Raw genomic sequence first — 144,179 nt, 5'->3', positions numbered from 1 at the left:
ATAGGAGCTAATGCAAGTTTGCCTGTAATATATGTAAAAAAGTATCATTTATCATGTTTTGATCATGTTATCCAGGTGGTAAAGGTTGTGTTTTAGGACATTTTGTTAGCACAGTTTATTCCTTTTTGAGATGTGACTGCTGCAGACGATTTTCATAAGCAAGATATTGGTTGAATTCAAATATACATTTAATTTGTAGTGTGACAACAGTGGGTCTTTTGTTTGCATGATAGCAAAAAGGAAGCTATAACTATCATCAAATGGGTTTTTCCTAACACACAGCATGTTGACCAAAACATATTGAATCGCTGTTTATCACCCACGAAGGAACAAGGAAACACGGACCTACTTCCTGTAGGACACATGCTAAAATCCCTCTTCTGAGGCTCGATATACTATGATTGTGTATGTTGTGTTTGATATTCTTGTTTGCCTTCACTAACTGGTGGGACTGATGCCACAGAGATTAGAACTGTGCAATAGATGCATCCTTTCTTAGTTTCCCCAGAATCCATCTTTCCCATCAAACATCCCTCCTATCACACTCTCTGGCTCTTTCTTTTTTTCTCCCCGCAGATGACCATCAGCTACTTTCAGTTTCCCTTTTCATTCACTGGTTGGGACCCACACTACTTTCCCTTAAGGTCAGTCTGACCCATGTTTGATGTGCAGATGAAGGACACTGATGCAGCATCCCACTAATACAGGGGAATGTGCCCTAACACCCCCCCCCGCACAGCAGCCTTACCAGATCCATGATTGCTGCCATTGAGAGGTGTATGCATGCTGCCACACATGAGTAACCTCCACACTGAGCAACTCACTATTCCTGTAATGCAGACTTTCCCTGGGTATATATATATATATATATATATATATATATATATATATATATATATATATATATACTGTTTATTGCAGTGACCCTAGGCTGCCTTTCTCCCCCCAGGATGAGCAATCCAATATAGGTCAATCAGTCCCATGCTGAACCTGCAGACCCTCTAGTGCATGAGCTTATAACTGAAGATGAGTCAACTGGGGCTCAGTCAGGGGTCTATGCCTCTGCATGACAGGACTACTCCATACTCTCTGGGTTTTGTTATAGAGTAAGGTCAAGGAAAGAAAATAAAAGGAGAGAGGAGTGTGCCATACAGGACACACTGCAGAGTAGAGATACAGGAATAGCATGTTATGAATAATGGATCTTCTTATAGTTGTACTACTGTGGTACTGACACAACTTTTGTATCTGATAAGGAAAACATCACCACATCTTGCTCATCTAGGACATAGTGTCCATCCCCAAGGTGGTACTCCTTCAACTCTAAGTTAAGGTGCAAAAAACAAAAAGTCCATTTGCTATCTGTGACCTAGTGCTCCTCCGGGAGAAAGACCCTTTTCTTCTTACTCTGTCCACTGATGTTTGTTTTTATGCCTGTACGGATTTTTCAAATAATTTTTCTAAAACCAATACTTTTGACCTCCTCTGTAAGTACTGATCCAGTCATCATATGAGGCTATCCACTGCAGGTGGTGAAATAATGTGAATATGAAAGCTCATGGTTGTAACTGTGGCACCATGCCCACTTTTAAATACATTTTTAATAGAAAAAGTATTTTAAGTTTCTGGTCTACCTAATAATCCCAAGTGAGCCCAGACATTACTCCTAACTAGATGATATATTATAACTTTTGCACTAAATTTATGCATTTAGCTGATGTGGCCGAGTTTTGTAAAAGCGGTTAATTTTCAAAAGGATGGTCTTTCAAGTCCAACAGTTAGGTCATTTGCTAGGGAGATAAAAAAGAAGAAGAAGAAAAATGGCAAGTAATGTGCAGTATTCTTTTTACACTAGTTGTAGATAAATATTATATGAAGTCAGCTGCATCAGTCACCTCACCAAAGTTGCATCATGAGGTCTTTCATGCAGAAATGAATTACTCCATATTGATGGACTAATGTGTTGACATTATTTCTGCATATGCTATGAAGATTAGTGAATAAAATAATAAATGCTACTATGTGCTTCATATGCAAGCAAAGAATGAGAAGTTGTGTTTTTGCTCTCCCATGCACCCAATTTTTACATTTTTTTAAACCTCTCTAATTAGACCCCAGACCAATGTGATTCTGTGCCACCCTAATTAGAAATGCAATAAAATAGGTACATTTTAGTATTGGTGTATGTCTAACCACAACCCCTGATGGTGATGGGATGCGGAAAACGTACACTGTGGTGACATGAGACCCTGCAACTACTGGGAAACACAGCTCAATGAGATGCACTGTTTGGTTAACTTACTCTTATTTCTTGGTGCAGAACTGTAGCTTGTATGTTCATTGGGCTCTTGGTCTTGCTAGCAAGCCAATAAAAGTCATATCTGAATCATTTGAAAACATGTAATTAAAATCTATTTCTGTCTTTGGCTTAGTTCCAGCATGAACAACATTTTTCACTGAGTTAGTAAGAAAGACAGTAGCACACCTCTTAAATGCCCTGGATTTTCAGAGACATCCCTGATTCAGCCCCAAAACCTAGCTCTGTCTTTCATAAAATGTATGATTAGTGCACAAAACAATGAGGGTTAGAGTCTTTGTATAACTCCAGACATCACAGATGCAGATTCCTTCCTCAGCAGTAACTGCAAAGGAATACAAATCATCTTAATTCTATTAACGTTCTAAGTGAATGTCAGTACCGGTTCTTAGTGAGGTTGTTTTACCAGATTTCAGCTAGGTTCCAGTCCTATAAGACACATACAAGTCATGTATTTTATTACTGCTGTTTATATATTTTATTATTGTATTTATCTGATAAGTGGGTGAGTGGTCTGAACTTAAGTACAACCTTTTCACTATTAGAATGGTAACAAGACAGCCTGAGATAGTTTTATACAAGTAAACCATTTTTCTTGAAGGAAACAGTTGCAGAAGAAGCAGAGGACAATGTGCTATTAGATATGGCAGAAGGAATTATCCTGGGAAAATCTGATGTGCTCAGCATTTCTAATGCATGCAGTGTAAGTTCTGCTGGTTTCTGCAACCAGAGATGGGATATCAGCTCTTATGATACAGCTATAAAACAGATAAGAACATGAGCTCTCTAATTAGACAGGATAAAAAATAGAAAAAAAAAGTGGATGAATTCCCTTGTACTACCCAGCTAGGTTTTGAAAATTTAGTTATAGGCAAGCCAAGTGGTTCAACTTACAGCATAGAGAGCCTTGCTATTGAAGGAACTTCTGCAACAGAATAAAGAAGAAAAGATGTTTTGTTTATTCTTATATGTGTCAATTACTGTGGATTACTGGCCTAGACAGGTTCTGCTGTTTAGTATATGACCTATAAACAGAAGTGACCTTTCTAGAATAATATATCATATAAGTGGATGCTGCAGGAATTCAATCTGGACTTATGCAGTGGTTTGTTACTTACTTTAGTAACACACACTATACTGCCAGAAACGAAGGAAGAAGGAGGAGAAATATAAAGCCTGGACCTATATGGATCTAGGAAATGTGGGACTGGCAGGATAAAGACTCAATTATAAGTTTTTTTGTTGTTCCTTCCCTTTCTAGAACAGTCATTTGAGTCCCAGTACAGTGAAACCTACTTGTAAAGTGCAAGGATTCTTTGGAAAACCTTCTTCTTGAATATGGCTTTCATCAAACAGCACTTTACTGACATTGCATATCTATAAGCCTTCAGGACTTGGAAGTGGAACTATGCAAATTCATGCTGCAGAACTTTAATTGGGATGAATAAGCATGGATTTCTTTGGGAATCAGGCTATGTGGATCCAAGTGATAAAGCCAGAACTGTGAAAAGGAGGAGGTTTATGCTGTGCCCAGTAGAACTGAACATGTGTACTGTAACACCTCCTAATTAAAGGATACTGCTGTCTCTGTAACTATAAATGTTACTGGTGTTGTGCCAGGCAAATCACCAAATACATGGTGAGGTTAATCACCATTCCACAAGGAGAACTTGAATAGATGAACAAGACAATGCCCACTACCACCACCCCCAGAATGTAATAGACGGAGTTTCCATACCATTCCATTTAGAAAATGCAAGAGTATGTCAAGACCTACCAGGCAACATTAAAGAAAAATAGGTTCTTTTGAGTATTTGTGTAAGTCTTAACCTAAATCCCGATGTTGTTATGCAGAAAACAAAATAAAATAAAAATACTGATATATTTATGAAGAAATCGGCCAGGTTATCCACAAAGCTATTACAAATGTCTTTCAGCTGGGGTACTGCAGGTATGGACCTCAGGAAGGACATTCTGAAAAAATATTGGCATTATTAGGAAGGCCAGACTTCCATGCTGTCTCACCCAACTCACTTAAAGCAGAATACCCACCCCTGTGAAGTGTTGCATGCACCACAAGGACACTACCATACAGCACTGACACCACATCACTCTTGATGCATACTAAACTATGGATTATTGTTGGGACCTTCTGTAATTGACTATGAGTGTACCATTTGCTGTATATGATGCAAAGCCAAACAGCACTGTGCTATTGTGACCTCAAAGACATAGGATGTATATGGCGGCCACTTCAAAACTGTATAGGAATACAGGAAGTTCGCACAAGCCCGCTCATACTGTTGGATATCAAGAAGGCATCTATCATTGCAGCCAGAGGAACTTTCTAATACACAGTCTAAAGGGTGCAGGTTTCACCATGGGTACTATGAATGCCAGTGAGGTGCATTGGAGTACAAAAACAGTGCAGAGAGTTTCAGATGACAGTAACAAAGATGTCTGTCCTTGCTTTCCTACCAGTCTTTTAAGCAATAGCAACATTGAACATACTGAAAGAGAACATGCCAGAAAGCTTTGACTACCTTGCTCAGTGGTTCAAGAATATCCATCCACAAATATTCTGCAAGACTAAAAGTAAAAACAAACTGTGGACACTGATGTTTTCTCCATTAATTTAATCCCTGCAGGACATTATATGAGAAGGCTTGCAGTCCATTAAAAACTCACTGGATGTTTGGCACCCTTACTCCAGTGTCCCATGAGCTGGAAAATGACCCACCTGGGAAAATGTCTCCATTTGATACAGCTTGACCAGGTCTGCATGGATATGTCAATGGGCAGGTATCCTATCTGGCTTAACCAAATCTACACAATGCAGGGTTAACGTTCCGTAGATGGCTGGCATAAAAATTATCCTGTCCAACAAATCATCTTATGATCTTGTTGATTTTCTGAGGGCTATTATTGATAAACTTTCCTTGTGAACACATGTATATGAATATGTTTAGCAGAGAATGGTTGTTTGATAAAACTAGCATTTGAGGGTATGGTCACTCAAGCAAGGCAGTACTCAGTGAACAGATTTGGCTGCAGCTTGATTTGAGTGGCTGTCCATCAAAAAAGTGGGATATCTTTTTGGGGGTATATTAATATACAGTAACAATTCAGCTGCTAAAGTAGCTGTAGTGTGGAAGCAATGTACTGCAGTATGGTTTCCCTTTACTGATGTTGGACATTAAAGTACTGACTTTATGCTAACTAGGCGTACCTGCGACCATTATACAGGTATGTTTTATGGGGATATCTGTGTCATTGAGATATGTTATTTTATAATATCAGTTCCATGCATGAGTGGCCTGACACATTGAAGCAGTAGCCATGTGCTTTCCCCATTAAACATTACACCCCAAATTGTCAAACACTAATCTGTTGGCCATAAATGACTGACAACAATAGCCTTTGAAATACCACAGATTAGAAGACTATGACAATATTTTCACTGGGGAGTGAGCCCTGCCTCTGACATGCACTTGCAGAGTCTTCACCCCTGCTCATTTACTTATATATGCTAACTCCTAGGGTCATACAGCTCTGGGGAAAAGAGAACCACCTTAAAAGTGTGAACACATGACAGGCAGTCACTGCACTGTCTGCCTAAGGGTCAGAGCAGCAAACAGTTACAGTGAAATATAATACTTTAGTATCGGGATCGAGGATTTGACTACTGAATAAACAAACATTGACACCTGCCATTTTCCTTTACTTGCAATGCAGCCTATAGAATGTCATGTGACAGGCTGTTACTAGTAATTCAGTGGCATGGTTAAAGCCAACATTTTATATCACATTTCACTGGACTCACTGGCTCTTGAGTGAGCAGAGTATTTTTCGCTACCAAGTCTTCCATATGGTCTTAACGTTTATGGCCCCATGGGGTTCAACTGGCTGGGAGGTTCCTTCTTTGTGGCACTGCAGCACAACTGTCACAAAAAAAAACCTTATATCTTTCTTATTTTAAAAATTCAGGTAGGCTGTATGCAGTTTATCCTGCTTCCAGGTATAGAATAAATTAAATAATAAAATGCCTGGCAGTTAGCACAGAAGACTGAAGTAAAGAGCTGCTTCCTGTAGTCCATGGTACAGCGTTTCATTTCTTCTACCTCGATTTGCCTTCTCTGTACTCTGAGCAAGTCATTTCACCAGACACTGCTCCCATGTCTTCCCTGCAAAGGGACTTCTGTCAAATGGGCTTATCTTGTAAATGTATAAGATAAATAAAATATATACCAGTGGAGTCAATATATTCATATTTTATCACACAAGAGTTTCTTATTAAAGCATTCTTGAAGGAACTACAGTACTACTCCTTAAATGATTATCAAATTACTCTTTAAGTGGTAAAAACAATTATTTTCCTTTATTTGATATTCCCATGATGGCTGCTACTGAGACACCAGGGATTTTTTAACTATTTATTAAAAGTTTTAGTATTTGTTTCTGAAGCCTGTGATCACTTTTTCCTGATTTTTTGGGAGGTTAGCATAATGGTTAAGGTTTTTACCTTATAGACATAAGGTGCAAGGTTTGATTCACACATGGGGTAATAGGCTAGGCTTAAAATGGACCACAAGGGCAGTTAGCCTAGTACTAACCCATGAACCATGCTGTATTTGGTATATTATCCTTGGTTATACTCTTAATATGTAAAATGTTAATCAAATATTTGCAGTAATGTCCCCAAAACACTTTCATAAAAATGTGAAAATAAACATTTGGTCATTCCATGATTGAAGTGATCCTGTGATCGTTTTCTATTATGATAACCTAAACCTGAGTAAAAAAGTAATCATGTGTTCTTATCATAGGTTCATAGGTTCATAGGTTGGTACTAGGCTATCAGCCCTAGGGCCTATACAAGCCTAGCCATAACAATTCCCTGGCTATTTCTTCCCACACTATTTACTTCCCTGGACCCCTGTCTAGCAGGGAGACTGATGTGATCCCCGGGATGAATTTCCTTTCTCCCATCCAATCATCAAGGTTCCTTTTGACGAGGGCCAAAGAGGCACTCTGCTTGACATGTATGGGTAATCTATTTCAGAGTCTGGGGAGTCTCTGGGTCAGGAACCTATCCCTCCAGAATGTTTTGTTTATTGTGATGACAAGGTTTAGATCCTTGGAGCATGTGGCTCTGAGGGATTGGGATTTCTTTACGTGTAGCATGTCCAACAGCTCTGGGTTTGACATGGCCTTGTATGTTAAGCAGAGATCACCTCTGAGTACACGATATGTGACAGAGTATAGCTGGAGTTTTTTAAGGCGGTCAGCATAGGGCATCTGCTTTAGGCCTGTGATTCTTTTAGTGAGGTATTTCTGTGGCCTTTCCAGTTGTTGAAGATGTCTTGAGAGGTACATACCAAACGGGGCATTGTATTCTATAATGGGTCTAATGAGGGATGAGTACAGTGGGACAATGACCTCCTTTTTTCTGGATGAAAAGCCCTTAGTGATGAGGTGTGCCACATAGAAGGATTTCCTGACTGTCGTGGCGATGTGGTTATCGAAGGTGAGACCACTGTCCACCTGTGTCCCTAAGTCTCTTATGAAACTTTCGGAGTTTAGTGTACTGCCACCTATATGGTAATTCATGGATACATGTTTTTTCCCAAAGGGGATAACTATACATTTCTTGGCATTGAGCTTGAGCCCATGGCTCTGGCACCAAGCATCTGTTTCTGTAAGGCCCTTTTGTAGAGTATCCACATCATTTGGGGATTCAATAATGGCTCCCAGTTTGCAGTCATCTGCAAACTTTGTTATTCAGAGTCCCTTAGTGTTTGCCTGTACTTCAGAGAAGTAGATGCCAAACAAGAGCAGTCCCAGGACTGAACCCTGAGGTACTCCACTTGTCACTTCTCTGGAGCTGGATTTGGAGTCAGCTACTAGTGTGGGTTCTATCAGTAAGCCAGTTAGCAACCCATTGGGTGACGTAGGGATTAATGCCCAGCTTAGTAAGTTTATCTATGATTCCAGAGTGGGGGATGGTGTCAAAGGCCTTGGCAAGGTCTAGATAGGCCGTGTGGACCACCTTACCCTTGTGCATGGCTCTGGAGACTGATTCGAAGAAGTCAATCAAGTTCATGAGACAAGATCGGCCCTTCACAAACCCAAACTGGGTGGGGTCCAGTGTCCAGTGTTCTCATTTTTCTCTTGTTTCAGAACTACACATTTCACTTTAATATGAGATAACGAGACCAGTAAAGCTACCCCACTGTCTTTTACTTTTAACTCACTGTTTATTCTTTTCTCTTATCTCTTTATAGCAGACTTTATTGGCTTGATGTTATAAAGGAATGCCAGAGTTTCCATTTACAAAATACCATAATATATCACTCATGCTGGTGAATACAGATGGAGTCTAAGCAACATATTACCTTGCTCAGAGTTTCATAATTTCCAAAATAAATTCTACAACTGTTTGACGTATTCAAGTATTTGTCTTTGTGACAACCTCAGCTTTAGTAATGGTTAACTGCAAGTCAGCAAGATATAATAATTATAGGATCAGTGCACCCCAGCAGATAACACAGATCTAACTAACATTATACATACATTATAATGAATTAATGTGGTTTTAGCTGACTGTGTACAGTGGTAACAGTAACACATCATGGTTGCTGAAAGTTCTGCAGCAAAGGATGAAACCCTGTTTCAGATGGAATGCTTGCTGTTGTGGATAATATGTCCCCTAAAGACTTCATGTGGTTCCACAGAAACAGCCTGACTGCTTTTTTTCTGCGTTCTTAAAAAACATTTGTCGGTAATTTTTATTTTATTGATTGTTAGCAATGTAAAGCAAGTATATTTATTGTTACAGATGTTTGAGGTCACATTTCTGACCCTGGGGATGTCTTACATTGGCCATTTCTGAGACATAATATGTTTAGTCCATTTATACTAATAGAATAAGAAGTATTATTTATTATTAGTTAATGCATTTAAAATTGCTAAATAGTGGTCTGATGTTAATCCTTTTTAAATACTTCACCTTTATTGATCTTCTAAGAAAAAATGGATATTCAAACATCACCTTAAGTAAGTCCAGAAATAACTATATAAAGTTAAATTTAAGCAATGACATTGACACATATAGAGTCACTACGGCCTTAATATTTTAACTTGAACATTCTGCGGCAGGGATAGCAGCCAGTGTTGTAAACATTGGCTCTAGATGATTGCCACTGTTGAAGTGATACCCTGACCCCATGTGCAAAATGTGAAATATTGGTTTTGTATAGATAGGATTATAAAACAAATAATCATGAATGCATGGTGGTGTCATACCTTGTGTTTCTTCATGTTGCACACCTTGTATAATGCATGCTTACCAATCTCTTTCCCCTTGGAAATGGAAATTATTATAAAACCATTCATCAGCACTCCTCATTCCAGTTAAGACTGGATTCCAGCACTTGCATGAGCTGAACACATTCCTCTTATAATCAACACCTTATCTTAGCAGCGATTATCCTTCATTGTTTTTAACGTCAAATTCCCCACTTCCACATTGCCAGTCCCAGTAAATATATATATTGTTCTAGCAAAATCTGGTTATTTTCTTTATATTATAATGGTCATAGTAACTCCTGTATAATCACCTTTTATTTATTTATTTACTGATAATTGTTTACTGGTTAGTGCACCGATCAAAACTGAGCAATTTCAGACTCAGCCCACTTGGAAACATTATTAATAATGAGGCAATGAGATGTCTACTAGTAAATCCATCCCACTGAATTATAGTTTTAACATACCGTTTATTTTTCTCTTATCTCCTTCTAGCATAGTTTAATAGCTTGCTATTATAAAAGAATGCCAGAGTTTCTGTTTACAAAGCATCTGTTCACTATATTTTTCCTTCCCCTTCCCTCTTCTTAAAATTCTTAGCTCTCGTAGAAGATGTCTTCTTTCCAAATCCACTCAAGTTTAATCCCCCAGAAAGAAAACTCAAAAGGGGAAAAGGATTTTTAACTTCAAAATAATACTGTTATCCCAATGTATCCAAGTACCCTGAAACAATATGAATACATATTCTTGATTTTTAACATTACATAGTGTGCTTCCTTTTAGGCTTTCTATATACCCTTCCCATCAATCCTGTGTATGAACATTAGCCCTGAGACAAATAAATGTTGATCTCTCCATTCAGTTTTCCTCCATTGCTCCCACAACATGTATTCAAGACACGCAGTACAATACCACTAAACAGCAATAGCCTTTATTCTAAAACTATGAACCTCAAACATTCTCATTTGTTGATAATGCATCCTTGAATCACATTCCAGCCAGGGAGATATCACCACATCAAACCACTTACTCACACATCCCTATCTGAGATAAGTAAAGTGATGCCATCTTTCCCCCTCTACACTATGGATTCCAGCGCCAGCCTCTCTTATGTTCCTGCTCCCTTTCAACAAATCTGCCAAGTCTACCCAGCAAGACATACAATAACAACAGGAGGCACAGTAAGTATTTACAGTACTGATTTCAAACTCAATGCCTTTCTGAAAGGCTAATTACATCAAAACACATAAACTTAATATCACACAGTCTTCTACTGTTTTTGTAGAAGTAAAAAGCAAAAAAGGTATGGTTGACCTCTGATTAAATAAGAGTTCAAATGTCATCCAGAGTAAAAAAAAAAGCACTGTTAAAAAATTGAAAATACTGTGGATACCACCTCAAGATAGGCATGCCATCTACCTTACAAACAAGTGCATGAACAACCACGAAAAAGTGACAGTGAATATCAATTCCAAGGAGCTTAATAAGTTTAATGATCCTTTTCAGTCATTGGTCACAAGGGGTTTATGTTTAGTGGGTGATTGGGGATTGTTAGGGTTAGGGACTGAGAGGGGAATGCCATGGTTAGGGAATGAGTGGGAGTATTAGTGTCAGAGTTAGGCTCTGATAAGGCTATGTAGTTCACTAGGGCTGGGTGTTGGAAGGGCTAGAAAATAAAGTTGGATCAGGCTAGTGAGAGTTAAAGCACTTGCCATTTAGGGCAAGTCACAGCAAGTAAGTGTGTCACAAGCAGCTAGGACATGAGCACTTGTAGTAGACTGACAAGTAAATGTTATATTGCGGCAGGCTGATTTCCTTGTGAAACAGAGTGGCAGTAGTCTCTTGGTTACTGGAGAAAGTATTGTTACTGTATTCAAACGTCCGAAATGTATGAGATAAACATAATGCATGTGTCTGTTAGAAATGACTGACTTTGTTGTCTTGTTTTTTATCCTAACTCTGTAGGTCTGTTCCACATTGTGATTACAGGTCTCAACTACCACTGAAGGTCTGAATCACATCGTGATTATAGGTCTTAACTGTCCCCTTTTCTCAGAATATCCCTGAAATTTCTTCATATTTTTGCACTGTTCCTTCTAACTTTTTAATTTTCTGCTGAATATTGAGGATTACAGTCAGTCAATAATGCCAAACATTCAAGTTTTATCTTATTGTTCAGAAATGTTTGTTAGTACAAAACCTGCTACTTTATTAACTTTTTAAGATAATTAGAGTAAGATTTAAAAATTATCCTTGATTTGTGCCCCCCTAACATTATTTTTTGGTTTTGTCCAGAATTATTGAGCAAAGAAGTCAAAAATATAGCTGTGATTCATACTTTACAGCAGCCACTATTTATTTTTTAACTGTGGTGGTGGTGCTGTGGTTGCATTGTCGCCTCACAGTAAAACGTTGTCTTGTTCGATTCTCAGCTAGAGCGTCTTCTGTGTGGCGACATGCGTGAATGGGCGTACCTTCGTTGAAGGTTGTGTGTCAGGGCCGGCAACTCATCAAGTAAAAATCTACTGCCAATCATTAGCGGACCGGATGGAGTTCTGCTGTGGCGACCCCTAACTGGGAAAAGCCAAAAGACGACACAGCAGCAGCTTGATTTTTTTTTATCATAATCAGATGTCTGCAGTGTATACGGTCAACAAAGGGAATGAATATAACTGCTGGGTATTTGTAGGGGAAGAGTCATCTGTTGATAAAGGTAACTGTCACATTTGTTTTGTTTTGTTACTTTAAACTTCATTAATCTGGCTCTGCAGGACTAATGTGCATTTGTGTAAAGTGAGCTGGGAATACCTCACTGTGGCTATTTTTTCATCACAGGCAAACAAGGTCTACAAAGTCAATAAAATAAGAGTAACTGATCACTGTAGAAGCTATCTGTGGAAAATGTGAATTAAACACACTGATATTTGATCACTGTTAGACAGTCACTGAACTGAAGTGAAAGAAACATTATCAGACAATATATTGTATTTTCTGCATTTTCTGCAGTTGGTGCTGAACAACCATTGCTACAAAATATGTCTGTATGTATGGGGGGAAGGGGTTGCATTGCATTTAAAAGTAACAAACTGGCCATAATTTCTTTCACTTTCCATTATAGTCAGACATATCAGCATTGTATACAATGTGTCTATCTTAGGGTGAGCTGAGCAGGTTGTGTGAAAGCAACTGAACACTGACACAGTGGTGCATTGAGTAGCATTGCCATCTCAAAGGGCTTTGGTCTCCAAGTTCCTGGCCTGGTTTTGTATGGGTTATTTTCCTCAAACGCATCAAAGATAAGCCATTGTTGAACTGGCATTCTTCCAAAATTTCACTGTAGGTAAGAATGCAGTGTGTGTGTGTGTGTGTGTGTGTGTGTGTGTGTGTGTGTGTGTGTGTGTGTGTGTGTGTGTGTGTGTGAGAGAGAGAGACTTTTTTGTTGGGGGGGCAGGTTAGAGAGATAAGCAGTGTTCCTAGATATAATTTAAGCACTCTTACATGCATTTCTTTGTTCAGTTCTTTGGGAACTTCTGTTTCATCATCTTTGAAAATTATGACTTTTGGACACAGTTTATTTCCTCCTTTAAAGAAGAAAAAGTGAGAGAATTTATTTTTTAGTCATGAACTTTATTAAAGCCATCACTGGATCAATAGGTTGGACAAATAAAAGCCTTAAAATGCACTGCAGGGCATCCAGGACATCATGAATTTTGGGGTCCTAGTAGACCTCAGTGTCCTAGTAGCCCTCAGACTGCAATTTTAACTAGACAAGTTACTCTACAATTAGTACAGCACATATTTACCTAGTTAGCGTGCATTAAAAGGGTGCAGAAAAATCATAGAGTAAGACAAAATGTGAGCACACAAAAGAAGAGAATCATGTGGTATTCCCAAATATGACTTGCATGTTCTTGGAAGCATTTTATTTTATTATTTATCTTTGCTAACTGGGATAGGGCAGTGATCAACACTGACTAATTATTTTATTTGAAACTACTGTTTTTGTCAGCTTTCAGCATTACACCTTGGACACAATTTATTTATTCCTTTAAAGAAAAAGGTTAGCAAATTTCTTTCTTTCTTAAGCTATGATTTGTTTTCAAGCCATTAGTGGGTCAAAAATTTAGAAAAAAGCACTAAAATGTATCTAAAAGAAACTAGAACACCACGGTGTAACTGTATTAGTATGACAGACTGGGAAGATAAGTGAGATGGCAATATGGTTTGTTGGGAAGATAAGTGAACTGGGAAGCCATAAAGGTTCGTGGAAGTATGGGAAATCAGAATATCATACACTTTTTTCTTCCTTAACCTGCAACCATCTCAGCCACTGTTGAAGTGATGTTACATGCAAACCATGCTGCTTAAGTGTAACACCTTGGTCAATGTTCAGCTATGGTGGGGCTAACACTAATGGACAATTTCTTAAATTCTTTAGACCATTTGATATATTCACGACCATCAACTTGGCCACCATGTATCGTTGACCTCTGACACATGCTCCTATCTGTGGAAGGTTGTCATCAACACCCCACTCACAAAATCAGTATCCCCACATCATGGAGATTCTTATGGGCCAGTCTTTTCCCTTGGTCTTCTGTATAAAGACATAGGGAGACTAGTTTCACAGCAACTGAAATGCCATTCCAATAACTAAGGATTCTTAAGTAGGAAGCAATATGGCTTCACTAAGGACAAAAGTACTGCCATTTAATTCACTATTAACAGATATAGGCAAATGGATGCAAGCAGACTGATTAGGGTGATAGTTGATGCTCTCAGAAATACCCTTGATACACTCTTGTATACAAAGATTTTTGAGGAGCTTGTCATGCATTGTTTGATTAATACCTGCTGAAAAGTAATTACCAGATGGTAGGAATTGTATAGTAGTAATAGATTAATCTCAGTTGCATTGCTTTTTCATACATTCTGGAGTCTATTAAGGATCAGTCTTTGGACCCATGTTATTTGCAGTGTTTGCTGATGCTTAACTTTTTATATTTCTACTATAAATGCTTTGTTTAATGTAGATAACATGTTATCGGGGTACCCTAATTACCCCCTTTCCCTAATTTGAAGAATACTCTTTGAAGATTTGGAACCTGAACAACTGATTTAGTTTAACTGGACATGAGGGTGAGTTTCAGAAAAAGAAAAAAAAATGCTCCATGTTGTGTTGTACATACAAGTGATTAGCCGTGGTCTCATCTATCTGGGCAATCACCACATCAACTGGTGACATAAATGAAAATGCAAGAGACATCAAGGACAGCCCAACACTGATTACACTAACTGTTTTATATGCAAAACCATCAATCAGCCACCAACAATCAGCACTTGTTACTATGAAGCATGAACTGTACTAAACAAAAAGGCTGGATCCACTCTTGGTGAGGATATTTTTATTTCTTTGTTGAAATATTCATTGCTAGTCACTGCAACTAACATGCAGTAGCTCCAAAAATGATAGAAGAGAAACTACAGGTTCATGAGCAGTTCCCCAAGAAGATTCATCACTTTTTGATTCTGGGGAAAAAACAGAATGGCTTCCCATCATGTTCATAACTGTATCACTTATAACCACCATGATTTTTAAGTTTTTTACTAGGTCACTGCACCTCAGTATCTGGAATACTAACATGGAAGACACACCTGGTTCTGTACACAAGCAATAATAATGAGCGTGTTTGATCTGTGATCAGCTGTAAATGTCTACAACAAACCAATGTGTTTTAATCCATCCATCCATAACTCCCTTTTTCCTATTTTTTCACATGGGGTTGAAGTGTCATATCAACAGTTACCATCATCTAATGCCAATGCTCACACCTCTGGTTGGGTAGCCCTGCTGCAGTTGTTCTTCTGTACCACACACATTTTCACACACTCACATCTATGGCCAGTTCTAAGTGTTCAGTCCCCATACTGCATGTCTTTGGAATGTGGGATGAAACTGCAGCACCCAAAGAAAACCCATGCAAACATAGCATGGAGACGTAAACTTTGCACAGAAGGTACCCCAGCCAAGAATCACACTGAAAAAACTCTTCCTGTAAGGCAGCAGTGCTACCCTCTGTGCCATCCATACGTGCTATAACACATGATGTGTTTTAATGTTAATGTACCGTATGTGCTATAACACGTGATGTGTTTTAATATTGATGTACCATATGTGTTATAACATGTGATGTACCATACGTGTTATAACACGTGATGTGTTTTAATGTTGATGTACCATATATGCTATATAATGTTGATATATAATGCCTTGCACTTTGCTTTCTGTGAGTGGAAATTAAACCATGCCAGCACAGAAGCACGGTGAAACAGTAAAAGAGTCTGTTACTTGTTCCTTGCGTGTTTACTATTTTTTGTTTGTGTCCATAACTGGAAAGGACATTACAGTGCTGACTAATGCAGGATATAAAAGAAGAGAGAGCCCGAATAACTTCTAAAACAAGACAACCCAAAGTAGCAACACAATGCAAGTAATTGGAGACAGCAGACATGACATGAAACTGATGTCTTCAACTGAAAATTGCAGCATCTATGTTGAGAGACTGGAGCAATACATTTGTATAAATGATATTCGTAATAATAAACATTTCATTGTGCTTTTTAGTGCTGTTGTGGGAGCAGAAACACATTTTTTTGAATTGTTTGACTATGCCAGACTGGCTTGCTAATAAGGAGTTGGATGAGTTAGTGAGAATGATGCGGAACCTTTTGACTCTAAAACCGTAGTTAATTTCAGGTTCCAAAAGTGGTGTCAAAATGAGGGAGAGACTATTACAGCTAATGTGGCAGAAATTTAAGACATCACAGCATTCTTGGTTTGGTAATGGCTTAAATGATGTCTTGTGCAATAATATGGTGTGCCAAATTTTACAAGAATGAATTCAAAACAGTCTGTTAACTGAGGCACATTTACTATTTAAATGGACACTGGAGATTTCATTTCCAGTGGAAACTATGACTAGAGACACACTGGAATTACAATTCAAAGTAGAATTTGGTAAGAAGACCAAAAGTAACAGAAATAAAAAGTGCAAATCAAAAGCCATGTCACCATTGTGGGTACATGTCCCATCTTCTTCCTCTGCAAATTGAAAGGAGTAGAGCACAGACTGTATCATAAAGTAGATCATATTCAGAGAGTTTGATGCAGTAGTAAAACAAATGAAAAAGTATGTCCCAGAGAAAATAGAAACGTGCATAATGGTATAGACGTTTCTGGTAAACACAAGTGAAATTGTATTGCACAGGCTAAAGTTATTTAGCATAACTGGGACAGACAGCCAAGCGATTTGGCTCATGTCAAAAACAAACAGCCATGTAGTCAAAATGGAGTTGGACACAGGGGCATTTGTTTCAATAATGTCTCAAAATTACTATAAAACATTTCTCATTAAAAATAAGTTGAATCCCCTTCTCAAGACATATACTGGTATAGAAGTTACTGCTCTTGTACTGTCTGTAACAATAATAATAATGGCCAAGGGAAGTATTATACTTGTACATTATACAAAATGGTGGTGCACCCTAAGGGGAGTGTTAGATTTGTACATTACACAAAATGGCAATGTACCCTAAGGGAAGTGTTAGACTTGTACATTATACAAAATGGTGGTGCACCTAGAAAGTGTTAGATTTGTACATTACACAAAATGGCAATGCACCCTAAGGGAAGTGTTAGACTTGTACATTATACAAAATGGTAGTGCACCCTAAGGGAAGTGTTAGATTTGTACATTATACAAAATGGTGGTGCACCCTAAGAGAAGTGTTAGACTTGTACATTATACAAAATGACGGGGCACCCTAAGGGGAGTGTTAAACTTGTACATTATACAAAATGGTGCAGCCTAAGAGAAGTGTTAGACTTGTACATTATACAAAATGGTAGTGCACCCTAAGGGAAGTGTTAGATTTGTACATTACACAAAATGGTGGTGCACCCTAATAGAAGTGTTAGACTTGTACATTTTACAAAATTATGGTGCATCCTAAGAGAAGAGTTAGACTTGTACATTATACAAAATGTCGGGGCACCCTAAGGGAAATATTAGATTTGTACATATACAAAATGGTGATGTGCCTGTATTATACTTGTTTAAAATAGATAAAGACCCTCCTGGCATGTCCTTCTGAATTGCAGACTACTGAGGAAAACTGCAATTAATAATAAAAAGTGCTACTCCTGTATTTAAAAGTGGAACTATTACTCTGTAACACACTATGGGTTAAACATATCTGCATTGTTTTTCAAGGCATGTTCAATACCTCATGCTATCAATTCACTAATTATTAGGGAGGTGAGACAGATAGAAGCAGCTAGAATATGTTTAAGTGCTGATGGGAGTCCCTGGTTGATGCTATTTGTCCATGTAATAAATAAAAGAGGAAAGGTCAGAGGGTGTAGTGACATTAATGTCATATTTAACCCTCAAGCAACCCAAGTTTCAACAGTATCCTTTACCATCATCTATATGAACTTCTACAACCTGATAGACAGTGGAAGTGGACATTCTTTCTGTGTGGCTGTAAGGTTGATCCGTGTTGCAGTCCTAATGCAGTAAAATCCATATCTTCTGGTAAAAATGGGCTGTGATACTTCCGCATATGCTATTGGAGCAGTGATGTTACATGTGATGAAACATGTCAGCAAGAGGCCTAAAGTGTTTGTGTCATGTTTCTTATCTGCAGCTGAGAATGTTTATGCCCAATTTGTTACAGAGGAATTGAGTTTTGTGTTGGATGTTAAGTGATAATTTATGCATGTTACAGACCAACAGCCATTTACCTCCTTTGTAGTACAAAAAAGAGATTTCCTGCCACAGCAGATGCCCAAATGCAATGATGGCATTCTTTTTGAATAGACACTAGTGCAAAACTGAGTATATGAAAAGAGACATCATAGAGCTCTCAGACTATGTGTCTCAGGCTGGTATGAGCCTAGCAGGTTATACCTCATATCATGCTTTTCGGCCCCAAAACTTGGACCGAACCATAAAAGGAGGAGGAGCATCCATATTCATCAAAGATACCCACACCTCCAGGTTAGTGGCGTTGCACGAGGCATCGGAGACCATCCATGTGCAACTAACAGTGGGCAAAACTGCCTTTCAGTTTGTAGCATGTTACAGACCACACTCTCAAAATCAGGAATCCCACTCGGCTTTCCTGAGATTACTGGAGAATATGAAGATCTCTCCAAACACCATTATATTGGGTGACTTCAACTACCCAAACATAGACTGGGAGTACTACTCAAGCTCCAACACCCTAGCCCAAAGGTTCCTAGAATTTATAAACTCAAATGCTATGGAACAACTAGTCACCACTCCCACAAGAGGGGAAAACATACTGGACCTAGTCATCACGAACATGGGGACTCTATGCTCCATACCAGAGGTATACCCCTCATTGGTAAGATTGGACCATAAATTAATCTCACTGGATATCCACATCCCGACCCCACCCCCAGCCCAGAAAACCACAGTGAACAACTTCACAAAAGCAAACTTCACACTTCTCAAAACCGAGGTGGAATCCTTCAAGGCCCCCGGGTCAGTGGAAACTACGGCCCAAACTGCAGAATCCTTTATAAATGCATTCTAAGGACACCTCCAGGAATGCATGGATCATGCTATCCCAAACAAAACCAAGACCCAATCTTCCAAAGGCAGGCGTCCAGTCAGGTGGACCCCAGCCATAAATAAGCTGTACAACAGAAGGAGGAAGCTACTACATGATAGAGAAAAATCCCTAAAAGGGAAGGCATCTCTGATCAGAACTAGCAAAAAACTACGATCCCTCATAAAATCCTCCAAGGCCAGCTTTGAGAGAAAAATTGCACAGGACTCTAAAGAAAATCACAAGGCTTTCTTTAGTTATCTTAGGAACCTGGGTGGCAACTCCCAGATATGCTCAGATTTGATCCAAAATGACAAAAAATACACTGAACCCACAGACATTGCCAACATCCTGGCAGACAGATTCAGTGCAAACCCCCCCTCCCAAAAGAGCAAATAACTATCCCAGCAGAGTGCAGCCTCCCTAACATCTCAGATGCTCAGGTGAAAGCCGCCCTCTCCAAAGCAAAAAACACAGCATCAATGGGACCTAACGGTGTCCCGGGTTGCATCCTACATGAACTCCAAGAAGAGCTAAACCCTCATGTAAAGCTGCTGTTCAATCTCAGCCTTACTACAGGATATGTACCCAAAGAATGGCATACAGCAACAGTGGTCCCACTCCACAAAGGTGGTGCCTCTACGGACCCTGGAAACTATCACCCCATAAGACTGACTACCCTGGTCTGCAAAGCTATGGAGAGGATCATCATGGAACTCATAAACAAAGACATTGGGGACCTACAGACACTGGATCCTACCCAATTTGGCTTTGTTAAGGGCAGATCCTGCCTCTTGAACCTGGTTGACTTCCTTGAAACAGTCACCAAGGCTATTGATGAAGGGAAGATAGTCCACACAGCCTACCTGGACCTCGCAAAACCCTTCGACACAATACCCCACTCGGGCATCATAGATAAGCTCTCCAGCTTAAATATAAACCCCTATGTCATAAGATGGGTTGCAAACTGGCTCAAAGACAGAACCCACACGGTCAGAATTGCTGGAGCCATGTCAGACTCAAAACCAGTTACAAGTGCCATCCCACAAGACTCAGTCCTGGGACCTCTCTTGTTCGGTATATATTTTTCTGAGGTACAGGCTAACACGGGAGGACTATGGCTGACCAAGTTCGCAGATGACTGCAAACTGGGCACCATAATTGACTCTCCAGCTGACACAAGCATCCTCCAAAAGGGTCTCACAGAAACGGATAACTGGTGCCAGGGCCATGGCCTAAAGCTAAACGCCAAAAAGTGTATAGTCATACTCTTTGGCAAAAACAAAGTGCCCACAAATTACCACATAGGTGGTAATCCATTAAGTATGGAAGAAGTAATTAGGGACCTGGGGACCCAAGTTGATAGTAATCTCTCCTTTGACAACCACATTGCCAAAGTGGTTAGAAAGACCTTCTATATAGCCCACCTTATCATGAAAGGATTCACATCTAGATCAAGGGAGGTCATAGTGCCCCTTTATTCATCCCTCATCAGGCCCATAATAGAATACAATGCCCCATTTGGGATGTACCTTACCCGACAACTGCAGCAACTAGAAAGACCCCAAAAGTACCTCACAAAGAGGATCAAGGGACTCAAACAGATGCCATATGCTGCTCGGTTAAAGAAACTCCAGCTCTACTCAGTAGCATACCGCCTACTTAGAGGTGATCTATGCCTGACGTATAAAGCTATATCAAACCAGGACTTAATGGACATGCTCCACCTCAGAAAATCCAAATCCCTTAGAGCAACGCGCTCGAGGGACTTGAACCTCAACACAGAAATAAATAGGACATGCTGGAAGGACAGATTCATAACCCAGAGGCTCCCTTCACTCTGGAATAGAATCCCAGTGCATGTTAGGCAGAGCCCCTCACTGACTCTCTTCAAGGGGAATCTTGATGAATGGATGTGGATGGGAGATCGTAGGTTTACCCCAGGAATTACTTCTGTGTCACTACTAGACAGAGGCACAGTAAACTAACCCAAAAAAAGGGCACAGTAAACTCAATTCAAAGGGTGGCAACAGCCAAACACACTCTGGCTAGGCTTGTAAATGCCCTAGAGCAGATAGCCTGGTATGAACCTATGAACCTATTGAGCAGCATTTTACCTTCTCCAAGGATGATGCCACAATATGAACAAAAGATGACTGAGTTTAATAATTGGCTTAATTTCTGGTCATTCTAAGGGAGTTCAATATTTGTCAGCACGGAAGGAGATGGTTAAGAGACCATGCTGCTTTTCCAGGGATGGTCTGTACCTCTCCCCTCTAGGCTTTCGAATATTAGCTAAAACATTGTCTTCCCCATAGTGCCTTTTTTAGGCAATGCCAAACTGAAAGTACTTCCGATATAGCAAATCAAAACCAAGAAAATCTAAAGAGATTACAGTTCAATGCTAGGAGTCTAAACAAAAAACTTCACTCCCTAGAAGCTCTCTTTACCCTAGAGAATGCTGATGTCTGTGTGGTCACTGAGACATGGTTTAAAGCCGCAGAGAGCACACCAACAGTACAAGGTTATAATGCCTTCCACACATTTAGACCAGCTACTTCACAGGCAGGGACTAAAGGTGGAAGTGTCTTTATTTACATCAAAAATAAATATACTTCAAGGCTGGTCAAACAGGACAATGCACTTGAGCTGCTCCATGTTCAAATTACCATAGGTAAAATCCAATACCACTTCCTTGCAAGCTATAGGTCCCCTTCTTTGACCCAGGAAAACCCATACCATGTATTTAAACTTATTAGAAACAATAACTATCCAACCTAATACCATATTCATAGGTGACTTTATTTATCCCACTATTAACTGGGAATCCTGTATGACACCAAACATACATGCACAGAGATTCCTGGATTTTGTAAACACAAACTCCCTGGACCAGATAGTCAATACACCAACCATGGATGCAACCATACAAGATCTGGTCCTCTCTAATATGGAAGACTGCTGCACACTCCTACTTTAATGCCTTCCCTGGTGAATATTCAGGAACTATTCTAAGGCTAACCTCCTGCTATTAAGTGAGAACCTGGCAAAATTTCAAGCCCCCATAAACCCTGAGAACACTGCTGCCTATGCAGAACTGTTCACAAAAACACTGTACAAGCATGTTAATAGCTGCATAGAGGCAGCTGTACCCACTAGGAAGAAGTACAGAACAAAGTAAAAAAATATGCCACCCTGGCGGAATCACAAAATCAATCGGATGTATAACAAGAGGAAGAAAATCATGGCAAACATTAAGAAGTGCAGCACCCAGCAGAATAAAAGCACTCTGATCAAACTAAATAAACAACTCAGAGAACACAAAAAGTCTACCAATGCCAAATTTGAGGTAAATGTAAAAGAAAAAGCAAGTTGGTTGCACGCAGCAGGTTCATCAGTAGAATAAAACAAATGAATAGAATTGTATACATTAGCTACATAAAGCAGCCCAACATTTATCCAAAGTACCACGACCTAGTATACTATATATATTCTACTGACGAACCTGCTGTGTGCAACTAACGTGTTTTTTTCTTCTACATTTGGTCTTTTTTACTAGCTGGTTGCTTTATCTGGCTGTTCAGTGGATTTTTCTCTTCGTGTTTTCAAATTTGAGGTAAATTTGCCTCCCAGGTCAACGACAACCACAAAGCATTTTTTAGCTATGTCTGCAACCTTAAAGGTAATACACAATTGTGTGGAGAGCTCATTGTAAATGGAGCCACCTATACTGAGTCAGAAGATATAGCAAACCGCCTGGCTGTTAAATTCGGCTCCAACTTTACTCCTCTCTCCCCCTCAACCTTCCCTCGGGAAATATCATCAAATATAACTCCCCGTAATATCACTAGGGAACAGGTCCTTAATGCTCTCTCTAAGGCCAAGAACACTGCATCAATGGGCCCAGACAATATCCCAGGATGCCTTCTAAATATCATGAAACATGACCTATCAGGGCCTCTGGATTTACTATTTAACTGTAGCCTTCAAACAGGCTTCATGCCTCATGAATGGAGAAAGGCAACAACCATCCCTCTGCTCAAAGGTGGGCCATCTACAGACCCTGGAAACTACAGACCCATAAGTCTCACTGGTCTTATATATAAAGCCATGGAAGTATTATCATGGCGATGATCAACAGAGCTATAGTAAACCTCCAGACACTAGACCCAACCCATATTGGTTTCGTCAAGGGCAGATCATGCCTACTCAACCTGGTGGACTTCTTTGAGAAGGTCACCAAAGCAATGGATGAGGGCAAAACTGTTCACAATGCCTACCTTGACCTGGCCAAGGCATTTGACATAATAGCCCTCTCGGGCATTGTTGACAAACTCAAGAGGCTGGATACAAACTCATATGTCGCCCTGTGGATAGACAACTGGCTCAGACAGGAACCAGGAAGTTAGACATAAGTGGAGTCCCTCAGGGATCTATCCTTGGACCGCTCCTTTTTGGCATTTACTTCTCAGAAGCCAAGGACAATGTCAGTGGGCTCTGGCAGACTAAATTTGCAGACGATTACAAATTAGGAGCTGTCGTTGAATTTCACATTGACACAAATGTTCTCCAGGAGGGGCTGACACAGACAAATAACTGGCGTTAGAGCCATGGACTAAAACTAAATGCCAGGAAATGCATAATAGTATTCTTTGGGAAGTCATCCATCCCTGATAACTATTATATTGACAACACACCCCTTAGAGTTGACACAGTAGTCAGGAACATAGGGACACACATCCTTTGATCATCATGTGTCTATAGTGGTGAGGAAATCATTCTATGTTGCACAACTCATAAACAAAGGTATGGCATCTAAGTCCAGGGAAGTCATTGTTTCATTGTATTCAGCATTCATCAGACCTATCATTGAGTACAGTGCCCCCTTTGGTATGTACCTAACAAGACATATCCATCAACTGGAACGTCCACAGAGGTTCCTTACTAAAAGAATACAGGGCATAAGTAATATGTCCTATGCAGACCACTTCAAGGCCCTATCCCTGTATTCTGTCTCCTACAGGTTTTTGAGGGGAGATCTATGCCTGGCATACAGGGCATTGTCAGACCCCACTCTGATGGACCTCCTCCATATCCACAAAACAAACAGTACCATAATTACCCATTCTAAAGACTTAAACCTTGCCTGTAATATAAATAGGACCTGCTAGAGAGAGAGGTATGTATCCCGGAGACTAGCCGATCTATGGAACAGGCTCCCCATCCATGTGAAGCAGAGTTCCTCCCTAACTCAATTCAAGCGCTACTTGGAAAATTGGATGGGAACCCAGAAATTCATCCCTGGTTTGGCACCTATGTCATGTATATGTATAACTGATGCTCTGGAATGAGCCAGAATATGCACCACTGCACCCATTGGAATGGCCTACATAACCTTGGAAGTTGTCTGGCCTTTTATGGTAGCAATATTTTTGCTTAGTCTAAATGGCCAAAGTTCTTTACAATGAGCTCTACTACTATTGTCCACAGCATTAACATATTAGAAGACATTTTTGCTAGAAATGGAGCTCAACAGCATCTGGTGAATGATAATGAGTCTCAATTTATAGGGGTTGACTCTCACACCTTTCTTCATAAAAAGAGAAAGTCACATATTGCATCTGCCCCTTGGCATCTAGCAACTAATGGACTTGATGAGAGGTTTGTGTTTAAGTCTTAAGTACTTCAAGCTCTAATAAATAACAAATGTAGCCCCTGACAACAGCCAGTCGAGTTCTTGTCTGTGTACCAGACTGCTGCTCATATTACCACTAACCAGTTTCTAGACATGTTATTTTAAGAATCTTCATTGGAGATAGGACTTGTTGTTACCGAAACGTCAACAGACCAAAACCAGTAAATCAAGCAAGATCATCGGACACATAGCTTTATCATTGGATAGACAGTCTTTTCCTAGAGTTACAGAGAAGATTATAAATGGTTTCCTGTTGCAAACAAAGAGCAGTTTGAGCTTGTGTCCTACAAAGTGGAGATGGACAATGACACCCTCAGGTAGCACAATTTTGATCAGGTAAGAAAATCTATACTGAAGAGAAATGAGAAGAAATACAATTCACCTTTTATTCTCATTACTCTGGTTTCTCAGCCACAACTACTATTATAACCAATAAAGACCGATGTACAGAGTTGAAGCGTGTTACCCTTCTTCAGTACCATGCCTGTAAACCTGGAAAAAGTGCTCAGTGAGAAAGGAATTATCCAAAACATATTTGTAAGCATTGACAGAGACAAATTAAGATGTTTTGGTTAAGCTTTTATTTTATTTTATTTAGCAGCATCTAATGAAATTAAATACTTCACATTTTAGATGGGGATGGATTGTATACTAGCAATGGTAATGTGCATGCTTGATCTGTGACTGAGTGCAAAGGTTTAGTTTAGATTGCTGTGCTCTAATAATGATGTATAATGACTTACACTTTGCACTCTGAGAATGAAAGCAAAGCTATGCCAGTAAATAATCAAGAAACAGTACAGCAGCCTGTTCCTTGCACATGTTGTTAGTGTCTATAACTGCAATGGATATTACACTGAGGACACTTTTAATTCCTTCTACATCTCTTGGCATCACCAAATGTAAATGCAAATGCAGTTCAAATGCATCCGACATATTTGCTCCCAGAATGTGGAACATGTTGCCAAATGACATGCCAGGCATAAGGAATAAGGGGGCCTTTAACACCATCCCAAAGGAGAATTTAATTGAACAATCAGTTTAATGTCGCTATAGGGGCCTTAGGTCTATAATGGATTGCTGTAATACTTAGCAAAACAGTACACAAAATAACATTTCACTGTTGCTTAAAATTTCATTATACTGGAATGCATTAATTCATTAAGTTATTCATTCTGTTATTCCCTCTTTACTCTGTTCAGTTTTGTATGAGACCCAGACCCTATCCCAGCTCTTAATGGGTGAGCTAATTTTGGATATCATTTCAGGAAAACACACACACACACACACACACACACACACACACACATTGATAGTTTAGAGGATCAGCAGTCCCACTATATGTTTTTAATGTGAGGAAAACACTTTTGACCTTTATTCAGCACAGAAGAGACCCAAGCAGGGAACCAGACCAAACAGAGATGCGTTGTGGTATAACAAATTTATCAGTTACATTTCTGTGCTGCATTTGTACACTGTTTTAAATGCTGATTTATGTTATTAGAGGATGTTCTATTTCTGGCTTCTTGCTATCACTTTACCATTTACTGTGAAGCTTTCTGTTGAATGTCTTCTTGATTTTGATTTTCATAACAATGTAGTGAAAGAAATGAAGCTCTAATAGTCTAGTCTACTTACCTAAAAAATTAAAATAAAAAATGGATTGTTTCATTTAAATCCTAAAAAGTTTAATACATGTTCATAGCGCAAGGTGAAGTCTGCAAATACAAGATAATCCTACCCAAATAAATCCTTGAATGATGTATATGAAATCATTGGTCACAAGCTTTCTAAAAATCAATGTCCTTGAATAAAGAAGCTAATCATAAGGAAATATCAAAGCAATCACACAAAGCAAGTAATATAACAAGATTTAACATTTTTACCTCAAGCATGAGTCACTGTGCTCTCATATACTGGCACAAACATAGCCTTCTCCCATTAATGCCATAAGATGATGGATTACATAGTGGGATAATCACCCAGACAGATGTAAGTGCATCTCCCCAAACCCGTTTTACCCAGTTATTATGACTTGTTGAAGTGAGAACCTCCAGTTCATGACACTGCCCATTGAATGTTAAATTTCAGTACAAATATGGGAATTTTCTAGCATTTCAGATTTTTACAGCTCAGCATTCAGAAACCTGATGATTCCTACAGCAAACTGTTTAAAGGCACACCTTTAAATATTCAAGTGAATACAAGTAAACCCCTGTGAAGTCTAATATTAAGGTTTACCTTTAATTCTCTTGAATTTTCCTATATAACTAAAAAAAGTATGTCTATTAATGGATGTTCAAAGTGGAGACATATCCAAAGCCTCCTGGAGACATTAATTTCTGTTAGAGGTTTCTGCTACAAGCAGCAGAAAAAAAAAAAAACCTCCCACATCTGAATGGTAAACAGGCCATCAGGACAGGAAGTTCCATGTTAGCAATCTCACAGTGAATGCAAGGAATCTTTGAGTTGTTAAACTGTTACCCATTTTTCTGAGATGGATCCAGTTAGTCAGTTTATAAGTGTAATTTTGTAACTATTAATGAGGAGACATTACCCCACAGTTGTGCATGAAGCACTGTGATTACCCCCCAAACTCAGGAAAAAAGATAAAATTGTTAACCACTTCCTTAACATGAGACTAATCTTATTAGTGCTTAGGGATGTTTATCAAAAAAGCTTGTTAGGCACACAAGTGTTAATATAAAGTTTTGCAGTGACTAGAGACAAGCTGCAGTTAGTGCACACCAGCAAACAATAGTAGCAGATGATGAAACAGCTTTTAAAAGTTATTAATACTACATAGGAGCTCTTTGTTTCCGACATAACTCTTAACTTACCTGAGTTTGCAGAACATCCCTGATGTTGCCCTATCCCTCATAACATTTTTGATTTTCTGGTGACTCATTGAAGAGTAAAATCAGCCACTAATTTCAGACTTTAGAATTATTGTTCAGAAATTACATGCTGATGCAAACCTTTGTTTCTACTGTTTTTAACTGAAATAAAGCAATGTTTAAGAACTATCCTAGATTTTGAACCTTTATCCGGCCATCATTTTTGGATTTCTTCACAATTCTTAAAAACATATGGAGGTATGCTGCCGTCTGTTTGCAAGTAGAAGTGCTTTTCCAGACTTCAAAGCCAACAAAACATTTTCACTCTGACGTTTTCTTTCTTTCTTTTCTTTTTTTCTGTAACTTGTAATACCACATACAGCAAACAATTATGAATGGTCCACTGTTAATAGAGTAAGTGGAGAAAATCCAGCAAACAAAGGATGAAAGTCCACCTTGGTTCAGACAAATCACAAATGTAAGCAACAAAAAACCAACAAGGACCAAGACAGCTAAAACCACAAATCATTTATGTTTTACAATTAACTTTATGGTTTTAGCTGCCTTGGTCCTTGTTGGATTTTTGCTGCTTACAATGGTTCACTGTTCATAACCTTTTGTTATGTGTTCTCAACATGGATGCCAAAATTTACGTTTTGCACTTCGCTGTCAAGGGGAATTCCTTGGCATCCACTTTACAAATACATAATAAGCAGATCTTAATAGGAAACCCAATCCTAATCCTCTGTTTTGCATCATGCTTTAATAAATGAATCAAAAAGTGTAGATCAGTTTACTCAGTCCTGTAAAATACAACTCAGAGATGGCTTCAGCCTCATTATTAGCTAACTTGCATGTCAAAAAAGCATGCACATTTTACTACTGCTGATGGTAAAAGCCCTTTGCAACAATAATGTCTTCTGGTGGTCTGTGCATCAAATTTGCTTAGGCACCCCCCCCCCTCCACACACACACACTCACTCAGCATCATAACCCTGTACACTCAAAGTCAACTGAAAAACACATTCCCCCATTCATCCACATGCATGCTCTAACACACACGCACACACACACACACACACACACACACACACACACACACACACACACACACACACACTTGATTCCCTATCTACCCCCCCCCCCCCACTGTGACTATCAAGGCAGACAGACAGTCATAAGCACAGTCTCACACACACACACACACACACACACACACACACACACACAGTCAACCACCTCCATTCATACCTTTATATTTACAAACACTTCCACCAACAAACACACACTCATATACCCCCCACACCTGTGTCTCCTCAGAACTTCACTGGACTTACCAGCTCCTCATCTTCTACCATTGAAATCAATGGCTGACTGCAACCTTTTGGCCGAGTTAAATTTTTCAACCAAATGTGGTAATTTACACAGCTGAGAAGTTCTGTGAATCACTCGGCTGTGTAAATCAGCAGGCATTTCCTGGTGAGAGCACACAGCTAATCAGCATTAGCTGCTCCTCTGCATCACCTCATTACAATTTAGCATAGCAGCAGGACCACCATCTGTGCTGATGTGCCTGCTCAAAGAAAATCAAGGAAGTAGGTAGGGTGGTCTCTGAGTTATTGAGTTACCTTAAAGAGATAACCATTCATGGCAAGGCTAACGATTTGAGGTAACTCATTCTGAATCACAAGGGCAATCTGTTTGATCTGTACCATAAGCAAATACAGAGGTTATAAGCCCATATTCAGAATTTGCATACACTGATGCTATGTCCTAGATTATCTTCCTATGTAATCAAAAAACATGTCATACAAGTTTCAGATCTCAAGACTCAGAGACAGAACAAGACTAAAACACAGGCAGAACCTGAGAATTCCTGATCCCTCAAAATGACAGTATTAATTCAAGCCCTAATGTAATACATTATAACGTATGTTATATTGTGGTGAACTGCATGATTACATGATTAATTCCACTTTGCTAACTGCATAACTATAATTAGTAGCTTGCATAACACAGAGTCCCACTAGAATTTTGGAATTTTCTTTGATAAATATAATTTATTAATTTTAAATGTTATGATAATACTTTTTGTTCTTGTAGGAGCAGCATTACGTCTGCACAGCCATGTCTTAATGTTCTGATATTAATTTATTGTGTGTGTTTGTGTGTGGGTATGTGTATGTCTATCTGTCTGTCTGTCTCTCTGTCTGTTTGTGTCTTTCTTATTGTGTGTGAGAGTCGTGACTTATTGTCTGCATGTATATACAAGTGCACATGGATTTGTGTGTGTATCTTTGTATGTATGTGTGTGGCTCTGTGTGTGAGCATGTGCTTGTCTGTCAATATGCACGTGTATGTATGTAGGTGTGTACCTGTGGGGTGTCACTACGTGTGTGTGTGTGTGTGTGTGTGTGTGTGTGTGTGTGTGTGTGTGTGTGTGTGTGTGTGTGTACATGCACACATATGTGGGTGTATCATTACCTGTGCATATGTGTGTGTGTTTGTCTGTGTGTATGTGTGCACATGCATTTATGTGGGGGTGTTAGTGCATGTATGTTTTCTCAAATGTGTGTGCATGTGTGTGTGTGTGTGTGTGTGTGTGTGTGTGTGTGTGTGTGTGTGTGTGTGTGTGTGTGTGTGTGTGTATGACACTGAGATAGAGAGAGAGCAAGAGAGTGGGACGGTACAATAATTCAAAGCAGTAATCTCATGGTCGGAATACAGCGATTTGTAATTTATCCCACTTTTATTTTTCCTTATATTTTCAGATATAAAGCTAAAAACATGAATGCATCATGTGACTTTCAGAGTTTGACTGCCATTTCTGCAGTTTTTATTGCATCTTGAAGACACTAATGAATCCCTGTGCTTGAGTCACAACTAAAAAGTGATTTTCAACAACAGCAATGGCCCGAGGTTTGAGGATACCATCAGCAGAAGTCACGAAATCTGCTGCAATTTTCCCATTTGGAGAAAACTGTACAACCTTAATGAGCTCATAGAAGGCAGCATAGATTTTGTCATTTTTATCCACACAAACACCACCCGGTTGGTAGGCAAGTGAGTCTGGAGCCTCACATGAACCTATGATTTTTCCACTTTTATCAAATATGATGATGTCCTTTTTATACCAGTCAGATGCTATAAGATGCCCTTTACTGTTTCTGGTAACAAAAATAAAATTGCTTTGACTGCAGCCACCAGGCCAAATTGTATTCAAAATAGCACCTTGCAAGTCACAAATTATGACCTGTGACCCACCACACACAGCGATCCATTCAGCCATACCTGTCACACCACCAGCGCAATGGATACCAGGGAGGAAAACTTGCCATAGCAGGTCACCTAAGCTGTCAGTCATGTACAGTTGTGACCCTGCAGAATATGCAATTTTGTTACTAATAACATAAACTCCACAGGGTTCCCTATTGTTTAACACATTAATTTTGCCTTTGAACTCCCCATTTAATGAAAACTTTTTTAAAACCCTGTTATCACCATCTGCTACAAGTATTTGATCTGTACCAAAAGGGCACACTGCAGTAATCTTGGGTTTCTTTTTATCACTTGGGATTTTAATGTTGAATTTACAATATAAAGAGGGTAGTGGAATTGTAGATCTGTTTATACCACTGAGTTGTGGAGACAGACTTGTGTTTGAAACTAAACTTTTTGATGGTGTCTCATCTCTATCAGATGTTGACAGAGCCTCCAGAAATGCCTGAGTTATATGTTTGTTACCAACTGTCAGCTGAAATAAGTCACATTCAGACACTGTATCTCTCTTAATGTGAAGCTGAGGAAGATTGCTTTGGATGGGGTATTCGTGCACAAAGGACTGCAGCTTCTGTAGCCTCGCAGTGATTATTCTCTCTAGGGCAAGTATCTCAACTTCTTGGCCAGTACTGAGGACCTTCTCAGAAAATGTCCTAATGCTCTTGGCTGTCACCTCTTGAAATTCAATATCTGCTTTAGCAATTTCATAGACCTTCTCCGTCTGTGCTACAAAGTTGTTGAGCTGTTGAAAAATGTCCTCTTTGTTGGACTGCAATTTTTTAATTAGAGAAGAGACTGTTCTTTCAACCATTTGTCTGATTGAAGCTTCTTGATTCTTGAGATGATGTAAGTTGTCCTCTAGCTCTTTTCTGTATCTGCAGATTTTTGTTATTGTTTCTGTTACTCCTGTAAGAAGCTCCTGTATAAGAGGTTTGTGAGATTCAACTGCAGCCAAAAGGGAAGCACATTCGTGACCTACATGATTAAGGAGTCGACACTCCCTGCAAATCAGGCAAGAGCATTGTTCACAGAAATATTGCAGGCTTTCACTGCGATGGTCTTGACAAAGTACTGTTTGACGCCGTCGGACATCCTCATCATATTTTCCTGCTAAGTAGTCTTCAATGCTGACTACCAAATGAGAATGCGTGAGGCGTGAGAAGTGGTGACCACTTGCACACGTTTGACAGAGGTTGTCTGAACAATCCAAGCATCTTGATGTGGCCCTCTGACTTGAATCTTTACCCAAGACTGGGCACAAAGTACACATGAGGTCAGTTTTGGATTGGACAAGATCCAAAAGACTGTTAATGAAAAAGTTAGTTTTGAGTTTTTCACACCCTTCAGTGACTTCTGTAACTTCTCGACACGCTGGACATCGTAGTATTTGTTCGATGACTATTTTTTCCAAACAAACTTGGCAATAGCTGTGAAGACAAGGTAGGATTTTGGGAGTCTTATAAAGTTCCAGGCAAATACCACAGGTGAGAAACTCTGTAGTGATGACTTGGGACAAGCATGCATCAGTGGAATCCATGTTAGTTTTCTGGCAAATAGACTCACTGAATTAAAAAAAAAAAAAAGTGTGAGAAACATTTTCTGTAGCTATGTGTCTGTGCTATCTGAAGGAAAACATAAGCAACACCGTATGCCTGATGCTATGTACTTCTTGAATGAACGCAGTGAAATATTATGTTGTGCAAATGTCCAATAAATAGAGCCAAAGATGGCTCAGTCATTCATTTTATTTTATTTGAAGTGCTTAATAGATTAAACTTTATACAAATAAAATAACAGAAACAAATGTATAAAACACATTTCAAAGAAGCACAGCAGCCTTAGTAAAATAAAAAGATTACCAAAGAGAAACTGATAGTAAAATAATTCTCTGTATGTTTATTTTAGGGCTCAAATAAACTCTTCTGAATGCATGGCATAAAATGGACCTCATAAAGGAGGCCTCAATCACAAATTTCTTAATCAAGGAAGGTACCGCATTCCTCAGAAGTGGGGACAAATAGGCAAAGGAACATCTTTCCAGTGTTTCAAAACTGATTGTGAGAACAATTAGTCAGCCTTCACCTGAAGACCTTTATGAGTGAGCAGTGATGTAGGATGCTAGCAGCTCTTTCTAAGTAGATGGGACCCAGGCTGAGTAGGTATTGAAAGGTGAATAACAAATTCAAAATATGGGTCTAGCCTCAAGAGGTAGCTAGCCCACATCCCACAGCGGAGAATTAATATAATACCTTATAAAGTTGTTTAGCAGTGTGGCTATAGAATTTTGAGCCTACTTCAAGCAGACAAAATGTGTATCTGATAGCCTAAGGCATACAGCATTGTAGTAGTTAGGATGTAAACCAACAAGTGCATAAATAGTTATTGACAAACAACAGGAAAAATCAGGTGTTCAGTCTTGATGACTCTCTACAGATGGAAGCTGCATGCCCTGATAACAGCTGATACTTAGTCTTTTAATGGCAGAACATTACCAAATACTATTTAGTTATTTATTTGTCTTTGTTGACTGGGAACAATCCCATTTTCAGTGGAGGTCCTGGGAGAAAACTCCACATTTATGTTACACTTGAGGCACATTTATAAATGCAGAGTAAAAACATCTGTGCTTGAGCTTATTTACATTATTTTTAAATATTTTTAAATATTTCTTACATGAACATAGCATTAAGCATAGCATTTTAACACAAAAACCTAGAGAGAAATGAACACAAATTGGCTAATTATTGAATAGGGAACTAACACACAATAACAATTAAAGTATTTATGGCATGATGGCTATAGGGAAAAGATCAAACTGGGGTGTTTTTGAGTTTAGTAATAATTTGCAGACAAGTAGAATGCATCTTACAAAATGATACGAGAGATATGCAAGGAGAAGTTATGGAAATGAGCAAGAAGATAAAGGAAAAATTGTAGTTAGTGGTAGGGTGTGAGAGAAGGAGGAAAATTTAGAGTTTAGGAAATAAATGCAGTGTGAGGAGGAGCGATAAGGGACAAAAAGATTAGTAAGCAAAGTCGTATGAGTTTGAGAAAAGTAATCTGGGTAAAGCTAGTCAAGTGAGCAGGAAGACGAGAGCTATCTTTGGCATAGGTGTTCTTTAAGCAACGTTTTTAAACAAATTAAGTTTTGTCTCTGTTTTAACTGTGTGGAGATTTCATTCCAGAGTTTTAACACATAATGAGAGTATAGAGAGTCTCCAGCAACATTGAATATCTTACTGATACATAGTAAAAGTTTATTGCTAGAGCGAAGGTCTCTAGTGGGTGAATAGTATAGTAGAGTATTTTGTATTGCTGAGCATTTGTCTGGAGAGTACAATAGATTGTGAGCAATGATTAGTTGTGAGTATATCAACTGGTCTGGGAGTTCAAGCCAGTTTAATTGTTTTAATGCAAGGCAGTCATATGTTTTTATAAGGCTTAATGCAAATGTATCTATTTTGTTGTAGCAGGAGGCTAGTTTAGTTTTATACATAATGTTGGCATTTGTAAGAATAGGGGAAGTATATAATAGAGAAAGAAGGAGGTATGTTGTTGCTAAGGTAATCCTTGCTTGATCTGTCATGTATGTCTGCCCTATAGAGGGGAACCATGTTTTTGGTGAGTTTTCTTGATCGAATGAAGTATATGGTAATAAGATTTGAGGTTGTCATCTATTACGACTCCAAGTAGTTTAGTTTGGCTTATGGTTTCCATTTTTGTGTTATTACTAGAGGTAATGTGAAATGTGTGTTTTTCGTTAAGGTGCTGTTTTGGAGTAAATAGTATTTTTTTTTTTTTTATGGCATTAAGTAGCAAGTTAGAATTTTTTAGCCATATTTCAATATCAGTGAAAGATTTTTGAGTGATTTCCTGTAATTTTGTTATGGATTGGGCAAAACAGATAAGGGTTGAATCATCAGCATATTGTACAACAGTAGCAAGTGTTGTAGCAGTATGAAGTTTATTTATGAAAATATTAAATAGAAGGGGGCCGACTACTGACCCTTTGGGAGATACCAAAAGAGACTGGTTGAAATGCTGAAAGTTTTTTTTTTTTGCCAGTTAGTCACCTGCTGACAACTGCATAAATAACTCTGTAACCAGGGGAGGGGGAGGTAAGTGAGACCTAGTGTTGCAAGTTCAGAGAGGAGCTTTTGGTGAGACACTATGTCAAATACTTTGGAAAGGTAAAAAAAAAAGTGAAGAAGAAAGGTTGACCTCATTTCTGTATTGGTTTACTAAGTTGGTGAAGTTGAGGAGGGCAATAGTAGTACTGTGGTTGGGATGAAACTGTGCTGGGTGTTGGAGAGAATGTTATGTTTAGTTATATGTTTCATAAGCTAAGACAGAATACATGTCTCAAGGATTAGAGAGATGGGGAATAGGACAGCAACAGCTCTATATTTTGCTCACTCTGTTGAAGCACTTCCATTGTGAAGGGGTATAATAATGGATTTTTTCCAGATGGATGGGTCATGGTTTTCAGTTACTGACTGGTTGATTAGAATGGAGACAGGGAAGGCTAGTGCTTTTACACCCACATTGAGGAACTCGGTGGAAGGTTATCAGCAGCTGAGATTGTTGCTTTTAATTTGGCTAGTAATTATGATATTGGGACGGGGTGAAAACCTAGAAGACAGTGTGTTGCTTTTGAGACCAGATGGAAGGTGGAGGGGTGAAGTGAGGTGGTCATTGATTAGTGATAGAACTGACTGGATAAAATGAGTGTAGAATTTAGTGACAATGGACTCTTTGTTGGTTGAAGTAGAAGGACAGGGTATAATGGTATGGCTGGGGTTTCATACTTTATTTAGGAAGGACCAAACAAAAAAGCTTGGGGTTGTTTTGGTAATTTGTTGGAGATTACTGTGAAATGACTTCTTGCCAAATTTAACAAGGATCTAGGTATGGTTTCAGACATATCTAAAATTTTGGTAGGCACGTGTTTTATTCTTATACAATTTTTGGCATGCTTTGTCTCTTTGCAGCATGAGCTGTTTAGTTTCTTATGTTAGGCATGGCACTGTGTTAGATTTTACCCTGCTTGTCATAAATTACAATTTTTGGGAAGGTGCAATGGAAGATAGTGTCTGCTTTATCTATGGGGCATTCCTCTTAATCCATTCCAGTTGTAATGTGACAGGGAAGTAATAAATGTGTCTTTGTCAAATTTGGTTAAATTGCGTACTTGTTTATAGATTATTTGTTTGGGTGAACCATGTTGTCTGATTACGTAGGTTGGGAGTTGGTCACTTATAGTATCTGGTAAGCCACCAATAGATTTTATATTATGGGGTTTCTGTGTTGATATCCAGTCCAGTGTGGATGTCTGTTAGTGTTTTTATCGATTTTGGTGGTGGAGCTTATTAGTTATTTAAACTGAATAGGTGAATAGGTTCCTTATGGTTGCTGCTGTATATGCAATGACAGTCTATATTTGGGTCACCTAAGATGAAGGTTTCCTGGGGGATGTCAGATATCCAGTGTTGGATATTTTCGGCTGCGGTAATGTTGTTACCTGGTGGGATGTATACTGCTGAGATACACATAGATTTATTTTGGCTGATTTTGAGGTATGCAATCAGAAGTTCAGCATTATTAAATTTTGGGATACTTAGATCGGCTGGAGTTATTTCTAAGTTGCTTTTATAAATAATAGTTCTACCACCTGTTCTTTTAACATTTCTGTCCATTCTGAGTACGTTAAAACATGGAGACATAATTTCATTGTCAGTTATTCCTTGTCTAAGCCAGGTTTCAGTGTCAATTAAAATGTCTGGGGATCAAAAATCTAGACACGCATGGATATCATGAATTTTGTTGAAGATGCTTCTGAGGTTAATGTTGAAAAGAATGAGTTTAGATGCATTACCTGATGAGAACATCGTGTCGGTCGGGAGCACTGGAAAGAGATAGGTCGGCCATGATGGGTAGTCGATGTGTGGGTCCGAGGTTAGGGTGAATACCTCCAATACGTTTCAGGATGGGGATGGAGATGGGGTGAGTAGAGGTATGTAGCCATTTGTATTTGAATCTGACTTTCATTAAGGCTGATAAAGTGTTATTCTTAACTTCAATATATCTATAAGAGAACAGATCTGAGCATGTATATTGATACAGAGAAGTGGAGACAGACAGGGATAGTAAGAGGGTTTTGTGATGTAATGTATGTGTGTTTGGGATGGAGATGAAATATGATGTGGGAGTATTGTGGTAGTTAGTGAAGTGAGCTGGTGTTGTGTGTTGTGAGTGCACAAAACAATACTGACTTACTGTCATTGTGAGCTGAGATGGTGAATAGAAAAAGGTGGAGGTTTGGTAAGATAATGGCCGTGTGGTATATTAATAAAAAGAGTGTTGAGAGAAATGGTGAGAAAGAGTTGTGGTAAATGGTGAGGATATGTTTTCAGGGTAGTATAGAAATACTTACGATATTGGAGAGTGGTTAGGTTGTGTGCAGAAAGCTGTATGGTGTGAGTATGTAGGCAGGGGAAAGTGAAGAAGTGAGCTGTCTATAGATGAGGAAGGAGACCAAAAATGTGTACTGAAGAGAAGGATAGCAGTCCAAAGTAGTAACTATTAAGTAATGATATGAGTATCTAAAAAAAGTGCTTTTGTGGTATTGGTATGTGTGTATGTGTGTGTGTGTGTGTGTGTGTGTGTGTGTGTGTGTGTGTGTGTGTGTGTGTGTGTGTGTGTGTGCATTGATAAATGTCTATATATATTATAATCTACACATGTGTGCATGTGAATGGATGGATTGGTAAGCAGGAGTGTGTATGGTAAAAAGTGGGTTGAGAATGTCTGTAACAAAGTTTTAAGCCTGCAGAATGGGCTGCAGCAGGAGCTGACAGAGGGTAGAAATTGGAAGAGGGTATTTAATGTATATGTCTTTAAGTGGTGGGTAATAAGGTTCCAATTAGATGACCAAAGATACATTATATCGAATACGTCTTGGTCGAACTTTAAACAATGAAAACGCAAAATAGCAAAGTGGCTTTTAAGCAAATTCTTTCCCAGGGAAAGAATTTGCTTGGCTGCTTCCATTACTTTGCCGTTTTTGGCACTGTAGTGCGATCTCAGAGTTGGTATATTTAAGTAGGGAGGGTGTGAGGGCGAAGCCCCCCATTTTATGTATTATTTCAATTTTAATTTTCTTTTTTTTTTTTTTGGAACAGCGATTTTTTTCCCTTGGAAAAAAAAATCGCTGTTCTAAGCTTTCAAGATTGTAAGCTTTCATTTATATGTGTGCATTATTTATTATTATATGTATTCATTATTTGCCTTTTTAAGCATTCAATAATATAATATAAACCCGGGTAATATGTATGAAATTGTAGGAGTTAAGAGGGAAAACTTGTAAGGGTACAGGGTGGCTGGGGAATTGGGGGTGGGAAGGGAGCAAAGTAGGCAGAGATAAACAATCACAATAGCAGGAGACAATCAGTCTATGTGGGCAATTTTAGCATCATAAGTAATAGTAAAGAGATTCATTTAAAATCATGTATATTGCTAATTATGGACTTAAAATGCTTAGTTATTATTTAGGGACATGCAAACTCATTCCTATCCCAATTAAATCAGCAATTAACAATAGATAAATTATTAAAGTGGGGGAGGGGCAGTCATGGATGTTTCCTTAATCCAAACTGATGCAGTTGCTTTTATAAACAATTAACCGAGAAGAAGATGCGAGCCTTGCTTGCAAGTAATTTAACAAGGACTGCTAGCTCAGTTACCAAATAACAATAAAGACAGAGAGGAGTTAACTTGTATTCACTACTTTATTATCCTTAGCTCTTTTACCAGAAATATAAACTCTATCTGATTATCTCCAGAAATAGTAGAGGCATTAACAGCATGCACTAGAATAACCTTAGATCTTCTGTGATTGACTTTAACTTGACTGTGTCTCATCCAAGTGAGGATGGAGTTCAGCCAGTCTTCCAGTTTGGTAAAATCAGATATCTGCTCCTGGGAAATGGAGGGAGTACATCTGGGTTTGGCCTGTGAAGAACTAATACTGGATCCCTCCATCTTATATAACCATAGGTTTTGTATGGTAGGACCAGTTAAAATTGTAGAAAGTAGCAGAATTAATCCACAAAGGGTAGGACACAATCAATAACCTGTCAGGCAAGAAGGAAGTTTGTGCAAGATGGTTGCACGAGTATAATTTTGGGTAACGTGGACTGTGAATGATTAAGCAAAATAATATGAAAAGCATATTGTCAAATAGGTGACCAGAAGGTCTTTGTACCCAATATACAGAAAGCCACACATTCCAATGGGATGGGTGCTCCATGTTGTCCACAAAGTTATATATCTGGATTAATGATTTGGAGATCAAAGAAATAGAAGTCAAATGGGTCCCAGTACTATACCCGGAAGAATGCAACTAGTCCACTTTTTGCTTTCTGAGGTGAAACCAGTTGCTTTAGCTACATGTGTTCTATCTGTTAGACAGCTTGCCATCCATCTTAAAACATAAGAGTCTACATTTATACCTTTACACTTATTTAAAATTCCAGCATGAGGACAAATGTAAAAAAACTTTGACCAGATCAAGAAAAGTTCTAGAAACTGCATGGCTGCTGTCTACATCTTCAGTTACTTTCTCAGAGAAGATTACTAATTAAATAAACATTCTCCCCTTGACATTTTTTATATCAGAAGTTATAAAATATAATACATTCCATAAACTTGCAAATTAGGCTTGATAGGGTGATAGGTCTGTACTTACTAGGATGTAAAGGTGGGGCCACCTTTGTGGACTGACAGTGACTGCCATTTTCCATACCTCATGAACCTTCCCTGTGGCTATGCCTGAGATGAACAGATCAGGAGGGGTTCATGGAAGGCATCTATGGTACTGTAGATTAAGTAACCAGGTAAATTGTTGGGGCCCAGAGAGTTTGTACTTTTATCTTTACAGAGTGCAGTTACGACATAATCCATAATAATTGTGGGGTAAAAGGCTCAAGAATTTATAGTACTTTAATTACCGCTTCCAGTGTGAAGTTGCCACTGAGTTTATTTGCATGTTTATTACCAATATCTTTAGGGACAGAGTGGGTAATGCCATTATGAATTAATTCAAAACATTGCTGATTGTGGTTTCATAATCATCTGATCCATTTAAAAAGTGCTTATGGTTATCTTTAAAGTCAGATGTTAATTTTAATTTTCATTACACTTTGAGCTTCCTTATAACTTTCATATTTTATTGATCTTTTCTTATAGAATCCCTTAATGTGGATAGATTTTGATTTGTCATATGTCTTAATTATTTTCTTTTCTTTCGTTGTGAGATTATTAATGCAGACATTCCACCAAGATATTCTATTTTCAAATGTACTTGATTCTGACTGGGACCGCTTGGGTTAAGCTGTTTGTTAGATGGTAGTAAAAACTGGTGTTACATGTGGGTGGAAATCTTGCAGTTACATTTTGAAAGCTCACTGTATATTTTTAATATCATAGGTTTGCTTGTTTAAAGCCCTTGAATTCAGATGTTTTCACTCTGGCTGGTTCAGATGCCATAAAGGGGATTTGACCATAGGTTAGGATACTATAGGAGGATTCTGATGTTAGTAAGGATGAGCAAACAAAAACGCCAATCTCAAAACAAGACAAAAAATTATAAAGCTGGACCAGTTGAACCAAATCACCAGAGACCACACAAGTATGTAAAATCCAAGATGTTTAATGGTGCTTCCTGGTACCTCGGCTAGGTGCCTTCAAGGGAATAACTATTACACCATCACAAGCATCTTATATAGCAAGCACAATTAACCTTCAATTAATTAATCCATTAGGCAATGAAAAATATTTAACCCTCTCATGCCATTATGAACAGTGCTACTTAAGAAACACATATATCCTATATATATGATACTGTTTATACAACAGACACAACTGAATTGTGTACCAAATAAGAATTGCATATAGCAAAATGCAGGTTTACCAAATATGAATGTTAATTTCCTGATTTAAACCTTTTGTGAATGAAGTACCACAACTAATTATGAACTTTGTTTCCAACTGTGATAGTTTAACCCCAAAATCTACTCCCTTTGTGTAAAAGGGCTTAGCTAAAATACTAAAAAAGAAACTCACATCAGATCCACCATGGACGGTATGAAAATGGTTCGCCACTGGGCTTTCCAACCTTCTATTTCTGATGTCACCTAAATGTTCCATCACATGGCTTTTATCCATTTTCTTGGTCTGTCCTATTTACCATCTTGTGGGGGTACAACCACATCCAATGATATATACTACCTCACAAGAACGGCAATTAAAATAACTCTTTGCTCTATATATTTTTTTAAATTAATATAGGCCCGATCCAAATTTTTAGCTCTTCCACAAACCCTACACCTTTCACAAGGGTGACACCCAATGCGCTCCTCCCCCATCTGATGAGTCCTCGAATTCAACAATTCCTTGAGGCTCAAAAACCTACTATAGGAAAATGTTATTATTCTTGGGAACAGGATTCTTAATGAGGGGGTCATCACACACTAACAGCCAAAATCTCTCAATCACTCCCCTCAACATATCCAAAAGAGGGGAATATTTGGAAACAAAGAATATCCTATCACCCCTAACTGTGTATACAGTATCATATATCTCACCACCAAGTGCACCCTGCATGCCATTAAAAACGGTATGTGAACCTTTACCACATCCCCCCAGCTCTGATTTCAGCTTTATCCAAAGTAGCTACAGAATATCCCCGACTTGTAAGCTTTTGTCTAACTTTCAGAATTCCTGATCTAGTGTAGATTTATCAAAGGTATTGGTACAAATATGTTTGTATTACCCATATGGTAATGAGGACATCAAATGTGGAGGATGCATACTATCAGCTGCCAAAATGTATTGATAGCTGTTTCCTTAGTATAAGGTCTAAAGTGTACTTTCTGATTTTCAGATATAAAAAAATTCCAAGTCCAGGAATCGCATTTTCTCTGAGTCAATTTTGTGGGTAAACTGTAAACCAAAGCTATTCTTATTGAGATTATCCATAAATATACGAAAGTTAACAATGTCACCCTTACAAATAAAAATCAAATCATCAATGAACCTCTTGTATACAACCACATAAGTCGAATAAAATTCAGTGTTGTAAACAAATAAGTTCTCAAAATAGTTCATAAACATGATGGCATATGCATGGGCAAATCATGCCCCCAATGCAGTGCCTTTTTTTTTGTAAAAAATATTGATTTTCAAATTTAAAGCAATTGTGTGTTAAAGAAAATTCCAAAAGCTGTAACACATAGGATGTGTGTGGTCCCTCCCCCATTATTTTCTCAACTGCTTCCAAACCCCAAGTGTTTTTAATAATAGCATAGAGAGCTTTAACATATACACTGGCCTAGTAGAAATTCACATCCCACTTCAGCCCCCCTACCAAGTTGGACTTTATGTCCAGCTTTATGTTTTTTTGTCTTGTTAGTAAGGATGAGGTCAAGAAGATTTTGATCTCTAGTGGGCTGTTTAACTATTTTAAAAGGAGCTACCATTTATTGAGTGTAGCAATCATTGTGCATACTGATCCTTTGTAGCAAAGGTCTTGTAGTTAATACAGGGACATTTTGAAATTACCAGCAAGAAGGTATTTATTTATAGACAGTTCAGTAAACACTGGTATAAATCTTTTATAGTTCTCCGTGGACATGGAAGGTGAATATAGGAGGCCATGAAATTATATTTTTTCTTATTTAGTGCAACTTGCAGTTCAATAAGTTCTGTGTACAGGTGTTTAGATTTCTGACAAATACTGTTACTTCCCCAAAGGTTTTATCAGGTCTGAATGCTGATAGGCACAGGAAACTGTTAAAGAGGGAGTGTTGTCTTTATAGAGAAACAAAGTCACTGTTACAACCCAGATTTGGAGGTGCTCATTTGCAGGAGTGCCTTGAGAAGTAGTAGTTTTTTATTATGACTTTTCGAATAGAGCAGAACAGTTTTGATATGGTTCAGACTGAAATTTACTGCAAACCTTCTTGTCCTGTTGGAATACCACAAAAGCAGACTTTGCCCAAAAAGGCACTGTGGTATCAGCAATAGGTGTGGCCAGTTTACAGAATCAATGCGAGAACAGAAGGTGCAGGACATTCTTTATGAAGACATTTGGTCCATAGCTCTTCTTTCCCAAGCTAACACATACCAGGACCCTGGAAAGACACTAGCTACGTAGACAATTATTAAAATCATTTATATTATCTTTGTCAGTAGACATCATTCTGGGTCAGGGTAGGATTCCACTCAGCACCAGAATCTTACCTCCATTTGACACATGCATAGTGAGATCTAACATGTTTCTCTGCATGCCATATTAGATTGAGTGCTTCAGATCATTCATAGCTATATGAGCCACCACCAGGTGATAGTCATAGCTATTAAGGGCAGGAATGATATATTGAACTAATTTACTCAGTATTTGAAGCAGATAGGTTGGGTAGGTAGACAGTGCTATGGAGGATATATGTATTAGGTGAGACGAAGATGATGTACTAACACTGATATAACAACTACCAGAATATACAGGGAAGAAATTAAGAAATGCAGAATAATCTAGGTGTCGTACACAGCTATAGTTTGGTAGTGTATGTGGCTATAGTTTGGTAGAACACACAAATTCAGTATAATAAGAACAGCATGAGGACTGCAAAAGTAGAATAAATGAAATGCAGTAAGAATCAAGAGTAATACATAACTATAGTATAGTACATAATTAAAATAGTATGAGAGCAATGCATGCATCCCATATAAAAACAATAGAACAAGGCCAGAAGAGGTGATAAAAATTACTCACAAGTGTTCTCTTAAATAGCAGGTTCAGATGCCACCAACAGTATGATTAGAAATTGACTTGGATGTCATGTACCATACACTTCAAGTCTAGACTGTCATCAGTAAAATGGAGAGAGAGATTGGCTCAACTGTTATAAAATGTCAGTGGGCTCAAGTGCCACACAATGATTGCTTGTAGGACACTATTAAATGTAGGCTTAAAAAAAATAAATAGACTTGAAAGCAACAATGATAGCATCTAGTCTTTATCAGATTCATTTGCCACAGGCTTGGATGCAGCGAAATCTAATCACAACAAATAACTAGGCTAAGTACACAAGGAGATGTAAATATTAATATATGATGATGATTGTTATAAACTAGTCTGGAGCAGCAAGGAGCTGATATAACAACAACAATTTGAGAAATTCACATGCAAACAAAGCAGTATATCTATCTAAATATATATATATATATATATATATATATATATACATATATATATATATATATATATATATGTATATATATATATATATATATATATATATATATATATATATATATATATATATATATATATATATATATATATATATATATATATATATATATATGGTTTACTATCAAAATCCCAAGATGACTTACCTCAAATATGCACATCCCTGACCCGGAACAATGAAAAACCATCCAGCCGACTGTTCAGAATGTCGATTCTTTCGAAGGAAAGAATCAACATTTGACCGCTCACCATCCAGGTAAAAAAACATACATTACCAGACAGAAAATGTCCTACTGTTTTTCAGGGGGGCAAGCCCCCCTACACCCCCCACACCCCCTGCTACTTATATATTCAAAATCACACTACAGGGAGAAAAAGGGTAATTTTCCCGATCCCTACTATAGTGCGATGCACTTCAAAACACCAACACTCCAAAACCGCGAACACAAGCTATATATCGATGTTTTACAGCTGACAGAAATTATGTTCACCGTTTTGCCTCTCTGTTCCTCCATGTTCAGCCTTCTCACTGTTGAGGTAAGCAACCTCAACATTTTAATTGTAAACCTATATACATATATATATATATATATATATATATATATATATATATATATATATATATATATATATATATATATATATATATATATATATATATATATATATATATATATAGGTGGCTTTCCTTTTGTCAAATGGACTGTAGTTTGATGTCTGTTTGATCGACTCCATTTGGTTAACTGAAACAGATGGTCAACATGTGAGTGAGACAATCCCTGGGTAGGGAAATATTCCATTTCTATGGGATTGTGCAATCTCATAGTTAGTATATATGATTAGTAGAGGTGTGGGGGGCACACCTGCTTTTGATTTTTTTATTTTACCTGCTTGGGAGTTAATTCTCAGAGCATGCGCAGTACATGTTGACATTTTTACATTAATGTTACATATATCGATGTAATGTCTGTTCGATGTAGGTTACTGCAGTCTTATATATATATATATATATATATATATATATATATATATATATATATATATATATATATATAAAACTTTCTTGGGTGGCGTAAGCTATGGTACCTTGCTGGCTAGGCTTACGTAGGCCCTTGGGCGGATAGCCTAGTACCTACCTATGAACCTTTATATATATATATATATATATATATATATATATATATATATATATATATGTATATGGGTCTACTTTTACTCACCAAAATAACACTTGTTTGAAGCGCAAACAGCCGACTCCACTTCAGCGAACTTCCATTCAACCGAAAGCATGGATTACTAAACTCCTTTCCCTGTGAAATGAACCACCTGGCCACCAGGGTGATATTTGCCCTGTTCCCCAGTGAAGTGCGATCTTGGAGTTGGTATATGTATTTAGGGGGGTGTGGGGGCCGAAGCACTCCACTTGGGTGGGTTTAATTTTTTTCTGTTCACTTTTTTTCCCTGATGGTCAAGTGGTTAATTTCCCAGGGAACTAAGTTCAGTAGTCCGTGCTTTCAATTGAATGGAAGTTCACTGAAGTGGAGTTGGCTGTTTGCGATTCAAACAAGTGTTATTTCAGTGAGTAAAAGTATACCCATATATATATATATATATATATATATATATATATATATATGTGTGTGTGTGTGTGTGTGTGTGTGTGTGTGTGTGTGTGTATGTGTGTGTATACATTTACACACATATATATTTTGCAAATAAACAATGGCAGTAGCTCACAAAGCAGTGTAGACAAGGCTAGGTGTAGCAAGAAGTTCCAATAACCAACCAACAGAAACAGTACACTGCCACTCTGGACAGCATACAGCCAAGTTGCCGCACATTGTGCCCATAGTACGAAATTTTAACAACTTTGCAAATTAAGTGAGGAATCTAGATGAATAAGGTGATTGCTAAATAAGTGTTATAATACTTTAAAATAAAACAATTGCATCTGTACAGAACAATACATCCCACTGTTATATGTAATGATGCAAGGTGAAATCTGATTTGAACCAGTCATTCCAGCAGCAGCATGTAGCAAGGAAATGAAAAACTGAGCAGCCATGCCAGAGCACCATGTCCAACTACATAGCCCGACATCTGAGTTAAGTCTTATATGTTAGAGACAATCAGAAAAGTAACTGTAAATTAAGTATAGGACAATTATGATGCCCAGACCTCTAGCCAATTATTTACTCTCACCCAAAAATGAGATGGAAAGTGTCTCAAATGAACAAAGTTTCACAAAATAAGCAAGATGAACAGATTAGCAGTCAATGCACTTCAAGACCAATAGATAGATTTTGATTTAATAATTAAATCAAATGCTTCCCTGGCATCACAGGGACTCATTCAAAAGTCACATATCGATAAAACTGATCACTTCAGTAGCAGAGTGTAGCAAGGAAATGTAGAACTAAGCAGGCCTGTGAAATAAAATAGTAGGCCCTGCTATGAACCATAGTTTAAAAACTACACTTAAAAGCCACATCCAGCTAGAAAGATAACTGTAAATAAATTTTTGAGCCTACAGAAAACAGAAGGCCCAAAATACTTGCAAATACTCTACTCTCATTAGAAAAAAAGCTGAAAAGTACTTCAGATGAAAAGAAGCAACATTTAACACAATAACAAGCTTTAACAGATCAGCAGTAAATGTTCCTCAAAACCACACCAATAGAATTGGATTAAATAAAAAAAATCCCTGACATTTTTGGGGACTGTTGCCAAAGCAAAATCTGGTTAGAAATGGTCAATTCAGTAGCAGTGGAAATATAGCACAAAGCAGCCTAAGCACCTTCAGTATATAAAAAAATTAGCAACATTACTATACAAATCTTTAGTAAACTACTGTTTTAGAAGGGGTGCTTGCAACTTCTAATGTACCCTCAAAGTTTTCTTTTGTGTATATACAAACTCTAGTATTAACTAACTCAGAGAAAAGGGAAAACTGCTAAAGAAGAAGGTCACTTTTCCTTATTGTCTGAGTAATTAACTCTGGGACAATGCAAGTTCTGATGTACAGAGAAGTCAAATACATGTAACTGGGATTTTTACATAAGAGATGTTTTGTGATATACAAAGAAAACTTGATCCCCAGTGTTCCCTTCTGGGCATTGTTTAGAAATGACACTTTAACTACACAGATAAAACAATCATCTTTCCTCAGCTGTCCTGCTCTTGTTGATTGGGGTATCCACAGTTATGGGAGGCAGAGTTGGTTTAAAATTATGTGTTTTGGATATCAGAAGACTTGTGTTTAAAATATTATAAAATGATGCAAAATGCACCCAGAGCAGCATGATTCTATAATTTAAGCATAGGAAAAGTGGAGTTTAGCACATATAAAATGTTCTGTCCTATAGCCTGGCTCCATGGAGCAGTCAGATGGACACCTTACTGCATCCTAAGTGACCGTGGTTCAGTGTGTGGCCCCAGCATTGGTGGATCCAGGAACACTGGAAGAAGAGTGTGAGGGCACTGATCACAGTGCTCCTGGGGATGGAGAGAGTAGTGAGTGCCTGGGGAGCATATAGGAAAAATATGATTTCTCTATAGTAGACTGGGGATACCACTTCCTGTGCTTGACATGATGGGGGAAGTTTACTTGCGGTCAGTGCCCCTTGAGAAATTGAAGGATAGCCAGTGAAAGCAGCCCACTGCATGTCCCCTTTGCCTCTTCAAGATGAGCATCCATGGGGAAATATTGGGCTGTGCAGAAAACCCTCAAGTCACTCCAAAAGTTGCGTAAATGTTGGCCACTCCTGGCTGACTGTTGCCCCAGTGATGTGGAGTGAATAGCCTAATTGGCCATAAAGGGACTAATGGTCAACAGGCAGATGGTGACAGTTAATATTTAAAAATGCGCAGTATAGAGTAGTACAACTTGGAGAAATTCAGAAATGCTTAGCACTTATGCAAACCTCTAATTAACAGGATCTATTTTTTAAGCTAGTTTGAAGCAGTGTGGCTAGGTTTGCTAGTTATGCACATACAATACATATTTTCCACTTGTGTGCAAATAGATTCCATGAGTTAGCGCTTTGCATAAGCACTACATATTTCAAATGCCCCCTCTTAAGTTTACTCTCTCTTTAATTTCTCCAATACTTTTAGGTTTCTAATACCATGACAGGAATGAACCAATTCCTAAGTCAAAGTATGATTAAAGTTCATGAAATTAGTATTGTATCAGTCTTTGATGTTATCCAAGTGTTCCTCACAGTGTCTGCAATGTGCCCAGTAATGACTCCTTCTGCAAATCATATGGAGTTTCATGCATCGGTAGCAAGTCTAAGTATGATTGTAAATTCTTTTTTACAAGACCCGTTGTTCCTACTACTATTGGAACTGTCTGGGTATCCTTCTTCCGCATTGCCCTCATTTCTCCCTGCAAATCCTGTTATTTTATGACTGTGTCTCTGTACAGAAGACACTGTAGACACTGGGTGCAGCAGTTTCAATGATCAGTGCTACTTTTGTCTTATTTTCATGTACTGCTATATCGGTTTTTGAACTATTGGTAATGGGTAATCCCATGTGATATAAACTTCATCATTCTCTATAATACTTTGTGGCTCATGTTTCCAATGCTTCTCAGCTACTTCAATATTGTAATGTGTAGTCTCTATTATAGTTGTACTGATAATAATGTTAAAGTGGGGAGGGGGTCCTGCTTACCTTCTTGCCAACCACCAAATGCTGCAAAAATTAAAAATGACTTTGCATGTTTATTTTCAGTTCCCGAGCCACATGCTGTTCATTTCCTGCCACTCTCAGTGTCAGGTTTAAAACAGAATCAGCCTGTAACGCCCCAACACTGGCCCCATAATCAGGGAGCCTCTATCCTCACCACTGGCAACAGTGGGGAATGTACACAGTGGGAGGATGACAAGTACACACACACACCAATTTATATGTGACACCCCAGCACTGGCCCAGTAATCGAGGAGCCTCAGTCCTCACCACTGGCAACAGTGGGGAACATACACATTGGGAGGATGACAAGTACACAGACAGTAAACTGCAATTTCCCTTAAGAGCACACAGAGACCGCAGTCAGTTTGGGACTGGTTTCTTCCTCTTTCTCCAGATCCCCAATAAGACGTCGCACTGACATAGCTATAGGGTTGAGATCTCAGCTGAGTGGCCAAATCAAGACCTCCAGCACCCTCTCTGTCCAACCAGTGCTTTGTGTCCCTGCCCAAGTAGCTGACATACACACACACTTTGAGGTTTGATTTATACACACACACACACACACACACACACACACACACACACACACACACACACACACACCTGGGAAAGGCTGGCACAGGTTTCTTAGTTATGCTCCCTTCTGCCCAGACTATAAGGTAGTTTCCACTGCCACCAGCCATTACTTATCAGCTACTTTAAGGCCCTTAGCAAAGGGTGAGCAATCATACTGTCTAATGTTACTATTAATCCAAACGGTAGTCTGACCAAGAGCAAGGCTATTAGGAGTGGCCTGCACAGTGGTACCAAATAATTATGCAAGAGCTTAAATATGTTTCACAAATATCAGCCACAAAGATAAGTTTAAAAATATTTAGTAATAAATAATAAAAAAAAAAAAAGAAAATACTCAGTAAATCCTCACAGTAACTTCAGAGTTCAAAATCATAAGAAGTATTTCTGTTCTCTTCCAGTAGGGTACACTGTGGATACATCTTTTAAGCTCAGTACCCTTTTCAACATACACTTCTGCACTAGCAGTTTAATATACACATAACATACAATTCTAATACATTTGAAAGACAAGCATATGAATCATGTTGATAATTATAAATGACACATAGATGCTTACAAAATTCCAGATAACTGGGCTGGCAGTAGCTCCTTTTGGTATACAGTCATATTTCTAGACCATTTCAGTTTATATTACATAACTTATACAATTAGATTTACTCAAGAAGATGTACTTGAACCCTTTAAAACAATTTTAAATTGCGTTCAGTATGACTGGTGTAGATACTTTTTTTATTTCTTGGTAGGTACCTTTCCTCATAACCTTGGCAGAACCGTTAAAAAAGTATTAAGAGCAATTAGTTTTAAGTCATAAAATATTGTTGTAGGGTGTGCAAGTTATAGCATGTTGCAGAATGACTAAAACCAAGATAACAGTAAGCTGCTATATGCAGCAAGCAACTTCAAAGCAGAATTGGTCAAGAGTATGCCTTTACAACATTCTGTTTTGCCCTGCACTTCTTCAATGGATGGACCTCCGTAAACTGTATTGAACACTTTAAGACAAATTTATAATCACCTTCAGAAAGAGTGGAGAAGGCAGCTTATTTAAGCAAATGGAAAATGGCAGCATGTGGGTCAGCAAACAGAAGGGATAACTGGTGTGGGAGCAACAGCAAAATGATTGACGTCAGTAATAGCATGTCATGCACTTCTTAGGCAAGCTTACAAAAGGAAGTACAAGTTCAAATTGCTGTACATATTATGACAGGATACAGAAATACAAAGGGTAGTATACATGGCTGCATCTATCCACAACCTCATTTTCTGCATTTCTGCACATGGGGTCAGGGTGTCTCTTCAACAGTGGCAATCATCTAGAGCCAAAGTTTACACCACCAGGGGGGTAGCCTTGCCAGTAACTTACATTAAAATGAGTGACATTCATTGATGCTGTCAGAAGCTCTGCTGATAGCCTGACTTACTAGAACAAGGAAAAGCAAATGTCTGGTATTTAATTAATGACAGGATATGATGTCAACTGGAAGTGTCTGGAGCAGTGTGAAACTCAGAAAACATATGGGACAATTGCAGGAGAATTAGCTATATTTTGGCAGTGCTTGCATCAAAAGAGAAGTGACATAGTCCAAAATCACAACTACAAAATCAAATTAAAACACAAATACTTTTTCAATAACCTGCATGGGCAGCAGGTTTATTACTGGTAGGGTATAAGCAAAAATAGGATATAATGAGATGGTCACAGTCAAAGGGTGCAGCAGAGAAATAGAAGGGGAGGATGCTCAATGTGCAAGTATTCAATCTTAGGAGCCAATGGAACACATCCAACTTTTAAGTGATGGAGTTTTTATGTAAACTGCAAGAACTGTTTTTATATTTGATTATCTTTCTGATGGTTTCTACAACACTGAGGGTGTCAAGATCCACCAGCACAAGTGTGTGGACACACTACAGGAAAAAAAAAGCAAAGAAATACCGGACTGCTCTGAGTGATTTTCATTTCTTCTTCTTACATCTTTCAGATGGTCCATGCTGCTCTTATGTTTTCTGACACACTTCCACAGGAGTATTTTCCTGCAGTCTTGTGCTTTCACAATTTAGTGGTATGTCTCTGTACCCAACTGCCATGTCTGGTTGTATTGCTTTCTTCTTGAATTGTAGTTTGTAGACATGTTTATTTTGAACAGATACATTCTATTTCCTATATATACTCTCCCACCTATCACAAACTAAAATGATCCAGAATATCAGTTTATTATCATCTGCTTTCAGATCAAATATCTCTTCATGCCTGATGTAGTAATGTTTCTGCCTACTGATTCTTTTCCATCATCTCTTTGAGTCTGTTTTGACAGTAACAATTAATTCATGTGGATTGCTTACTACTTAGTATCCTTGCCATCTATAGATGAGATGGTGAGTCATTGTATTAGACTATTCCTATATTTCAGAACTGAGGAATGATAGCACACATAGCTATTCCTAGTGATCTTCATCAGGTCATTTACTTTCTGAATGCTTCTCTCTGCTTATCCTTTCAATTGAGGGCAATGAGTACTTGTAGTAACTTAATTAAATTCATGCATTTCTAAATCAGTGTTAGTATATCTAGAAATATCTTTAATCTTTTTGTCCTTCTGACTTAGATAAGTATTTGTACCCAAACAATCTCTAGTTCTCATAACAAATCTTCATGTTGCTGTGTTAAGTATGGTCTGCCCAATATATCTGCTATACATAATTCCTTGTAAGCATTATATTTTAATTTAATATTATACTTCTGCTGATGAAGAAATGTAATCCCAGAGGTGCTTCTTTGTAATAAAGGTATGAATGGAACTTCTACAGTGTCTATACCATTGCTAGCAATTATTTCTGTATTTGTGCATAGCTCAAATGCATCTCTACATATTTTGAACCATATATAGGTTCATACTAGGTTCATAGGTTCATACTAGGCTATCTGCCCGAGGGCATTTACAAGCCTAGCCCATCGTTTTGTGGCTTACGCCACCCCTTTAGTATGGGGAACTATACCCATTATTTTGCTGTGCCTCTGTCGAGCAGTGACACTGAGGTAATCCCTGGGGTATATCTGCGATCTCCCATCCATTGGTCAAGATTTCTCTTGAACAAGGCCAGCGAGGTGCTCTGCCTCACATGTACCGGGATTTTGTTCCACAGCATAGGCAGTCTTTGGGTGATGAATCTATCCCTCCAGCACGTCCTATTAATAGCCGTGTCAAGGTTTAAGTCAGCCGCCCTTGTGGCTCTGATGGATCTAGATTTTTTGAGGTGAAGCATATTCATCAAATCTGGGTTTGACATGGCCTTGTATGTTAGGCAAAGGTCACCTCTGAGCAAGCGGTGGCGACTGAATAGAGCTGGAGTTCTTTCAGTCGGGCAGCATAGGACAGATTTTGAGACCCTTTATCCTTTTGGTGAGGAACTTTGTGGCCTCTCCAGCTGCTGCAAGTGTCGGGTCAGATACATTCCGAATGGGGCATTGTACTCAATCATTGGTCTGATGAGTGATGAGTAAAGGGAGACTATGACCTCCCTTGATCTAGATGAGAATCCCTTCATGATAAGGTGGGCAATGTAGAAGGTCTTCCTAACTACTTTAGCTACATGGGTGTCGAATGACAGACTACTATCAACCTGGGTCCCCAGGTCCCTGATAACTTCTTCTGTGCTCAGTGGATTGCCACCTATTTGGTAGCTAGGGGTAACCGTGTTTTTCCCGAAGGGTATGACTATGCATTTTTTGGCATTTAACTTTAGGCCGTGGCTCTGGCACCAGTTATCCGTTTCTGTGAGACCCTTCTGAAGGATATCTGTGTCAGATGTGTTTTCTACTATGGCGCCCAGTTTGCAGTCATCTGCAAACTTTGTCAGCCATAACCCTCCTGTGTTTGCTTGTACTTGGAAAAGTAGATGCCAAACAAGAGTGGGCCCAGGACTGAGCCCTGTGGGACACCACTTGTGACAGGCTTTGAGTCTGACATGGCGCCAGCAGCTCTGACCCTGTGGGTTCTGTCACTCAGCCAGTTTGCAACCCATCTTGTGATGTATGGGTTGACATTTAAGCTGATGAGTTTTCAATGATACCCGAATGGGGTATTGTATCGAAGGCCTTAGCCAGATCGAGGTAGGCTGTATGGACTGCCTTTCCCTCATCAATGGCTTTGGTGACTGTTTGAAAAAGTCAACCAAGTTTAAAAGGCATGATCTGCCTTTGACAAAGCCAAACTGGGTTGGATCCAAAGTCTGCAAATTCCCTATGTCTTTATTTATGAGGTCCATTATGATCCTCTCCATGGCTTTGCAGATAAGGCTTGTCAAGCTAATGGGCGGTAATTTCCAGGGTCGGTGGAGGCACCGCCTTTGTGAAGTGGTACCACAGTTGCAGTGCGCCACTCCTGAGTGCGTATCCAGAGGTAAGACTTTGATTAAACAGCTGTCCTAGCTGTGGGTTTAATTCCTCATTGAGTTCATGGAGCACACAGCCGGGGACACCATCAGGTCCCATGGATGCTGTGTTTTTGCTTTGGAGAGAGCAGTTCTCACTTGGGCGCTGGAGATGTTTGGGGGCTGCAATCGTTTGGTATAGATATCTCTCCTTTTGGGGAGGGGAGAAGTTTGCACTGAACCTGTCAGCCAGTATGTTGGCAATGTCTGTAGGATCAGTAATCTTCACATCATTTTGAACTAGCTCTGAGCATATCTGGGAGTTTCCTCCCAGGTTTCTAACATAGCTAAAGAAGGCCTTATGATTGTCTTTTGAGTCTTTAGCTATTTTTCTCTCGAAATTTGCTTTGGATGATTTTATGAGAGCTCTTAGTTTTTACTTATAGTGATCAAGGGTGTCTTACCTTTTAAGGATTTTGCTCTATCTTGTAGTAGCTTCCTCCTTTTGTTGTAGAGTTTGTTTATGGCTGGGGTCCACCAGACTGGGTGCTTGCCTTTGGTACAAAGAGTCTTTGTTTTGCTTGGGATTGCCTTATCCATGCAGTCCTGCAGGTGCTGGTAGAAGGCATTTGTAAGTGATTCAGCGGCTTGAGTACTGTTTTCCCGCTCGGGGCCTTAAAGGAGACCACACTAGTCTTTAGAAGTGTGAAGTCGGCTTTTGAGAAGTTTTTTACTGTGGTCTTTTTTATTTCAGGTGGGGGTGGGATGAGGACCTCCAGCGAGATTAGTTTGTGGTCTGATCTCACCAGTGAGGGGTACACCTCCGGTGTTGAACATTGTGCTCCCATGTTCGTGATGATGAGATCAAGTATGTTATCTCCTCTTGTTGGGATGGTGACTAGTTGTTCCATGGCATTTGAGTTTATGAATTCCAGGAACTTTTGGGCTAGGGTGTTTGGGCTTGAGTAGTGTTCCCAGTCTATATTAGGGTAATTGAAGTCACCTAGTATGATGGTGTTTGGTGATACATTTATCCCCTCTAGTGTTTTCAGGAAGGCCATGTGAGGTTCCTGAGTTTGTGAGGGTGACCTGTAACATGCTACAATTTGCAGAGCAGTCTTGCCTATGGTTAATTGCACCTGGATGGTCTCAGATGCATCGTGCGTTGCCACCAGTCTTGAGGTGTGGGTGTCCTTGATGAATATGGATACGCGCCCGGCTTTGTTGGTATTGTCCAGATTTTGGGGCGCATGATATGAGGTAAAACCTGATAGCGCTGGGGTGCTCTCAGGAGCCTTGAACCAGGTTTCTGTCACAGCACAGACATCGATGTTCTCCATACTGAGAAGGGCCTCGAGTGCGTGCATTTTGAGATTTAGACTTCTGGCATTGAGCAGCATTACCCTTAGTTTTTCCTTTTTTGTGTTCTAGGGTGGTAGGTTTAGAATTTGAGCCTTGCCTAAAAGGCACTATGGGGTGGCAAGAGCCTTTGCCAATATCCGGAATCCCAGGGGTGACAGGTGCAAGCCGTCCCTTGAAGCAGCGTGGCTTGTCAGCATGTCATCCCAGGCAGACAGACACTGGATCCCCTTTGAATGACACCAGTGTTTAAGCCAATTGTTAAAGCTGATCATCTTATCTCTGTATTGTGGCATCATTCTTGGTGAAGGTAGGATACTGCTCAAGGTCAGGGTCATACCTGTCTGGGCTACATAATCAGAGAGCTCCTCAATGTCTCTTTTCATGTAGTCCAAGGAGGTGCGTCTCAGGTCGTTTACACCAGCGTGGACAATGACTGAATCATATTTGTACCTGCTGTTGAGAGACCTGAGTGCTTGCGTTATGTGGCGGATTCTAGCGCCCGACAGGCAGCTTACTGTGACCTTCTCCTTACTCAGTCTGGTGGCGGGACGTCAGTGTGTCTGACTATGGAGTCACCAATGACTAGTGTGTCTGGCATTGTGTTTGGCCTTAAGGGCTGTGACTGTTTGACACTCTGACTGTGAGGTCTATGTGTTGCAGGTGTTGTGTTCTGAGGTGGTGGTTGTTTGGGTGTCTGCTTTGGTGGCCTCTGCTGTTTTGGTAGATTTTTGATCAGAGCCTCCAGTATGTCTTTGTGTGTTTATGTGTATGATTTGAGGTTGTAATGGTAATATGTGAGACTGGGTCTATAGTGTGTGTGGTAACCTTCTCCTCCTGACTGGTCTTGCCAGTCCTATGTTGAGAGAGCTCAGCCTCCAGTTTGGCCGTATAGTTGCATCTCTCGCATGTATTTGTGTTTTGTGGGAGGAGGAGAGGGTTGTCTGTGTACATGAGGCAATTGTAACATTGCCTCAATATTGGTTCAACAGCTGAGCAGGAGAGGACACTAGCAACTGATCCCTCAACATGCTAGAAGGAATAGCCAAAAAACTTTAAAAAGATTCCGGGGCGTGGGTGACCGAGAAATGGGGGTTGCCTTTTGGGGTACTATCTATGACAAGAGTGCCGTATCAAGGTAATAAGTACTGTAGGAGCAAGTGCTACGTTTAACAGATAGAGAATAGTCTACTTGGAGTCAAGTAGAGATGATCTTTTAATTATAGGATCGCTGATTAGATCAGTAGTATAGTTCGAGGAAGGTAGTTTTAAGGGAAAATTTGAAGAGTGGACTTTAGGTAGCCCGAATAGTTTAAACCTGCTTAACTATTTCTGTCCTAGTGTGCAACAGTAGCAACTCCGCGCTAAATCGGGCTAAATCGCGCTAAAGCGTGCTTTATAGCAGGGGGCTGGAAAAGACAGGAAATGACCCAAATTGGCCAACAAACCACAAGTCACTGCCCTAAACCACTCCTCTGAGGACAAATGAAGGAGTTATGGAAATGACCCCTAGTGGCCAATAAAACTACAGTTTCAAGTCAGTAACCACCTCTCTGGGGGGCAGGGAAGCTGCTCAATGTTAGTCACTGCCACTGATAAACACAGAGACCCTCCTTCAGCCCAAGCAAAAATGGCCTCACAGAAACTTTCAAACAGTTCAGGAACAGCAAGCCTGTAACTGAACTTTTTTAACTCTCAGAAAAGTGGGAAAAAAGCAAGATTTTTTTTTTGTTTTTGTTTTTACAGAGATAGCAGAGGTTCACAAGTAATATCAAGTTATAACAGTGCAGTAAATGACCCCACACAAGAGTGCTAGGTCAAGGACAGAAAATATGCAAGTTTTAAGAAAAAAGATTTAAAATTAAGTGCAAACAGGAAATTCAGCAAACAGCTTTTGGTTGTGCTCTAAATACAGCTACTAATACAGAAATCAAGTTTAACAAGCCAGAAAATGCTCAAGCTAGGCAGCTATGCAGAAAAACTTAGCAAATAAACAGAGAAAAATACTTAAAATCTCAAAAGTGGCTCCTTCTTCTCTCAGCGTTTTTCCTCTTGGAGGTGCTTCACCAACAGCCAACAAGCCTGAAAAGACGCTCAAACCACGAGGCAACTAGGTTTTAAGAGAGGAAGATGAAGGAGTTATGGAAATGACCCTAGTGGCCAATAAAACTACAGTTTCAAGTCAGTAACCACCTCTCCGGGGCAGGGAAGCTGCTCAATGTTAGTCACTGCCACTGATAAACACAGAGACCCTCCTTCAGCCCAAGCAAAAATGGCCTCACAGAAACTTTCAAACAGTTCAGGAACAGCAAGCCTGTAACTGAACTTTTAACTCTCAGAAAAGTGGGAAAAAAGCAAGATTTTTTTTTTTTTGTTTTGTTTTTACAGAGATAGCAGAGGTTCACAAGTAATATCAAGTTATAACAGTGCAGTAAATGACCCCACACAAGAGTGCTAGGTCAAGGACAGAAAATATGCAAGTTTTAAGAAGAAAAGATTTAAAATTAAGTGCAAACAGGAAATTCAGCAAACAGCTTTTGGTTGTGCTCTAAATACAGCTACTAATACAGAAATCAAGTTTAACAAGCCAGAAAATGCTCAAGCTAGGCAGCTATGCAGAAAAACTTAGCAAATAAACAGAGAAAAAATACTTAAAATCTCAAAAGTGGCTCCTTCTTCTCTCAGCGTTTTTCCTCTTGGAGGGTGCTTCACCAACAGCCAACAAGCCTGAAAAGACGCTCAAACCACGAGGCAACTAGGTTTTTAGAGAGGAAGATGAAGGAGTTATGGAAATGAGCCTAGTGGCCAATAAAACTACAGTTTCAAGTCAGTAACCACCTCTCCGGGGCAGGAAGCTGCTCAATGTTAGTCACTGCCACTGATAAACACAGAGACCCTCCTTCAGCCCAAGCAAAAATGGCCTCACAGAAACTTTCAAACAGTTCAGGAACAGCAAGCCTGTAACTGAACTTTTTAACTCTCAGAAAAGTGGGAAAAAGCAAGATTTTTTTTTTGTTTTTGTTTTTACAGAGATAGCAGAGGTTCACAAGTAATATCAAGTTATAACAGTGCAGTAAATGACCCCACACAAGAGTGCTAGGTCAAGGACAGAAAATATGCAAGTTTTAAGAAAAAACGATTTAAAATTAAGTGCAAACAGGAAATTCAGCAAACAGCTTTTGGTTGTGCTCTAAATACAGCTACTAATACAGAAATCAAGTTTAACAAGCCAGAAAATGCTCAAGCTAGGCAGCTATGCAGAAAAACTTAGCAAATAAACAGAGAAAAAATACTTAAAATCTCAAAAGTGGCTCCCTTCTTCTCTCAGCGTTTTTTCCTCTTGGAGGGTGCTTCACCAACAGCCAACAAGCCTGAAAAGACGCTCAAACCACGAGGCAACTAGGTTTTAAGAGAGGAAGATGAAGGAGTTATGGAAATGACCCCTAGTGGCCAATAAAACTACAGTTTCAAGTCAGTAACCACCTCTCCGGGGGGCAGGGAAGCTGCTCAATGTTAGTCACTGCCACTGATAAACACAGAGACCCTCCTGCAGCCCAAGCAAAAATGGCCTCACAGAAACTTTCAAACAGTTCAGGAACAGCAAGCCTGTAACTGAACTTTTTTAACTCTCAGAAAAGTGGGAAAAAAGCAAGATTTTTTTTGTGTTTGTGTGTTTTACAGAGATAGCAGAGGTTCACAAGTAATATCAAGTTATAACAGTGCAGTAAATGACCCCACACAAGAGTGCTAGGTCAAGGACAGAAAATATGCAAGTTTTAAGAAAAAAACGATTTAAAATTAAGTGCAAACAGGAAATTCAGCAAACAGCTTTTGGTTGTGCTCTAAATACAGCTACTAATACAGAAATCAAGTTTAATATAGCTCTATTGTCTTATAAGATCATACCCTGTTTAACATCCTGCCTTTCTTGACAACACAGCCAGTTTGCTTACATCAAAGCATTGAAATATAAGTGTTTATAACTTCTTGAGAATCGGTTTATTTTCCATAACTCCATTGTCAGTGTACAGATTTTACTTCAACAATTTTATTGGAAGCATACTGATCTCTGACATATTAGATATTAGATGCAAACTGTAACTTACTACTTCTTTCTTGGAAAATGCACTAATGGTTTGTTTTCCTCTGTCTTTTGACATTTGTACTATTGGTCATTTATTGTATTTGAATTAATTCCTTCTGGTACATCATTTACTCATTTCAGAGTTTTCATCCTAATATTACATTTCTTCCAAATAAATTTAAAATTATACCATTCGGTCTGTTCAACATCAGCATATTCGTCTTGACACATTATTCTTTCGCAGTAACTTCTCAGCATCAGTTATAAAATCCTAGAAGACTTCAATTACCTCTGTAGCAACTCTGTAGCAACTCTTTGAAATAGCTCAGGTGCTAAAGAATTACCAAACAGCAGTCTTTGTAATCTGCACCTTTCTGGTGACATTTCAAATGTTCATAGTCTGAGGCTTTCTTAATCTATCATTTGCTGCAAGAATCCCTGATTTGCATATATTACTTAAACGTTCTCTCCATCTGACATTAAAGACACCACTTCCTTAATGTATGTAATGTGTAATACTCTTCCTTCACCACTTTATTTAGACATTGCAAATTTATGAATATGCAAATATTGTTCTCTTTTAAAAGCTATCATCATTTTGCCTATTCTTGTACTCTGTTTCTTAATGACACCAATATGTTTTATTTGCTTCAGTTGCTACTTGGGTAAGTGACTACATAAATAGCTCTACTCCTAAGAACTTCCAGTTTGTTCTTAATAGAATGTGTTACTGGCACCCAATTTCTTTATTTGCTGACTTAAATATAAATAATATATGTATAAATATAAGTAATATATATGACAGCGTGACTGTCTATTAGACTTTTACGGAAATACTGAAGGGTTTGAATGTACTGTTGGCGTTGCATAGCGTTGTTTTATTCACAGTCAAATTGTAGTTGAACAAGTTATAATACGCTAGTCTATGATAACATGCTAATGCAAACTTTCTTCACTAGATAATTACTACTTATAGAATGAAGTTAGAATAGGTCTGTTACAGCTGTGTAAGCCTAAGGACTGCATAAAATTACTACTTCTGTTACCACTACCTAAAATATACTTTCAGCTACTGCATAGCTAGCATTAAGTCTGTTACAGCTGTGTAAGCCTAAGGACTGTATAAAATTACTACTACTGTTACCACTGCCTAAACTATACTTTCAGCTACTGCATAGCTAGCTAGCATTAAGCCTGTTATTAAGCTATTTAGCAACAAATAGGTTGGTGCCTTTGATTTCTAATATGTAATTCTGGTATTTAAAATAACTTTGCTGTGCTGTTACATGTTGACTGAGAGTGCTTTGCAATTGTTTCACTTGACTACTTTTGTAAAGGGCTCTAGCATTGTGGAATGTATGTATCTCATAAGCCTCTGAACGCCATATACTGTGGCATTAAAACTACTGTCTCTCTCCCTTATCTCATCCTAGGTAGCCCCCTATGCTAACTGCTCGCCGCGTGGCACCCAGGTTACTTACGCTGAACTGAAGGACTCCCTCCCAGTGCGAACGCACAGACCAGCTTCCAATAACTAACAGAAATTACAAGTGTAACACCCAAAGAGATTTAGGGTAAAATAAACATCCTAGCTTTAATTTTGTTAGTCAGGAAGCGTTCCGTTGGCAGGAATCAGACAGCACCTTCACCAAAATCAGGCTCTGAAACTATATTGCCAAGAACTATGTCCCTCAAAAACGGCAAGCATTTACTTTAAAAATTTGTCTGCAGAACCTACAACCAGTTACCTTTAAGACCCTGCAAACTCCTGGCGGTGTATTTCCCGCTCCGCTTCGCCCTCGCTTCGCTCGGGCTCACTCCGTGCCCCACCCTGCCCCCTTATCACACCCGCCCCCACTACCTCTACATTTATTAGGTTGACTAGCCCAGCCCACTTGCTATCTACCAATCACAACCGCCCCTCACTCTGTCACTTCCCCCTCCCACATTTCTGGCCTCCTATACTACCAAGGAAATTCTCCTAGTCCTCCCACCCACCAGTCTCTCTCCATCTCCACTCTGTCACTTCCCCCTCCCACATACTGGCCTCCTTTACTACCAAGGAAATTCTCCTAGTCCTCCCACCCACCAGCCCCTCACTATACCATGGACAAAAACTCATACTCTATCATCCCCCTTATAGTACTACTCCTTCTTATTCCTTATCTTTTAACTAGATATGAAACTCAAGCACTCTCGGGAGTTCCCCTCCCCAAGAGTCACACCTCCTTACATTCAAACCATCCCTCTAACCTTATCTCTCCCTCTCTCTACCCTGCTAATACCCTAGGCTCCAAGATAGTACATCCTACCCTCTGCCACCCTAAGGCAACCACAACGAAAACTAATCTTAAATTACTATTCAAACTCCAAAGACTACTAGACCACCTGAAAAAATGTATCACCAATGATGGCGACATCCACCCCAACCCAGGTCCTAACACTGTCCCAGGCTCTATCTCCTCTAAATCCACCAGAAGTTCTGCTGGCTCCCTCCTTATATTCCACCTTAATCTAAGAAGCATTAATAACAAGGTTCACAACTTGCATGCTATGCTAGCTACCCATTCCCCTGACATTATGTGCCTGTCGGAAACACGGCTCAAACCAGGCACTACGGATGAAGAAATTATCCCACCCGGGCATAATATCCTTAGGGCTGATCGGATAAATAAAAAGGGCGGGGAAACAGCTGTCATGTTTAAGAATTCATTGAATATCATAAGGAATCCACTCCAACCTCCAAAGGTCTCTAACCTAGAACTGATTGCCCTAAAGTTATGCCTAAACAGCCAAAAAAGTATCAATCTTATAGTAATTTATATACCACCAGGCAAGAACTTAGAAAACCTAGAGCAAACTCTCAGCTGGTTAGCCACCAATTACCCTCAAGAAACCATAGTGCTAGGGGACTTCAACATTGACTGGTCCCTCTGCTCTGAACACATAAATCCCCATCCTATCAACTTACATGGTTTCTCCCAAAATATTCTATCTCCCACCAGAATTGGAAATGATCAGCAAAAACAGAGAGTATCATTGACTGGATTCTTACCAACAAAGATACAAATAACTATACCACAGGGACCCTTCCCAATGACCTTAGTGACCACCTTATTACTTTTATCATAAAACATAAATGCCCACCTACTAACCCCCACCCCCATCCAGACTAGTTAGAAATAAGAAGAAATTTGTCCCAAACCAATTTCTTGCAAAACTCAAATCTTGTAATTGGTCCATCCTAAAAACTTTATCCCTAGATGAGAGCGTGTCATATTTTAATGACACATTCCTTAAGATACTTGACTCCCACGCCCCAAAGCGACTAATCAGAACCAAAGAACGAATAGCACCTTGGCTAACAAGAGATACTAAAACTAAAATTAAACTCCGTGACCAGGCCTGGAACAAATGGAGAGCTACTAAAACTCCCCTAGATCGCATCAAGTTTCAACAGCTTAGAAACTCAGCAAAAGCAGCCATTACTACAGATAAAAAACAATATTTCTGTCACCTCCAGGATAAACACCAGTATAACCCAAAGAAATTCTGGGCTGGATTTAATAACCTCCTCCATCCTGGCAAATCTACCACCCCCACCCCTGAGAAACTCATTGGGAAAGATCCAGAAGAAATAGCCAACACTTTTAACTCTTTTTTTTACTGAGACCATTCAGTCCCTAGCCAGTCAGCTTACCACTACTCCCTCATCCGTAACTCTTACTAATGACCCAGCTCACCCCTCCTTTAACTTACAACCAGTATCTACCTCCTATATTCGTACTCTTTTGAAAAAACTCAAACCAACCACCCTGGCGGCTGACCACCTCCCAGCCGAATACCTACAAATAGCGTCAGATGCCATAGCCTATCCCATATCAATCTTGATTAACAGAACCATAACTGAAGCTACCATTCCCTCTATTTGGAAAATCTCTTATATCATCCCTCTTCACAAAGGAGGGACCTCCACGGATACATCCAACTACAGACCCATAGCAATACTGTCTCCACTAGCCAAAATTATGGAATGGTGTGTTCACAAACAACTCCTAAACCACCTTACCCTTAATAGTCTCTTGTCTAACACCCAACATGGTTTTCGCCCCCATCATAGTACAACCACTGCCCTTCTCTCCTTTGTTGACTCAGTCAATAACAACCGCAATAATAAATTAATATCCTCTGTTCTCTTTCTTGATCTATCAAAAGCCTTCGACATGGTCAATCACCAGCATCTGCTCCACACCCTGGAAACCCTACATCTTAGCAACCTAACTATAAGTTGGTTTAATGCTTACCTCTGTGGTAGACAACAAGCTGTCCAGTGGCAAAACAGGCTATCTGACCTACTCCCCAATAACATTGGTGTTCCCCAGGGCTCTATACTTGGTCCCCTTCTCTTCTCTGTCTTCATAAATGATCTTCACTCAGTCATCCCCAAAGCCACCTGCATCCAATATGCAGATGACTCCACCCTGATCTGCTCCGACATCTCTCTCACCAAACTCCAAGCTACAACCCAGTACTGTTTTACTATAGTCGAAAAATGGTTCTCAGAATTAAAACTCATACTTAATCTTACTAAAACCAAGTTACTATTATTTTTCCCCTCTGTATCTACCTCCCAAGGAAACGAACCTCCAAATGCCAATAACACGATCTTCCACGTGGTTTCCACCAATGGCACCATCATAGAGCCTGTCTCCTACACCAAACTACTAGGTGTGACCATTGACCACAAGCTTAAATTTGATATGCACATCAGCCTAACCATTAAGTCTGTAAACAAGAAACTCGGCTTCATGTATAGAATAAAGAACTTTTTAACCCCACACACCAAACTAACTATTGCTCGCACTCATCTCCTCTCCACCCTCATATATGCCTCCCCGATACTTTCATTCCTCAACAAGAGAAAGCTCAATAAACACTCTACAGCCTATAACCATATAGCCAGATTTATAACAGGAATGCCTTATCGCACCCACCACTGCCTTAACCTAAAGACACTTGAATGGTTAGAATTGCCCAATATTCTCAAACTCAACCAACTCACTGAGGCATTTAAAATAATTAACCAACCAGACAAAACCCCCTCACTGAGCAAAATACTTACCCCCTACTCCAACCTAACCTGCCTCAGATCATCTAAAAGTGTCCAGGTACTGACCGTTAAATCTAACAACTCTGGAGGTGATGCTCTCTATGCCAATTCCATTGGAAAGATCTAGAATTCCCTCCCAAACAACCTAAGACTCATGACCTCGCTTAATCAATTCAAAAATCACCTCAAAGAATTCCTTAAGTCCCACTAGCTATGCCCTTGTACTAAACCAGACTAACCCCAAATGTCCCAGACCACCTAAGCCTCTTTCCCATCCCAAAGTTAACAATTTTCCCTCAAGGCTGCACAATGTAACCATGTAAGATTATCTACATAAGCTCTGTGCCTGTTATTCAACAGTATGTAAAGCCAACTGTTTTTTGTGTCTTTATGTTAATAATATTTACTTCTGTACGTATATGAATTGTACCTTCTCTTCTTTTTGGAGCTTTTCTCCCCGGGCCTCTACTGAAAAAGGACATGTATCCAGCTAGACCAGCCCGGTCAACAAATGTAAAATAAAATAAAATAAATAGTGCTCTGTTTTCTGTGCCTTTTAGTCACAAAGTTTGGTTAGTACCTTCAAACATAATATTGCATTTTACACCTATGTCCAATTTAAATTCAGTACTGTATTTATTAATTTTGAGTATTTCTGGATGAAATATCTCATCACACTGTCTGTGTGCATATTCATTCTTCATTGCATCAAGTCTTTGCACTTTAATACTTTCGACAGACAGATAATTTGTTTATTTCATTTCTCTTTTGTTGTTGTGTCTTTCAGCTTTTCCCGGTTAGGGGTCGACATGATTGGCAGTTGATTTTTACATGCTGAGTTGCCGGCCCTAACGCACAACCTTCAACGAAGGTACGCCCATTCACGCATGTCTCCACAGAAGACGCTCTAGCTGAAAATCGAATGGGACAAAGTCTTGCTGTGAGGCAACAATGTTGCAAATTCTTTTAACTCATTGTTTCCTGCAAGAGTATAGTTATCATGAAAGCAAAGTTCCTGTGTATCTTGCAAGTGTATGCACATCTTTACAGGAGACTTCCCTATACTTCTGTAATGAGTATACTTGTCAGTGTTCTCACAGTTTAATTTCTGAAGTCCTGGTAAAGATGCATACCTAAAACAAAGGTAGCAGGTACGAACCTCCAAGCTGACATGATTTGCTAAGCATGTAAAGTGAAATGGTTAGCATGGGATGTACAGAGCAAGAGTTAAAGGACTCCAGAACAGTTTATGTAATGTACTGCCTCAGGCTTGTAAAGGTACTTTTGGCACAGGTGATTCTAAAATAAGGTATATATGATTCCTCATGCCTATATTCAGTTCTGAAAGAAGTGGAGGAATTATTTAAATATAAGGAATGTATATCTTGCTCTACATGCAACTTCTCTGTTCCCTTCATAGAATTATTTTGCATACACTGTATTAATTAACAGAAAGAGGTATTAAAATCTGGTTCTAATAATCTGAAGTCTGAATCCACACCGTAATTTATGGCAGGGGATGGCTATAACCATTCAGCACTCTGGTTCAGGAGAGTATCCATTGTCATTTCTACCAATGTTCTCCAAAACTGCATGAAAGTTTTATTGTTCTCTACATGATGGCTTGCATTGCATTCTGTATTAATTGTACATCTGTTCTTTAGCCATGTTCCTGGAAGATCTCCATCAAACCCTGTGTCCCTTCTTGCCTGTACTATCCATTTATATATTTATATATTACAGGGTCCCTCTCATATGCACCCTGTTGCTCTAAAGACAATGTATCTGCTGAATAGTGGAGATCATAATGCAGTGAACCATGGATGTGGCCACTCAAGCTGGTGATAGTAGCTCTTGTTGACACATGTGGAGGGATAATATGAGTAAGTAAAGAGTCACAGGTGGCCCTTGCAGTGACAAAAATGTTCACATCATCACCTGGGGGTGAATTTAGGTCATACAATGAAAAAGTTCTCATTGTTAAGATGCCAGCGAGAGCACAAAGCACCTTATCACTAAGGTGATGCCCCCAGACAGGGTAATATCTGATCGGGAGGCTTGCTGGTTGGTAAGCATAGGTGTACATGTCAACTGATTTCAAAATATATGCCCAGCTTCAAAGTGGAAGCTAGTGTATGGCTTATTCTTCTTAAGCATACTAGAATGTTAGGACTACCTTAAGTCATGTTTGTGTATGGAGGGGAAGTTTGTAATGTCAGAGCCTCCTTCAGGTAAACTGTACAGACAGAGAGAGAGAGACAGACATCTGCACACACACACACATACACACACACACACACACACACACACACACACACACACACACACACACACACACACACACACATTCTTTTGAAATGATTCCTATAACCACGTCAATTCTGTGGCAGGCAGCATTTAAGTATTGTCAGGCATCAGCACAGAGGATTTTCTGGCAGTACACACAGAGTATTGTCTGGAAATCAGCCCAGAGATTATGTCTGGCAGCAAAACAGGATTAAGGTTATGATCTGTTAATGAGCTACTTTCTATAGTCCTTGTTTTATTCTCTCAACCTCCATTTACCTACTACATGACTTCAAGCAAATCACTTATCCAAACATTGCTCGGGGGCAGAGTCGGGAAAGTTCTGTTTGAATGAGTACTGTACTCCGGTTAATAATTACAGATGTATCTGTAATTTCATTTACTCTACATACATTCACAGAAAAGTGTATGGCAAACGATTTAAATGTATTCAAGCATAACTCTCAACTTCTGTCCCCAAGAATTCTGGACAAAACCCAAAATAATGGTGCGACAAACACACAAAATTCGGGACAATTTTTAAATATTATTCTAATTCTCTTAATAAGTTAACAAAACAAGTTTTGCATCGACATGCATTTTTGATCGATAAGCAGTATGAAACTTTAAAGTCTGGTATTATTGACAGACTATAAACCTCTGTGATTTAACATAAAATCAAAAATTTTACAAAGGGCACAATATAAATATGAAAGAAAAACAAGGACAATCAAGAGGTACACCTTCTCCATTTGCATACATAAATATTGCGGGTTTCTTACAAGTTAAGTTACATTGATCAAATATTATACTGTCCAAGGAAGGACATCATCCAGGCAGCACATTAATGTGATTTTTTTTCTCATCAACATACTAGCAATAACATTTTTTTCTGTTTTATGGCCAAACCCCTCAACAGGTTGTCACATGAGCACTTGTGTCAGGTTTACCAACTACCCATCGAAGAACAGTTTTTTTTTTTTTTTTTGGATCACCACTTAAAAATGTGCTTTTCTGGTCTGATCAGCATACCAGCAATAACATGTTTTCTATTTTATGGCTGAACCCCTCACCTAGTTGTAGAATTATTCTGATTTCCATATAGTCTAGAAAAATATCAGATAGGTGGCAAGCCTAACATACAAGTACTCACAGAGGACCATGTTCCAATAGACTTGCTCTCAGTGGAAGTCACTTACTCCATTGTATATACCAGAGTAATTGACTTACTCCAAAAGCAAAGCTTTTGGAATCTGGCCCCCAGTGTAAACCTGTTTATTGATAGGCCTTACACTGAAGTAAGTTACTTAGAACAAAAACAAGCGTTTTGGAATTGGGGCAGGCTTACAAAAGAGTAAGCCACCTGCACTGAGAGCAAATCATTTGGACTCTACCCCCCCCCCCCATACACACACAAAAAATGCAATAACACTGTCACTGAAATCCACTGTCAGCTTCCATGGAATACGTTAAAAATAAACTATTCATTGAAGCTGACATTCAGTTTCACTGACACTTTGAAAGTGCTGTTGATTAAACTGTACTGTGCCATACTGGTGGTTTCATTCAAAAATCCACAGGTTTAGCATGTTTGATACTACCTTTGAACAACAAGAGCAATATTCCACCCACCCCTTTTATGTCCATACAGCATTTACAAGCTTATTCCTAGTCCATTACAGTGTATTAATATCTTATAGTGTTTAAGTGCTGTGGTTTGTTCAGTAAACTTACATACAATTCTCTATTTATAATGGAGTTTACACTGTATATTTAAGTACTACTAATGGCTGCATTGTAACTGTTTAAGGTTTTACTTATTCACTGTCACCCCTTGGTTACATTTTTGCATACGTAGTCTTTTTTCCAAATTTCTTAATGGCATTATTTTTTTCTTTGTATTCCTAAGAGCATTTCTTGCCTGTTTTGTCTTTGCCATTTTCCTGGACCAGTTCACTTACCCATTTAACAAAGTATTGATAAATAAAATTGCACACTTGGTGAAGTTACTGAGACAGTGACTGAAATTCATGAATTAAAATTGTTTGGTGCAAAACTATATAGGGTCATTAAACTTAATGCATATTAAACTATGCAATAACTGGTGCATGAAATTTTCCACTTCAGAGCAACCCTATTCAGTTGACTAATGCATACCACAATGAGGATGTGACAATGTGACGTATTGCCATCGATGCCAGTGAGAATAAGGCAGTGGATGTGTGGCATGTGCCAAAATAGTTAGCTGGAGTTTTGTAAATAACTTTGTGTCATTTGACTATCACACTGACTTGTACAGATGCTTGTGTTAAAATGTATCAGCAGTGTTATTATAACTGATTAAGTATTTATGTTTAAACAAACAATTCTGGAAGGGAAGAGTAGAAGTTTTTGAAATTGTTCTATGATTTTCAAATACTGCAACAGGTCTTAGCAAAGATCTGAATAAGTATTGTACCAGAGTCAGGTGATCAAATGTAAAGTCATTATATAACCAGCACTGAGATGATGGAACTCTCACAGCAGCTTGTTTTGATTTCTTTTCTTTGGAACATGATATAAAAATCTATGACAGTCAGTTGAGTTAGTTCAGTTGTTTAGTTCAGTCTGTTAGAAGCTCATCGCCTTCCCTTGTGGAAGTAAGCATCTCAGCATTTAATCTTGCCTTGCTGTATTAATTAAGTTAGCTATGGCACAGTTATCCTTTAGACAGTCAGGAAATACAGTGAGATTATGTGAGTGTTGTTTTTCTGCATCTGTTTGAATCTGTCCAACTGTGTTATTTTTATTTCTCCTGTGATTGAAATTCTGTTTTTATTGTACTTAGATATTTAATATTCTCATGTTTTCTGCTTTATTATTTATTATTAAATATGTTTATGCCTTTCATTGTGTCTGGCCTTTTAGAGAAGACTTTTAACATCTTGAGAGTACTTGTGCTTATTTTAGTGATCCCTTGACCACTCCAAAATGACTGGCTGCTTTGGTTACACTTTAGGATTAATGTTAGTATTGATTTTACTCAGTATAATTGGATACCCTTGTAAGAGCCTGAGAGTGGTTGACTGGTGGCAGTGAAGTTACCGTATAGTCTAAGCAGAAGGGGTACAGTTAGTAAATCTGTACCAGCCTTTCCCAAGAGTGTGTGTGTGTAAAAATCAAATACCCATGTATGGGTGTGTCAGCTACTTGAAACTTGGACACAGTGCTCCAAAGTAAGTCTTGTTTCAGATCTGGAGAGACAGATGGTCCCATTCCAGGTTTGAAGCATGTTTCCTGTGTGCTCTTCAGGGAAAATGTGCTTGATGCAGAGACCTGCATCTTAAAGTACTGTGTAAATCCATTTCTGTTTTTAGTGACTGTCTCTCACAAGTGTCAGTGGCGAGGATTGAGGCTCCTTGATTAGTGGCCCTGAGTAAAGAGTGGGCATCACAGAGGCATTACAGACTTGTGCTAAGTAAGTCATCATAAGGATTCTGCTGTGCTATCCTAAGCTCCATATAGTGTGTGTGTGGGTGTTTTATTTAAGACTCTGAAAAATGTGGAAAGTTTTTATTTAAATTCTGTTTAACTATTTTAAGTTTCACTTAGTGACCTGTGAGGTGATACTTTTTTAATACTTTTCTGTTTTTTTCATGTTTTGACCAACAAGTTATGTTTTAATTGTTCTAGTCTGTTTTAGAACCTTACCTTGTAGATCCATTTGTAGTTGTGTATATTCTTACAAGATTTTAGTATTGTTTATACATTATACTGCAGTTCTATCTCCATAAGTAGAATTACTTACAACAGCTAGTTGTTTGTATTTTGACCTGTGTATTGGGGCCTTAATCTTGCAGCTTCATTCAGAGTTGTGGCAGAAGTCTGAACTTCTCTCATATCTTAGACTCATTTAGTCATTTATTACAGCAATTTTCCATAAATAGCATTACTGGTAAATTTCTGCATAATCTTGTGCCTTACTCTGTGGTGGGATTGCAGTAGTGGCAGTGTTATGAATTCTGCTCAAGGATTTGTGCTTCAGTAATTTTACAGCTGTTTATATTCCCATTTTGCTGCAAAATTCTTATATCCTGCTTATTATTTACCTGCTTAAAATTGCATTCCAATGTCTTTCTGTTTACTTTGCTCCTGTGTTTCCCTTGTTCTTTGTGTCTGTCCCAGGCCCCACTGAGACATTAAGCTAACATTTCTGAAATGCTAACCATAGGACTAGAGCTCCAGTACTGGCTTTATTTGATTGGATCCCTCTCTAGGAAATCTGCTTATTGCAGTTTGAAATTTTCTTCAGCCCTGCACACTTTTTTCTGTTGTGGTTTTAAAGGCTTTGTTGCTTGCTTCTGTCCCTTACAGCAATTTGTCTTCCAAAGTTTCTCCCTCCCCTCTTACATTAATATTGTCTTTTGTGTAACCTATTTAAGTACTTTTTACACCCATTGTTTCCCATGTATATATAATATTGGTTTGCTGTGTGGGTGCTTAACATTGCCCTTGAGTAAACCTCCCTTACTACAAATTGTCTCCTGCTCATTCTCTCAGAATTCCCACCTGCTTAGCTCCCTCACCATACTCTGAGGGGTCCTGAGCTAATCCTGCTCCAGCCTTGGCAGATAAGAGATGTATTTCATTCATTGTTTTGCACTTCAGTTAACTGTTTCGAGTGCTACTTTATTTGTTGATTTTGCTTTTAAATCATTCTAAAGGTCCCTAATACTTGAGATTGCCATGTCAATGTAGTTTGTTTAAGTTGTTTTGTCATAGCATTACACTTGCAAGCAGTTTTACTTGGTGTTATTACATCAAGAGGTTAGCAGTGCTCTGTACAGACACAAATGCTTAGAAAGTAAATATTATCTTTAAAACTTCACTTAGAACTGAAACCTGTAACTTAGTGTGGCTAAAGCAAAGCCTTTGTGTGGAGACAAGCTTAGAGCAGCTAGTTTGTGTGTCAAACAGCACTATCATCAAACCTTATCACAATCTAACATAGTCTAGTGTCAAACCCCAGAGACCACCCAAGGAAACCTCTGTTAGTCCATGACCTACAGTAGCCCACTCAATGACAGGTATAGATAACATGGATATACAATTCTCAAATGTCTCTATAGCCAGCTTGGTGGATATGGGCATCCTGAGACAATGCAGCAATTGTCTCATGCTCACAGACAACCATTTGATCCTTAAAAAAACAAACACATTATGCAAGAGATGCACATGCACAATTTCATTGGAGGCAAAAATCTCACATACAAACAAGGTTGTCAAGAACACACACACTACATCCACCATATACATAGACCAACCTATGCTGAGGCACTAACGCAATCTTCCCAAATCTCAAAGTCTTCTTAAACCTATAAACTGCAACACCTATCTATATCAATCTCTTAAACACTCACCATGAGCAACAACAAACATCACATATACTCCTACACCCAGAGGAGTCCAAGATCAAAGCCCATAAGGCACGCCAACACATTACCCAGGACTCTTGTCATAGGCACTCCATTGTATGGCACACAGATTCACCACTCGCCAGACTAAACAAGGAGAAGATAACAGTTGGTTATCTGGAGCCAGTATCCATCAAGTAATTAAATCCATTAGTGACTAAAGTCACTAGACCACAGATACAAGTATGATGCTATCATAGTCTATGTGGGAGTTAATGACCTCAGACATATTTCCCTGGCCTACATAAAGAGAATCATTACCGATCTCCCTGAAAGTGTGTCTCAGGCAAGTATGTGCCTTGCATTGAGCAGCATTCTACCTTGACTAAGGATGATGCCACAGTATGAACAAAAGATGATTTACTTCAATAATTGGCTTAGTTTCTGGTGCCTCTTCAGGGTGATTCAGTATTGTCAGAATGGGAGGACAAGGTTAACCGACTACGTTGCTTTGCAAAGGATGGTCTGCACCTGTCTTCGCTAAGCTTCTGAATATTGGTTAAAACTTTATCCACCCCCTCCCCCCAGAGCTTGTTTTAGACAATGTCAAATTAACAAACCTACTGTCATAGCAAATAAAACCCAAAGAAGCATAAAGGTGTTATTGCTCAATGCTAGGAGATTAAATAGAAACTTCACACCCTACAAGCTCTCCTCACCATAGAGAATATAGAAATCTGTGCTATTACTGAGACGTGGTGTAAATCTTCAGAAAATACTCTGGCAGTGCAAGGCTTCAGTGCCTTCTACACATTTGGACTATCTGCTGCACAGACAGGGACAAAAGGTGGAGGAGTCTCAATCTACATTAACAATAAGCATAACTCCATGTTGGTTAAACAGGATGATGCCCTGGAATTATCCACATGCAAATCACCATAGACAAAGTCCCATACCATATCCTTGCAAGCTATAGGTCATCCTCTATGCCCTTATCCCACAGATTACACGTAGACATACCGGACACTCACTATTACAGCCGAGTGTGTCTCTAGGCATTTCTGCAGTTACTTCCTACTGATGTCTCTAGGTGTCAGATATTGCATGTTCATGTTTGCAATAATAATTCCAAAACCATGCTGCATACAAAGTATCAAAATATTTCATCTTAAAACATACATGATGGCAAACACAGCTGTATTGATATTTGACCTCTGTCTAATACAGCTAAACAGATTGAATATTACTTGTATACGGTTTATTTGTATTGTAATAATTGTCTTATTTCTCTAAATATCTCAACATTTAGGTAACACAAACAAAACTACATAGCCTAATATGAAACCCACAGCTGTATGATGAAAATCCTGCCGGCAATATGTGTGTTGTTTGAATGGTTACTGAGATATCATAAGCTGTTTATACAACATTGCAAACTTAATATTCACTGCCTTTATTTTGCCTTATGAAATGGAGTTTAAGGCATCAAACTGAATGAATGCCACTAATGTAAAAAGATTAATTTATCCTGAATAGTTTGCTTTTACCATTTTCTAGTAATACTTATGATTCCAGAGATATGAATTTTTCTAAAGGGTCAAGCCTCACTCACTTTTGGGTGTTAAAAGTACACACTCAAAAGAGCTGTACTGGAGGGAATGAGTTAAACTAAATGCCCTATTTAATGGAGACTTTAACTACCCCTCTGCAAACTGGGAAACATACACTGCCTCATACTCACATAGACAATGATTCCTGGACTTTATTAACACAAATACCAGAGGTTCAAACTTACTGGACCTCTTATTCACCAATATGGTACAGTGTTGCACCCCCTCACTCCCAATGTCAGGTCCTCACTGTTGAAATCAGACCACAAAGCTGTCTCCTTTGAAAGAAAAATTAACTCTGTTACCCCAGCAAACCCTGTAACAATAAGGAACTATTCCAAAGCAAGCAAAATCATATTAAGTGATACTTTATCAAAATTTAATGCCCCTCCCAACCCTGATTTCACAGCAACCCTGGCTGTATAGAGGCTGCTGTTCCTACTAGAAGTAAGCCCAAAACAAACTTTAAAAATAAACCACACTGGTAGAATCCTAACATTAATAAGGTATATAGAAAAAGGGAATAAAGTGAAGGCTAAAATCAGGAAGAGCACTCCCAGAGCTCTCTAACTAAACCAAACAGGAAACAAAGATTAAATAAGTCCAATAAGGCCAACTATGAGGTCAAGAGAGCCTTAAAGGCTAAAGACAACAACAAGGCTTCTACAGCTACATCCAAAACCTCAAAGGTAGCACACATCTGTGTCAAACTGGTGGTCAATGGTGCCAGATTACCTGAGCCGAGTGACAGCAAATTTGGTGTCTGACAAATTCAGCTCAAACTAACATACACTCCCACATAACTTCTAGAAACTTCACAACATATCTACTACTAATAAATATCCATAATACATAGAGACACAATTGGGTTGTACGGCTAGGTTTACAAAGACCCTGGTGGTTGTTAGTCTAGTATAACAGTCTACTTATACTCTGCTGATGAAGTCATTAGAAAGCCAAAACATGGATGTCCACAGCTAGTGGGTTTTGAGTCTACTGGTCTGAATGCATCCATAAAGACTTTTTAAAAAGAAAAAGTAAAAAGTCAAGCACATTCAGAAACTGTATAGCTGAACTCTTGATTTCCTTAAGGGGTCATTTGCATTTATCCCATGCACCTCTATTAAAGGAGGCTTAAGGTATCACACAGTGAAAACTTTAGTTTGTCTAGGTTTTTCTTGTAGTTTTTACTAATTGGTTTGTCTTTGTGACCTTTTAACTCATTGATTTAGATGTTAGTTGGGATATTTTACAGACACCTTAATTGTTATGGGCATCATCTGGGTTTAAAGACCATGTGTTTTTGAACTATAAAGAAACAGTGCATTTATGCTGTGCTGATGAGGTTATAAGAAGGCTGAAACATGCATATCTACAGCTAGTGGGGTTTGGCTTTATTGGCTTGAGTTTATCAATAAAAACTTTAAAAATGCCATGTGCATTCAAAAGCCATACAGCTGAAGCATTTGTTGTCCTTAAGGGCTCATTTGCATATATCCCATGGGTCTCTATTATAGGAGGTTTTAGGTATCATACAGTAAAAACTCTAGCTTGGCTAGAGTTTTCTTGTAGTTTTTACTAATTGGTTTGTTTGTGTGACCATTTTACTCTTTGGTTAGTATATACCTATGAACCTATAAGTAGAATAAGCATAAATAAAAGTTATATTACAATCAAAGTGCATATGTATCTTCCTACTTTGTACAGATTCAAGCAATAAAAATGTGCAGAACTGCAAGATAAAATCAGCTACAGTTAGTAAAGCTGTCAAGAAAGGATTATGTTTGTATATAAATATATATATCTCTATATATATATATATATATATATATATATATATATATATATATATATACATCATCAAAAATGACACCCGAAAAAGGAACTATTTGGCCATCATGGAGGTATTTGCCCTTTTCCCTACTATAGTGCGATTTCAGAGTTGGTATATTTAATTGGGGGGTTGGTGGCCAACTAGTTTCTTATCCAGGCGTCATTCTCGATGATGTGATCATTCATGTAAGTGAAGTTTTGCTTTTTTCATCTTGATGAAGTGGATTTCAATTATGAGGGATTTCAACAGTTTGAAGTAGGCCCATATATATATATATATATATATATATATATATATATATATATATATTTATATATATATATATATATATATATATATAGAGAGATAGATTTACTTACACACTGTTGACTGTGTTAATTGTATTAGGCCAAAGCCCTTTTTTTCAGGGGAGACCTCAGGTGGAATTTATACAGACTAGAGGGAATTTGGCCAGGGCACCATGGAACATCTCCTTATCTATAGGTGGCACAATGTGGAGTCATGGCAAATACGAAGAAATATCATGGGGCTGATGAAGCGAGAGATACAGAGATGGAAGTAGATATTGTGATAACAGCATTATAGTCAGGTGGATCAAGTACTCAATGACTTCTAATAATGGATTACCAGATTGCAGATACTGAAAATAGTGAAAAATCATGACCATAGATCAATGAAAAAAATTGAAGCAGATGAGTATGCTAAAAATGTCATCTGTGTTACATCTATTAACATTTTTAACAATGTTAACTATCAAGTTGATTTGAAAAATGGGAGCCAAAATAATGCTTTTTGAGTGGGAAGCTGGAGAAATTTAAATGCAACTGTCCTGATTTATTCTCTGTGGACAACAGAATCATAACAGTGCTTATTTGTGAAAAAAAGTACAAGATGTGGCAGCAATGAAGATTTTTTAGTTGATTACCCCATACATGTCAAGCAGAGTGCCTCACTGGCCCTCTTCAAGAGAAATCTTGATGAGTGGATGGGAAATAGAAAACTCACCCTGGGGAGCACTCCAGTGGCTCTACTCGACAGAGGCACTGGGAACTAAGGTTGGGTGGCACAATGCCAGGGTAATCCTATAGGCTAGGCTTGCAAAAGCTCCAGGGCCATTAGCCTAGTACACACCTATGAACCTATTTAAACCCGTCAAAGGAAGAATTTTCTCAGCATAACACCACTCAGCCTGAGATGGAGGGGTGTCATATTTACAAGGTTTCAGAGTTAAATGTAGATGTGCATTCTGAAGTAGAATATATTGTCAGTGATAATGACAAACAGAAATTGTCTCCCAACCAACCAGTGTTTAAAAATGTAAGAAACCAGAAAGGTAAGGATGGTTTAAAGTGAGGGATAGGCCACACTCATGAAAATGTTAACACATAATATGAATAGTTAGATTAATCCTGTTAGAAGAGTGGGCATAGTCCAATGGATAAGAAATCAAAAATATGTTGAGATGTTTATTTAATACAATATATTCAAAAGGTTTCTTTGACATAACAGAGTTGTTTAGGTGCATATTTACCTAGCACATGACATAGTCCTTTGACATGCAAATGTTTAAAAAAATCTTTTGGAGCCAAAGGCATGTTTCAGTAGCTTTATTGTCAACAGGCAACAGCAGTTTCATGAGAATCACAAAAAGCATTCTGAATCATAACAAACCATGACTATTTTTATACAAACAATAATGCAAAAGTCAGCATTTCATTATTAATTTAAGACAGGTTCCTGTCTAGAATATGACCCATTTTTTTCTTAAACTTTTATCAAATTTTCCCAATAAAACCAGGAAACACACTTTTTTCCATCTGCAAGTTACAGACACCCATTCCTTTCAAATCCAAAAAAAAGTATCTCCCTCTCACAACAACCATCCTTTAAAATCTCATGTCCAGTAAAATTCATTCCCCTATCTGCATGACAGCTAACTATCCATCACTGGCTGATGGTTTAGATCCCACCACTGTTCTAAAACCATCTGCATACTTTCTAAGCAGAGCTATACAGTGATATCACCTGCTCACATTGACAAAATGCTGAATAAATCAGAAAATAGCTACACATCTCTATCTCTACTATGTAGCCATATATTCATGTATTTGTTAACAATGTCACCGTCCTAACTAAGCCTTACCCAGAATGTAGATTAATAATGTTGCTTCTAATTCAGTAATGTTGCTCTAATAAAAAAATTGTATTTAGAATAAAGGCTAACAAAATTAACTCTGTCAAAGCCCTAATCTTCTAACAATCCCTCATTCATGCACTTTCCTGTTCCATTTTCATATAGGCATAGCAGCTGCAGCCAAATATCTAAAAGAAACCTACCTATATAAATCCATCCTAACACATCTGCCTAATAAATTTCCTCTAACATGGCACAAATGTCTATTCTAGCCTAGTGACTTTCATCTGAAAAGAGACATTACAATATTACTCATTAATGTGCGTTTATATCATGTTATCGAAAGATGAAAATAGCGAACGCTATATCATCGAACCTAAAATATCTAAACCACATAATATCGAACATTCAGAACAGTGAATTCTTTCCTTAGGAAAAAATTTGCTATTCCAAAACACATACACACAGCACAAGCACACCTAAAAATCATCAATACACACATACACATAATCCTACAACTAACCCTACACTAAACTATACATACTCTACTATCTATTCACTAACTTAACCCAAACCCTGACTCTAAGATCCATCACTATCGCACACTCACTTAACCCGTGCCCTAACCCTAACTCACTTAACCCGCACCTAAACCTAATTCACCTAACCTGCGCCCTAACCCTAACTCACCTAACCCGCACCCTAACCCTAACTCACCTAACCTGCACCCTAACCCTAACTCACCTAACCCGCGCCCTAATCCTAACAACCACACAATCGCACACTTACCTGTACCCGACCCGTAAATCTCCACCACAGCACTGAAAATAGCGAAGCTATAGAACCGGCCAACCAAATTATTTCCCTAGGAAAGAATTTGGTGTTCTGTAGCTTCGCTATTTTTAGCGTTCGATTAAAACATGTTGGTATTAGAACATTCAAAGTTTTAAAACTTCGATGTTCTGATATAGACCCATTAATGTGATAGACTCACACAGGGTATTAATATTGGATGTTACGTATAAAGGACACAGAGAGAGAATATTAAATTTTTATGCAAATACTAGTCCAACTAAAAGAAAGCAGTTGTATAGTTTAAAACCATGAATGAAATTTAAGGGAATGCTTATTTGGGATGGATATTTTGATTCCACTTTACAGACAGAAAAAAGCAAAATGTAAACATTTTTAATATGTTGATGAAAAAAATGCAAAGCTCTACTAATAAATGCAATAATTGCTCTACATAAATAGAGAAGTGATTCATTAAAGGTCCTAGCACAAGTTATATGTCTCATGCTAGAAAGGCCCTTCTAGCGAGATGTGCCCATTTGCGATTCAATAGCATGCTAGCTTTGATGACGTCGGGCGTCATTACTGGCTAATTTGCGTGTTTCCATTAATTGCAGGTACTGTTTCAACATGCAGATCAAGGCTGATTAGTAAATTATGATAGTATTCTGCTGCTCATGAAGGCAGTGGAAGTTATCCTCCAGTCACCATCTCACACACACACACACACACACACACACACACACACACACACATTTTTAGCGTTCAATTAAAACAGGTTGATATTAGAACATTCAAAGTTTTAAAACTTCGATGTTCTGATATAGACCCATTAATGTGATAGACTCACACAGGGTATTAATATTGGATGTTACGTATAAAGGACACAGAGAGAGAATATTAAATTTTTATGCAAATACTAGTCCAACTAAAAGAAAGCAGTTGTATAGTTTAAAACCATGAATGAAATTTAAGGGAATGCTTATTTGGGATGGATATTTTGATTCCACTTTACAGACAGAAAAAAGCAAAATGTAAACATTTTTAATATGTTGATGAAAAAAATGCAAAGCTCTACTAATAAATGCAATAATTGCTCTACATAAATAGAGAAGTGATTCATTAAAGGTCCTAGCACAAGTTATATGTCTCATGCTAGAAAGGCCCTTCTAGCAAGATGTGCCCATTTGTGATTCAATAGCATGCTAGCTTTGATGACATCGGGCGTCATTACTGGCTAATTTGCGTGTTTCCATTAATTGCAGGTACTGCTTCAACATGCAGATCAAAGCTGATTAGTACATTATGATAGTATTCTGCTGCTCATGAAGGCAGTGGAAGTTATCCTCCAGTCACCATCTCACACACACACACACACACACACACACACACACACACACACACACACACACACACACACACACACACACACACACAAACTCTACAGTCCCTGTATCTTTCCCTACTGTCTCATAGTTCCCTCTAAACTGTAATATTTTAGTGCCATTATGGCATGTATGATTTAGGCCCTGGTGGCTTTATGTACCCTCCCATCCTCCAAAATCTGTTACTTTGTTGGTGCTGGTACAGCACTTTAAAATGTTAACCCTGGTGGTCTAGCATTTTTTCCCACTACACAATTCCCATATTACTTTCAGTGTTTTTATAGCATGTTAGAATGTAAGCCCTGGTGTCTAGTAGTTTACCCCCACCAATCCCTTTTATGATGTATTTGCCTTAGAGCATTTTAAGGAGTGTTCCCTAATGTCTAGTGTATCATCCCCCACCTGTCCCCATAGTAATGCTGGTGCCATCATGGCAGTTAAAGTATTCCTTGGTGTCTAGTGTAGCCCCCCCACCCCAACCCCTTCATAATGTTGGTACCATCACAGCACATAAAGTATTATCTGGTGTCTAATGTATCCCTCCTACCCCCATCCCCATAGGAACATTTTTTTTTATCTCCATAGTAACATTGGTGCCATCATAACACTTAACATATTTCCTGGTGTCTCATGTATCCCCACCCCATCCCCATAGTAATGTTGGTGCCCTTACAACAGTTAAAGCATACACTACTGTCTAGTGTATCCCACCACCCCTCCTGTCATCATTTTGATGTTGGTGCTCTTATGGCACTTTTAATTTAAACCCTAGTGCCTAGTGGTTCCCCCCACCATATTCATATTCAGTACTGCAATGTGGTGAGGCTGGCTGTGTTGATCTACATGATGGAACATTTTCTCAAATCATTAGGCTGTGTAGATGCCTTCCTGGAGGGGATTGCAGGGAGAGAGCCCATAGCTAATTAGCATAGGCCTTTCCACTTGGAATGTCTCATTGGCATTCAGTACGGCCGCAGGACCAGCCCTTCATGGTGCTGCTTGTCTTCATATTGGAGAACCCTATAGCACCATTTCAGAGTGCTTGCCGAATACCATAAAGGTCTTGTGACTTGTACTCAGCCATGTACATGTCACAGTACTTTTAGAAATCCAGTGGTAAATTTTGCGAGTTCTATGAAGGAGACAGTCAAATTGTAGGGATTGTTTTTCAGATCATGTGGCTTTATGGACATTTCTGGGCACATAAAAATCAAAAATGTTGTCTTTTTGCAGTCCTTATTTATATAAGATACATGAATAAATATTTACATGGTATCAAATAAAACTTTGTATAGACACAGTTTGGGGAGACCATGCAAGGTTAAAAGTTTGCTAATGTATTTTATGTAGATTGTCAGTTTTCTTTAACAAGAAAGTAATGGAATATAACTAGTGTTTGACCGAAGAAAAAATGATGGAATTTGACCATTAATATTTATTGCAAGAATATGAGCAGTTTAGAAAAGAGAAAAAAATAGTATTATGGGGTTATAATTTAAGGCATAAGAAAGTAGGACTAGAAAAAGAAACACTACCATTTTTCTTAATATTTAAATAAAGAATAATGTTATGTCAATGGTTATTACTGAAGATGACGTAATTATGTATATGCCACAACTTATACTACAGGTAGAGTTGCACTATGTATGTATGTATATATATATATATATATATATATATATATATATATATATATATATATATATATATATAGATATATATATACACACACACACACACACACACACACACACACACACACACACACACACACACACACACACACATTTATACAGATAGGCAGATATACAAAAATTGAAGAAATTGGTTCCTCAAATATAAAACCTGTGACTTAGATATTGAATAATGCAGTATAAGATAAGCCCTTTTTATCCATGGGATTGAAACTGGCTCTTAGGAATGTTTGATCTAAGTCTTCCCAGGGAGAAGATGGGATACCTTATTTTTATTATAAACTGTTAGAAGATTGGCAAATAAAGTTATTAACCAAAGTCTTTATTGAATGGATATTTCAAGTAGTGTTAGCTGATTTGAAGCAATCTTGTTTTGTATCTTTATTAACTTTAATATGGAAAGAAAAAGGCATAGAGAATATTAATAACAGAAGACCTGTTTCACTGTTTAATTGTGACTTCAAATTATTTGCATACATGTTTCAAGAAAGAGGGAAACTTACTGACACCAAACTTAGAAATACAGGGACCAACCAGTAACTTGTGTATATCAGGAATATTCTAGAATATAAAAGTAAACATGATAAGAGTATATTGTAATGAAGAACATGGACTACATTGTGGATTAGACATCAAAAATGCCTATGATTTTGTTTCTCATGCACACAATATGTATCTGTCATCTTTATATCTTAGTACAAAGATGATGAGTTGAATTAAATAAGTTTATGAAAATTTTTAAGCAAAACTATATATCCATGGTGTTTTGGGTAGATTAATACATATAAAGAGAGGCATTCAACAAGGGTATCCATTAAGTGCCCTTTTATTTGGTATATACCTGATTACAATGGTGTATCAAATTAACATGCATATGTCAGCAATGCTCTTGAATTTTTCACCATTACTGATATATAGAGCTGATATATTATATGCTGATACAACTAGCCATTTTTTGTTATTAGGCATAATAAAATAAGCCTCATTCATATATTTTCTGTTATGTTTTCATATATCTCTGTTTAGAAAGTAATGGATTTCTAATGTTTATTAAACCTAATGAAATAAGCATTGTAATTCTTACAATTATGTATTAATAATACAAAAAAGATGATTGGCTATAGATTTCAAGAAGAGATATAGGGAATTTCTTTCAGCAAAATTACATTTTCTATATTAGGAATACAGTTTGAGTCTATGGATATTGATCAGGAGCTAGGAGAAAACATTGTACAAGTTTTGCTAAGTAAAGTTCAAAACTGGAAAATATTTTCTGATTTATGAGGAAAAGAATACATTTACAGAAAAAATGTATATTTCATTAGGAATTTATAAAGTTGAGGGTTGCTTACTTCCAGAAAAAAAGTCGAAACTAAACTTCTAGGCATTTTCATTTACAAAATATGGGGGAAGCAAATTAAACTTCATTAAAAGAGGAAGCTTATATAAGCCTAAGCATGATGGTGGATTAGATATGAGGCTTCCAGTTCTAAGCTATTAATGGGATACAGAAGTTATTGAAGGTTACAGATAATATGCTTTAAGCTTAATTGACTGCTTATTGTGGGCATTTCTTAGAAATATGGAAACAAAACAATCAATACATCTTTGTTGGTCTACTGAAGTAGAAATGAGAACTTTTCTTAAAAAATAAACAGAGAAAATCACCCATACAAATGCTTACTTCAAAATCCATTGATTGGCTGGTATAGTAATGAAGACATTTTTATGAATCTGGTTGGGAATAATTAAATAGTTTAATTTTTAGAGGATTATATACAAGACTGTGTCTAGGTGACAAATAAAAATTTATGTAGAATCTTTTTAGAGATTTAGGTCATAAAAATTATATGTTAAACCATCATTATTATAAAAAAGAGTAAATGAAAGGTGTTGCTGTTGTGAATTATTAGAAACCAGTGTGGAGTAAAAATATTTTAGAATACATTTAAAAATATGACCACCAGATGCACGTATCTGTTAATGATTTAACTATTGATTTAGTTTGTTATGGCGCTGGAACAGTTAAACTGTTTATTTTATCTATTTATAATTACATAGGTTCATAGGTTCATAGGTAGATACTAGGCTATCTGCCCTAGGGCATTTATAAGCCTAGCCAGAGTGTATTTGGCTTCCGCCTCCCTATTAGATTAGCCTACTGTGCCTCTGTAAAGTAGGTCACAGAAGGTACCCTTTTAAGATTAGTTTATGGTGCCTCTGTCTAGCAGGGACACAGAAGAGATCCCAGGGGTGAATTTGCGATTTCCCATCCACGCGTCCAGATTTTGCTTGAAGAGGGTCAGTGAGGGGCTATGTCTAACATGAATTGGGATTCTATTCCAGAGTGAGGGGAGCCTCTGGGAAATGAATCTGTCCCACCAGCATGTCCTATTTATTTTTGTGCTGAGGTTTAGGTCCCTGGAGCATGTAGCTCTAAGGGACTTGGATTTTTTGAGGTGGAGCATGTCCATTAATTCTGGGTTTGACATGGCTTTGTACATCAGGCATAGATCGCCTCTGAGTAGGTGGTAAGCAACTGAGTAGAGCTGGAGTTTCTTTAGTCGAGCTGCATAGGACATCTGTTTGTAGCCCATGATCCTCTTTGTGAGGTACTTTTGGGGTCTCTCCAGTTGCTGCAGGCGTCGGGTAAGGTACATCCCAAAAGGGGCATTGTATTCAATTATGGGCCTGATGAGTGACGAGTAGAGGGGCACAATGACCTCTCTTGATCTAGATGCGAACCCTTTCATGATAAGGTGGACTATATAGAAGGTCTTTCTAACCACTTTGGCAACGTGATTATCAAAGGAGAGATTACTATCTACACTGGTCCCCAAATCTCTAATTACTTCTTCCATACTTAATGGATTACCACCTATGTGGTAATTTGTGGGCACCTTGTTTTTCCCAAAGGGGATGACTATGCACTTTTTAGCATTTAGCTTGAGGCCGTGGCTCTGGCACCAAGCATCCGTCTCTGTGAGACCCTTTTGGAGGATGCTTGTGTCAGCTGGAGATTCGATTATGGCCCCCAGTTTGCAGTCATCTGCGAACTTTGTCAGCCATAATTCCTCCGTGTTAGCCTGAACCTCAGAGAAGTATATACCGAAGAAGAGAGGTCCCAGAACTGAGCCCTGTGGGATGCCACTTGTAACTGGTTTGGATTCAGACATGGCACCTGCGATTCTGACCATGTGGGTTCTATCTCTGAGCCAGTTTGCAACCCATCTTGTGATATAGGGGTTGATATTTAAGCTGGTAAGCTTATTTATGATGCGCGAGTGAGGTACTGTGTCGAAGGCTTTTGAGAGGTCCAGGTAGGCTGTGTGGACTACCTTGCCCTCATCTATGGCTTTGGTAACTGTTTCAAAGAAATCAATTAGGTTTAAGAGGCAAGATCTGCCCTTAACAAAGCTGAATTGGGTAGGATCCAGTGTCTGGAGGCTCCCAATGTCTTTGTTTATGAGTTCCATGATAATACGCTCCATAGCTTTACAGACCAGACTAGTCAGGCTTATGGGGCAATAGTTTCTGGGGTCCATTGTGGCACCACCTTTGTGGAGTGGGACCACTGTAGCTGTACGCCATTCTTTGGGTACATATCCTGTAGTAAGGCTAAGTTTGAATGGTGACTTAATGTGAGGGTTCAGTTCTTCTTGGAGCTCATGTAAGACACAGCCTGGGACACCGTCCGGTCCCATAGATGCTGTGTTTTTTTCTTTGGAGAGGGCAGCTTTCACCTGTGCATCTGTGATGTCAGGGAGGTTACATTCAGTTGGGATAGGCATTTGCTTCTTTGGGGGTGAAGGGGGGAGAAGTTTGCGCTGAATCTGTCTGCCAGGATGTTGGCTATGTCTGTAGGTTTGGTATATTTTGTACCATTATGCAACAATTCAGAGCATATCTGGGAGTTTCCGCCCATGTTCCTGACATAACTAAAGAAGGGCTTGTTATTATCTTTAGTGTCTAGGGCAATTTTTCTTTCGAAACTGGCCTTTGATGATTTTATGAGGGATCGAAGTTTCTTGCTAATACTGATCAGAGATGCCTTCCCTTTTTGGGATTTTGCTCTGCCATGTAGTAGCTTCCTCCTTCTGTTGTATAGCTTATTTATGGCTGGGGTCCACCAGACCAGTCTCCTGTTTTTGGAGGAGTGAGTCTTGGTTTTATTTGGGATAACACGATCTATGCATTCCTGCAGGTGCTCATAGAATGCATTTTTAAAGGATTCTGCGGATTGGGCTGTATTATCCTCTGGCCCAGGGGCTTTGAAGGATTCCACCTCAGTCTTGAGAAGTGCAAAGTTGGCTTTTGAGAAATTCTTTACATTGATTTCCTTGGCTGGGGGTGGGGACGGGATATGGATGTCCAGGGAAATTTGTTTATGGTCTGATCTTACCAATGAGGGGTTTACCTCTGGTGTGGAACATAGAGTCCCCATGTTGATGATGACCAGGTCCAATATGTTGCTCCATCTTGTGGGAGTGGTGACCAGTTGTTCCATTGCGTTAGAGTTTATAAATTCAAGGAACCGTTGGGTGAGGGTGTTTGGGCTTGAGTAGTTTTCCCAGTCAATGTTTGGGTAGTTGAAGTCACCCAATAACATAGTGTTTGGAGAGACCTTCATATTCTCCAGTGTTCTCAGGAATGCCAAGTGGGGTTCCTGTAATAGGGAGGGTGTTCTGTAGCAGGCTACAAACTGAAAGGCAGTTTTGCCCACTGTTAGTTACTCATGGATGGTTTCTGATGCTTTGTGCAGTGCCACTAACCTAGAGGTATAGGTATCTTTGATGAATATAGATACTCCCCCTCCTTTTGTGCTTTGGTCCGAGTTTTGGGGCCAAAACGCATGGTATGAGTTATAACCTGGTAGTGCTGGGGTGCTCTCAGGAGCCTTGAACCAGGTTTCTGTTACTGCACAGACATCTATTTTCTCCATACTGAGGAGAGCCTTGAGTGCGTGCATCTTGAGGTTTAGACTTCTGGCATTGAGTAGCATTACCTTTAGTTTTTTTATCCTTGGGTTGTCTATGGAGGTGGGTTTGTCCTTTGAGCCTTGCCTAAAAAAGGCACTATGGGGGTGGCAAGAGCCTTGGCCAGTATACGAAAGCCTAAGGGTGACAGGTGCAAGCCGTCCCTAGCGAAGCAACGTGGCTTGTCAAGCATGCCATCCAAGGCTGACAGACATTGGATCCCCTTTGAATGACACCAATACTTTAGCCAATTGTTGAAACTGATCATTTTGTCTTTATACTGTGGCATCATTCTTGGTGAGGGCAAGATGCTACTCCAGGTCAGGGTCATACCAGCCTGGGCTACATGGTCAGAGAGCTCCTCTATGTCTCTGTTCATGTAGTCCAGGGAGGTACATCTCAGGTCATTCACACCAGCATGGACAATGACGGAGTCATACTTGTACTTGCTTTGGAGTGACCTGAGTGCTTGCATTATGTGGCAGCTCCTGGCACCCGACAGGCAGCTTACAGTGACCTTCTCCTTGTTCAGTCTGGGGAGCGGGACGTCAGTGTGCCGGACAATAGAGTCCCCTATAACAAGTGTATTTGGTGTGTTGTTTGGCCTTAAGGGCTGTGACTGTGAGGCACACTGATTTTGTGAGATATGTGATTTGTGGGTATTGTTGAGGGGTGGCTGTTGCTTGGATATCTGCTTAGGAAGTCTTTGCTGTTTAGGCAGATTTTTATTTAGAGCCTCCGAGTATGTTTTTGTGTGTTTATGTGTTGGGTATGCAGATGGAATAGGTCTGTGTGAGACTGGATTTGTGGTGTGGGTGGTTACCTTTTCCTCCTGACTGACTGTGCCAGTCTTGGGTTGAGAGAGCTCTGCCTCCAATTTGGCTGTGTAACTGCATCTCTCACATGTATTAGAGTTTGTTGGAAGGAGGAGAGGGTTGTCTGTGTACATAAGGCAATTGTAACATTGCCTCAAAATTCCCAGATTCACCAGCTGGACTGGAGAGTAACCTTGAAACTGACCCTTGGACATACCAGATTAGTATAGGGAGCTGTTTTTTTTACTGATCAGATTAGGGAAGGGAACTGATTTTTCACTTGATCAGGAAGGACCAATCGGGAGCCTAATACTTATGAGAAGTCAAGGACGGTGTAGTGCTTTAGTTAGTTAGTGTTTCCTTATAAGAGCTGAGCAAATGCAGGGCTTTAGAAAGAGAATAGAGTGATTACTTTGAGAGTTTGAACAGTTCTAAGGGAAAAAGTGAAGAGCAGACTTTGTGGTGCCTGGAATAGTTTAAACCTGTTTAGGCGGCACTGCCCAATGCTGCTCAGTGCACAAAACCACGCAAAAAGAGAGTTGTAGGGTTTTAAGAGAGAGATCAAGGAGTTTAGAATTGACCCAAAATGTCCAATAAAACTACAGCTTCTAGGTAGTAACCACTCCTCCAGGGACAAGCAGGCTGTTCAGTGTTAACCACTCCCACTGGTGAACACAGAGACTTCCATTTAGCCCAAGCAAGCACTGGCCTTCTAGAAACTTCCAAACAGTTCAGAACAGTAAATCTGTAACTGAATTTTCTTAACTTTCAGAAAGTGGGAAAAAAGCTAGATTTTTTTTTCTTTTTGTTGTAGTTTAAAGGTAGCAGAGATACGCAAGCAGCAAAATAATCACAACAGTGCAATAAATGACCCCACACTTGAGTGCTAGGCCAAAATCAGGTAAAATTAAGTACAACACAAAAAATGCAGTAAACAGACTGTAGATGTGTTCCAAGTACTGTTACTGTTACAGATATAAACTTTAGCAAGCCAGAAAATGTCAAAACGTAGGCGGCAATGCAGTAAAACGTAACAAAAAATCAGAAGAAAATACTTAAAAATCACAAAAGTAGCTCCTTTTCTTCTCTCAGCGTTTTCTCCCCTTGGTAGGTGCTTCAGCAACAACTAGCAAGCCTGAAAAGATGTCAAAACCACGAGGCAGCCAGGTTTTAAGAGAGACAGATCAAGGAGTTTAGAATTCACCCAAAATGGCCAATAAAACTACAGCTTCTAGGTAGTAACCACTCCTCCAGGGACAGGCAGGCTGTTCAGTGTTAACCACTCCCACTGGTGAACACAGAGACTTCCCTTTAGCCCAAGCAAGCACTGGCCTTCTAGAAACGTCCAAACAGTTCAGAACAGCAAATCTGTAACTGAACTTTCTTAACTTTCAGAAAGTGGGGAAAAAAGCAAGACTTTTTTGTTTTTTTTCTTTTTGTTGTAGTTTAAAGGTAGCAGAGATACACAAGCAGTAAAATAATCACACCAGTGCAATAAATGATCCCACGCTTGAGTGCTAGGCCAAAATCAGGTAAAATGCAGTTTTTAGAGAAAAAAATTATTTTAAATTAAGTGCAACACAGGAAATGAGTAAACAGGCTCTAGATGTGTTCCAAGTACTGTTACTGTTACAGATATAAACTTTAGCAAGCCAGAAAATGCCAAAAACTAGGCGGCAAAGCAGTAAAACTTAAAAAATCAGAAGAAAATACTTAAAGTCACAAAAAGTGGCTCATTTTCTTCTCTCAGCATTTTTTCCCCTGGGTGGGTGCTTTAGCAACAACTAGCAAGCATGAAAAGATGCCAAAACCATGAGGCAGCAGGGTTTTAAGAGAGCGAGATCAAGGAGTTTAGAATTGACCCAAAATGGCCAATAAAACTACAGCTTCTAGGTAGTAACCACTCCTCCAGGGACAGGCAGGCTGTTCAGTGTTAACCACTCCCACTGGTGAACACAGAGACTTCCCTTTAGCCCAAGCAAGCACTGGATTTCTAGAAACTTCCAAACAGTTCAGAACAGCAAATCTGTAACTGAACTTTCTTACCTTTCAGAAAGTGGGGAAAAAAGCAAGATTTTTTTGTTTTTTTTCTTTTTGTTGTAGTTTAAAGGTAGCAGAGATACACAAGCAGTAAAATAATCACACCAGTGCAATAAATGACCCCACGCTTGAGTGCTAGGCCAAAATCAGGTAAAATGCAGTTTTTAGAGAAAAAAATTATTTTAAATTAAGTGCAACACAGGAAATACAGTAAACAGGCTCTAGATGTGTTCCAAGTACTGTTACTGTCACAGATATAAAATTTAGCAAGCCAGAAAATGCCAAAAAGTAGGCAGCAAAGCAGTAAAACAACAAAAAAATCTGAAGAAAATACTTAAAATCACAAAAGTGACTCCTTTTCTTCTCTCAGTGTTTTTTCCCTTTGGTAGGTGCTTCAGCAACAACTAGCAAGCCTGAAAAGATGTCAAAACCATGAGGCAGTCGGGTTTTAAGAGAGACAGATCAAGGAGTTTAGAATTGACCCAAAATGGCCAATAAAACTACAGCTTCTAGGTAGTAACCACTCCTCCAGGGACAGGCAGGCTGTTCAGTGTTAACCACTCCCACTGGTGAACACAGAGACTTCCCTTTAGCCCAAGCAAGCACTGGCCTTCTAGAAACTTCCAAACAGTTCAGAACAGCAAATCTGTAACTGAACTTTCTTAACGTTCAGAAAGTGAGAAAAAAGCAAGATTTTTTTTTCTTCTTTTTGTTGTAGTTTAAAGGTAGCAGAGATACACAATCAGCAAAATAATCACAACAGTGCAATAAATGACCCCACACTTGAGTTCTAGGCCAAAATCAGGTAAAATGCAGTTTTTAGAGAAAAAAATGATTTTAAATTAAGTGCAACACAGGAAATGCAGTAAACAGGCTCTAGATGTGTTCCAAGTACTGTTACTGTTGCAGATATAAACTTTAGCAAGCCAGAAAATGCCAAAAAGTAGGCGGCAAAGCAATAAAACTTAACAAAAAATCAGAAGAAAATACTTAAAATCACAAAAGTGGCTCCTTTTCTTCTCTCAGCGTTTTCTCCCCTTGGTAGGTGCTTCAGCAACAACTAGCAAGCATGAAAAGACATAGAGGTTTCATTTGGAAAATCTGGTATGCCAAATGGGCTAAGGTGTTATATGACTAAATATGGGACATTTTGCTTACTTGTTTGGAAATTCTTTTGTACAACAACAACATTGCATGTCTTTGAAACAGACTGATGTCATGTAATTGCTGAGATTATTTTTTACAATAAAAGTAATTAATCCCCGTGCATGTGTTTCCCAGTACAAAGGCAGCTGGGACAAACTGCAAGAGCATTGCTATGGAAAAGGGTAAGGAAAAAGGAACAGCTGTGAAACATTTGGAGGATGATGTTGCTTTTTCAATAGGAGTTGATTGTGGGTGATTTGTATGTAGCCTAGAGAAGAAGAAAGCAGAAATTGCAACTCTCCAGTCAGATGATATTTTTCATAGTGTGATGTGCAAGAGGAACCAGAAGGCAATTCAGCTATGCCTTGGTGAGAAATGATGGAACATGTTAATGGAGAAAAGAGTTTTGTAGCAGAAAATAAAAAGAGTTCTTAGGAAAAGGAAGAATGGAATATCATTAAAAGGGCAAATGCAGTTGTTGCAGCAGAGACTTTCATGATGAAAGAGAAAAAGGTGAGCAGAAGAGAGAGAGAGAGAGAGAGATGGGATTAATCAAACAGAAAATAAAGTATATGGTGAGAATAAAGTCTAAAGTCGAATGCTTACTCATCGAATACCTAAATGTCGACCCATCGTCATCAAACTGCATAAACACCGAATGCCCTAAACCAGGAAATTCAAAAAGTCAAACTGTCATACTTGTCCCCCCACTGCCCGCTACATACTACCTACACAAACTAAATAAACCACATGCATACACTAATCAAAACCCTACTTCTAACCCTAAACTAAACCCTACTTCTACCCCTACACTAAATCTTACATATACCACCATGTATGCATTTAACTTAACCCGCACCCGAACCCTAAGGTCCGTAACTACACACTTACCTTAAAAAGCTAAACCCAAACAAGCTAAATAATCCACACACATACACTTAACAAAACCCTACACTAAATCTAACATACATTACCATCTATGCATTTACCTTAACCCGCACCCTAACCCTAAGGTCCGTAACTATCGCACACTTACCTTACGGAGCTATACCACAGAAGGCCAACCATGACAATTCGACATTTCTGCTTTCGCTCTTCTGGACAATCGATGTTTTCACGGTTCGATGAAGACAGGTCGACGTTTAGGTGTTCAGGTAAGTAAGCGTTTGCCTTTTTAATATAGACCCTTTATATTGCTTGGAGGTGAAACTTTATGTGATATTATTATTGAAACTATTTCTGAAATGAAAAAAATTTCTGAGGGTTCTGATATTGGAGTTAATGCATTTCTATGGAATAGTTATGAATATAATGCTCAAAATGTGTCAGTAATAAAACAGAATGAATATTCAATTTAGTAAAAGTGCATTGGAAAAATGTGATAGTATTGCTGATATTGTGGACATATGGACAGGTAGATGTGAATGCAAAGTACCGTTGAAAATGGAAGAACGAAACCATATTCCTAGTATCATAAATGTTGATAGTACTAGAGGAGTCATAATGTAGTGGGACCAATCAAAGACCTTTTGGGGGACATTTAACTGGATGATGTGCTAAAAGGATCTGTTGAATGTGGTGGAAAATGTCACCCAGGGAAACTCATGCATCAGAATGTTACAGATGTAAAAAGAAAGGATATTTTTTGGATGGACTGTGTGAAAAAAAGAGAGACATTATGAAATTAAGTGAAACTTTCATGATGATGATATGTATGAAAGTAACTGTGTTATTGAAAATATTATGGAAAATGATGAACAAGTCTCTGAGGAAGAAGTGTCTAAAGGAGATCCTGAAAATGTTGCTGAAAAATAAAAACAGGGTTCAAATATGTCACTGTTACAAAATAAATCTGATGCTTTACAAATAGAAGATGCTGATTAAGAGGATGGTTCAATGTGACAACTGGTGAAAGGCAGAAACTCTAGTGGAAAAAGAGAGAAAATAGAGAATTAAGTTAGTGGTTCTAAAAGAAAAAATACAGGAAACTTATAAGTTTTATACAGCATCCATTAGGGTAGGTATTATGATAAATGATGTAAGGTATTTAGTGGTATATGTAGTGTAAAAAGGTAGATGCCATTATTGTATGTTTGTTAGATATAAGATTTTTATATAACAAAAAAGACATTTTGAAGTTTCTTATGGAAATAGCATATTTTGAAACTTTGGAGTAGAACAGTGTTCAGGTATTTCAATATTAATTCATAGTGTTAACAGAGTCAAACATTTGCAAGCAAGATATTGTGGATCACATAACTGTAAAAGCAGGGAGAGTATCTGTAGCAGTCAAAAATGGAAATGTTCCTATAAGAATTATTATAATAATGTGCTTTTGTACAGATGCTAAAGGAAAGAAGGTGTATTTGAACAAATTATAATATATATATATATATATATATATATATATATATATATATATATATAGTGAATATGGACATAGTTATTATAAAAGGTTTAAACTGTAATCTTTGAAAGAAAAATAAGATAAAAAGTTAAGAGAAGTTATGAAAGGAGGACACTTAAAATAAGGATGGAAAGAGGGTTTACATGTGTGAGAGCCTAAACTAAAACAAAAATATTAAAGAGGTAAAGGCTGTAATAAAATTAATATGGAATAAATGAGATAAACAAATCTAAAGCATTAGAAACGTGTTACATTAACAGTCAAATAATGATTATCATTTTTAATGAGAATTTTGAAAAGCAGATTTGAAAAAATATTGAGTAGAGTGTGGATAGAGGGATTTTGGTCTAAATGGTTAAGTGCAGGAAATGTTTTAAATTGTTAAGGAAGTAGTATATAACATTGTAAAAACACAATAAGTAGTGAGATTTGTGAGATGTTATGAAAATAAAATGTTGGACAATATCACATGATCAACTTGGGTGTATTAGGAAAGTATACAAAACTAACAAAGAATAATACAGACATTGAAATCAGTATATGACAATTATATTATTAGTGTACTGGTGAATGGTTGGATTATGCATAAAAAACAGAGAAAGGGGTAATGCAGGGATGCCCATTCAGCAGTATATTATTTTATATGGTGATGGATGCATTTTTGCAAAATATGTATATAAAGAGATAGTGTACTTGTCTTTGATAATATCTTAAATGTTCTTATGCAAATAACATAGTAATGATTGCTAATATAATTGTTAAGAATAGTTTGGCTATTAGAAATGGTAAGGTTATGTTAGTCGTATTGTAAACAGATAAAAGAGTAAGCATTTTGAAGAAGTTACATGAAAAGTAGGAGTATATTTTAATAGAAATTGTCTTGGGTTATTACATATTGTTTTGAAGGTTATGAGAAAACGAAATAGCAACATATGGAGTGTATTTAAGCTGGACTTTGGGAATAAATTGTACTTGATAAATATAGTAATATTAGGCAGATTAAATTATTTAGGATTATCTATAGCTTTTCCCATGGAAATAGAAAGGAAATTATTGCAGGCAGTATTTTGCATTATTTCAGATTCTCAGTTGAAACCCATAATGTGAGGAGTAATTTAAAATAAAGTGGAAAATATTATAAATTTTGATAAATCCAGTTGTGTTCTTAACTTTTTCATGTTTGTAGAATATTTTTAAAAGTATGTTGTTTCCAGAGTATAAGATTGTTACTAAAATGTGGACTTCCAAAATTGCTGTACATTGAGTAACAGGTTATTTCTCGCTCTCCCAGTGTGAAAACAGAAACTCAGCAGAGAAGGCCAGTAGAATTGTGTTTATGAGTTATGAGTAAATGTAACTGATAAAGGTGCAAAAATCAGAGGCCAAATTAAAGAAAAGGCTGGCTGAATATGAGACTGCTCGGGAAGAGATGTTTTAAAAAATAATAGAATTAGAGGACAGAGTATGTAGGGAAAACCTGAGATTTTCAGCTGTACCAGACAAGCTGGAAGGAAGAGACTGCATTAATTTTATGAAAGCACAAATAAGCAACTGGACTGGTATTCCACAGCAAGAGTTGTTAGTTGAAAGGGCACATTGCATGTATGCTCCAAACTTGGCTATAAGAAAGCAACCTATACCTTTAATAGTAAGGATGGAATCTTACCAGCAGAAGGAGTTGATTCTGACAAAATTCTGGCAGAAGGACAAAGTACTAAAAGTGGGAGACAGCAGAGTGTTTGCTGAGAATAATTACTCATTGTACACTGGACAGAAGAGGAGCAAATGTATTCTAATATTCAGGGAATGTCAAGATGCAGATGTGAGATTCAAACTGCTGTACCCAGCTGTCTAATGTATTCTTCCCTGGAGGGATAAAATAATTTTTTGATGAAGTACATGCTAAGGAGGAAATACAAAAATGTGTCCAACAAAAAATAAGGTATGAAACAGAAGGAGATTCTGCTTCTTATTCTTCTGGTAATAAAGACCACAGAGGAACTATACCTGTAAGACCTTTTCAAATTTATCAATGTAAAATGTTGGACTGAAGGAAGGGAGCCTGAGAGCTGAATAGAAGAACTGACAGTACATTGGAAATGAAGCAGAGACAGGATTTTGGAGACGAACAGTAATAAAACCAGTAACTTAATATGGGATTACAATGCAATAATTATATTTGTGAAATATGACAGAAAAAGAAGATCTGGACATACTGTACTTTTTCAGAGTTTGTTGGACTTGTGGGGGACATGTCATTAATGTTCAGAAAAGTATTTTGGGTAGGGCAAGAATAGAGAGAAAGTGAACTGTAAAGACCGGTTTTCTAGCATGTGGTTTTCTTTACATGCTATAAAGTAAAGTTGTTTTCAGTTATTTTAAGTGTAATGGAGTGTGTAAACAGGTGCTGCTGTTTTTTTTCTCCCTTTATTCTTGTTCAGTTTTAAGAAATGTAGGCACTGCAATATATAAAAAAGCCTGGTTAAAACGCATGATAAAAGAAAAGTGAATGTGTTTTTTCTCATTCTTGCATGAGGAATGCCTGGATTAAAAATCTTAAATTTATTTATTAACAAGTTTTAAATGAGAGAGTAAATGAAAAAGACCATTGAATATAATGAGTCTTTTTTTCTAGCAAATACATGTAAGCTTAGCAGCTGCTCTTCATGTTTCCATGGAAACAATCTGATAAAGATCGGAATGTATCTGACCAGACACCTGCTGCAGCTTGAAAGGCCCCAAAAGTTCCTCACCAAAAGGATAAAGGGTCTCAAAAATATGTCTTATGCTGCCCGACTGAAAGAACTCCAGCTCTATTCAGTCTCATACCGCTTGCTCAGAGGTGACCTGTGCCTGACATATAAGGCCATGTCAAACCCAGATTTGATGAATATGCTTCACCTCAAAAAATCTAGATCCCTCAGAACCACAAGGGCGGGAGACTTAAACCTTGACACGGTTATAAATAGAACGTGCTGGAGGGACAGATTCATCACCCAGAGACTCCCTATGCTGTGGAACAAAATCCCGGTACATGTGAGGCAGAGCACCTCTCTGGCCTTGTTCAAGAGGAATCTTGACCAATGGATGGGAGATCGCAGATATACCCCAGGGATTACTTCAGTGTCACTGCTTGACAGAGGCACAGCAAAATGATAGGCATAGTTTTTATTCAAACTAAAGGGGTGGCGAAAGCCGCATAACTATGGGCTAGGCTTATAAATGCCCTTGGGCAGATAGCCTAGTATGAACATATGAACCTATGAACCTAAGAGAAACTGGCTGCCTGGATCTTATGTCTCCATGGAGACAATCTGATAAAGAGAAACTGGTTACAGTTTAGTAGAGAGTGATTGGCTGAGAGAAAAAAGAAAAAAGAAACCGGCTAAGAGACAATGTTCTCTGAAAGCATTCAGTGGTTTTCCCAAAGTAGATAATGTTCTCTGAATGCATTCATGGGCTTCTCAAGGTAATTAATGTTCTCTGAAAACATTCAGGGGTTTTCCCAGCTGGGACAGATATAAAGATAAGACAAAAACAATCAGCACTTAGTAGAAGCACAGGCTGCACTGGGTCTATATTACATTATCGAACTTTTAAAAGTTTGAACATCATATGGTCGACACCATATGTTCAAACTTTTAAAAGTTTGAAAATAAAAAAAAAATAAAAACATACCTGGGACTGTGCCCCCCCCCCACACTTTAAATATACCAACACCGAGATCACACTACAGTACAGACAATGGAAAACTTCCATTTCCGCACTGTAGGGAGATCTCCATTGAAATGTTTGAACATTTACATATTCAATCATATGGTAAATGTTCGATAACGTAATGTAGACCTGGCTGCACCATGCGTCTTAGCATGGATGACCTTTCTTTTAGTTTAACTCAAGTCTGTGAGTGTGGCTGTCAGTTCGGGACTTCTGTTCCTATTAGGAGGGTAAAACTTCAATATTTGAAGGTGTACATAGTTTTGTGTGTTAGTATTAAGTTAATAGGTTTTAGGGGGTACTGGGTGTGCACTTGTTTGTTTGAGGGCTTTCAATAAAACAAAAAGGTTTATAAGCTGTGACATAAGCTCAAATGTAGATGACAAGAAACTGCATAAAAGTTCAACATGCCAAATAGTGTATGCATGTAACATGAAAGCATGAACTAGACATTTAACAAAAAAGGTGTTATACGTAAAAGGTGGAAATAGTGACGTTTTAATACAATGATGCTTTCTTTAATGGCTCTAAATGTAAATGGCCTCACAGATAACACAAACAAGAAAGAGTAGTGAACTATATTAAAAAATGTAGAGTACAAATAGCTATGTTATAGGAGACACACTTAGAAAGAACTGAACATGTGAATTTGACAAAGAAAAGTTTTCAGGATGGTTATTTCAATGGAATACCTGGGACAAAGGAAAAGATGAATACTTATATTAATTGCAAGAGAAGCTCCAATAGTGATAAAAGAAGATCTTTCTTCTCCTACCCTGTACCTGGCTGCTGTGCACCCTGCTCCGACGCTTGACATACACCTTGTGTTCCTGCACTAAACACCTGAATTTACCCTGCTGGATGCCTCTGAAAAATAGTCCTAACTAAATAATTAACCTACCACTCTCTGAGAGACATTTTCTTTCTTAAAAGACAGTGAAACTTTGTGTTCCTGCACTAAACACCTGAATTTACCCTGCTGGACGCCTCTGAAAAATAGTCCTAACTAAAGAATTAACCTACCAGCTCCCTGAGAGACATTTCCTTTCTTAAAAGACAGTGAAAGCTTGTGTTCCTGCACTAAACACCTGAATTTACCCTGCTGGACGCCTCAGAAAAATAGTCCTAACTAAAGAATTAACCTACCAGCTCCCTGAGAGACATTTATTTTCTTAAAAGACAGTGAAACCTTGTGTTCCTGCACTAAACACCTGAATTTACCCTGCTGGATACCTCTGAAAAATAGTCCTAACTAAAGAATTAACCTACCAGTACCTGAGAGACATTTCCTTTCTTAAAAGACAGTGAAACCTTGTTTTCCTGCACTAAACACCTGAATTTACCCTGCTGGATGCCTCAGAAAAATAGTCCTAACTAAAGATCTAACCTACCAGCTCCCTGAGAGACATTTCCTTTCTTAAAAGACAGTGAAAGTATGTATTGTTACAGCTACGAGTAAATCGCAATAATATTAATGTATTAAAGACTCTGCTAGGTTAGGCAAGCTTCCCAGTCAGGTTAGCCAGCAGCCAACACCCCCCCCTCATTTATCACTTATCATTTTAAATAACCCTTACCTCCAGCGTATATAATCTCTATCACTAACTGGATTATCTCCCCCTCTCCCTTAGCCTGCTATCCCCTGTAGGAGACCTATTTGTTGCAATAAAGTGACTGGCCACTAGGTGGTGCCTCAATGTAAGCTTTTTGTTCATTAATTCCCTCTCCTATTCTTAACCGTACCTCCCCAACTCTGTTCTCAGTTTTCTACAGACCTACTCTTTCACCATCTCTCCTGTGTCCTAAGTTATCTTTAATCACACTCTACTCCTCTAACATCCTGACTCTGTTCTTACTAGCCTCTCAACTTTCTTCTACATTCTCTCACTTTCAGACTTACCTTCTGAATTCTCATACTTCACAGATTGTCATCCTCGACAGTCTACTCTCTTGTCTCTACCCGTTCCATTCGCCCTTCAGGCTCACTCCGCTCCCCTACCCTGCCTCCAATTTCCACCCGCCCCCAGTGCTCCTACATTTATTCCTCTAAAGACACACCCCCATTACACCTACTCCAGTCAGACAATTCACATCATTAGCACTCCCAGCCCCCATTCTCACAACACACCCACTGATACCTCACCTCTCATCCCTCCTTGGTTTAATACCCCACCTACTGTCATATCTCCTACCTGCTTATAAAACCTAACTCCCATTTCTCTCCCACCTCACAAACTAATATAATGTCTATATCAATCATCCCATACCAATTACAACTATTAATCTTGGTCTCACTCTTATCTCCTCTAACCACTACCTATCTCTTAACCTCCTATGAACAACCTCTTTACTATACCCTTCTCTTCCCCTCCAAACACACTTTAACACCAACACTACCTTTCTCTCCAAACTTCCTACACTTCATTTGCAAACCCAGCTACCTACCAGCCAAATTATCACTGACTAGTACACATTAAGTACACCAACCTAAAAACTAGAACTTTACTTGACTATTATTATAAGCCTCTCCAGCCTAAACACTTAACACTCCTCCACTCCTTACTAGACGGGGACATTCATCCTAACCCTGGCCCAAACTATACCCTTACCACTGAAAACTGCAACCAATACAATACTAGTACCCTACCACCTACCAAACCTTCCAACTCACTCTCCATAGCACATCTTAATATACGCAGTATTTGCAATAAAATCACTCAAGTTCATGCCCTCCTAGATGTCCACCTATTTGACATTCTATGTTTATCAGAAACATGGCTAAAACCTACCATTAAATACAATGAAATCACCCCAACTGGCTACAATATCATTAGACTAGACCGCACAGCCAAAAAGGGAGGAGGGGTAGCAATCCTCTATAAAGCAGAGCTACAAGTCAGCACTGTAAATCTTAACCAACCTTTGGACAATAGTGCTGAAATAATTACCTCCAAACTTCAGGTCAATACACGTAAAGCCATAAATATCATCTGTATATATCTTCCCCCAGAAAATAACATCAGAACACTTGAGTATATCCTTAACTGGCTTTCTATTAATCTCCCACAAAAAAACATAGTCCTAGGGGACTTTAATATCGATTGGAATTCCTGTAGTAGTAGTACAAACCCCACCACCCATATTAACTTATATGACTTCTCACAAACTATTAACTCTCCTACCAGAACTAATAGACTCAACAACAAAGAAAGTACCTTGGACTGGGTACTTACTAATACTCCTCAACAAACCTATATAACAGGAACCCTTCCAGATGACCTAAGTGACCATTCACTAACTTATATTATTAGACATAAAACCAACCTAACTTTCCCTAACACTTTCAGAACAGTGCGCTCCAAAAAGCAATTTAACCCATAACTTTTCCAAACAGAACTTAAACAATGTAATTGGTCACCATTAAAATATCTCCCTCTAAATGAAGCAGTAGAATACTTCAGTTCCACATTCTTAACCATCCTGGACCACGCCCCAATATGCTCTATTAGAAATAAAGCTAAACCAGCCCCTTGGCTTTCTAATAATACTAGGGAAAAAATCCTTCTCAGAAACAAATCCTGGCCAAAATGGCGTACTACTAAGAATCCTACAGATCACCAAACCTTTAGGGAACATAGAAATAATACAAAAAAAGCCATCCTGTTAGACAAAAAGAACTTTTATCTCCAATTACAGCAAACTTCCCACAAGGAACCTCAAAACTTTTGGACTAGCATTAACAAACATCTATACCCAGGCCAATCTATCACACCCAACCCACAAGGCTCAAACCCTGAGAATCCCACACAAACAGCTAATGCCTTCAATTCTTTCTTCACAGACGCCATCCAAACTCTTGCTAGCCACCTATCTCCTGATACCTCAAATCTGCCTACTTCTACTACAAACCCACCCCCATCATTTCATTTACAACCAGTGTCTACTTCCTTTATTTGCTCCCTTCTCCAAAAATTAAAACCTACCACCCCCTCAGCTGACAAACTCCCAGCAGAATTCCTGCAAAAAGGAGCTAAAGCCATTGCCTATCCCATTTCCATTCTGATAAATAGAACCATAACTGAAGGAACTATCCCATCCATCTGGAAAATTTCTCATATCATCCCACTGCATAAAGGGGGGAACTCCAGTGACTTCTCTAACTTTCGTCCCATAGCTCTACTATCCCCTCTTGCAAAAATAATGGAATAGTGCATCCATAAGCAACTGCTTAACCACCTTCTCCATAACAACCTACTTGCCAACTGTCAACATGGATTCAGACCTTTCCACAGTACCACCACTGCCCTGCTATCCTTCACAAACTGTATCAACAAAAACCGCAATGAAAATATTCTTTCCTCTGCAGTCTTCATTGACTTATCTAAAGCTTTTGAAATGGTTAATCAACAACTCCTTCTACACATACTGAAATCTCTTTCACTCAATCCTCTATCTATGAATTGGTTCACATCTTACCTAGAAAACCGACAGCAGGCTGTACTCTGGCAAAATAAACTATCTAATCACCTTTCTATCTCCCTCAGGGTCCCACAGGGCTCCATATTAGGCCCACTCCTATTTTCCATTTATATTAATGACCTGCAATCAGCTATTCCACACACCACCTGCATTCAGTATGCCGATGACTGTACTATAATCTGTTCATCCACTTCTCAAACCGAACTTCAGTCTCTTACCCAAAAAGCGTTCAATACTGTAGAACAATGGTTCTCACATCGCTGCCTCCTCCTAAACCCCCAAAAAACTAAACTGTTACTCCTCACACCAACCCGAAAGTCCACCCCTTTACATTTCACTCTCACATCCAACAACTGTACTCTTATTTCTCCTGACCCAACCACTAAACTCTTAGGAATAACAATTGACAACAACCTTAACTTTGATACTCACATAAACACCACAATAAAAATAGTTAACAAAAAACTAGGATCCCTTTACATAATCAAACCCTTTCTTACACCAGTAGCTAGGACCGCAATAGCCAAAACCCACTTAATCTCCACTCTACTCTATGTGTCTCCTATATACACCAATCTCAATAAAAACAACCTAAACAAACTAGCAACATCCTATAACAATATTGCTAGATTTGCTACAGGCTCTCCTTTCAGAACCCATCACTGTTTGAATCTGAAACAACTAGACTGGCTAGAATTTCTTAACCAGCTTCAATTTCACCAGCTTACAATAGCCCACAAGACCCTGTATCAACCCAACAACACTCCAATACCCTCTAGCCTTGTTACACCTTATAATAATCTCAAGAATCTACGCTCCTCAAACAAACTGCTGATCAATACTACCAAATCCAACAACTTAGCAGGTGACTCCTTGTTCTCTAACTCTGTTGGGAAATTATGGAATAAACTACCCTCTGAAATCACATCTCAGACTTCTCTCTCACTTTTTAAAAGTAATCTAAAACTATTTCTCAATAAACACTGGCTATGCTCCTGTACTAACCCTGACTAACTGTTTTCCTTTACACTAATTTTCAACCTACATCCTTTATAATCTTCCCTTTAAAGTTTCAATATGCTATATTATTGTATATAAAATTTATGTATATATGTATATTGTACCTTCTCACGTAATCACTATGAGTATTATAATTTGTACTTCTTAAAAAAAAAATAAATTACACACTAATGTTTTTATGTAACAATTGTTGTTTTTATAATATCTGTCATAACTTCTTTATTAATTTTGCATGTTTTTCTTGGAGCTTTTCTTCCCGGGCCTCTACTGAAAATGGACATGTATCCAGCTAGACTAGCCCGGTCAACAAATGTAAAATAAAATAAATAAATAATGGCAGATTTGTAGTGCTAAGGGGCTACTGGCAAGGGAGGAGGATTACATTGGCTTGTATTTACATTCCACCTAAAACTACTGTAATGGAGCTTAAGAAAATTCTAGGAGAAATAATCAGTTTGCAGCAATGAATATTACTCATAGGTGGGGACTGGAACTTGATTTGCAGCAGTGAAGATGTGTCTGAGGGACCCAGAAGAGAAAATATAACAAAGGAGAGTAGATTTTCGAATACATTTATAAAAATATTTGACATGGAAGATGTGAAGTGAGACATAGGAGTTCAAAGTGAATGTATATATTATTCCCCAGTATATAAAAACTGGGCTAGGCTAGACAGAATTTGCATTTCACAGGAGCATGTGTATTTAATTTTAGGTCTTGATACCCACCCAATAACTATCTCAGATCATGCTCCAATAATAGGTAAAATAAAAATGTAGGGTAATGAAATAAAAATGAGACATTGCCACTTTCCCACCTATCTGTTGAAAAGAGAGGAATTTAAGGAATGGGTAGTGGAGATTATTCAGGAGCTGTTAGAGAGGATAGAAATTTCTTCTGAAAATATAGATAGGGAGTGGGATAAAATTAAGGTGGAGTTTAAAAACAGGGTGGAAATAAAAGAAAGGGAGCCATGGTTAATAAGTAACAAGAATTATTTAGAGGGACTGACAAATTTGAAAGTATTGCAGAATATGAGGAATCTCACAGAACAAGAAGAGGATCAGAATGCTAAGCAGAAAATAATATGCACAAACGTAGAATGATTGCTGTTAAGCAACTTGTTTTTCTATAACACTAGAGCACAAAAACTTTTAGCACAACAACTCAGGCAGCTGAAAGTAGAAAGGGCTGTCACCAGACTTAGGGAGGCTATAACAAAGAAGGTAAAAAGAGATCCTGTAGAGGTATTAGAAATATTTCAGATAATCTATGAGAGTCTATATAAAGCAGAGAAATATGAAAATCAAGAAAATATACAAATGGAAATGTTTATGGAAGAATTAAATTTGCCAAGGTTAGAGGTAGATAAGGCTCACTTACTAACATTTAAGATAGGAGGAGATGAGATAAAAATTGTGATGTATAACCAATCAACAGGAAAGTCCCTAAGAATAGATGGTATTCCTGTGGAAGTTTTGAAGCTAGGAGGAAAAAAAACGATAAAGATCTGGAAAGTTTTGTTTAACAATATCTTAAGAGGAGGAGAAGTACTATAGTCTTGGAAGAAAGCAATTCACAAAGAAACAATGGGAGGATATAAGTATGTCTCCCAAATATGCAACAAAATCTAGAAGATTTAGGATTTTTGCCTGGAAATGTTTACATAGATATTTTATGCCCCAAGTAGACTCCAGAGAAATTTTCCTCAGGTAGACAATAAATGTTGGAGGGTATGAAGAGGAAGAAAGAGATAAATAGGAATATATTTTCTGGAAGTGTGGTGAGTTGGTGGACTTTAAGGATTCCCTGTGGGATGCATTGTCGGAGATGCTGGGTAGGCAGATTGGTCTGATGAGGGAGATGATTTTTCTGTGCTGTGTCTAATAATGGTGGCTGCCCAAAAAAGCAATTATTAGAAAATGGAAATCAAAATATGAACAAACTATACAGGAAGCAGTGAATACAGTTACAGAGATAAAACAACTGAAAATGAGATCTTTAGAAAAGAAAGGGAGCCATGGTTAAGAAGTAACAAGAATTATTTAGAGAGACTGACAAATTTGAAAGTATTGCAGAATATGAGGAATCTCACAGAACAAGAAGAGGATCAGAATGCTAAGAAAATAATATATACAAACGTAGAATGATTGCTGTTAAGCAACTTGTTTTTCTATAACTCTAGAGCACAAAAACTTTTAAAACAACGACTCAGGCAGCTGAAAGTAGAAAGGGCTGTTACCAGACTTAGGGAGGTTATAACAAAGAAGCAAACTATATAGGAAACATGGAAATTGTGGGAACAATACATACAAGGGAGAAATGAGGCCTAAAAGGCAGCAGGACTTAAATGAGCTATATAATGTTTGTGTGAGAAACATTGGGTAGATTATAACTGATGTATAATGTTTGCAACTAGGAGTGTGTCAGTATGGTTTGCTATGTAAAATGCTTCTGACTAGGATTTTGTTGGTGTGATTTGTTTTCATTTATTTAAATGTATAATTTCCTATGTTATATGTGATGGTTTAATGAAGTTGTTTCTTGTTTAAAAAAATAAGCAGGAATTGAAAAATGTATGTAATGTTGCATAGGTTATATGATATATAGCAATATATGTGAAGTATAAAATGTTTGTTATATTCATATAGTTTGATTACTTTTATATGAATATAATTTTGCCTGTGTCACAAGTGATAATTCAATAAAGGTGTTTAAAAAAAAGAAAGGGAGGAAACAAATGGGTTTGATTAAAAAAGATTGTTACTAAATTTTTAATTGTGAAATATAAAGAGTTATAAGAAAGTACTACAACAGAAGAAAAATGCAGAAGAAGGAAAATATTGGAGTGGAAGAGGAAAACCAAATTGTTGAAGAAAGATAAATGTGAAGAAAAAAAAGAATATGGTATGAAAAAATAATTCTGGAGTATTTTTATGTTGATCCATGTGTAGATTTAAGGCAGGAATTAAAGGGTGCAAGTTTAAAGAGAAAGAAACATATTCAGAAACTAGTACAAGCAACAAGATTTTAAAAGGAGATTAATGCAGAGAAATTTACCTGTGAAAGGATCAATTTCAATGTTATATAAAGTATTAGATGAAATGTTATGTGTTAAGAGTCAAGTAAATGAAACAGTAGAACATATGTTTTTAGAATGTTCCAGAGCAGTTAGATTATAGAACAAATTAAAACAAATATATGGATGGGTAGAAGGATTAGAATAAGCAAATATGGAAAAATAGTTTATGGATTTTATTTTAGAGATAAAGATGGTGTGCATGACAAAACAGAAACAAATTTACATGAGGACTGTTTGTATCATTTTGCAATCAAGGACTAAATAACTGTTATTTGATAAAGGCTGCAATTTAGATTAAATTATAAGGAAGGTAAAGTTTTGGTTATAGCAGAAAGAATGGGGAATAAGCTATAAATAATATGATGAAGTAAATAATTATTGTTTTATTTATTGGAATTTGTTGACTCTGCTAGTCCAGCTGGCTAAAAAGATCTTTTTTCAGTTGAAGGCAGAAAAGCTAAAGTATAAAATGCAGTTTACAATTAATGATTACACCTGATGCAAGTTATAAAACAATACATAGTCATGAAAGATAGTACAAAGTGTAAAAGATTATATAATGATGAACAATGCAATTTTAAAACCATAATGAAATGTGATACATTTTTGTGGTAATATCTTACAAAACTGAAATGATGTAGCTTTACTTCTACTAAGGTACATGGAAAAAATAAGGAATTTCCAGAATTGTTCTAAAGACTTAAACCTTGCCTGTGATATAAACAGAATCTGTTGCAAAGACAGGTATGTATCCAAGTTACTAGCCCTTCTCTGGAACAGACTCTCCACCCATGTGAAGCAGAGTTTCTCCCTAACCCAATTCAAGTGTAACTTGGACAATTGGATGGGGAATAGGAAATTCATTCCTGGTTTGGCACACACATCTCTAATCGACCCAGTCATCTGGTAAATGGTTCATCTCCCAGGGCTCTGCCTATACTTGCCAAGGGTATCAGAACTTGTCAGAGACTTGAGATGCATGGCAAGGCTTAAAAAGGCTCTAGTGGTCGTTAGCCTAGTACACACCTGTGAACCTAGGAATATAAAATATGGCATTAAAAAATGAAAGGAGTATTCATTACAGTAGATACACTATTGAAAAACAGCTGAGATGCAGGTTGGTAGGCTGACAGTAGAAAAAACAGAACATGAAGTAAGAAATGTAAAAAAAAGAGAAAATAAAGCAGGAAGGATAATTGAAAAAAATACTGAAAAGGAGAAATGGAAAATAAATGTAGGTTAAATTCAGTGAGAGGAGGTAGATACTGAAGGATGATAGCATATATAAGGATGTCTTGTGAAAAGATCAGAATGGGATGAGGAAATGTAAAGTTGAATATACATGATGTATGACCTTTGATTTTATTGGAAGCAGTGCTTTGTGAGCTCTGACTCTTGGGATGGATTAAGCTAAGTTGGCTTAAACAGGAGATGAGTTGAGACATGATCACGTACTCAGAAGATACTGTTTTAGGTGAGTTTTAATACGTTTAGGTTGCAGATTTGTTTCAAACAGTGAGTAATAGAGTTCCATGCTTTTGAAACATAATTTTAGAAAAGTGAGTTCCCTGATGAGTTATAGGATTTAGGCTTGTCCTCATATACTAAGCTGTGTATTTGGGGAGTAGGATTGGAAAATAAATTGTTGAACAGGACATTTATTTGCTTGATGTATACGTTTGTGGGTTACTAGCAGCTGTGTCAAGGTTAAATGATGTTGGGGTTCTAACCAGTTAAGGTATTATAATGACAGGTAGTAGTGAGTTTATGAATTAATTAATTTATGAATGTAAATGCAGGCCAAAGGACAACACAGTCAGGAATGAAAATTTAGTTACTTTATTATAGCATTGTCTGACTATAAATGCAGGCAGATGGATACTCATGATGTCTCAAAGGGTATAAAATGCTTTAATACTATTTGGTGAAGAAATAAGGATCCTGTCATGGGTCGAATCTTTCATGGAGATTATATTATGTCTATTGGGAAGGTGATAAGCTGGGAGAAACCATCAAGAAGTATGGTGTTGATAGGTTGTGCTGATCTGATTGTCACACAGTAAATGTCTAGGTTACCTAGGATAATTGTTTCCTGTGGAATTTTATTTAAGACCAAGCTTAGAAAGTCTTGTGTAGAGGAATATTGTTATTAGGGGATATGTATATGCCTATAATTGCTAGAGATTTGTACCTATACAATGACTACTTCTGTTACATATAACTGTATGTAGTTATTATGTATAAATATTTGTTCATTCAATTATTTATGTACTTACTTGTCGGTTTTTGTTTGTGAACTGATATTTTGAACAGTTTGAGACTGTTTTGTGGGTATAAAATTGAAAGTTTCCAAATAAAGAAATGTTTCTGTTTTCAATAAGTGCCATGGGATCCTTTATATCTGCCTGAGCTGCCACCAGCTCGGGCAAATGGAGCCTCAGATTAATGTCTCATCCAACGGAAAACACACTCAGGAATGTAGCACCCCTTATACTGTACTGCAGTGTCAGTATTAGAAAATAATTCCAGCAACCTGCCGAGGGTGAACGTGATACCTGTTAAACTACTAAAACTGCAGTCATATATATAGGCTCAGATTCGTAAGCTCTAGAAGAACTCATAGACATTTATACAAGATGGAAAGTAAGGAACATAAACTAGTTACAATACAGAACCAGAATACTGATTTAAAAGTGTTACCACCTTGTCAGGGAATGATCAGTCAGAATGTTAACTGATGTGGGTAATGAAGGAAGGCTGGAAAGCATGAGTACACAATAAAATAAATATCTATTGCAAAATAAAATGACCAGATCAAACTTAGAACAGGAAAATTCCTAGGATAAACAAAGATCCCTTAGACGTTCATCCAAGGAATGCATTTCAGCAGTACCTGCAATAACAGCAACAAAAGCAATATCACAAGTACTCAGATTAAAAAGATTTACCAAAAGCTGCAAAGACAGAGATGCCATTGTCAATTTATTAAGGGACTAAGAATATTCTAGCATAAGACTGAAAAAATGTCTTATTTGACACCTGAAATGTCTTACTGAATTTCTACGTTTCAATGTATTGCGTGCATAACATGTTTGACAAGTTGTAACTATATTTTGTCTATTTCCTTTTTGCCTACATGACTGCTAACCATCAAGCTTCCCACTGAATGAACTAGAGTTTGTTTGTTTCCCCATTCTTGGTGTCGTTATGTAGAACTGATAAACATCGGTAAGGGCTTTAATTCAGGTAGCTGTGATTGAGGTTTCTGCCCTCACTGACATCCCAGATAAGAAGGCAATTGCTATAGACTCTAACCTCCCTCCTGGGTGAGAGATACATGAGTCACATCACCACAGGGACCACTTCACCTTTCTCTTAACAGAGCATGATCGTGTGCACTCACTATGATAGCTGTCAAATAAAAGAGCTCTCTGGCCAGAAGTCCACCCCTAGGCCATCCCCTTGTTGCCACTGTTCTTCTGAGGAGTTACAGCATTGGACAGCACTGCTCTGCATTCTCCCCATTTGGCATGTACCTCACCAGACACATGCAATAGCTGGAGAGGTCACAGAAGTACCTCACGAAGAGGATCCTAGGCATTAAACACATGTCCTAGGTGGACAGACTCAAAAGAATCCAGCTATTCTCTGTCTCATATTGTCTGCTTAGAGGTGATCTCTGCTTGACTTACAAAGCCAGGTCTTACCCAGCTCTATTAGAAATGCTACAAATAAAGAAATCCCAATCCCTCCACACTACACTTTCCAGAGACCTCAACCACATTACCACAATCAACAGAACATGCTGGAGGGACAGGTTTCTCACCCAGAGTCTGCCCATGCTCTGGAATAAACTTCCAATACATGTCAAGCAGAGTACCTCGCTGTCCCTCTTCAATAGAAATCTTGATGAGTGGATGGGTAATAGAAAGTTCACCCCGGGGATCACTCCAGTGCCTCTACTTGATAGCGACACTGGGAACTAACGTCGGGCGGCACGATGCCAGGGCACTTCTATGGGCTAGGCTTGTAAAGCCTCCAGGGCCATTAGCCTACTACACACCTATGAAACTATGAACCTATGATTAAGATTTATTAGTGTGGTGTGGCAGCAATCCTCACTCAGGGGTCTTCATGTTAAACATTGCTGTGGGTTTGCAACTTACTAATGCAGTGACTGCCTCCAATTTTGTAGATTATGTAGGGAAAAAAGGAAAGCTGCCTTGATGGTAAAAGGAATTGTAGGAATGTTGTGCAAAAACAGGCTAGACAAACCTGAGTTTATCTTCCTGATAAACAGTAGAGGAAAGAAGCATATGATATGGGTCTGCAAATTCATTAAAGGGAACTCAAATCGACTGAACTCAAGAAAATAAATAGGAAGAGTAAAGTTTATGATCCAAATCAAAGGGTCAAGCATCATTCCAGACAAGAGAAAGTACTGAATTCACTGACAGGATGACAGACAAACAGAAGACAGACTTCTTAATTGGGTAATATGGAGAAAAACAACTAAATCTGTTAAATGTACATGAGGTAAATGAAAATGATGGTGAGAAACAGTTGGGGGGGGGGGTCCTGCAAAGTGTTAGCTTCAGCACCTTTCTGTATTATATAAGGCACCATCGGTCTACTGCCAGTTGAAATATGTATCTTCAAGAAGGTCTCATGCACTAACCAAGAAATGCGGCATTGTGTCCTTTGGCAAACCTGTGCATCCATGCCTCTAGCACATACGTGACTCCCCCCTTAAAAATGACTGTTATTAGGGGCTTGGGCACTTTCAGCGATGATGAATTATCCTTTGTTACCATGTGTCCACTGTTTTTATGAAATTATTTTATACAGCAAGAGTAATCACCAATGGTGTATCTTCTGTTTCCAAGGAAATCATCTCTATCTACAAATTCCTAATATGAGTACCTTAAAATACTCTATCCTTCTCTTTTCCATTTTCTGTCATTTTCAAAGAGGTGATCTCTGTCTGGCACATACAGTCTGAAAGGATCTGGTCCTGTGTGACATGCTACACATCCAAGAAACTAATAACATATTAAACACCTGCTCAAGAGATCTAAACTTCTACAGCAACATAAACAGAACCTGATGGAGAGAGATACCTGTCATAGAGAATACTTTCTTTATGAAACAGACTCACATTGGATGTAATACTGAGTAGATCCCTGATCCTTTTTAGGTGTAACCTGGATGATTGGATGGGCAGACTTAAATATATCCCTGGTCGGGCCTCTAAAGCCCTTATGAAAAGGGGTGAAAACTAGGTATCGTGTACTTCATTTTGATGGGGGTCCAGCATTAATTCAAGTCTTTGTAAATTCTAACAGGAATCTTGTTGTCAGCTACCATAGTCCACCAGATCAACAACCTACTTTTATCCCATGAACTTAATTCTGGAATGTAGGACTCACAACAGAAGTGTACCTCAGTATGAAAATCCATGGTACTTTTCATTGGATTGTCATAAATGTAAACTCATTAACAATGAGCCATACATTATTAAGCACTTTTACAGAGTGAGAAATCATGTTTCAACCCCACCACCCTAAAGGTGCTAACTGAAGGTCAAGTAGTCTCAGAAGCATTTTATATTTTTTATCTTTTGTTGACTAGGGTAGTCCCACTATGCACCATGCTAGTAGCCTATTTTCAAGGGAGACCCAAGGTGATAGCTAAATATATATATATATATATATATATATATATTCAGCTGAGCTACCACCATCTCAAGCAGATAGAATCTCAGTTTAATGTCTGCAAATGATGACACACAGCACCCCCCTTATGCTACACTGTAGTATCAGTAATCAATCTGCTTGGTGTGGGAATAGAACCCACAACCTTCTGCACCAAAGGCAAGTGTGCTACCAGTTGTGCATTGACACTGCTGTTGAGGAATGCTCCATCATATCCAATGTTCAGTGACCTTCAACTTCAGTTGTCACCACTGATCAGCACTAGTGTACATGACTAGTTTTATATGATGAAATGGGATTTGATAATGGTGTTGTGAATGCTCATACAAGCTCTCTATTTTATTTTCCCCATAAAACTTTTAAAATAATATTTTAGGATTATTGGATCATTAGAGTTACAAGGCAGTTAAGTCATATGAAAATATACCCCTTGGCAATATCCATCCTCAAGCTGTATTCCCCTTTTGCCGGAAGGGAAGAGCAGGTCAAATACCCTGAGGTGAAAATACCCCATGCTATCGTGAACTTGAGAAAAGTAATTTACACTGAAAGCAGCTCTTGTTGCTACCACCAAATATCTTCGGGTCTATATTATAAGATCGACGGTTGAAAACATCGAACACCATATGGTCGACACCATATGGTCGATGTCTTCAAACATCGAACTTATAAAAAAAAACAAAAAAATACCCTAACGAGTTTAAGATGGGGAGCAAGCCCCCCCTGTACCCCCCTTATGGAGATTTCTGTTTACACGTTCGATGTTGTGTGCTTTCACTATTCTCGTGCCGGCAATATCAGCTTCAATATTGTCGGCTTTCGAGAATATAATATATACCCAATATCTTCATGCCCAGCACTCAATTTTATTCATCAGTCATATACTATGAATTCTTTAACTTTTAATGACATGTGTGATAATGATGGAAACCCTTCCTCTCAACTACTTTGCTCAAAAATTCTGGAAAATCCACAGATACTGGGTAGGGTAACCAAATGGCCAAAATCAGAGCACAACTTTAAATATCACTCTTGTAAACTTAGGATGTTGCTAGAATAACAGTTTTTTGCATTTGCTCTATTTTCTGAAGGGTATCTTAAACTCATTTGTTGATCAAAATTTTGTGATTCTTATACTCAATTACTTGCCAGAAAAAAAAAACATATTTTATAAGTAACAAACAAAAATATAAGGTAAAGATCTGGATTTTCTGCAATATTTTGAACAGCTTAGTTATAGATGAAAGTCATACAGATTTATGTCATTTAGGCAAGCAATAAGCTCTGCAGAGGTTCCTCCCTTTGCGTTCTGTGTTACAGAAACACTTCTTGTTTCTATCGACAGAAGTAATATGATATTAAATGTAATGTTAATTTTTTAAATACATATGTTGCATTAATTACTCCCCTCACTACCAAAAACAAATTAATGCAAAACACTTATATTTTCCAAGGATCTTTATAAGTAAGAAATATAGATATATACAGTCAACAGTCCACACCTTTGTTGTCACTTCTTAGGTTTCGTAGTTTGTACATGTCAACAAGAATCCAGCTTGTCATAATGTCTTATGGGCAAAAATGGCAGTTTCCTGACAGCTGAGACTGAAAGCAACAAAATACTTGAGCTAACATGCTTTTGAATTTGATAAAAGTTTTCTCTTACCGTAGTCTGTAATCCTGATTTCTGAGCACAAAGACTGATTCAGCAAGCACAACTAATATCTTTAAGGAGATGTAGATATGTAGCTTTACGGAAGGTGTCAGTTTCCAAATGTTGACATTTTAACTCATTTAAATATTCTGTAGGGCACCTGAAACTGTATTTTTTTTCTGAAGTATTTTATTAGCCACATGTAATAATGCTATTCAAATAGTTAATTAGAATTGTTTCATCTCTGCTGTTTGTGTTATAGTGTGTCAACCTTAACATTTTATCTATCCAGAGTCCTTTACCTTTCATTTGCTCTTCTTTTAATCACTATTTTATATTTAACTGCATCTCAGCTACCTACAGCTTTTAACAGTACCACAAATTCTACCAATGTTTACCAGCAGGTTACCACTTTCTCAAAAGAGAAATACTTTTAAGCTTTCCTCCTAAATCTCTTGCTTCTTCTGCTTAGAACAATTATGTAGTACAATTTCTTTGATCACTCTTTTTATTCATTTAAGACAAACAGTAGCCTCATTGATGTCTCATATCCAGCTTTTCTACTCTTTCCCTTTCTTGTCCTGGAAGGTCTGCACGATTAGGAAAATGCGCAGCCCTTCAATGTCTTTGCTTTTCTAGTCACTGATATTCTCTTCTGGTCTCATTTGGATCACAGTTTAGCAGGCCAAGTCCCACTTAAGATGTAATTACCAGTGCTGTGCAGCCCATGTCAAAAGTAACCTACTAGTGGTTTATCACTTTGTTATTAACAATCCAAAGTGGTCTTGTAGTGAATGGGGAGTACTGCTGTTTGTAGCACTGGCACCCCCATTGGAATTAAGACCCAAGTAAGTGTAGGACGGACAGCTGGAAGTGGCAGTCTGCACAAGAAAAGCTGTTATTCTTCCACTTAAGGAGAGCTGCAGGTTTTTGCACCACTGAGTGCTTCCAGTCAATGACGATGATGCATCCACAGATGGTCACGTGGTTTAGAACAGACTGGATTCCTGGTGTTTGTAGGTGTGAATTTAAGTGCTTAGTCTGTGCATTATATCATTTCATCACATGTTCTCAGATCTTAGGCTTTGTTCCACCATGAGGTACCTTCAGGTAGGAGATACACATCTGAAACCTGAGATATGGGCTTAGCTTAGGACCCAAACTGGAGCCAAGGAAGTCAGGTGTGTCAGATACACAGACCATATTTTCATGAGATCATTGTGCCTTGTAGAAGAGTGTTTGAACTCTGCCAGTAGTACAGGTAACACCCAGATGATAGTAATCACTACATACATTCCAAACTATCTGGTACCGCTATCAGCAGGGGCTACCTGCTTCCTCAGATGACAGTAGATTCTCTCATTAACATCTGACAACACTAATGCCTCTTATTTTTTGTCCAAGGCAAAAGGCCAGCAAAGGATAATGTGGGGTTGCTGTTAACTGTGATGCATACCAAAAAATAGGGAAAGTGATGAGAAGCATATGAGTAAATGGCTAGTAAAAAGGCATTATAACAGGCGGAGATGTGCATGAGTATGTGTGTGTATTTATGTGTGCATGCATGTGTATGTGTATTTGTGGTGTGTGTGTGTGTGTGTGTGTGTGTGTGTGTGTGTGTGTGTGTGTGTGTGTGTGTATGTCTATATATATATATATATATATACACACACACACACACACACACACACACACACACACACACAATATTTATTATTTATTTATTCATTATTTATTTTACATTTGTTGACTGGGCTAGTCTAACTGGATATATAAACATATCATGAAGCTGATGCAGAAATGTGGCTACCAGAGCAAAGTCATGTAGCCCCATTTGCAGATAATGTCAGGGAAAACAAATTACAGTGGCTTGGTCTTATGTGCAGAAAATCAGAAGCTAATTTAGTAAAGAAGATTTGGGAGAAAGGAAGAAAGCAAGAGAAAGTGATAATGTCCAACTGAGAGATGGATGGGATTGTGTGAGAAAAGACCTGTATCAGTCAGGCATGACTAAGAAGGTAGAAAAGTGTTTCTGACCTGAGAAATGTGGCAGGTGTTGACACAACAGCCCAACCTCATATAGCAATGTAAAAATACAATGATGATAGTCCGTGTGCCCATGCCCGCCCCATGTGAGTGTGTGTGTGTGCGTATGTGTGAACAATTGCATATGTCTCGGAGGTTCATAATTAATTGTCAAAAGGTTAGCAATTTATTAACTAAAAAATCCCCATAAGTACTACAGATTTATTATACAGAAGTAGTCTGTTTTTATATTTCCAATAAAACCAAAACCTGAAAGTATACTGACAGAAAATGGACAGTTAGCTGTTAGACTTATCTTTATAATACACTTTGGCTGCATTTAGTTATGGAACTCCACTGTTGACTTACATTAGAATAAAGTGACAGCATCTAGTAATGGTGTTTTGTTTTATTCAAGTTTCACTATAAATGATTCTTCTTTTGAGCCTTCCATACCATGTATAAAACTAAAGAAAAATTACCCTCAAGCATATGGCATACATGTTTTGTTTTAGGTCTACTCTTGTTACAGTGATGACACATAAAACAATATGAAGTATGAAATTGTTATAAACTCCTGTGTGTGTAGGGGAAGGATGGGAACACTATGATGGGGAAAGTGTCAGGAATGATGTGGAACAACCTGCTCACAGCAAATCCAAGAGATGAAGAAATCCCCTTAGAGGCTGTTCCTCTAGTCCTAGACACAGCCTACAATGAAAAAAAAGAAACCACCCAAAGAAAGTAAGAACTACACTAAGGAAAATGAAGTCAGGAAATACAGCAGGATCAGTCAAAGCAGAAGGAGAATTATAGCCCTTATGAACAAAAACAAATGGGGCATTCATGACTGTGGGCATTACAGCAGTACCAAACTCCTGTCATGCTACATATGAAAGTAATGCAGAGGGTGATTGATAACCAAATATGCAGAGTAGTAGAATGTAAGGTGGGAAATGAGAGGTTCAATTTCAGATCAAATGCACCACAATTGACCCAATGTTTATAGTGTGACAGAGTGCAGAAGAAGCTAGACATGAGGAAAGAGTCCAGCTGGCGATTCCTTGTCTTGGAAAAAGCATATAACAAAGTCTCAAGAAAGCTGATTTTGGGCAGTACTGCAGTGGTTTGAAGTCCAAGGAACATTGGTTTGACTAGTGTAGGCTATGTACAAGGACCCAATGACAAAAATATGAAAAGTATTTGAACTCACAGAGGGTTTCCCAGTAGGAGTGGGTGTTTCTCCATATTAGTGATGGACTACTTTAGCAAAGAAGTTAGGCATGACCAATCAACATAACTACTGTACACAGGTGATATATCATTACTGCCAGACTCTGGGCAGGCAACAAATGATTGGGGAATGGAATGCAAAACTGAAGGCACATAGGATGAAACTGAAAATAGAAAATCATTTGTCATTAGCAAATGGGGAAAATCAGAGGAAGTTGAAAAATGAGATAGAAGGGAAGACAGTGGAACAAGTTAATGACTATAAGTATCTGGGAGGGATGGTTCAGGAGAAGGGAAGTCTGAAGGAGGAGGTCAAAGCTAGAATCAGAAGGGCTTTGGCCAACTACACAGGGAGTTGGGGGTAATGTATGACAAAATAATGCCAAAGAAACTGAAAAGCAAGGTCTATTAAATAGCGGTGTGACTGGTACTTCGGTGTGGTACAAAAACCTGGGCATTGAAGGCAGTGCAGTTGAAAAAGCTAGAAGTGATAAAAATGAAGTACCTGGATGCACACTGTAGTAGACAGATGAGGGAATGATATTAGAGCAAAAGCCAAAGTAGTTTCAGTTGCAGAGAAGGTCAAAACAAACAGATTATGGTGGTTCAAGTCTGATTGCAGGAAAGTAGAAGATGAGTTGATAAAGATTTGGGAAACACAGGAAGAAGAAGAAACGGGGATATCCAGGAAAGAGAAGGATTAGAAGAAATGAGAGGGTCAAGCATGACTCTTGAAGAAGATAAGAGTTGCATTGATTTGAGGGAAGTGGTCACAGTTGATGCGAAACCCAAACCGTATATAGAAAATGGGAAAAAGGGGGGTGGGTTGATGGTGATGATGGCGACAAGTGTGGAAAATGATAAAAAGGTAAGTCGGGACAGTGATGAGTCACCAGGCTGTGGATGAAGGTAAGGCAGTGCATACAGCCTACCTCAATTTGACCAAGGCCTTTGATACCATTCCTCACTCAGGAATTATTGATAAACTTGAAAAAATATTTTGAGATTTACGTGCTTACTGCTTGCTGCTTCTTGCTGTGGGATGGATCTGAAGTGCTCTTAAGACACTCAGTCTTGCTGGCTGGAATCAAAGTCTGGTTATAATTGCATTCACAGTCTGTTGCATACAGAAACTTGCAGAATATACACTGATACAGCATCTGACTTTAAGAGCAGTAACCAATAACTTTTATAATAAACCAAACTGGACAAACGTTACAGCTTAAAAGTACTGTTCCAACTTTACTTCTCATATAGTACAGATGATGTGAGAGATATAACATTTACCTCAGAACACCAAATGTGTTCCTACCATACCCCTCTAACCTAGCTGGATTTATACAGCTCTTTATATACACTTTTTAGTCCTGTAGAAACAATACTAAGCTTCCTTGTTTAACAATGTCTTGTAAGAGACCAGCTTTTCTGACAGTGTGAATATCCTGTAACAGTGTCCTGATGTCCATGTAGAAAAACATATTTTTGAGGAAACACATTGTCTGTATTCTGTTTGGATCTTTGTATAAAACACATGTTCTTATGTCAATGCTGATAAGCATATCCTGTTTTTTATGAAGAAAAACATATTTTTGAGAAAACACATTGTCAGAGATCAGCTTTTCTGACAGTGTGAACATCCTGTATTTTATTTGGATCTTTGTATAAAACATCTGTTCTTGTGTCATATCCTGTTTTTCCATGCAGAATAACATGTCATTGTTCTTTAAAAGGAGATTTTGCATTTTTGTTCTTGCATACATCCTGTTTTGAGTCTGTAAGGGAAAAATGTCCATTCTTTAAAAGCAGATTTTGTATTTTTGCTCTTGCATACATCCTGTTTTGAGTCTGTAAGGAAAAATGTCCATTCAGCAGATTCCTTTTCCAAGCCATGGTCATTTAGTATGACTGCTGATCACATATTACTAACTTTGTTTCTGCATTTAAGCAAGCCTTTTCTTTCAGCATATTTACAACATAATTAATTTCAGATTTATATTCATAAAATCTAACAATTCCCTCTGTTTTTAAACATACTCAAAACATTTTATATAGAAAACACAAGAAACAAACCTTTAGTTTGATATAACAAATCAAAATGCAATTTTACATAGTTAATACAATGATATTAAAGTATTACTACCAAAACTGAATGTATTTAACAACTTTTTCTTTTGCAGACCATTCTGTGAAAATACTTTATCAGTTATGAGCTGTGTCTGCTTTAGTTTAACTTGATCAATTTATTCTTTTGCAATCACAGAATTTATTTTATGACTTAGAACTGTTTCATTAACTCTTTGCAGCTGTTAAATTAACTATAAGAGACAATAACTATGTGCTACTGCAAGCATTTATACACTACTGAAAACGCACAATTTCAATGTCATTTTAATCATAACATTGTGGTCATGTCTTTGAATTGCCCATTAACATCTTGGTAAAGTACTGAACTGGGCTTAGATAATACATATTTGAAAGCAGTTATTTTACTGGGGTAAAACCAGTGATATTACAACTTGACAAATTACTTTTGAACTTCTGACAGTGTATCCTGATCAGTATGTATTTACACAGACTGTTTTCTGTTCATGCATTTCAATTTACTAGGTATACTGGACCCATTTTGTTAAAACATGTTTTTTCACACATATTTATTACTAGACATTCATTTAATTTGTACTGAATTTTTTTTTTGCATTTGTACATACAATGACTATAAAGTACATTTAGTCTAATCTTACAAATTTAATAACATTAATATTAAGCAAAATTTTGGAAAATGTTTGTCTCTCTAGAAATATCTAGTGGAACTGATACCAAATCCATATGTCCTGTTATTTTAAACTACATACTCAGCAATTAGAAACATTGATGCTTTTTTATACCAACATTGTTTTGCCAAAAACATATTAAAAATAGTGACCATTCTTGCTATTAGAAACATTTATGCATTTTGCATATCTTTATTCTCTCTTTATAGCTGTAATCAATTTTAAGCCATCTCTTGGGTTGTAAATACAATTTAATTCTAAACAATATAATAATAACCATTATGATAGCTATTAACAACTTGTAAAATATCTTATCCTGTCAGGTTTAATCCAGTTTACCAGTATTTCTAATACACTAATACCTGTTTTTCCCTCCCCATAAAAGAGTATTGTCAAGAAGGAATGAGATATTTTTTCTTGTAGCTTTATTTTAGACCCTTATTATTTATTTTTATGTAGCTTTATTTCAGACCCTTGTCACAGTCTGTTTATACAGTCAGTGTAAAACTGAGAAAGTGCCCCTCCCTCTTATACAGTCAGTGTAAAACTGAGAAAGTGCCCCTCCCCCTGTAGTACTTCAGCACTGTTTACCTGCCCTATGCTGTGAGAATAGAATGTATGTCAGCCTAAGACTATGGTTATACATTATTATAGACCCCTGTCTGATTTGATAATTTTTCCTAAAGCTTTTGCTGTTTACTACCTCTACCTCTAGTAGGTATTTACACCCTCCTGCACAATTGATTTGAACTGTATATATACTATAGCCCATTTTCTGGCTGTACTTGATGCAACTGAGTTTTTTTCTTCTCTTTTAACATTTACTTGCAGATTATCAGTGACATCTATGCACAATTGTGGCATTTTATGACAATTACTAAATAGTGTTGCCTGTAAACATTTTAATAATTATGTTTTAATAACAATGATGCTTTAGAAAAACTCAAGCTACTTATCTGGCAATCAGTCTTGTTGTTTATCTTATCTTTCCAGCATTTCCTGTAACTATTCATTTAGTCTAGGAAGGTCTGAGCTCACATTTTATACTCTATAAACCATAATTAATTATTTTGGCATTTTTCCTTTAATGTGATTGTGATTTGCATAACTATGCATTTATACAACATAAACAGACATTATTTTACAATTACCTTACATGGATTTCAGTATTTTTTTTTTATCTATTTAACTGTCCTGCCATTAATTTTACAAAAACTGTTTGAATAATACCATCTGTGATTTTCTTTTTAAAATTCAGAACTTTAACTGTTTGGTGTTACCATATAATTATAAACAAATTGTAAAAAACAAAATAGATATTAGTTTAACCAACACATTTATAGGTATATTATTTATATTTGCTGTTGTCTGCCTGTTATTCTTGTGTATTGTAACAGATGTACTCTAGATGAAAAGAACACACATGCATGTCTGTCTTGTATATGTATATCTTTATACAAGCATGTCAGTCTTGTGACTTTAAATCTTTATTCTTATTAACTATTTTCATTTAATTTTTATACAGTAGTACAGTTTTGTTTACCTTTTGACTGTGCTAAGAATGGCATTCATATGCTTTACTTTACTGTAGTACTGATAGATGTCTTGCTTTAACTGAATGAAAGTAAAACATTTAAGAATGATTTGTCCAGACATCAGATCCTACCATCCTACCATGTATGTTTAACCATTTTCAAAACATAAACATATTATAAAATATATTTCTTTTGCACAGATTAACTGTGTATGTAGGAAGTTCCCAGTCTCTGTCAGTTCAGCTAATTTATTTCCTTTATCCTGCAACTGCTGTTGAATTTCCTGGAATGTTGTATGGTCTTTTTGACATTCTTTAGTAAGCTGTTCTGCTGAATTTGAAACTCCTATGCACGTTTGAAAAGATGTGTGTATAACTTGTCTAAGCTTCCTGAACTCATTGTGTCTGTCTTTTAGAAGTTTACTACATTCCTTTGTAACAAAATGTACTAGGGGTTCTATCAGTAACTGATTTGACTCAAATGTGGTGACAGGACATAACTGTTCAACATCAGAATGTAATGGAAACACTTTACCCTTAGTTAATTCTTCAGATCTGTCTTTACAGTCTATTTCTTTCGCAATATGATGCAATATTTTTTTATGACATAATACACAAAATGCAGTTTTTGTTGAAGCACACAATAAACATTTGTCATATTTCACATGGTTTTCTTTGAGATACCAGTCAAATATTGTAATACATTTGCATAATGCCTTACTATCAACCAGCCCTAATAAGGTTTTACATTTACTAATGTGCTGTGTATACCAACATAGCAATTTACTAAAGTTTGGTTTCCTCCTGCATGAATTATAAATAATATCCATACTATCTAGTAATATACAACCTGTCTAGGAATACAGAAACTATATATGAATATACAAACTGTCTTAAGAATATAAAAACTCTCTTAAGAATATACAAACTGTTTTAACATCATCCACACTAAATATGTGACACAGAAAAAAGTCTTACCAGTTAGCAAGAAAACAGGTGATCAGGCTGCTATTGCAGATGGCTGGAAATTTTTCAAAGTCACTTGAGAAGCTGGGAAAGCACAACAGGCAGTGGACTGATGGGCTAGTGGATATCCCCCTTTTCTTGAAGAATTTATGGCACTGCAAATTTCTTGAACTAGTCTCACTCCGGATTGTAGACGTCTATAACACTTTACTACTGCAAGCTGCATAAACTGGAATACTTCTGTTTAGGATTTACACATACGTACAAATGTTAGTTACTGCAATTTGACTGAAGTGACCCTCTGCAGGGCTTACCATCACTCCTCCTGTGGTTGAATGCAGATTGTAGGTTCAAATGCAGGCTAGCTTGCCATTGAAAAAATTATATGGAGCTAGTCACTCAGCTGCCTCGCCATTGAAAAAATATTTTGAGATTTACGTGCTTACTGCTTGCTGCTTCTTGCTGTGGGATGGATCTGAAGTGCTCTTAAGACACTCAGTCTTGCTGGCTGGAATCAAAGTCTGGTTATAATTGCATTCACAGTCTGTTGCATACAGAAACTTGCAGAATATACACTGATACAGCATCTGACTTTAAGAGCAGTAACCAATAACTTTTATAATAAACCAAACTGGACAAACGTTACAGCTTAAAAGTACTGTTCAACCAAACTAGATATCAACCCCTATATCACTAGTTGGGTTGCAAACTGGCTCACAGATAGAGCACACAGTGTGAAAGAAGCAGACTTCAAGTCAGACTGCCAACCTGCCATGAGTGGAGTCCCACAGGGATCAGTCCTGGGTCCTATCCTGTTCGACATTTACTTATCAGAAGTCCAGGCCAACACAAAGGGACTCTGGCTGACCAAGTTTGCAAACGACTGCAAACTGGGAGCCATTATTAACTCCCCAAGTGATGCAGACATCCTACTGAAAGACCTCACTAAGACCAATGACTGATGTTGAAACCATGGCCTTAAGCTTAACACCAAAAAATGCATCATCATCCCCTTTGGTAAAAATTCAGTTCCCACTAATTACTACATTGATGGGAGCCCACTGAACAATAAAGGCATTATAAGAGATCTGGGAACACAGGTTGACAGCAACCTCTCCTTCTACCACCACATTGCCGCTGTGGTCAGAAAGTCCTTCGATGTGGCACATCTCATTACCAAGGGTTTTGCATCCAGGAAGAAAGAGGTCATCATCCCTCTCTACTCTTCTCTCATGAGGCCAATCATTGAGTATAATGCTCCATTTGGCATGTACCTCACTAGACACATGCAACAGCCGGAGAGGTCACAGAAGTACCTCACAAAGAGGATCCTAGGCATTAAACACATGTCCTAGGTGGACAGACTCAAAAGAATCCAGCTATTCTCTGTCTCATATTGCCTGCTTAGAGGTGATCCCTGCTTGACTTACAAAGCCAGGTCTTACCCAGCTCTGTTAGAAATGCTACAAATAAAGAAATCCCAATCCCTCCACACTACACTTTCCAGAGACCTCAACCTCATTACCACAATCAACAGAACATGCTGGAGGGACAGGTTTCTCACCCAGAGTCTGCCCATGCTCTGGAATAAACTTCCAATACATGTCAAGCAGAGTACCTCGCTGTCCCTCTTCAATAGAAATCTTGATGAGTGGATGGGTAATAGAAAGTTCACCCCGGGGATCACTCCAGTGCCTCTACTTGATAGCGACACTGGGAACTAACGTCGGGCGGCACGATGCCAGGGCACTTCTATGGGCTAGGCTTGTAAAGGCTCCAGGGCCATTAGCCTAGTACACACCTATGAAACTATGAACCTATGATTAAGATTTATTAGTGTGGTGTGGCAGCAATCCTCACTCAGGGGTCTTCATGTTAAACATTGCTGTGGGCTTGCAACTTACTAATGCAGTGACTGCCTCCAATTTTGTAGATTATGTAGGGAAAAAAGGAAAGCTGCCTTGATGGTAAAAGGAATCGTAGGAATGTTGTGCAAAAACAGGCTAGACAGGCCTGAGCTTATCTTCCTGATAAACAGTAGAGGAAAGAAGCATATGATATGGGTCTGCAAATTCATTAAAGGGAACTCAAATCGACTGAACTCAAGAAAATAAATAGGAAGAGTAAAGTCTATGATCCAAATCAAAGGGTCAAGCATCATTCCAGACAAGAGAAAGTACTGAATTCACTGACAGGATGACAGACAAACAGAAGACAGACTTCTTAATCGGGTAATATGGAGAAAAACAACTAAATCTGTTAAATGAACATGAGGTAAATGAAAATGATGGTGGGAAACAGTTGGGGGGGGGGTCCTGCAAAGTGTTAGCTTCAGCACCTTGCTGTATTATATAAGGCACCATCGGTCTACTGCCAGTTGAAATATGTATCTTCAAGAAGGTCTCATGAACAAACCAAGAAATGCGGCATTGTGTCCTTTGGCAAATCTGTGCAGCCATGCTTCTAGCACATACGTGACTCCCCCCTTAAAAATGACTGTCATTAGGGGCTTGGGCACTTTCAGCGATGATGAATTATCCTTTGTTACCATGTGTCCACTGTTTTTATGAAATTATTTTATACAGCAAGAGTAATCACCAAGGGTATATCTTCTGTTTCCAAGGAAATCATCCCTATCTACAAATTCCTAATATGAGTACCTTAAAATACTCTGTCCTTCTCTTTTCCATTTTCTGTCATTTTCTGAGAGGTGATCTCTGTCTGGCACATACAGTCTGAAAGGATCTGGTCCTGTGTGACATGCTACACATCCATGAAACTAATAACATATTAAACACCTGCTCAAGAGATCTAAACTTCTACAGCAACATAAACAGAACCTGATGGAGAGAGATACCTGTCATAGAGAATACTTTCTTTATGAAACAGACTCACATTGGATGTAATCCTGAGTAGATCCCTGATCCTTTTTAGGTGTAACCTGGATGATTGGATGGGCAGACTTAAATATATCCCTGGTCGGGCCTCTAAAGCCCTTATGAAAAGGGGTGAAAACTAGGTATCGTGTACTTCATTTTGATGGGGGTCCAGCATTAATTCAAGTTTTTGTAAATTCTAACAGGAATCTTGTTGTCAGCTACCATGGTCCACCAGATCAACAACCTACTTTTATCCCATGAACTTAATTCTGGAATGTAGGACTCACAACAGAAGTGTACCTCAGTATGAAAATCCATGGTACTTTTCATTGGATTGTCATAAATGTAAACTCATTAACAATGAGCCATACATTATTAAGCACTTTTACAGAGTGAGAAATCATGTTTCAACCCCTCCAACCTAAAGGTGCTAACTGAAGGTCAAGTAGTCTCAGAAGCATTTTATATTTTTTATCTTTTGTTGACTAGGGTAGTCCCACTATGCACCATGCTAGTAGCCTATTTTCAAGGGAGACCCAAGGTTATAGCTAAATATATATATATATATATATATATATATATATATATACATATATATGTATATATTCAGCTGAGCTACCACCATCTCAAGCAGATAGAATCTCAGTTTAATGTCTGCAAATGATGACACACAGCACCCCCCTTATGCTACACTGTAGTAACAGTAATCAATCTGCTTGGTGTGGGAATAGAACCCACAACCTTCTGCACCAAAGGCAAGTGTGCTACCTGTTGTGCATTGACACTGCTGTTGAGGAATGCTCCCTCATATCCAATGTTCAGTGACCTTCAACTTCATTTGTCACCACTGATCAGCACTAGTGTACATGACTAATTTTATATGATGAAATGGCATTTGATAATGGTGTTGTGAATGCTCATATATGCTCTCTTTTTTATTTTCCCCATAAAACTTTTAAAATAATATTTTAGGATTATTGGATCATTAGAGTTACAAGGCAGTTAAGTCATATGAAAATATACCCCTTGGCAATATCCATCCTCAAGCTGTATTCCCCTTTTGCCAGAAGGGAAGAGCAGGTCAAATACCCTGAGGTGAAAATACCCCATGCCATCGTGAACTTGAGAAAAGTAATTTACACTGAGAGCAGCTCTTGTTGCTACCACCAAATATCTTTGGGTCTATATTATAAGATTGACGGTTGAAAACGTCGACACCATATGGTCGATGTCTTCAAACATCGAACTTATAAAACAAAAACAAAAAAACAAAAAAATACCCTAACGAGTTTAAGATGGGGAGCAAGCCCCCCCATGTACCCCCCTTATGGAGATTTCTGTTTACACGTTCGATGTTGTGTGCTTTCACTATTCTCGTGCCGGCAATATCAGCTTCAATACTGTCGGCTTTCGAGAATATAATATATACCCAATATCTTCATGCCCAGCACTCAATTTTATTCATCAGTCATATACTATGAATTCTTTAACTTTTAATGACATGTGTGATAATGATGGAAAGCCTTCCTCTCAACTACTTTGCTCAAAAATTCTGGAAAATCCACAGATACTGGGTAGGGTAACCAAATGGCCAAAATCAGAGCACAACTTTAAATATCACTCTTGTAAACTTAGGATGTTGCTAGAATAACAGTTTTTTGCATTTGCTCTATTTTCTGAAGGGTATCTTAAACTCAATTGTTGATCATAATTTTGTGATTCTTATACTCAATTACTTGCCAGAAAAAACAAACATATTTTATAAGTAACAAACAAAAATATAAGGTAAAGATCTGGATTTTCTGCAATATTTTGAACAGCTTAGTTATAGATGAAAGTCATACAGATTTATGCCATTTAGGCAAGCAATAAGCTCTGCAGAGGTTCCTCCCTTTGCGTTCTGTGTTACAGAAACACTTCTTGTTTCTATCGACAGAAGTAATATGATATTAAATGTAATATTAATTTTTTAAATACATATGTTGCATTAATTAGTCCCCTCACTACCAAAAACAAATTAATGCAAAACACTTATATTTTCCAAAGATCTTTATAAGTAAGAAGTATAGATATATACAGTCAACAGTCCACACCTTTGTTGTCACTTCTTAGGTTTCGTAGTTTGTACATGTCAACAAGAATCCAGCTTGTCATAATGTCTTATGGTCAAGAATGGCAGTTTCCTGACAGCTGAGACTGAAAGCAACAAAATACTTGAGCCAACATGCTTTTGAATTGGATAAAAGTTTTCTCTTACCGTAGTCTGTAATCCTGATTTCTGAGCACAAAGACTGATTCAGCAAGCACAACTGATATCTTTAAGGAGATGTAGATATGTAGCTTTACGGAAGGTGTCAGTTTCCAACTGTTGACGTTTTAACTCATTTAAATATTCTGTAGGGCACCTGAAACTGTATTTTTTTTCTGAAGTATTTTATTAGCCACATGTAATAATGCTATTCAAATAGTTAATTAGAATTGTTTCATCTCTGCTGTTTGTGTTATAGTGTGTCAACCTTAACATTTTATCTATCCAGAGTCCTTTACCTTTCATTTGCTCTTCTTTTAATCACTATTTTATATTTAACTGCATCTCAGCTACCTACAGCTTTTAACAGTACCACAAATTCTACCAATGTTTACCAGCAGGTTACCACTTTCTCAAAAGAGAAATACTTTTAAGCTTTCCTCCTAAATCTCTTGCTTCTTCTGCTTAGAACAATTATGTAGTACAATTTCTTTGATCACTCTTTTTATTCATTTAAGACAAACAGTAGCCTCATTGATGTCTCATATCCAGCTTTTCTACTCTTTCCCTTTCTTGTCCTGGAAGGTCTGCACGATTAGGAACATGCGCAGCCCTTCAATGTCTTTGCTTTTCTAGTCACTGATATTCTCTTCTGGTCTCATTTGGATCACAGTTTAGCAGGCCAAGTCCCACTTAAGATGTAATTACCAGTGCTGTGCAGTCCATGTCAAAAGTAACCTACTAGTGGTTTATCACTTTGTTATTAACAATCCAAAGTGGTCTTGTAGTGAATGGGGAGTACTGCTGTTTGTAGCACTGGCATCCCCATTGGAATTAAGACCCAAGTAAGTGTAGGATGGACAGCTGGAAGTGGCAGTCTGCACAAGAAAAGCTGTTATTCTTCCACTTAAGGAGAGCTGCAGGTTTTTGCACCACTGAGTGCTTCCAGTCAATGACCATGATGCATCCACAGATGGTCACGTGGTTTAGAACAGACTGGATGCCTGGTGTTTGTAGGTGTGAATTTAAGTGCTTAGTCTGTGCATTATATCATTTCATCACATGTCCTCGGATCTTAGGCTTTGTTCCACCATGAGGTGCCTTCAGGTAGGAGATACACATCTGAATCCTGAGATATGGGCTTAGCTTAGGACCCAAACTGGAGCCAAGGAAGTCAGGTGTGTCAGATACACAGACCATATTTTCATGAGATCATTGTGCCTTGTAGAAGAGTGTTTGAACTCTGCCAGTAGTACAGGTAACACCCAGATGATAGTAATCACTACATACATTCCAAACTATCTGGTACCGCTATCAGCAGGGGCTACCTGCTTCTTCAGATGACAGTAGATTCTCTCATTAACATCTGACAACACTAATGCCTCTTATTTTTTGACCAAGGCAAAAGGCCAGCAAAGGATAATGTGAGGTTGCTGTTAACTGTGATGCATACCAAAAAATAGGGAAAGTGAAGAGAAGCATATGAGTAAATGGCTAGTAAAAAGGCATTATAACAGGTGGAGATGTGCATGAGTATGTGTGTGTATTTATGTGTGCATGCATGTGTATGTGTATTTGTGGTGTGTGTGTGTGTGTGTGTGTGTGTGTGTGTGTATGTCTATATATATATATCACTGAAACCCATTTCGCTAACAGCTTATTTCATAGACAAACTTTCAAGGTGGGTGCTTCACCCCCCACCCCCCCCCCAATGTGGGGGGCTGTGCCCCCCACCCCACCCCCAACTATATATTACAACTCCACAGTCGCACAACAGTGGGGAGGGGGGCCAATCCCAGGTTTTTGCCCTGATTACTTTTGTCTATGAAATGGGGCTGTCATCGAAATGGGTTTCAGTGAAATGGGATGTCAGCGAATAGAAGTAGACCCATATGTATGTATATATATATATATATATATATATATTTATATATATAAATATATATATATATATATATATATATATATATATATATATATATATATAGATATATATAGATACACACAAACACACACACACACACACACACACACACACACACACACACACACACACACACACACACACACACACACACACACACACACACACACACACACACACACACACACACACACACACACATATTTATTATTTATTTATTTATTATTTATTTTACATTTGTTGACCAGGCTAGTCTAACTGGATATATGTCCATTTTTGGTAGAGGCCCGGGGAGAAAAGCTCCAAGCATGAACAGTGATAAAGTTAACAATATATAAAAGACATTGAAAATCATAATGCAGAGGTAGCATTGGTCAAAAGAAAAATTATAATAATAAAATTTTAAGCAATAAAAGTTATACTAAAAATTATACTAAAAAATTGTACTAAACACAATAGTAGGTATGAGCAATACCAAATAAGAGAGTAAAGCCCTTATATTTTATTCTGTTACTATGAAAAAAAGAGTAGTAACTAGATTTGGAGGCATAGGTTAGAGGAGTAGGGATAGGGGTAAGAGCAGAAAGGGGAAAAATATACCAGTCTGGGTTAGCACATGGACAAAGCCAATGAGTTTTAAGATATTCTTTAAGATGTTTTTTAAATAGAGAAGTGGAAGCAAGGGTTGATAATTCAGAAGGAAGCTGATTCCTGTTTTTACCTGCTGTGTTTGGGAAGAGAGAGTCACCAGCTTTGTTGCTGGATTTAATCGAGGAAACTAGGAGCTTATTAGCAGAGCGTAGTGTAGTCAGATTTTTGTATGGTATAATCATATTAGTGAGGATAGAGGTGTTGTTGGGGTGGTATAGGGTCTTTTGAGTGATAACTAATTGTTGCTAGAGTATGATTCTGCAGTTCTAGCCATTCAAGTTTTTTGAGGTTGAGGCAGTGGTGAGTTTTAAAGGGGGTGCATGTGATGAATCTAGCTATGTTATTATAACAGGTAGAAAGTTTGGAGAGGTTGTTTTTAGATAGGTTAGTATATATAGCAGAGGCATAGAAAAGGGTAGAAATGAGGTGGGTCTGGGCAATAGTTTTCCTGGCAGAAGGGGTAAGGAAGGGTTTAATTCTATAGAGGGTACCAAGTTTTTTGTTAACTGATTTTTATGGTGGAGTTGATGTGGTCATCATAGTTGAGATGATTATCAATTGTTACACCTAGTAGGCGGGTTGTAGTATCTGGGTTTATGTTGGTAGCATTGTTAGAGGTTATAGAGAAGAATACATTAGGTGATTTAAGAGTTGGAGAAAATAGCAGTAGTTTTGTTTTTTTTTGGGGTTTAGGAGGAGGTAGGGACTGGAGAGAGGCTATGTTCTTAGCTTATATATATATATATATATATATATATATATATATATATATATATGGGTCCACTTCACATGGTAGACTTTTCAAAAAGTCGACTTTCATATGGGCGAGACCATATGATCAACTTTTGAAAAGCCGGCCATGGGGAACCGCTATCTCCACACAGTGTGGAATGGGAAAATTTCCCACTTCCGCACTGTAGTGCGATCTCGGAGTTGGTATATTAAAGTAACAGTTTAAGGTAAGTGTTGTGTTTTTATATTTATTTTACATGACCGGCATTTTGAAAGTCAATCATATGGTCTTGGCCATATGAAAGTCGACTTTCTGTGTAAAGTAGACCTTTATATATATATATATATATATATATATATATATATATATATATATATATATATATATATATGTATATATATATATAGGCACACACACACACACATAGAAACACAAGTACTTTACTATCATGTATACATATTACTGACATAAATTTAATAAATTGTACTTACCTTAACATCAAAATGCCATTGACCCAAATCAAATGACTAATCGACAAAAGGAAAACAGTTTCCTATTTTGATCAATGAAAAATCAAATCTTCCAAGCACTGACCTGCAGAGTTAATGGTTGGTATGACTAGTGGTACTGTTATGGAAAGGGTACTCAGTGTCTTAACGGAGGGGCAGGGAGAGTGTTAGGGTTAGCATATATGCATAAGGGTGGACTCGGGGGCTTCACCCCATGCACTACCTTACACATGTATGCTAACGCTAACCCCGCCTGTAACCCCAACCCTACAAATTAGGTCACTAAACATCATTTCTCTAATAGTACCACTAAACAAGACACACACACACACACACACACACACACACACACACACACACACACACACACACATGCACAAACACAAACATACACACAGAAGTACTTCACTATTATGTATACATATCACTTATGTAAATTTAATCTAAAAATTAAATAAATTGTACTTACCTTAACATCAAAATGCCATTAACCCAAAACAAATGACTAATCAACAAAAGGGAAACAGTTTCCTATTTTGATCAATGAAAAAACAAATCATCCAAGCACTGACCTGCAGAGTTACCGACCGGTATGACTAGTGGTACTGTTAGGGAAAGGGTACTCAGTGTCTTAATAGAGGGGCAGGGAGAGTATTAGGGTTAGCATGCATGCATAAGGGTGAACCCTAGGGTTTCACCCCTTGCACTACTTTACACATGTGTGCTAATCCTAACCCTGCCTCTAACCCCAACCCTACACATTATTCTACTAAACATCCTTTCTGTAATAGTACCCCTAAACAAGACACACACACACACACACACACTCACACACACACACACACACACACACACACACACACACACACACACACACACACACACACACACACACACACACACACACACACAAAACTCAACTCAAATGCTAAAACTTTTAGCATAAACAAAAGTTTCAGCATTAGTATTAACTCCAGCTTACCATACATTCAACGTTGAAGGCTTCAGATGTTCTTCATGTTTCACTGTTGCAGTCATTACATTTAGGTAATCTGCTTGCAGGTTGCCCTCAGTCGGCCTGATTAACAAAGTCTTGGGTCGTGCGTTGGCTGCTGTCCCTTTTTCCATGACGTCAGGTCGTCAGGGGTATAAAACATGCAGCTGATGCCATTACATCAATCTTTCCTGCTATGCGGTGCCCAAAGCATGCAAGTGCCGGTCAGCCGACTCCTGAAATTTTCGTTTTTGAGTTTCAGAACCAAAGTCTTCAACTAAAAGCTAAGTACCCCATTGGGGAAACTTTTTCTTGCTCCTTACCGATGTCAGTAAAAGTTAATAATTGCATTACTTGTGGAAAGCAAATAACTCAAAGATTTTCATTCGTACTGTATTCCCTGCCTAGGCCCTGACCACGACGTACCTTGCTGTCGGTTTTGTGCCTTATTTAATTAGCGCACTATCCATCGTCGGTATATTTTTGCCTCTAAATATTTTGGTTCTCGGTTTAATTATCCAGAAATGTTGTCAGTTAGCCATCTGACTACCGGGATTCCGAAAAAATGCAAAGATAAAGAGAGAGACAGGCCGCTGAGGTCCAAAACTGCCGACGACGCTTCTCCTAAGCCAGTCACCAGTTTGCCGGTACTCAGTGAGGCGCTTTCGCAGCCCCTGATACCCACTACTTCTGATTCACAGGCCTCTACTGAAACCCATTCAGAGTCCAGTATGCCGCGAGATGCTTCTACTATGGAACCCGCAGATGTCTCTACCTTGGATGGGTCCGGAGCCACTGTGCAGGCACTGGCTTCTAAGGGTGTATTCAGGCCTATGGACTTGCATATTAAATCGATGCCTCTTTCATTACTAAGGCCTAAATCTCGATCCATGTCTAAAAAACTGACACCCAGGCCACATGCTCAGGCCTCTATGCCTAAAAAACAAATGATAAAAATGGCTGAAGACCTAATAACTCTAATCAGGGGTAGCCAACCCCTCCCCCTTTCTAAGAGGCCTAGGGAAGAGCTTGATTATGAATCTTCTGATCAGAATTCTGTTTTTTTCTGACTCTTCTGATTACCTGGATTTGTCCTTACCTACTTATGAGGATTCTGATGCAGAGGACTCTATTCCCTCTGCTTCCCCTCCTGAGGATTTTTCTTTTGGTGAAACTTTACATACTCTAAGGGAGCATTTTCACTGGGAAAGTCAGGAATGTTCTGATTCAAAAAAGAGGCTTAGGGATTCCCTTCTCCTACCTCAGCATAGGCCTTTGGCTATTCCTCCTGTACTAGACATTGTTGATGATGCCTTCTCGGAATCCAGTATGGCCCCTGATTCCCTGCCTCCTGCTCCCAGTAAATCTGACAGGTACTACATGGTCCCTGAGTCCCACAAGTTCCTTTTCAAAAATCTTATTGCAGACCCAGAGACTATTTCACAGGTGCCCAAGGGCATTAAGGCTTCTACTGCTAGAAATCCTACCCCTTCTGATAAAGACTCCAGGGCACTGGATAGATGGGGTAAAAAGGTTTACACTTCAGCAACCTTGGCCATTAGAGCTTTAAACTGCCAATTACATATGTTAAAATATCAGCAACATGTTATTGGACTGCTTAAACAGAAAGTGATGTTGATTCCTGACTTTGTGGAAAATAAAGACTTACATGATTTAATGCATTCTGCTGAACAAGTTGGAAAACATACTTTGCAGTGTGGTTTTGATTCTTTAGAGGCCTCTTGCAGGGCTGCTGTTACTGGGTCTGTGCTTAGAAGGCATGATTGGCTTAAGGAGCAATCTTTGCCTGATCATGTTAAAGCTAAATTGTTGGATGCTCCTTTAAATCAGGACGGCATGTTTGGCAACAAGGCTGAAGAAGTTCTTAAAAAGATGGAAGATAAAGCTAAATCTATGCAAACTGTTTAAGATTTTCTACAAGTTCAGCCTCCTAGATTTAGTAGGCACTGGCCCTCTAAGAACAGGTCCTTTCCAGCCCCTTCCAGGTCTTTTCAAGCCAAACCCAGACACAGCAAAAACTCCAGGTTTCAGTCCCAGGGGACTCACAGAACTAAGCAGTGGGGGGGGGGGCTCCACTTCCAAGTCTCGGAATAACAAGACTCTCCCCTATGTTAAACTGTCTCAATGACTTCCTTTTAAAATTTCCAAGCACTTATCTTCTGACTGCCCCTTTGGGGGGAAAGATTGCTCTTCACGCAAAGAACTGGGAGCTCATTACCCAGGACAAATGGGTTTTAAATATAGTGTCCCAGGGATACAGATTTCACTTCCACATGTTGCCAACGCCAAGTGGGTGGCTGGACCTACCCCCAAATCAGTGGGCAGAGGCCCAAAAACAAGTACTTTCTCTCTTAAGCATGGGGCTATTTAACTGGTACCAGAAGAGGAAAAGGGACAAGGTTTCTACTCGAGAATTTTCCTGGTACCCAGAAAAGACAAATCATGGCGTCCTATGGCTGGATCTGTCTACTCTAAACACCTTTCTACAGATTCCAAAATTCAAGATGCTGACTCTTCACCAATTACTTTCTATGCTAGGCAAAGACGCCTGGTTGGCAACACTAGATTTAAAAGAAGCATACCTGCAAAGGGTTGGGAGGGTGGCCTAATGGTTAAGGTGTTTTGCTTTACAAAAACAAGGTGCAGGGTTTGAGTCTCACAATGAATAATTGGCTAGGCTTAAAATGGCTTGGAAGGGCAGTTAGCTTAGTACTAATCTATGAACCTATGAACATCCCAATCAGAGAATCTTGCAGAAGATACCTGCGCTTCAAAGCAGGCTACACACTATATCAGTTCTCTGCACTGCCCTTTGGCTTATCTACTGCACCCAGGGTATTCACAAAGTGCCTAGCTCCAGTTATTGCATTTTGCAGGCAAAGAAGTATTCAAATATACCCATACCTGGACAATTGTCTAATTCAGGCAGAAGGCCAGGACATACTTTTGAATCATCTAGCTTTTGTAAAAAGGGTTCTAACTTGTCTGGGGTACACCATAAACAAAAAGAAATCACAACTGGTACCCTGTCGTCAAATTATATTCCTGGGAGCAAGCTTGAATGCAACTTCCCAGATGGCTTACCTCACGCCAGAAAAGCGAATTCATTTAACAACCTACTTCAAACAAGTGGCCACAAAAACCATGCTATCTGCAAGACAAATACTGCAAGCCTTGGGGTTCATGGCTTCCTGCATTTTTCTAATTCAATATGCAAGACTGCATATGAGGAAACTACAATGGTATCTAAAAAGCCTATGGAGTCAACATTCTCACAGCCTAGAAACAATGATTCCTATCATACCTTGCATACACCTAGAGTTCCTATGGTGGACATAGGCCTGCCACCAAAACAAGGGACTACCTTTCACACCATCCCCTGCCGCCCAAACCCTAACAACAGATGCATCAGACTATGCATGGGGGGTTCACCTGGCAGGGAAATGCATTCAGGGCAAATGGAACCCAAGTCAAATGCACCTGCATATCAATCAAAAAGAAATGTTAGCTGTACAGAATGCTCTGATAGCCTTCAAGGACTACATTCTTCCAGCACAACTAATGGTAAAGACAGACAACACCATGGTTATGTGGTACATAAGTAAGCAGGGGGGGACACATTCTTATCCCCTCCACAGACTAGCCATGGCATTTTAGAACACAGCCTTGAGCTACCAAGTGCACCTACAAGCTCAATTCCTGCCAGGAAAATTAAATGCTCTGGCAGACGGACTAAGCAGAAACCTCATGGCCCCACATGAGTGGAAACTGAAACCAAGGACTTTCAACATGTTGACAAGCGAATGGGGGAGCCTAGATATAGACCTGTTTGCCTCTCACCAGAGCTACCAATTGGACAAATTTTGCACAAGGACTCCCCACAAACAAGCCTGGAAAGTGGATGCTCTGTCCTTCATCTGGAAAAACCTATCAATCTATGCCTTCCCCCCTGCTGCTAGTGCTCTCCAAAGTACTACTAAAAGTCAAACAGGACAAACCAAGAATAATTTTGATTGCTCTAGACTGGCCGCACCAACACTGGTACCCCCTCCTGCGCAGTGTGTCATGGTTATCTTCATGGCACATGCCTCAGACTCCTTCCCTGTTGTCTCAGCAGGAGAACCAGATTCTGCACCCTCAGCTTCCAACACTGAACCTTGCAGCCTGGCTAATTATTTAAACTCTCCCTTACCATCCCTCAGCAAACCTGTGATGGATGTCATCCTAGAGGCAAGGAGGCCTAGTACTAGAAAATCTTATGCCGAAAAATGGAAAAGATTCTGTGCCTGGAACCAATCTCAAGGGATGAGCACAGCAGCACCCAATTTACCTCAGATTTTACAATACTTAATTGAGATGCTTCAGAAGGGTCTGTCTTTTTCCTCCATTAAAATCCACGCCTCAGCCATTTCAGCTCATTATAACACAGAACCCCCCCTCTTCTCTCATCCACTGCTCAAGCAGTTCCTCAGAGGGGCCAGAAATTTGAGACCACCCAGGAAAGCTCCAACCCCAGCCTGGGACCTTAACTTTGTATTGGAGAAACTCACTCTACCTCCTTTTGAGCCAGCTGCTACTGCAGACTTAAAACTTCTTTCTTGGAAAACAGCTTTTCTTTTAGCAATCACTTCAGCTAGAAGGGTATCTGAATTATAGGCCCTTATGGCAGTGGAGCCTTTCATCATCTTTCATGTGGACAGGGTGTCACTCAGAACAAATCCATCCTTCCTGCCCAAGGTGGTATCCAGTGTGACTCTTAATCAGTCCATTCATTTGCCAACCTTATTTCTCAATCCACAGAACAAAGGGGAATGGATACCGCATTCCTTGGATGTGCAGAGACAACTTAGATTCTACTGTGACATGACTAAACCTCAAAAAAAATCTGAACAGCTGCTGGTAGCATTTGCTGCAGGGGCAGAGGGGAAGGCTATTTCAAAACAAACAATTTCTAAATGGATAAGCCATTGCATTAATTTCTGCTATAAGCACCATGGAAAACCTATCCCCCAGGGGATCAAACCTCACTCCACCAGGGCTGCATCTACTTCTACAGCCTTTCTCAGAGGCGTTTCTACCAGGAACATCCTAGAAGCTGCTACCTGGAGTTCTGTACATACTTTCACCAAGCATTATCATTTGCCAATTTTTTTCTAAATCCAGAGCTGGCTTTGCCACTGCAGTCTTGCAGGGCCTTATAGCTGGCCCTAATGCTCCCTAAACTCCTCCTCCCAACCATAGCTTTGGGAATCTACCCAAATGTAATGACTGCAACAATGAAACATGAAGAACATAGTACAGTTGTGTACACTTACCATAAATGTAGATGTTCAAATGTATTCACTGTTGCAGTCCTGGTTACCCTCCCTCCTGCCCCCTAACTTCTTTTGCCTATACCTCTACTTTCTTTTACTATGCTTAAAAGCCTTTTTGGTGTATTTGCTTTTTTGTTGGAGGTATACCTTTGTGTTTGTATGTTTAATTGCTTCCCATTTGGGGGGCACCTGACATCTGGGGCAAGAAAAACTGATGTAATGGCGCCAGCTGCATGTTTTATACCCCTGATGACCTGACATCATGAAAGAAGGGACAGCAGCCGACAAAGAACCCAAGACTTTGTTAATCAGGCCGACTGAGGGCAACCTGCAAGCAGATTACCCAAATGTAATGACTGCAACATGAATAAACTCGAACATCTACATTTATGGTAAGTGTACACAACTGTACTTTCTTCCTGCACTAAACCAGTCCAGTTGTCCAGTAGTGAGATAAAACAGCTAGATATATAAATAAAGCAGGAGGAGAGAACTCCTGAGTAAGAATTCAGATTGTATAAAGAGGGGGTGGCTAAAGGGGGAGGCAATGTTGAGGAAGGCATCAGTGCTGTTAGGACAGGTGGGAGAACACACAGTGGAGACAGTGAATGGAGATAAACTCTTTAATGACTGGGAAGTGAAGCAAAGCAGGAGTGCAAAGATAATGGTACACAATGGTTTGAGGAGAAGTCAAATGTAAAATAAACAGAAGGAAAGAGTGCTATATGAGTACTACACAACTCCTTCAGCAGATTCCTTTAATTTCAGCAGCTGGGATCCTTTATAATTCATTAGTCCTGTATAAACAGAAGTGAAAATCTGTTGCAGACTCCACACACAGAAAGCGCCCAGCTGAGAATCAAACCAGGGAACCTCTTGCTGTGAGACGACAATGCTATCCACTGCACCTGTTGCAAAAGTTTATCCAATCTGCAGCTTTTTCAAACTCCTGTTATCTTCCTAATTTGCAATAGTGCAATGACCTAATTTCTTTTGATTCCTCCTGTATTGGAAAAAAAATCTGATGTCCTTCAGTCAGAACTAACTATTTAATTTCTGGGTCACAATTGGTTTAGCATAATGGTTAAGGCCTTTGTCTATTAGACATAAAGTATAGGGTTTAATTCTGACCTTAGGTTGTTAGTTAGGCTTAAAATGATTTTTCAGAGTAGTTAATCTAGTATTCACCTATGAACCTATATCATGCCTACTAAATGAGCCTTACTGCCTCGTCAGGGTGTGGGTGGTGGAGAGTGGGGGATGGAAAAGTTTATCTGGAGTGCAGAACATGATATTTCAGTAGAAATCATACTCTGTTCAAAAGTAATCTGACAATTATTATATTAACCCCATGCAATCCTCCATAAAGGGATAGATGAGTTGTCTGCCAATATGGCTAAAATGTCACAGCAGAGAAATGTGAAACTCTGGGAGCTTTGGATGAAATTATGTACTTTAGAGGCTGGGGGTGCAGCTACGATTTTCCAAACTGCCCATCATTTTGCTAGCTTCTATCCCCTAAATGCACCTCACCTCCAACATGCCACACCCCAATGTACCCCACTAATGAACTGTGCAGACTAGATAGCATTTGATTACACTGTCACAGAGGTGACACAACATCATCTGCAGCCAATACCCATAAAACTAACCAAACTAGTCAATGCATTACATACAGGAAGTCAAACCACACAACATGTAAGTCATAAATGCTGAAGCAGAAAGTTCTGAAGCCATTCAAATATACTAACATGCCCAATAGACTCAGCCTGTACAAATCAGGGTCTTTTAGGCAAAGAAAAGTCAATGCAAAATATAAACAGATTATATAAATGCAATACAGGATAAACAAATGTTAACAGAAGTATAACAGCAGATATACATGTTTTAGTCATGTCAAAGAGATAATAAAAATAGTGAGAAAATATTGATATATTTTGTTATACAGTTAACACCTGCAGTATATTTACTACAGCATTAACACTGCAGGGGAGCGGTTACTTGTATGAAAGTTTAAAGTGCTTAACAAGAGTTGAACAAATGGCCTTGCAACTAAGATTAGATTTCAACAGAGCACAATACATTACTGAATTATCCTACAGTGTGTAATCTGAAACTGACATGAAAGAAAATGAAAACTACAAACAGGAAAAACCACATTACACCACAAATACTCACTGCTCTGACACATAGATCTGGCATACAGTTCTGACTTCCTTTCACTGTCTATGTGGTGCTCTGTATTCAGTGTTTGCATGAGTTCTCCCCTGGTACTCCGATGGCCTTCCACTTCCCAAAGATGTGCAGGGTGAATGGGTACACTAAATTGTCCACACAAATGTTATGTTTACCCTTGTGTCTCAGGACAGCAATTACCAGTTTAACAAATAAATGAAATTAAAATTAACTAAATACAGCTTGTTCTTACTGTACATTTACAGAATCCAAATTATTTGTGACTCAATAGGTAGAATGGTCATCAGCCTATATCCAACAATAATGTGTTCCAGCTCTGGAATATTGTAAGTAATTTAAAACAAAACAAACCAAGCATTCACTTCCAAAAGCAAGCATTAACAAAAAGCAGTTTAAAATAAATACTCGTATATAGGTTCATAGGTTCATAGGTTCATACTAGGCTATCTGCCCAAGGGCATTTACAAGCCTAGCCCATAGTTTTGTGGCTTACGCCACCCCTTTAGTATGGGGAACTATACCCATTATTTTGCTGTGCCTCTGTCGAGCAGTGACACTGAGGTAATCCCTGGGGTATATCTGCGATCTCCCATCCATTGGTCAAGATTTCTCTTGAACAAGGCCAGCGAGGTGCTCTGCCTCACATATACCGGGATTTTGTTCCACAGCATAGGGAGTCTTTGGGTGATGAATCTATCCCTCCAGCACGTCCTATTAATAGCCGTGTCGAGGTTTAAGTCTCCGCCCTTGTGGCTCTGATGGATCTAGATTTTTGAGGTGAAGCATATTCATCAAATCTGGGTTTGACATGGCCTTGTATGTTAGGCAAAGGTCACCTCTGAGCAAGCGGTGGCGACTGAATAGAGCTGGAGTTCTTTCAGTCGGGCAGCATAGGACAGATTTTTGAGACCCTTTATCCTTTTGGTGAGGAACTTTTGTGGCCTCTCCAGCTGCTGCAAGTGTCGGGTCAGATACATTCCGAATGGGGCATTGTACTCAATCATTGGTCTGATGAGTGATGAGTAGAGGGAGACAATGACCTCCCTTGATCTAGATGAGAATCCCTTCATGATAAGGTGGGCAATGTAGAAGGTCTTCCTAACTACTTTAGCTACATGGGTGTCGAATGACAGACTACTATCAACCTGGGTCCCCAGGTCCCTGATAACTTCTTCTGTGCTCAGTGGATTGCCACCTATTTGGTAGCTAGGGGTAACCTTGTTTTTCCCGAAGGGTATGACTATGCATTTTTGGCATTTAACTTTAGGCCATGGCTCTGGCACCAGTTATCCGTTTCTGTGAGACCCTTCTGAAGGATATCTGTGTCAGCTGTGTTTTCTACTATGGTGCCCAGTTTGCAGTCATCTGCAAACTTTGTCAGCCATAACCCTCCTGTGTTTGCTTGTACTTCGGAGAAGTAGATGCCAAACAAGAGTGGGCCTAGGACTGAGCCCTGTGGGACACCACTTGTGACAGGCTTTGAGTCTGACATGGCGCCAGCAACTCTGACCCTGTGGGTTCTGTCACTCAGCCAGTTTGCAACCCATCTTGTGATGTATGGGTTAATATTTAAGCTGATGAGTTTTTCAATGATACCCGAGTGGGGTATTGTATCAAGGCCTTCGCCAGATCGAGGTAGGCTGTATGGACTGCCTTTCCTCATCAATGGCTTTGGTGACTGTTTCAAAAAGTCAACCAAGTTTAAAAGGCATGATCTGCCTTTGACAAAGCCAAACTGGGTTGGATCCAAAGTCTGCAAATTCCCTATGTCTTTATTTATGAGGTCCATTATGATCCTCTCCATGGCTTTGCAGATAAGGCTTGTCAAGCTAATGGGCGGTAATTTCCAGGGTTGGTGGAGGCACCGCCTTTGTGAAGTGGGACCACAGTTGCAGTGCGCCACTCCTGGGTGCGTATCCAGAGGTAAGGCTCTGATTAAACAGCTGTCCTAGCTGTGGGTTTAATTCCTCATTGAGTTCGTGGAGCACACAGCCGGGGACACCATCAGGTCCCATGGATGCTGTGTTTTTGCTTTGGAGAGAGCAGTTCTCACTTGGGCGTTGGAGATGTTTGGGGGCTGCAATCATTTGGTATAGATATCTCTCCTTTTGGGGGGGGAGAAGCTTGCACTGAACCTGTCAGCCAGTATGTTGGCAATGTCCGTAGGATCAGTAATCTTCACATCATTTTGAACTAGTTCTGAGCATATCTGGGAGTTTCCTCCCAGGTTTCTAACATAGCTAAAGAAGGCCTTATGATTGTCTTTTAAGTCTTTAGCTATTTTTCTCTCAAAATTTGCTTTGGATGATTTTATGAGAGCTCTTAGTTTTTTACTTATAGTGATCAAGGGTGTCTTACCTTTTAAGGATTTTGCTCTATCTTGTAGTAGCTTCCTCCTTTTGTTGTAGAGTTTGTTTATGGCTGGGGTCCACCAGACTGGATGCTTGCCTTTGGTACAGAGAGTCTTTGTTTTGCTTGGGATTGCCTTATCCATGCAGTCCTGCAGGTGCTGGTAGAAGGCATTTGTAAGTGATTCAGCAGCATGTGTACTGTTTTCCGCTGGCTCGGGGGCCTTAAAGGAGACCACACTAGTCTTTAGAAGTGTGAAGTCAGCTTTCGAGAAGTTCTTTACTGTGGTCTTTTTTATTTCAGGTGGGGGTGGAATGAGGACCTCCAGCGAGATTAGTTTGTGATCTGATCTCACCAGTGAGGGGTATACTTCCGGTGTTGAACATTGTGCTCCCATGTTCGTGATGATGAGGTCAAGTATGTTATCTCCTCTTGTGGGGATGGTAACTAGTTGTTCCATGGCATTTCAGTTTATGAATTCCAGGAACTTTTGGGCTAGGGTGTTTGGGCTTGAGTAGTGTTCCCAGTCTATATTAGGGTAGTTGAAGTCACCTAGTATGATGGTGTTTGGTGATACATTTATGCCCTCTAGTGTTTTCAGGAAGGCCATGTGAGGTTCCTGAGTTTGTGAGGGTGGCCTGTAACATGCTACAATTTGCAGAGCAGTCTTGCCTATGGTTAATTGCACCTGGATGGTCTCCGATGCATCGTGCGTTGCAACCAGTCTTGAGGTGTGGGAGTCCTTGATGAATATGGATACACCCTCCTTTCTTGGTATTGTCCGGATTTTGGGGCCGGAACACATGATATGAGGTAAAACCTGATAGTGCTGGGGTGCTCTCAGGAGCCTTGAACCAGGTTTCTGTCACAGCACAGACATCGATGTTCTCCATACTGAGAAGGGCCTCGAGTGCGTGCATTTTGAGATTCAGACTTCTGGCATTGAGCAGCATTACCCTTAGTTTTTTTCCTTTTTTGTGTTCTAGGGTGGTAGGTTTAGAATTTGAGCTTTGCCTAAAAAAGGCACTATGGGGGTGGCAAGAGCCTTTGCCAATATCCGGAATCCCAGGGGTGACAGGTGCAAGCCGTCCCTTGCGAAGCAGCGTGGCTTGTCCAGCATGTCATCCCAGGCAGACAGACACTGGATCCCCTTTGAATGACACCAGTGTTTAAGTCAATTGTTAAAGCTGATCATCTTATCTCTGTATTGTGGCATCATTCTTGGTGAAGGTAGGATACTGCTCAAGGTCAGGGTCATATAGCACTCCCGGTCTGATAAAAAGATGAGTGAATGAAATGACTTTAAGCAGACCCATTTCAGCTGTAGCCTGCACAGAGGCGAACCAGGCTATAGCAGCAGACACTACACTCGAACCATCAGATTTATGGACATTGTAGTCATCAGACCAAGAAACCAATGTAGTACCAAAAATACAGCAATGTAGCATGATATAAGCATTGTGATTTTTACTGTAAATGTGTAAATGTGCTTAAATGTTGCCTGCAATTTATATGAATGCCTCCAGTGTCATTCTTTGGCTGCTGGCTTGTATAAAAAAGACTAATTCTAATCATGAATGGATAAAAGAAAGGGAAAAAAAAAACATTGCTGCTATTGCTGGCTGAACTGCTTTATAAAGCAGTTCAGCAAATGGGGCAGTTTTCCCACTGACAGTCAAGCTATTGTGCTTGGAGTTATCTCCCCCTCCGTAACTATTTGCATCAAAATGTTGCTGTTATGGGGGCTGCTTGGCCTATAAGGCCTAACAACTCAAAAGGCTGACAGTGTGGTTAACATGCTAGTCATATCAGAGACCCCTTCCCTCCAAATTCTGTTGTCATGCTATTTGAATGGCTAGCTTAGTAAGATGAGTTGACCAATCATATTCTAGATCAAAGTTGCATGCAACTGTATGGCACTATTTTTTTTATTTTTGTCAGAGCTTGGCAACTGAAAGTTATTGTGCCGATCACAGTAAGTTCAAGTCTGTAGATAGCTGATATTTGTTAATGTTTCAATTCTATCTTAAAAGAGAAAGGCTGAGCCAACACATGCAAGGTCATTACAAACTTCAGGGACCATCCAAATGCATCTATAAATAACTCAAGAGAGTTGCAGGTAGAGGTCCATAGCTGCCCTATGCTTCAGGCTTTCAAGCAAAATTAAAATATGTAAAGATTCCTGATCAATCAGAGTAATCAATAATTTCTTCACTGTTCCGAAACACAAGTTCAAAATCAAAAATTCAATGCTGACATTAAGAAGGCCTTTTGAACTAGAAACATCATCTGCAACAGCCTGGACTTTGAAGGTTATAGCTAGACATTGTATGAGAGAAACATTCACCTAGATGAGGCACCTGGTTAATATCATCACAGACGTAAGCAAGGTTACACATCCACAAGCCAGTCCAGTGTAAAAGATTTTTATTTTTAAGGAAAGACAGATGAAGATCGAACCGGAGAGCCTCATGTCACCTCACAGAAAGAGGCTTTCCGGTTCGATCTTCGGCTGGGGTGTCTTCTGTGCGGAGTCTGCATGCCCTCCCTAAGGTTGTGTGGGTTTCCTCCCACATCCCAAAAACATGCTGCAAGTGGATTGGACACGCTAAAATTGGCCCTAGGCATGAGTGTGTGTGTGTGTGTGCCTTCTGTGGAAGGTTGGGCGCTGGGTTGACAACTCGACACCGTAAAACTCCACTGCCAATTGTCAGCAGACAAGGTGATCCTCTGTGGTGACCCCTAACCAGGAAAAGCCAAAAGAAAGAGATTATTAATAGACTTGTAGATCAGTGTGTGTGATATACCTTTAAGAAACTTTCCAGTGAGGCACATGCATGTAAGTACTGAGCACGTGCAAGCAACAGTGCCATTTTGAGTGAGTAGTCAGAGTGTGAGCATGCAAGTATGTAGTCAGTCAGTCAGTTAGATAGTTTGTTAAATTTAATGTTCCTCTTATCCATCCTAATGTATTTATATACAATAAACAACTTAAAGAGGAGTGTCAAGATTCCCTGCAGCTCTCATTGTTTTGGTTAAGCTGGTAGGTCAGGTAATGTTATTGTTTACAT

The 144,179-nt window shown here is 38.6% G+C and overlaps 1 protein-coding gene across 1 annotated transcript; it reads right to left on the bottom strand.

The window, feature by feature from the left end:
• Positions 1–30,270: 30,270 nt before the first annotated feature.
• On the bottom strand, positions 30,271–112,825 carry TRIM56 (tripartite motif containing 56). The gene is made up of 2 exons (XM_044077163.1): positions 112,773–112,825; positions 30,271–32,637 (listed from the first exon to the last, which is right to left on the bottom strand). The coding sequence occupies exon 2, from the start codon at positions 32,610–32,612 to the stop codon at positions 30,633–30,635; it is 1,980 nt and encodes a 659-aa protein (XP_043933098.1). The 5' UTR covers positions 32,613–32,637; positions 112,773–112,825; the 3' UTR covers positions 30,271–30,632.
• Positions 112,826–144,179: the final 31,354 nt, after the last annotated feature.

Source organism: Protopterus annectens, chromosome 7.part0 (assembly GCF_019279795.1).
Source record: "Protopterus annectens isolate FY-2018-M chromosome 7.part0, PAN1.0, whole genome shotgun sequence".
NCBI classification, from domain to species: Eukaryota; Metazoa; Chordata; order Ceratodontiformes; family Protopteridae; genus Protopterus; species Protopterus annectens.
The sequence above is the reverse complement of the archived record's forward strand: the minus strand, read 5'-3'. Positions and strand labels throughout refer to the sequence as shown.

What these genes read in the sequence shown, in the direction of transcription:
- TRIM56 (XM_044077163.1), bottom strand. Translation starts at nt 32,612, where the DNA reads ATGGATTCCACTGATGCATGCTTGTCCCAAGTCATCACTACAGAGTTT.